The 144,179-nt window shown below is 47.2% G+C and overlaps 2 protein-coding genes across 4 annotated transcripts; one reads left to right on the top strand and one right to left on the bottom strand.

Annotated features, from left to right (window-relative positions):
- Nucleotides 1-9,169: 9,169 nt before the first annotated feature.
- Nucleotides 9,170-12,772, top strand: LOC125944849 (uncharacterized). The gene has a single exon (XM_049666222.1). The coding sequence runs from the start codon at nucleotides 9,413-9,415 to the stop codon at nucleotides 12,527-12,529; it is 3,117 nt and encodes a 1,038-aa protein (XP_049522179.1). The 5' UTR covers nucleotides 9,170-9,412; the 3' UTR covers nucleotides 12,530-12,772.
- Nucleotides 12,773-68,547: 55,775 nt separating this feature from the next.
- On the bottom strand, nucleotides 68,548-142,031 carry LOC119449057 (uncharacterized). Of its 3 annotated transcripts, none has more exons than XM_049666226.1 (9): nucleotides 141,830-142,031; nucleotides 123,712-123,913; nucleotides 103,381-103,484; nucleotides 85,577-85,779; nucleotides 79,458-79,626; nucleotides 76,361-76,636; nucleotides 72,619-72,760; nucleotides 70,477-70,746; nucleotides 68,548-68,694 (listed from the first exon to the last, which is right to left on the bottom strand). In XM_049666226.1, the coding sequence occupies exons 1-9, from the start codon at nucleotides 141,950-141,952 to the stop codon at nucleotides 68,564-68,566; spliced, it is 1,620 nt and encodes a 539-aa protein (XP_049522183.1). In that variant the 5' UTR covers nucleotides 141,953-142,031; the 3' UTR covers nucleotides 68,548-68,563. The 3 variants fall into 3 exon arrangements, with proteins under 3 accessions (XP_049522183.1, XP_049522184.1, XP_049522185.1); XM_049666227.1 differs by lacking the exon at nucleotides 103,381-103,484 and adding an exon at nucleotides 87,951-88,054; XM_049666228.1 differs by lacking the exon at nucleotides 70,477-70,746.
- Nucleotides 142,032-144,179: the final 2,148 nt, after the last annotated feature.

Below are 144,179 nucleotides of genomic sequence, written 5' to 3'. Positions count from 1 at the left end.
CCTGCAGGTCATGCTACTAAAGAATGTAAATAAAAGAAATAGTTGCTGGGTTACAAACGTGCCCCTAAGTTCGTTGCTTCTAGAAAAGTAAGGAGAGCGCGATGAGCTTGATCACGTCGAGACGCACAACCACTGGGGTATAAACATTCATCTAAAGTCGTACACCGCAGGCCAAGGAGATGATAGTCCCTCACTAGCGATATGCGTTGCGCACTGAAAGCGGGACATTCCAATATCAGGTGCTGAAGTGTCTCGCAGCCACCGCAAAATGTATACGATGGACTAGTCACACGTCCTTGTCTGTATAAACGTTCGTGCACGTTAACACCGCCAACCCTTAGCTTGAGTAGTTGCGCTCTAGCGCGACGAGGCAAGCCTGGACCGCGAACACGCAGCGGGAACGTTCCATTTGCGACGCGCTGGTCTGAACGCTGCTTGAGTAGGTGGCGACCAATCAGCAGACGAGCGTCATCAAGCTTGCACAAAATTTCAGGGCAAGCACAGTCGTTATGAGTGCAAGTTTAAGCCAGTCGATCAGCCTCTTCATTTCCGGCGATCCCTACGTGCAAAGGTATCCATTGAGCAACGAGAGATACCCCACGTGATAAAATTTGGTTGGCAGAGTCAGTAATGCTGCGCGCAATTGGGCAATCAACCTGACTGCGTTGTAATCTGCTAAGGGCGGCGCGAGAGTCCGTAAATATGACAATCTTAGGTGTGGTTAACTCCTCTTGCACGTATTCCAGTGCAACATTAATCGCTGCTAGCTCCGCAGTTGTTGACGAGGCTGGATGGGGTATATGAAATATACGTCGTACTTGAGTCGAAGGGCAGAAAAAAGCTGCAGAGGGGCCCTGCAGGATAGCGCACAAGTCCAGCCTTGATATGACTAGGCAGCTTTCCACCGGCAAACAATATTTTCATACACTTTGACGAGCCCAACCTACGAACGCTAATTATTTTGCATGGTTGTGTGCAAACGATCATGCTCTTAAAAACGTCGTCTTTGAGATCCAAGTCGACATCAGCGACGACACCAGCTGCAATATGCGCACCCTGTGGTATATAGGGCCGCGTGCGGACACCACAAATTTCAGACAAACCAAGGAGAGTTTGCACTATCTTATCATCTGCTGTGTCAACGGCTATGACATTTTTCCAGGGGTTCACGCGAACTTCTTGGATTAGTCCAGGGGAAAGTTTGAAGAATAAATCATTGAGTTTATGTCGGGAGATAGCATTCAGGCTTACCGTCGCGTCGACGGGCATGAAGGCTACTGTCGTAGTCACGATGCTGCTGTATATGATGGTCGCTTCGCTTGAGGACGATGCCGGAGACGTCCGTCTCGAACGGCGGTGCTTGGCAGGTATGAAAACATCCGAATCTTCCGACCTTGAGTCAGAAAGCTCAGAATCAGCAGCATCGGATCCTACTGAAGAACTGAGTATCTTCCGAGCCGCAGGTGGTCTGAGCTGGCCACCAGACGAGTCCATGGCCATCTCTTCCATGACAAGCTCTGCGGGGAGGATCTCCCAGCAGAATAGGAGTCCTCAGAGTTCAGCACAAACGTCGTTGCTGATTACTGATGCATGAAAAGCACATAAATAGAGAAAAACTTCAGCATCAGAAGATGATGATGATGATGATGATGATCCTTCACTATGGCTCGCACCCACTGAGGGGGATAGGCCAAGAATCGGGCGGCAGTAGGTAGCTAAAAAAAAATTCTTTTTGACAATGAGATACGCAAAGTAAAGAAGGCATAAACAAAAACAAAGAAAATTTTGTATACCTAGAGTATTGTGCCAACGAGCAGTCAGACTAACCGAAAGGTGAAAAATATAGTTATTATCAAGGTCAGAAAAAATACAATGTTACTAACGAATTTGGAGAAACAAATTTCAGTGAAATGAATACTGATCTGATAGGTAGAATAAGGTTACTATAATTAACAGGGTAATCGTCTTGTTTCTGTTAAAAATTGAAAGACTGCGCAACAAACGTCTCTGTGACAATATCCGAGGGTGGAGGCCCCAAATGATAATAATACTGGTGTACTTAATCTTAATCCAATTTTGCAGAGTGGAGCTTCGAGTAATTTCGTTCTCTGGTTTGAATAACGTCGGCATGATAAAAAGTAGTGGTCTATTGTTTCAATTTCCTTACAATTTTGGCACAGAGGGGACATCGTCAGACCAGCTCTGTGTAAATAGAAATTCAATTCCGGGATGCGACAGCGTAATTTGGAGAATGTAACTTCTAACTGCCGAGAAGGACACCACTGATTATTCCAGCCAAAACCGAGATGCTGAAAGTCTGTAGATGGGATCAGCGATAATTTGATTAAGTCATTTCGTAGGCTAAACGTTCTGAATCTCGATGCAGTGACGTAAGCTGTATCCGGTAAAATATGAAGCACAGGTCCATTTAAAGATGTTCTGGCTAATAAATCTGCCATTTCGTTTATGTATAAACCGCAGTGTCCAGGAACCCAGAGTAAATTAATTTTTTGTAACGTTGTAGGGATTAAATTTTGAAACACATTTAAGATAGTTGAATTCGTTGCCGAGGAAAGCGACACACATACCGACCGAGAGTCTGTTACTACGACAGCTGATAATTGATTCGGGGGTAGTTTGCGCAGTGCTAAAACAATCGCCAATAATTCTGCTATGAAAATAGTCGTGTAATCCGGAAGGCGAATAGAAAAGGACCAACTAAGAGAAGGAGAAAAGATGCCTACGCCAGCCTTTTCGTTTAACATTGAAGCGTCCGTGGCTATTATATTGTTTGTTTCCTGGTGAGAGGGGTAATCTTGTAATTGGTCATTTAAATATTGGAATGGCATTAGTTTAGCATTCGAGGGGAAGATATCGTCAAATTCAATTTGGAGGATTTTCTTGGATTGACTTATTGGGTGAATACATTGAATTTGTACATTCAGTGGTGTTAGCTGTGCCTGTACGAATACGATCTGAGGGGTGTGCAGTCGCGACCAATGATTATTAAAAAACGTACTTGGTTCATTAATGAAAACATACATTGATCTTCTTTGGGGAGAATCGTAAAACTTTAGGTACGTTTGGACAGTAAGGATTTGGAATCTACTAATTAAACATGGTAGTCGCGCTTCCATATACAGAACGTTGTTTGCAACAAACTTAGGGAGTCCAAGGCACAAACGCAGAGCTTCCTTTTCTAATAGTACCAAAGGTTTAATTTTATAAGCTGGACACCCAGAAAATAAGACACATCCAAATTCCATGATTGTTCGGACATACATTTTATATATCATAATTAATGTGTTTCTTCGCAGCCCGTATCGTCGGTTACTGATTTTACGCAACCATCCTACAGCCCGAGTTGCCTTAAACGCGACGTTATCAATGTGGCTTTTCCAGTTTAGTGTTCCATCATATGTAATTCCCAGATATTTAAGAGAATCCACCTGAGGAATGAACTCTTGACGATACATCAGTGAAATGTGAACGGGAACATCTAAAGGAAAGAGAAGGAGTGCACTTTTACTAACGTTCAGAGACATATGTATGGTTTCAATCCAAGTTTCAAGCATAGATAAGTAATTTTGTAACATTTGATAAAGTGAATGTAGATCAGCATTCGATGCAAAAAAAGCGATGTCATCAGCATAAACTTACACATGAATGTCCTGGAGCAGCGGGATGGAGCTTAAAAATATATTAAATAAAACAGGAGATAATACTGATCCTTGTGGTACTCCCCTCTGTTGCTTATACCTAGACGATGAACATCCGTTTTGAAAACAGTAGAACTCTCTTTCCCTTAAAAATTCTGACAACCACGCCGTGATGTATTTCGGAAACCTGTAATTCTCTAATTGCTTTATCAGTATGCTATGTTCCACGGAATCATAAGCTTTTGCTAGATCTAGGGTCACTAATGCTGAATATTCTCTTCGGCGACGAGCAAGTTTTATGCGACTCTCTAAATCTACGTGCGCACACCAAATCGAGCACCCAGATCTAAAACCAATTTGACAGGGGCTAAGTATTAAGTTTTCAGAAATGTAGGTCGTAATTCGACAATTTAAAATTCGTTCAATTAGTTTAACTAAGTTTGATGTTAGGGAAATTGGTCTAATATTATCTAAATCATATCGACCTCCCTGTTTTTTAAGTATCGGAATTACCTTAGCAAGTTTCCATTCTGAAGGTACCCACGCATTTTTTAAAGAGTAATTTACCATATTCAAAATTTCTTCTGGGGACAATTCATACAGAATTTTTATCACGGCTGTGGTAACTCCATCTGGTCCTGGCGCTGAAGAAGGCAGATAGCGAACAACATCCGCCAGTTCTTGTGTTGTGACTTCCCTAAATTCCTCTAGTGGTAACGGTTTCACTATGTACGGTGGAATGATTGAAGTGAACCTATCTTTCAGTCCTTTTCCAATATTTTCTAATAATTCGGATAATTCACGTGGCGAAAGCACGGAAGAGTCAATATTTGCTGGAACTGGAATCATTTTTCGAGAGCGTAAAAACCTAAAAAGGGCTTTTGTGTTTTTTGATTTAGACAGATGATTGTATTTATTCATATCATACTCCTCTTTGGCTTTATCTATCGTACGCTCGAATGTTGCAGCAACAAATTGGTAATCACTCCAATTCTTTGGACATTGATTACAAAGAAGTTGCTTCCAGGCAGCTTTTCGTTTTCGGTGGGCCCTCGCGCAATCTGAATTCCACCACGGACTTAATGGTTTACCTGTGTTGCAGGTTAAATTAACTGTTGCATTCTTCGCAGAACGCTTTAAAACTGCACAGAGGCTCAGAGCCCTAATATCCTCTTGCATATCCGTACGTGAAAGCATCGTAGACTTCAAGTCTTTTTGAAGTTTGTTATAGTTTATAAATGAGTTATTTTTCCTTCTAAGAGAAATCACAGGGAAATCAATTTGAAAAATAATTGGGAGGTGGTCGCTGTTCGTAGCACAGTCTATAGTATTCCACGATGATATAGCTAAAGATGAGCTGGAGAAAGTGAGATCTATAGCCGATTGAGACTGTCCGCGAAGAAAGGTAATAACTTTTGAATTTAGACAAGATAGATTATTATCAAGAGTCCATTCCCACAGGCGTTTTCCTTCTGAATCAGTTTTAAAACCCCAAGATACATGGTGTGAATTAAAGTCACCAGCGAATACTATGTCTTTTCTGCAGGAAGCTAATACGGTGTCTAGAGAAAATGTATCCTGCACTCCTGCTGGGAAATATAAATTAACTAAGGTAAAAGGGGAGCAGTCTGGGAGTGAAATGTCTAATGCTAAAATTTCACATTCGGTAGACATTCTTTGAAACGATATCGTTGCTTTGTGACTAAATTTATTTGAAACCAAGAAAGCAACGCCACCACCTCTGGCAGGCCGATCCAAACGAAACATTCGATAATATGTTAGAGAATATTTTTGACCATTTGAAAGCCAGGTTTCTTGTAAGATAATGATGTCTGGAGAAAATTGAGAAGAAATATACGATAGATCTGTAGTAGCAGAAACAATTGAACGACAATTCCACTGCAAGATTTTTAGAGACCCTATGGTGAAGATAGAACGGTAGCGGAAACCGCCTGATCCAAAATAGTCTCTTTCAAAAAGTCCTTCTTCGAAAGGTTCACTTTTTCATATTTTTGAGTTTTTGACTTTGAAGAAATTTTGTGGGGAGGAGATCGTGTGCGTTTTAGACTTTTGTGTTCCATGTCTACATCCTGGTAGTCTTCATACTCTTCCGTTAGGGGTTCCGGTTCCGTCCGTTCTACTTGAGTAGAAGGTCCTGCGCAAGGGGAGTCAGCTGACGAGTTTGATGACAATGTTTGTTTTTGAGTTATGTTTAGAACATTTGCAACCTGGTATGCAGGAGATTGGGTAGAGGCTGCACCAATGACCTGCGCCATCTGGCTAGTCATCATTTGTGTCAAGGACTCAAAAAGAGTTGTTGCAAGTCGTTCCATTGCCTTTTCCATAGCTTTCTCTACTGCCTCTGCTATGGCCTTGGATAGAGAAACATCCATACTAGCGGTGTGACGAGCTGTTACGCCTGCGTAGCCCTGGGATCTTCCCTGAACTTCTGTAACTGCTTCCCTACGTGAGCAACGCCTGCGTTCCACCACTTCTAGTATTCTTAATTCTCGTTCCTTTGCAGAACAGTTTGAATAGTCTGCAGGGTGTGCTTCATTGCATAGGCAGCAGTTTTCTTCCTGCGACTTACATTCTGTGCTGTCGTGATTCTCTCCACATAGGCGGCATCGAGTAACCGATCTGCATCCTTTTATAGTGTGTCCGTAGCGCCAACATTTCAAGCACTGTAGTGGTCTTGGGGAAAGTGGCTCTACTCTGTATATCAGGGGCCATGCCTTGATTTCAGTTGGACGAACTGTTCCCGCGAACGTAACAATCACCGACTCCGTAGGTGACTTCCTGTTCTCAATAATTCGGCTACACCGGTATACGAATACAGCTCCAGCAACTGAAAATAAGTCTAGCACTTCTGAGGGGTCCAGGCTCGCGTCGACCCCACGAATTAAGCCTTTCGAGCATGCAAGGTGTGGTGGAATAAACGGGCTCACCGGATTCGATGCGAATTCAGAACAGTTTAGAAGGTCTCGAACGCACTCCTGATCCGATGAGCAGCAAAGAATACCACCGCGACCAAACTGGCGGACCTCGGTGATCTTTTGGAACTGGGAGGAGGCCTTTCGAAGCTCCACCTGAATCGCTTTCGGATTCTTCATCTGTATCGATCCCCCATTTGTAGGCACAAGAGCCACAGGGACACTTTTGTTGCCACTGCGTAAAAAAGAGTCTATTGGCCACTCTCGGGGAGGGATTGAGGCTAGCCAAGGGGAATGCCCTTGACCGGGGGAAGAAAGAGACATCAGGTTAGTCTGACTTTACACTCGCGACACAATAATCCTAAAGGTGAAGAAAAAAGATCAATAAATGAATCAAAAGAACAATCGAGACGTTAAAAGAGCAATAGATAACCGCCGCCCGATACTTGACCACACCCGAGACAGGACAGCAGACGTAGACAGCAGGCGAGCGGCGAGCCGAATGTATCCAAATCGTCCTCTTCTTCATCAGAAGAAACCACCAACCGAGCACGAAAACTTCGTCGTCGTCCACATCGTAGAGCATGGCATCTATAGCTTTCACTCACCACTGAAATATCACTATATGCTATGCGGCTCTTATTAAAATTAAAGATGGAGCTGATTTTTTATCATTCTGCTAGATTTGTTTGGGACCCTTTAACAATTATTTTGTGTCGCGGCTTGGCGCGATGTTTGCGCCAAGCCGCGATGTTTTCATGGCTATGCACTTTGTACGACTGAGAAAATAAGCGAAATCAACAGTCTCTCAGTGCTGCGTGCCTTTATGTAAATCACGACAAGATAATATGCCTAGCATAAGCTTTATATCGTGTTCACTGTTCACGCACGTGCGTGAAAAAAAAGTGAATCAAGGCATGCAATTCCTAGAAAAGTTGATGCTGCCCTTGTGTTATTTGTTGTGCCGAAAATGCAGCTACGTGCGTTAAATTTTTAGACGTACGTGTCCTATGAATACCAAGATGTAACGTACATTTATTTTCACTTCGTGGCATTTCCCAATTTCATCCGCCGCCAGTGGAAAATTTGCATTGCGAGCATGCGAGGTATGGGTTGCACGAAACACTTTTTCAACAAACATTCGCGCAAATAAGTTGTGCCGCAGAAAAAGAACTGTATTACCATTAGCGGCTTATCGCGTGCGTTTGTATTAGTTAATTATTCCTCTCTGTGCAACGGCCCGACCGTTGTTCAGCTTGGAAGCTGCCGTACAAAAAGCGAGCCGCATGTAATCAGCAAATTGGAACGAGGTGCAAGCATGCACGTACGTTATACAGTCGAATTTTTATGCAGTAAATAAACGGTCCTCGGTCGTACACATTACCCGTGTCGCAAAGCCTGTCACAGAATGAAATCATCAATCGGTACAAGCAGATCCACCGCTGATTTGAAGGTGAGTTTAGAATATTGCGAAGTTAGTTGATGGTGCCCAGACTCGCACGCTGGGTCTTTGAATTTTTGTGTACACTTTCTTAAACAGTACAATTTACTTTATACAGACACTCTCCGGGACCCATAATAATTGCAAAATGGTCCCGGACAAAGCTTGCAGCATCATAAAAAATTCAGCGCCAGCTTAGAAGCTAGTAAGAGCCGCCGAAGATATAGCGATATTTCAGTTGTGCTGGAAAGCTATGCTCTACCATCCTAGCTGCGATTGCGGGGATCATTATGACATGGAAAGGTGGGTTGCCGTACCCGAGGCAGGATTTCTCTGTACACGTGTATGAGGTAGATCCTAAAACTTATGTGCTGTTGCCGGCTTAAGAAAAAAAAAGACATTTCAACTGCCCTCCAAGCGACCACTCGAAGTAATATTTACTTAGGAAGGCTCTACTGAAGAGCATATAGTAAAGTTCGCTAAGCTCGTGTACGACAAATCAGCCCGTTTCTCACTTGCACGGTCAAGAAAATAAAGAATGAAACTTGCGCAACAGTAGTTAATTGCTGAAGAATCGAAAGTGCCCTAGTTTCGGTGCAGTTGCTTCTTTTGTATTAAACGCTTTGAAATGTTGGCTGAAGTGCAGTTAAACATTCTCACTATCGCAAACATTACTATAAGTCAAAATATGCCTAAATTGAAGCACGTTGCGCGAGTAAAGCACTTGTGCAGTGCGCTGGGGGTGCTGTAACCATGCGCCCGTTGATGCTCGGGAGACTCGAGCGCCCCCTTGGCGTCGCAGTCTCAAATGAGAACCGGCGCAGACAGCTCCGTAGAGAGCCGCCAGCTGACCAGGTGAGTATTCGAGCAGGTCGTGCTTAGAACCTCGCTATAATGATTACTGCGTCAACCGAAGCTTCACCGAACTGGGGCAGAGAGCTGAAAGAGAGTGAAAGCAGAGTATAATTAACCTTGCACTCGGCCGCGCAACGCTTGAAACAACGAAGCTGGGCGATCGTAGCCCAGCATTTTCCGGAAGTGCCCGCGCTAACTTTTCATCCTATTACTCATGATGATGATAATTTCTTTTCGCGCGTCTTGGACTTACGGCCGTCACTGCGCGTTGCATAGTTATGGTGGCTAGAATTGAGAGGTGACGCCAGCGCCCGCATATCCGCCGAGAGAGCGCGATCCTCCGCTTCAAGCGCCGCCGCGACGGCCACCGCGGCGCTGCTGTCAGCATAGTGATGCGATGCATTTTCCCGCGTCGTCTGGGCAGTGGCTCTTTCTCATCGTGGATCCTGCGGTGTTGTCTCGCTTATGGAAAAATGTATTTCGTTGCTGACATGCCAATGTAAGGGCCAAGCTCAGTGGGACAGATGAACTCCAGCGCTACGAAAGCGAAGCAACGTCACTGCTTCGCTCCCGGCTGCACTACCGGCTACGTGTCGTCGAGGCAGCAGGGACAAAAGGTCTCCCTCTTTTCTGTTCCCAAGGACCCTGCTCTCTTCGAAGCTTGGCGACGAGCCGTACCCCGTGCCGACAAGTCGTTGGACGCGAAGTCTGTGCTTTGTGAGCGCCATTTCGACGAGCAGTATATTGAGCGTTTTTTCACGCACGTGATAAACGGCGAAACTGTTCAGATTCCGCGAGAGCGACCAGTGCTGAAACTTGACGCAGTGCCAACCGCATTCCCAAATGTCCCTGCGTATCTTTCAAAAAAACCGCCGAAGAAAAGGACATCAAGAACGTCCACATGCGGTTTGCCTTCGAAGATTCGGCGCCAGGAACCAAACACGTCTGCTTGCGAGGAAACCGACTCGCACAGTGCAGAATACGATGGTGACCAAGTGCCTGTTTTGAACTCGCCCGCAATTCCTGACGTTCGCAAGTGTGGCCTTCCCAGCGCTTACTGGGCTAGACACCTGATTGCTGGAGCCGACAACGTCACAGTGTTTGCAGTGTGTGCTCTATATGGAGACAAGATATGTTTTGAGAAATATGTGCTCATGACATCAAATGAAAACACAGTTCGAGCGACAGTTTTTGTGCAGGGCACAAAAATAAAGACCGTTGATATCACCGACACTGACATGGCAGAAGAGTTGCTTCGCGACGTCAACTGCATGATACCGTGCGGAGGCTTTGGTAAAACCGGTGAATTTGGAGTAAATCCAAAATATAAGGAGAAGACTTTTGGCGACAGAACCTTCAGCCCATCTTGCCGAGGGGTTGCTCAAACGCCGGAAAAAGCCTGCCCACAGTGCAAGCACCTCAGGAGACTGCTCCGGAATCGAGAATCCTACAGGCGAAGAAGAGGTAAAACCAGGGTGCAGACGCTTTCATACAGGCTTAAGCTGCGAACAGCACAAGCGAAAAGGAGCCGCCTGAGTCTCCTCCAGGCTAAATCGCGCATGAAGCAAATGAAAGAAAAGAATGCACAGAATGATTCTACAGCCTTTGAAGAAGCGGTCAAGGCGCTACCTGTGAAACAACAGTCACAAGTCAAGGCGTGCTTCGCAGCGTGTAGGAGGAAATCCACCAAAGGAATGAAATATGAAAGTGAGTGGGCCCTAGAGTGCTTGATTATGTCCATGAAAAGTCCTCGCCTTTATGAACACATACGCAAAAACAAGATCATGACCTTGCCTTCTCGAACATCCCTACGTCGATATTTGAAGAGCTACAGGAGTGGATTCGGCCTAAGCGAGAAAGTGTTTGCTGCTGTGGCGGAAAAAACGAAATCTATGGACTCTTTCCAGCGCCATGGCGGACTCTTAATTGATGAAATTAAGCTATCCGAACACTTGAGCTTAGGATCCGACGGAACCATCGAAGGTTTTGTGGATCTTGGGAAATTCACACCAGAAAGTGAGCGCTCCGTGGCATGCGACCATGGCCTCGTCGTATTGTTTGTGCCTTTTACAGGAACGTGGCACCAGATTATTGGTGTGTTCGCATCACGCAGCAATGTGAAGTCAGAGATGTTAGGCAAAATAATCCTCGAAGCAGTAGTCATGTGCGAAAACGCCGGTTTGCACGTAGACTTTATCACCACTGATGGAGCTGCGTGGAACAGGAGTATGTGGCACTCGTTCGGTATACACGGCAGAAAAGAAAACACCGTCTGTAGAAGGCAGCACCCTACAGACCCAGAACGTTTTTTGCACTTCATCTCGGACTTCCCACACCTTGTTAAATGTGTGAGGAATACTTTTGTTCGAACTGGCGTGAGACTGCCAGAAGGCCATGCCAGTGTTGACCCTATTGACTGTGCTCGAAAGCTTGATGAACAGCATGACACGACTCTCAAAGCCATGCCTCATATTAGCACATCCGTCGTGCGGCCAAATGGCTTTGAGAAAATGAGGGTAAATTACGCAGTGAGGCTTTATAGCGATGAAGTCCTCAGGGGACTTTTCTTGTACAATGAAATCATCGAAGAAAAGCATGGGAGCACGGCTGCGACAGTCAGCTTTGTGGAAACAATGAGAAGGCTCATTGAGGCAATGACTTCAAGGTGCAGCTCAGGAGCACTCAAGCCTGGAGGGACGCACGAGAAGTGCATTGAAAACTTCTTGGCCTACCTGGACGAGTGGGAAACAGCTGCAGGCTCCGGAGGTTTCCTTAGCCGCAGTACAGCCGAAGGACTTCGTGTTACCTTGTCAAGCACGCTACACCTTCTCCGCTACCTGACGACGAAGTTGAAATTCAGCTATATGATGACATGCCGCTTGAGTCAGGACCCTCTGGAGAGGCTGTTTGGAATCATCCGACAAATGTCTGGATGCAATGACCATCCGACTCCTTCCCAGTTCCTCATCTCGGTTAACACTTTAAGCTTCCAGAATTTGGCAAAACCACCGAAAGGAAGCAATGTGTCCTCAGGACTGCTGAGGAGTCTGCTAGGAGCTGACAACGGAAAGGACCTGACTTCTCAGAGGAAGCTGGATGAGCTTCTTGACGCAGGAAACCTTGCCGAAGCACATGAAGTGCTCAGTGAATGCGGCCACGGTACCGAGCATGTTGACATGGTAGTGCAAACCAGCGATGCCAGGCTCATATACTACATGGCTGGCTACGTGGCAAGAAAGAGCGTTGCAAGCACCAAATGCGCAGAGTGCAGCCGGCAGCTCCTACAAGGCGAAAACGATTCAGCTCCAGGTGCAGCATCCCTCACTGCTGCTGTTGACCGAGGAGGCCTGCTGTACCCATCAGCCAAGCTCAATGAACTCGTGACCACTCTCGAGAACACTTTTACCCACTGTTTTAGTGTGAGAGAAGTCAAATGTGACAGCATCATGGACTTGGTTTCCTTCTTGCAGTTAAGAAAGCTTACCCTCGTTGGCTGCCCTGACCACAGTATGTCCCTCACAAACAAAATTATGAAGTTCTATGTGCTTACTAGGCTCCATTTTCATGTGAAGGCTCAGAACAACAAGCGAAACGCAAGGCAGGAAAGAATGAAATTGCTAAAGCTTAGACGCGTGCTCTAAGTTTTATATTGTAGCTTTAAGTTTGATTGCCTCTTTTTTTTTTTTTTTTTTTTTTGCTTAGTGGTAAGTGATATCTATGCCTCCACATTTCTTAGTGCCAAGCGATGCACTGTCTGCGTGCAATGTTTCATTGTGTCTTAACTAGACACGAGCATGTGTAAATGTGCGTATTTATTTTTCATTATTTTACCCTGGTATTTCATGATGTGATGTACAATAGATCTTAATAATATTATGATGTGCAATAAACGTTTACTATGTTTTGTTTCCCTAAGACCGCCAGTAATTTTTTCGGAGTAACCTCGCGCTGCAAATTACTGCAAGGATACAGAAACGAAAGCTTTTAGTTACGCAGATTCAGTGCCGCATAAGTCTCGCAATGGCCAACAATACCTTTTAATGCTTAAAATTGCATTGTATCAGCCACCGTCACCGTGAATTAGCTAAATCATTACTTGCAACAGCATCACTGAACGGCCCACGGGCTGGACGAACGCGTACGCGTACGCGTGCTCGGTACAGCGCGCGTACCGAGCATCGCATTACGACCGACAGCGCCACCGCCGCGGCGCTCGAAATGGAGGAGCGGCTGCGAGCTCCCGTTGGCGTCACCTCCCAATTCTAGCCACCATAGCATAGTGCAGCTTGCAACACCCGACACCGCGTTCCAAGAGACGCGCTCCTTGAATGCGTCTCTCTATCGTTCTCATAGCGCGCAAAACCTCTTCAACTCGCAGAGCACGAGCGTTGGAATGCGCCAGCTGTGGTCGATGACGAGGACGCTCGAACGCAATCATATGGTTCGCATAAATGCATGCTTTGCAGGTCTAGGATATAGGCAGTGCCTAGGATATACTTACTACAGGTTTTACCGCTCAATTTATTCCAAGTGCCCGTCAATTTATTCCGAGCGCCAGTCAATTTAATCCGAGGGCCATTCAATTTTTTCCAACCACCATTGAATTTAATCCAAACGCCAGCCGAACTAATCCAAACACCAGTGAATGAAATCCAAGGAAGCACAACGCAATTCAAGAACCTTTGAACTTTAGGGCAACAAAAATTTTGTGAAAAGATTAGAGGTTAATAACTACAAAATAAAAGTACCATACGAGAGACCAATAGCTTTCCTGCCACGTGACTAACGGCATCCTTTGGAGGGTTTCTTTTAAGCCCAAAGCCTTATGTGTCTCGGTCTGAGGTGACCTTGAAAAAGTGCAGCCAGAACCGGGCAGCACATCGGTAAAACATATGTACATAAAATTGATAACTGAATAAGATAATTACAAACCTCATAACATTATATATTAATCGATAGGTAATTACATGAGGAATATAGGTATTGTAAGCACATTTAACGTACTTCATCGTTGTCATTTGTATATAGTCATCATCATCCCTGTTCCAGCTCTTCGTGTTTGAGCCTGGGCCGTGCCGGCGCAATAAACGGGTCTTCCAAACGGGTCTTTCATCATCATCCCTGTTCCAGACGGCGGAACGCGTGGGTGTCATCGAAAAAATGAATAATTCTGAATGGGTCTCGCCGCTTGTCGTTGTGCAGAAAAAGGACGGGTCCATACGCTTATGCGTTGACCTACGTGAGCCTAACAAGGCGATTGTTGTCGATAAATTCCCGCTGCCGCACACAGAAGAGCTCCTCAATAAGCTGCATGGCGCAAAGTACTTTTAGAGATTGGATTTAGCTGCAGCGTACAACCATAGCCTCCTATAGGAGGCTATGGTACAACCAAGTTCCATTCAGCGCAGAAAGCAGAGATTTAACAGCGTTTATTACGGACCAAGGACTGTACCGATTTCAGTGTGTATGCATCGGACTTGCTTTAGCACCGTCAGCTTTCCAAAAAATGATGACTACAATTTTGCAATCTTGTATAAACACCTTCTGCTCCATTGATGACATTATTGTATTTGGCAGTTCCCTTGACGAACATAACAAAAAACTCAGGGAAGTTTTGCAGTGCATCAGCGATAACGTGCTGAAGCTAAATAAGAAGTGTATTTTCGGTGTGAGCGAACTTCCATTTCTTGGTATATCGTGAGTGATAAGGGCATGCAGCCACTGCAGAGCAACATTGATGCCATCCGGCATGCGCCTGCGCCGGCAGACAAGGCATGTTACGCCCCTTTCTTGGAATGACTGGTTATTATGCTTTCATTCCACGATACGCCGAGATGGTCGACCTAAAGTCCCTATATAAGAAAAGTACCACCATCTACTCTTTCCTCCGCCGCCTCCTCTCCTAAAGCGCTTGCTTTTTTCTTGACTTTTTGCTTGCGAAAGCCAAGTCGACGGTGGCGCACCTAGAAAGTCCACGCTGAAGCTTTCAGGCCGGGCGCGCGCCGCCGCCGGCGACTGCGGCTGCGCAGAGGACTTTCAACATGGTTCTGAGGCGGAAAAAAAGAAAATATAAAGAAGTGAAAAGCGCGCTATCATCGTCCAATCGGAGATACAGGAGAGAGAGAAGCGGCGTTTATCAAAGGATGGCGGTACTTTTCTTATATAGGGACTTTAGGTCGACCCTCTCCGCGAGTTGCTGCGGAAGGACTCTGAGTTCAAGTGGGATTCAAAGTGCCAAACTTGTTTTGACGAAGTGCGTCGTTTCTTGTCGGGCAGATGCTTGCAGCTATTTGACCCTGCCCTGCAGACCATCGTTACAACTGATGCTTCCGCAATTGGCCTCGGAGTAGTACTGCAGCAGCGGCGTGGTAACGATTTGGTTTCTGTTGCCTTCGCTTCCAGGAGACGGACAGACGCGGAAAAGAAGTATTCGATTGGTGAGCTTGAAGCTTTGGCTTGTGTCTGGGCCTGCACACATTGGCGTGTGTACTTATGGGGCCGTTCGTTTACTTTGCGCACAGATCACCAGGCCCTGGTAACGCTGAATTGCAAGACGGCATGCTAGGCTACTTGATTACAACTACACTATAGAATTTCAGAAGGGCACTGAAAACGTTGTGGCGGATGCGCGGTCAAGAATGCCCCAATCTGCACGCGCGAGAAACATGGAGCCGGAAGAGTCTGATGTAGTGTGCGTTGTTTCGTCGTGCATAACCCATGAAGAATTCGTTGCGGAAACTTCGCAAGATTCGCTGCTGCAGGACGTCATTCGGTGGACCACCTCGTCTTAGCCTCCAAGTAAGGATCTGCCCTCAGATGCACATTAGTTTCAGCTCATCCGAGATGAGCTGTCTGTCGCAGGGGGCTTCTTCTTCGTTTCGAGCAGTTTGTCGTTCCCGCAGCGCTAACTGGACGTCTACTGGAAGCAGCTCATGAGTCGCATCCAGGTATTTCATGGACCAAACAACGGTTGCGTGAGAAGTACTGGTGGCCCGGAACCATAAGCTTCAGGCTTTTGCGTCACCGCAAGGAGAGGACTGTCGGAATCCCAGTGATTATTACACCTGTCAGAGAAGGATCCGACCTGAAAAAGGTGAATCCCATTGCTCTGTCAACTGAAATTGAAGAAATTCTTGGCGCATCGCCAGTCAGGAGCCCATTTACTGCTCAAGGAGCGCTACTTCTAGATGTGCAGACAGAAGAACATGTGAACACTCTTCTCAGTTGCAAGTCAATCTCAGGGAGTGCAATCTCAGCACGAGTGGCCAGTTTGTACCTGCAAAACACTTGTATTATTAGAGGAGTGCCAAAATGGCACACTGACGAGGAACTGTTGTACTACCTAAAACCGCAAGGTGTTTATCATGCAAGGAGAGTCACGCGGCGTGTCCAAACTTCCGAATCCGAATGGGAGTCCAGGCGAACCAGCACAGTGGTTCTAACGTTCGTTCCAAATGCAGACCGCCCAGAGAAGATCAACTTGGGCTTCACAAGACACGAGACGATTGACTACGTTGAGACACCAACGCGGTGCTTCAAGTGTCAGCGCTATGGACATGTGGCCAAGTACTGCCGTGGTGATCAGCGGTGTAAGAGATGTGGAGGACCGCATAATTTCAAAACATGCAGGTGCACGGAGAACTTTCTTTGTGCAAACTGCAGTGGTGGTCATCCAGCTAGTTATAGCAAGTGTCCTATGCGGGCAGCGGCAATAAAGCGAAAGAAAACGTTTATCTTGTGGCCAACAGTAAATTATGAGAAAAATATAACGAAGAAAAAGATGGAGAGTCGGAGAGAGTCAGACGACATCAAATGGTGTGAAACTGATTTCCCAAGCCTGAAGCCTCCTTCAGGAACCGAGGACAGAGTGGTGCCATCGCGCAGCGGACCGGCTAAAGCAGTCAAATCAATGAACAGAAACCCCATAAAAGAGAAGACTGCTGAACAACCGGAACAGCGAAGCTATGTGTCTGCACTGCAGCGACCCCAATCGCGTTGCGATGAAAAAACACCACAGGAGGATTGCTAACAGGTTCTACGTGCTCTCTTCAAGGCCATGCAATCACACATTGAGAGATGCCGGCGAGCTCGATGAAGGACATGCTCGAAGTAGCCCTGGCCCTTGACTCGGTGATTCTAAGCTCTGCCTCTTCTTAAAGCACCTAACAATATGGATGTGGTCAGGACACAATGTTCACCATCTCACCCAAATGTGCCACTTATAATGCAATGGAACTGTGCGGGTCTTGCGTGCCATTTACCTGAACTGTCGCTTTTCCTACGCAACATGCCTGTGCCAATAATTGCCCTGTCAAAGGCTCATCTTCCCCGTTCATTACAAACAAGCCCTCGGCCTTCCTCCAGGCACCGGAACAACGAAACTTCTATCCCTGGGCATCCACAACACCTTAGAAGAACTAATTGAAGCACACCGACATGCGCAAATCACGCGCCTCAACCTCACTAGAACAGGCAGAGCAACACTTCGAAGGTTGCAATACCCCGTGGCGACAACCAACAATCAAGAAGTACTCCGCAAGACCCTACACGAGCAAATAATGGTGGCGCCTGTTCCGCGTAACATGCACCCGGAATATCACTTGGGCAGGAGAAAAGCACGAGCGATAACAATGGAAAGGAGATATGGCACTCTCTCCACTGCTCGCTAGACAGATGCGGCCATGTAGCCGAATGGAGAGGGCATGGTAATCAGCGTGGCTGGACACAGACAGCAAGAACTGGTATCCGCCTCCGTTCGTACGCAGAACGTCGCCGCAGCCGAAAAGGCCGTTATTGCCCTCGCCATCACGGCATCGAGACAAAACGAAGAACTATATATTCTTACAGACTGTCAATCAGCATGTCGAGCCTACGCGAACGGCCATCTACATAAAATCGCATGCGATATTCTACATCGCCTCAACGAAATACCCCGCACCACGATAATTTGGACACCGGGACATGAAGGCGTCAGCGGAAACCATCGTGCACACACGATAGCCCGAGGTCACTGCAACCGGGCACTGCAAGAGACGCCAGAAGACCCAAGTCCAGACACACTACAAACTTACTACGATATACTGCAGCACTAGCACCTTTCGAGAAGAACGATGCCGCCACCCCACCCATCCCTCACCATAGCTGAAGCCACGACCTGGAGGCAACTCCAGACCAACACCTATCCTCACCTCACGCTCCTTCACGCGATGTACCCCACCCTTTATCAGCCCCTTTGTCCTTTCTGTACAGAGCGAGCTACCCTCTACCACACCACATGGGCATGCCAAAATATCCCCAATAACTCCCCAAATCGAAACGCAACGCACGAGCAGTGGGAGATGGTGCTGACCAGCTCGGCACTGGAGGATCAGCGAAAGCTTATCGCCAGAGCCGAAAGTGCTGCCACCGCCGCTGGGGCCCTGGACAGAAGGCTCCACCCACCACGGAGATCGACGCTTCTCCGTGCGTCATCAAAATAAAGTTTTGTCTCTCTCTCTCTCTCTCCCCGTTCCAGGTCAATTGCTGGTTATGTCGCACATGGAAACCAAAGTATTCCGACATTTCCGAATGGAAGCGCCACGCTATATGTCAGACGTGAAATACCACATTACGTTCTACCAGTTCAAGACCTTTGCAGCAGTGCTTTGGAGGTCACGGCTGTACAAGTGCGGCTGGGAAACCGAAGCCTCAGCGTGGCGTCCGTATATGTGAGCTCTCGCCAGAAGATCTCGATGGAAGAAATCATAAGAGACCTCTGCAGTCGCTGCCCGGCTCCGAGGATTATATGTGGGGACTTTAATGCACACCATACTCTTTGGGGCGACAAGGTGATCGATGCTCGTCGGAAGCAAATTGTTAGTGCTTTAGACACTGAGGGACTCTGCGTGGAGAATGACAAACAACCAAGGTTTTTTCGGCCACCGGCCTCTTAGAGTGTCATTGACTTGACATTACACTCAGCAGACATCCTCGCATCGTCAACGACGAGTAAAGATAGAATGGGTAGTGACCATTTTCCTGTCTTCGACAACATTGGTAGATATAGAACCAACAGCCGAAAATCCTGTCCTGTGACGCATTGGGATACATACAGGGACGGCTTAAGTGAATCATCTGGAGACCTGTTCGCGGACATGCTACGTAGCAAGAAATTAGCTACCGCTGAGCTGAAGCTACCCGACCACTTCCCCGCTCAGGATCTAAAGCTAAAAAATCTATGCGCTGCTCGTAGAAGAGCGGAACGGAGGCTGATGAGGACGAAGGGCGACCCACCAATGAAGACAGTATATATCAGAATTAACTCGGTGATTCAACGTTACACGAGGAAACTAAGAAGAGATCAATGGGCAGCATTTTGTGCAAGCCTATCGGTCTTCACGCCAGTTCCAAGGATATTGGTGGGTCGTTAATAACCTTGCTGGAAACTTTCGAACAAACAAGCCATTTGAAGCCCCAGCATTGAAGTTAGGCAAGACGGTCACTTGTCTTGCGAATGCCTTTGCCGAAGTATACTCTTCTGGAAGGTCAGCCGGCACAACCAACCCGCCTACGCCGCTATCGTCGTCTCTGATGGATGCTCCTTTTACACTGAAAGAGTTAGAACTAGCTATGAGCAGCCTCCTACGTCGCTGTGCGGTGGGACCTGACCGTATCAGTAATCAGATGCTGACGAACCTACTGATTGAGCAACGACGTGACTTGCTGGTATTTTTTAACCAAGTGTGGGCCAGAGGGAATATCCCATATTTATAGAAGGTAGCATGGGTGGTACCGGTTCTGAAGCCTGGAAAGAATCCTGCAGTTCTGGACTCGTACAGACCGGTATCGCTGACCTCCTGTGTAGCGAAGCTAATGGAGACGATGGCGTGCACAAGACTCACTTAGTATGTCGAGCAGGGTCGAAAATTATCGCCGTGCATGACTGGGTTTCGCCAGCGTCTAAGCGCTCAAGACAATGTGCTAGACCTGCTAAGCCACATAGAACATTGCAGTGCGGATGGCCTGTCGACACTTGCTGTTTTTATGGATGTTTCCAAGGCTTACGACTAGGTGTCTCCAACAGCCATCATCAGCCAGGAAGAAGTTATAGGCGTCACGGCTCATCTCTTGCACTTCATACATACGTTTCTCAATGATCGCCACATCAGAGTCCGTCTTGGTGACACTGAGCGATGAAATAGGTATATTTCGCGGCGTGCCACAGGGGAGTGTTTTATCTCCCTTATTGTTTAACATCGCCATGGCTAGCCTCCCAAGAGTACTAAACCATCGAACACCAGTGAAGGTACCTATATATGCCAGTGATATCTGCATATGGGTCTCCGGCAACCAGCATCGGCGCCTCGCACGAATAGCCCACGGAGGAGTAAATGCCATTCAGGGCCACTTGGCAACGCTTGGACTATTACTATCAGCAGAGAAATCATCATTCGTACTATTTCCTGGAGTTAAAAGAAAACCTACACGCTTGCAGCTGAACATGGATGGATACCACATTCGACAAGTCAGCAACGTCCGATTTCTTGGCGTTACCTTGGACCAAAGGCTACTCTGGCGCCGCGCTGTTGACCACGGTGTGGCGTCATCGTAACAAAGGCTACATGTGCTCACGCGAGTCGCTGGCGTACGCTGGGGCAACCACCCGACGTCGATGCTACGGCTACATACAGCATTGGTTGCTAGTCGGATCCTATACCAGCTACCCCTGATGTCACCCTCAGATAGCCAATACGAGCGCTTGGAAGCCATCCACAGAAAAGGTATTCGACTTTGCCTTGGCGTCCCTCAGTCAGCGTCGAACAAGAAAGTGCTCTACGAAGATGAGTCACGCCCTCTGCGAGTTCAGGCTTCCCAGACTCTCATGATCCAGTTACTACGATTGAGTGAGTCTACGCCAGGCAAAGCCCTGTTAAGACGTATAAGTAACAGGCCGCGCTCACATTTTTATGCATCACTGAACACACTTCGCGTCTTAGGATTGCGCTGCTCGAGACAGAGGGAAAAGATAGAGCCGCCCTGGACAATCGAGGACATCACATGCGACTTAAGCATACCACGAGTGCAGTCAAAGAGCTGCATTCCATCTGCAGAAGCCAAGTCACTAGTCCTGGAACATTTGCACACGACTTATCAGAACCACCTACAAGTATACACAGATGGCTCTGTCAAAGTAGATGAAGACCGCTGTGCAGCTGCATTCTGTATTCCCTCTCTGAGATATACGTGCTCTGGCCGTCTGGGCTGTATGTCCTCGTCGACAGTTGTGGAAGGCGTAACAATAGCTTCTGCTCTGCGCAAACTAAAGACTCCCCCTTCGCAGAATGTGGTTGTCCTTACGGACTCGAAGGCCGCGTTACAACTATACCATGGTCTGCCATCCATCAAGTTCCCACGCAAATCACTAGCCCTTGTGAAATAACTCAAGAACAAAGGCTTCACGGTAACGTTTCAGTGGATTCCCTCCCACAATGGTATTACTCGCAACGAAAAAGATGATGTGCTTGCATACGCAGCGCTCTATCATCCTCCCAAAGTCAAGGCTCCAAAGAGTAATCAAATGAAAAAATCGGACGTTCGAAATCACTTTGCGTCGCTTTGGGCTCCACCATATATGCCCTGCGTCACCAAGAGATTTCATCGAGAGGAAGCTTCACTTTTATATCGAATCAAGACAGGATCTGCTAGTACACCGGCCTGGTTATTTAAGACGGGACGAATCAATTCTCCGAACTGTATGGCATGTGACGAGACAGGAGATATTGAACACTTTCCGTGGTCGTGCCCTCATTTCCAAGTTGAAAGGGACACTCTCCTGGATAATCTAAAAAAAAGGACCTTCCGCATGCGTGCCTGCAACACCTTGTATATCGCGAGGGGTCAGTTATAGCCCGCACAGAAACTTCGCGTCTTCTTATGAAATTCTTAAGAGAGACTGGCTTGTTGGACATATGGTGAAACCTTTCAGCGATATTGTAAGAGACGCTCAGACGCGGAGCAATTGCCGACCTTGATCGCTGGGCTAAAACCGCCTGTTGCTACAATCCACCACCACCACCACCACAAAGTAAGTATATCCGTTTTCCGCGATGTCATCTACGACAGAAGGTTCTATGTAAGAAAGTACTTAAAAGAACGGATACAATTTTACCCTTAACTACAGCATGAGCTTTGATTACATTTAATTTTGTCTTGCAGGTCATCCGAGACCGTGGTGCAGTGCTGGCTAACTGCTGGCATCAATCGACGGCACGGTGCGCCCCATATACCAACCCAAACGGAAGCAACGCGACTATTTTTCTAGCCATAAGCGGATGCACATGCGCCAGTACCAGTCGGTGATGTGTCCGAATGGCATTGTGTGCCAACTTGACGGCCCTTATCTTGGAAGGCGGCACGACACAGGTAGGTTGCCCTGTGTCCGGTGTGAAAGAACTTTGCATTTATATTGTTACAAGGCAGTGAGGCACCTGGAATGGTTTATCTCTTTCAAAAATAAATCATGTTCAGTAGGGACAAAAATTACTTTGGTGCGAACCTGAGAACCGTTATTCTATTTTTTGTTGTATTTGAAATAGTATTCCGTGTATGTTTATATTTGCTATTTAGACAGGTTTCTTCACCCCTTGAGGCATAGTTGGTCGCGCAAATGTTTATTTAAAGTACTCATTTTAACATGACCGATGTAGTCGTCTCATTTTGTTGGTCAATTTAATTCCTTTTTAGTTGTTGTTGCAGGGATGCTCCAGTGCAGTGGCCTCTCTGCCAACTGGAAAAGTTGGGGGGGCCCCATCAGTTCGTCGTATACGGCCATCCTGCCTACCCACTGAAGCCACTCTTAATGAAGCCCTATCTCGGCTCTTCTACGATGAAAACTGAGTTGGCATTCAACAGCATGAGTCGTGTTTGCCAGGCTGTTTAATGGTGATTTTGGAAGGTGGTCGCCTAATATGCATTTCTGGATTTTACAAACGATTCAGAAATTGCTGTGCCAACAAGTCGCTCACATGTACAAAGCAGCCACTATTCTGACTGTCACACGTGTTTGCACGGTAGCCAGGTGTCTCCATACTTTCAACTTTATCCACCTAGTCTACATGAGTACCTGAGACCACATCACTGTACTTAGTCTCAAACATAAGGCTTTATGCTTACCAGATTGTGGTTACCCTTGTAGAAGTGATTATTCACTTTAGCTGTCATGTTTTTATATGTTCAGTGCCTAACTGCACACAACTTGTCTGCAGCACATTGCTTCCAACCTTCCTTCGGTGCCAGTTTTCTTTTTCTGCTCTGTGTTGTCTCACTGTCAACGACACACTATTGCGTGTAGCTACTGTAATAAAGTCGAGTTACAACATGTGTGCAATGTTCAGATGAGTTTGTCGCTGGTACTGCAATATTATGGCCAAAATCAACAGTGCTGGTATATTTGTTTTTTTTTCTTACAACATTTTCCACCTTGTTCATTTTGATCAAAACACTTTCCGTAATGCCCATAAGATTTGGCTGTTGAGGTGTAAACATGCGGCGCTTTTCAGCTTGTCCTCGGCGCATTCTTCCGCCATCTGACGCCTTTCATCAGCGCTCTCTTCCTATCGTATGCGTCTTTTCTCTGCCTTGTCAAGAGTGTTTTGTTTCAGTTCTTGCTCTTTCAAGTCCATTTCCCTAAGAGTTTTCTCCTTTTCCCAGGCATGGCGCTTTTCCGCTAATGTGATGCGCCTAGATTAGATAATGAAGTCTTTATGCTTCATAAATTGATCATGCTTCATCCTTTTTTTCCCATGAAGGCATGGTCTACCTGTTCAAGCCCTCCAGCCTGATTTCTTTTTCCTGTAAGATACTGAAGTGTAGAAAATGCACCTTTAGTAAGAATAGACCAAAGTGACCACATATTTTTAAGAGTGATATTGTGCAAGCTCATGTTTGGGGGGGGGGGGACTTACACACACACACAAGATACCATTCCTTCGTCATAAGGCGATAGCATTTAGGGCCCCGTGTCGCAGAAAATCCGGCGTCGCGGGTGGCGGACAAAATCATCCAACCACAGCGACCGCGCAGGCCCTCCACGTGGTGCAAGGTTTTGCTGAACAAAAATTGAGTTTCTCACCGTGAAATCCGTCAAAAAATTGTAACGTACGACTTTACCATTCGGAGTCCTATTCACCGCCGGATTGTAATTTGAATGTACGAGAAAACCTAGTTTTGCTACGAGTAAACTAAAACACAAACCCATTTTCCAGAATTTATACCAGATCTGCGCGTCGGGGCAATAGCAAACAATTGATCAAATAATAAAAAAGGTGCTAGGGCCTTCACATTCACACGCTCCTTCACACACAGGAGCGTCCTGCGCCGAGCGTTACCGTTTAACATTTGTTATACCTCTGACACACGGGCACTCTAGTCCTTTAGGTAAGGGGACATCTACCGGAAAGACCTTCGAGCGCAGTGACACACCACAATGTAGTATCTCCCTCCCGCGAAACTTCCTTTGCGGGAAAGAAGATCGGGCATCTACTTTTCGAGCGGGAAGGTGTACTCTCGCATACAGCGTGCACAACTCATGGATAGACGAAAACGTGTTACACAACTACGGTGCTCCGTAAGTATTTTTTACCTTGGAAAATGTATTATTCTTTAACGGTAATGCGATTTGTCAAACAGTAAAGATTTACTCTAGTTATACTCTCAAACGCTCGCACCCTGTCGGTAGCGCTGCCATGTTGAATTCCGAATATGCGCATAATGAGCCATAAAAAATGGAGAAAAATGTTTTTAGGTTCTGCAATCACTAAATCCAAAATACCGCGGAGCTTTTTGCAAATGTTTTTCTCTCTTGCTTCTTTAACAAACAATGCTTTTTTTCGCGTTCATCTGAGGAACCACCTAAAGAAGAAGTATAGTGCGATGCCGTGTGCCATCGGCGCAACTACTTTCTGCAAAGGCTCCTTCGGAGTAACAAAAGGGGTTTCGTGCAAAGGACTTTACTTTCGCCCGTGTGTCAGGGGTATATGCCGGTGAAAAGCGGTCACCGGTGAAAGATAAAGAAGTACATGTGTCAATATGTATTTTATTAGCAATAAGTGCATGCAGAGCACATGCAGTGGCCAACTTGTGACAGCTGAGACTGATAAACAACGCTTTTTTATAACATACTTTCTTTTTCACCGAGTTTGCTTTCGCTGACCTGAACTGTTTCTGGAACTGTACTGAATAAACTTGCTCTAAGCAAATACACCTTTGTTTATGGCGTCTAGCACCGCCCTAGTTTTGAACACGTTTATAATTATTTTGAACCTTATTTTGCGTAAAACAACACAAATTCGTAAAATCATAGTAATATCCAGAAATCTTAAGCTTTCCCAAAAATCAAAGAGGGTTCGAAGGGTGTGCTGCTGGTGCAGCGTCGAACATACCTGATACACAGCAATAATATCGGAAATACAAGATAATAAAATGGAGTTTAGTTTTAAGTTTTACTAGGGAGACAGCATGAATGGAATGAAACTTTCATTCTTCTGCTTTCTTTGGCGCAGGCTCAGTGCAATGTTCCTCTAAAATGCGATATTGTGGCAGGGTGGCAGCACAGTAGACTGCTCTTGCTGCAGCTGTTCCACCACTGCGATTCCTATACAAGTACTTTGTTGTTATAGAAAGATTTATTAATGCCATACAAAACAAAAAATAGAAACGTACTGGAATTTGTAATTACTATCTGAACTTTACAGGTAACACAGAAGCCAGAATATTGATTAAAAACTATATAACCTAACCGCTAACATATAACAAATAGGGCTGTACTATATATGTATACACTAGCTGACTTAAACACAGGTGTGACAGATAACAGAGGAACACAAGGGTACGAAAAGGAAAGTCGGGCAGCCTGGAAAAATCACTTGTTAATAGGCGAATTTGTTAGTTGCCACCTGGTCGCACAAAAATAGGTCCACCTATCGAAACGTAGGCCAGTCATTCTGAGGCACTTTATTCCTGTTTAGGAACTTCTATACCACAATCAGTTGCGACTAGAAGAGATGCAGCAATATCCTTGGGTAATAAAAAAAGTAAAACAAGTCCTCCTGGCGCCTGCGTTGACTGCCGCTCTGGTTGCTGTAGCTCTAGCAGTCTGTCTTTTTCGTAGCACGAATGCAGCATTTACAACTAAAAGGCACAGGCAGAAGAGTAAAAGTGCGAAGACAAGGACACAATTGGCGACACAATCCACTGCAGTGGTTCCTTCAGAAAAAACATCTGCCTTAACATACAAAAAAAAACTCTTTCCCCCACGGTAGGGAAAGTTTACCAGGGCTATTTGAAGAATTATCAGGTATTGCCTGGGATATTATTGGCCTTAGTAAGGTGAGATGAACTGGGCCGGTAGTTTGTAGCGATGCCTTTAAAGTAATAATGCCTTTTCGCGCTTATCGCGCTTTGTCAGTGGTCAGAGTGACGGTCCGCTCGCGTTATCAACGTTGATATCGTGAGCGGACCGTCGCTCTGACCACTGACAAAGTGCGATAAGCGCGAAAAGGCATTGTTACTTTCAAGGCATCACTACAACATAGCGGCCCTGGTGAGGCTTATGCAGTGCTGACTAACGGCCACGTCCTCTGCTACAGATGTCTTCAAGATAGGAGAGAATTCTGATTAGAATTTCTAGTGCATAAGGACATAGCGCGCAACATTGATAATTTGTACTGCAGAAATGAGAGCGTAGCCGTCGTTGTAATAAAGCTGAATAAGAAGTATAGTAGGAAGGTTGTACAAGCCTACGCCCCATCCTCCCGTCACGATGATGAAGAAATAGACGTTTTATAAAGATGTTGAAGTAGCAATGAGAAAGGTGCAAACTCAGTATACTGTAGTCATGGGCGACTTCAATGCAAAAAGGGGGGGGGGGGGAGCAGACTGGCAAGCAAGCAATTGGCAACTACGGCATCGATTCTAGGAACACTAGAGGAGAGATGTTGGTAGAATTCGCGGAAAGGAATAGGCTCCGAGTAATGAATACCTTCTTCAGGAAGCGCAGCAACAGGAAGTGGACCTGGAAAAACTCAAATGGAAAAACAAGGACTGCAATGGATTTCATCCTCTGCCAATCCCAGCACAGTGAAAGATAAAGAAGTGTTAGGTAGGGTAAAGTGCAGTGACCATAGGTTAGTTAAATCTAGGATTTCTCTCAATTTGATGAGATAAAGAATAAAGTTAGGGGAAACAGGCCAACTTAGCCGCAGTAAGGGCAAAACCAGACGAATTCAGGCTGGTGCTCGCAAACAAATGTGCAGCTTTAGAACAGGTAGATAAAGACAACATAGAGGTAACTAATAAAACCGTAATTATGTCGATCTCAGAAGCAGCAATTGAAGTGGGAGGTAAGGCACCAAGGCAACCAGTAGGTAAGCTCTCCCAAGGAACAAAGGACCTAATAAAAAAACGGCAGAACATGAAAGTGTCAAACTCGAGAGGTCAGATAGAATTCGCTGAACTGTCAAAACTGATCAAGAAGAAGAAAGTAAGGAATATCCGAAATTATAACGTGGAAAAGATTGAGGAAGCAGTAAAATATCGACACAGCATGAAATAAGTGAGAAGAAAACTAGGCATAGGACGAGTAAAATGTACGCACTGAACGATAAGCAGGTATATCATCACCAATTTCGATGACATAGTAAAAATAGCAGAAGATTTCTATACTAACCTGTACGGTTCCCAGAGCAGCCAAGCTACTTTCATTCGAAGTAGTAATGAACATGATACAGGGGCCCCTTCTATAACTAGCGATGAAGTTAGAAAGGCCTTACAAGCCATGACCAGGGAAAAGCTGCAGGAGAAAATGCAATAACAATCGATTTAATCAAGGATGGAGGATATATCATACTTGAGAAGCTTGCGGCCCTTCATACGCAATGCCTCAAGACTTCAAGTGTACCAGAAAGCTGGAAGAACGCCAACATTGTACTCATCCATAAGAAGGGAGACATTAAAGAATTGAAGAATTATAGACCCATTAGCTTGCTCTCAGTATTGCATAAAATATTCACCAATGTAATTTCAAATAGCATCAGGGCAACACTTGACTTAGCCAACAAAGACAACAGGCTGGCTTCAGGAAAGGATATTCTACGACGGATCATATCCATGTCATCAACCAGGTAATAGAGAAAGCTGCGGATTACAATCAAGCTCTCTATATGGCTTTCATAGATTATGAAAAATCATTTGATTCAGTAGAGATACCAGCAGTCATAGAGGCATTACGTAACCAAGGAGTACAGGATGCATACGTGAATATATTGGCAAATATCTACAAAGATTGCACAGCAACCTGTGTTGTCCTCAAGAAAAGTAGAAAGTTACCTATCAAGAAAGGGGTCAGGCATATAGACAACATCTACCCAATGCTATTTGCTCCATGCTTAGAAGTATTCAAGCTCTTAGACTAGGAAGGCTTAGGAGTGAGAATGAACGGCGAATATCTCAGCAACCTTCGGTTTGCAATTGACATTGCCCTATTCAGCAACAATGGGGACAAATTACAGCAAATGATTCAAGACCTTAACCGAGAAATTATAAGAGTGGGGTTGAAGATTCATATGCAGAAGACCAAGCTAATGTTCAATAGCCTGGCAAGGTAACAAGACTTCAGGATCGCCAGTCAGCCTCTAGAGTATGCAATGGAGTACGTTTATGTAGGTCAATTACTCACAGGGGACCCCGATCCTGCGAAAAGAATTTATAGAAGAATAAAATTGGGCTGGAGTGCATACGGCAGGCATTACCAAACCCGGCCTGGGAGGTTACCACTCTCGTTGAAAAGAAAAGTGTACAATCTTTGCATTCTACCGGTGCTCACATATGGGGCAGAAACTTGGACGTTAAGAAAGAAGGACGAGAACAAGTTAAGGACAGCAGAAAGAGTGATGGAACGAAAAATGTTAGGCCTAACGTTAAGAGACAGGAAGAGAGCAGTGTGGATCAGAGAACAAACAGGGATAGCCGAGCTTCTTTGTTATACCTCCAAGTTTCTGCCGCATATGTTAGCACCGGTAGAATGCAATGATTGCACGCTTTACTTTTCTGCGACAGTGGTAAGCTCCCAGTCAGGATTTGGTAATGCATACAGTATGCATTCCAACCCAATTTTATTCTTCTCTAATTTACTTTTCAATGATCAGTGTCCCCTGTGAGTATTTGACCTAGATAAACATAATCTGCTCATCTGAGATCAAATGCATCATAGAATTTCTTGATAGCTTTTATTTGCTTAGTGACACTAAACTATCTCTAATATATTTATTAGGAAAGTTAGGCACTGAATCATTATGGGAAATTTCAAGCACTTTCTTGGTGTACCTCATAGATGTTTTGAATTTCAGTTATGTATTATACTACGTGTATTGCACCATTACAGGTATAAATATGAAAAGAATATGTACTGCACTGCAGTTTTTTCTCGCACATGAGAATGCTGCATTCTCAGCCATAGCTTTATCACTACTGTTTATGTGAAGTATGTTCCTGATATTTACATTTTGTAGAGTACAAACAAACGAACCATGAGAACTAACCAGCTAGATCTTAGTAACAGCAATATGAAGCCAAGATCATATACAGAAAACAGATAGTCTTGAATTGAAATGCAAAATTAAAATAGTTAAGAATGATTTGTTATAACATTCATCTCCTTAAAAAAAAGCAGTGGGAAACGAAATTGGAAGAACTTGCCACCAATGGAAGAAATACGCGTACACACAACGTTAGCATCAGGTGTACAAGTGTATACAAATTGAACATGTGCATGGCAACTGTCCTGTATAGAAAATTCAGCAGAGTTGGAACGTATGCATCCGTGGCAGTTATGCATCTGCAGTTCTTTCAAGTGCCGTCAAATTGCAAGTACTAGATCTGTTCCTCCAGGGAAGTAAAAGTAACCACTCAAAACCAAAATATAGCACACTGCAGTGCAAACTTGCTGCAAAGAGCATATGCATTTCATTCCTGCTGCCTCAAATGCCTCTTACTCACATTTTTCCCTTGTGCTCGCAGTCTGGAAAATCAGCTCACCTTACACAAGGGCAGACTAGTACTGGACGTACGAAAAATAATAAATGTGCACATGTGGGCACTACGACAAACAAAAGTTGGAACAAAGTAGTAAACAGCTGCCTGTTTGGTCTGCCGTGTTGACTTGCTACTTCAGCATTGTATAATGCAACGTAAGCGCCGAGCTACAACGTGGACATTACCTCTCTGGCTCAACTCTGTTGGCATGGTGGCCCTCTGTACTGGGAGTATTGCATGTCCTGCAGCAAGGAAGTACTTTTGAGCTGCGTCAAAGAATTAGATGCCAATGTAAAAAAAACTTCCTGTACAATATTTTAGGTCCCGTCAGTGTACAGGGCTTGCATGGCTTAATTTAACTCAGCATAACGGGATGTGTACTGCATAACGCAAATCGCCTGTATTAGACAGTGGCTTGCCGGTTGTGAGTCCACAAGGTTGTGGGTCCCTAGAGTCGACAACGCAGGTTGTGGACTCTAGATTACAAAAATAATAGTGTTGAAAAATCATATGGAAACAAACATTCTTATAACAAATACATTCTTGTAAAGTGATATCCTTACTAAAGTGCTCACAAAGCAAGTGCCTCTTCTGCATTGAATAATACAGTGCTTTCGAAGTTAAAGTGCAGTTTGCAATACCTTTCACTAGCTACCCGAATGTTTGCAGAAGTGGTTTATGTGTTTCACAGCAGGCGTAATTTCAACAAAACAAATATATAGTTAACGAAAATTTGTAAACTTCTTTTTATTTTGCAGTTATACATTTATGTTTTATTTATATTTACTTCTAAGTTCTTTACTTACTCATCAGGTTATAACACGAGACGAAGGCACGCTTTATCAATAACCCTCTTGAACGCACGGAATAACTGTTGCAAATATTCTTTTTTTCCTAGGACAATAACATACCGGAATAATTTTATTTCTGAGATTGTTAACCAGTATTCCTTATCACTGTTTGAAAAATGCTTGCAAATGTTATGAATTTGTGTGCGTTATTTGATTGTATGTTTTTATGTGTTCTTCACCTATGTTTGAAAAATGCCTGCAAATTTGATGAATTTTGTAGGCGTTTACATTCTTGCATATTTCTATGTATACCCACCCTGCTATGATCTCATTTCAGATCGCAGTATGTATAAATAAATAAATAAATAAATAAATAAATAAATAAATAAATATGTTAGAAACTTCAAGACAACTTTATGTGAAGGCAACTTCACTTTGATCCTACAAAGCACTTGTGTTCCGAGATATCAGTTTTATACTCGCTATGCTAATCTTTCCTCCAGGGCAAAGATAGCTTTATTAGACAGGAAAATGACTATGCATGATGTAGCTTGATGCAGAAGCCTCTTGCCTTCCGGGACCAGGAACACAGCTCTTATCAGCTTTGCCTGGCTTTTACACGGCATGCTATGCACAATGTGTTATGTCACATGGTGGGTTTCACTTGTGTCGACGCCTCCCTCTCCTTTGAATGTGATATCAGCCCACCGAGAGCCACATTTTATTATGAATATAACGGAACAGAAGTGCTTTATCAAACTTCATGCCGAAATGAGAATTTCGGCATGAAGAATGTTAGTCTTCAATAAATATACAGCAGCTCTGTCGCTGTATGACACAGATTCACTGTCCTTACACTGCGCTTGGCTTTCCATCCTTTCACTCCCAGGTGATATCTCTTTCGCTTCTGCGTTCATCTGCTCTCGGGTTACTATGCTGTTGGCATCCACTTCACCGACATTTTCGGCTTTTTTTCGCGTAGTTAGATGTCGGTCGGCATGCGCAAGTGAGTGCACAACAACGTTGTTCAGGGCGAGCAAGAGAGCCTCAACCGTCTTAGGAAATTTGGCCAGCAGCTGTTTCTGACAATCTTTGTTCATGCCTAGCACAATCAGTGGCACAATTGATGTATCAGGAAGCTTTGCGTCAGCGAGCAGGAGTAGCCTTCGCTTTTCATAAAAGTATTCTTGAAGGCTTCCGACTTTGTGTCTAAACAAAATGACATTGATGCACCGTTCTAACCGGTTAATTTCAAACAATGTCAGGAAGCTCTGTTTCCATTTACTCCACGTGTCACTAAGGTGGTCTAAGATCCTCATGTCGAACCACTTTTTCGCAATTACTCACAAAAATGGCCTCAGGTTTCTTATCTTGTCATCGTCCAAATCCCATCGATTTTGTTGGCAGGCGTATTCATAAAAGCCAATCCACGTAGTGGCAGCCTTTGATATATTGTCACGTAGTAGTGACGATGAAGCAAACAGTCGTAAAACTGGGAATGACGAAACTGATTCTTTATTGGGCGAACCTGTGCCCACAAAAGCAAGTTACACTTGAAGCACAACGATAGCGGCGAACACAGTCGGCGATCGTCGGAATCTGATCAGCGGCGAAACGCGTCGGCTTTTATACCTGAGTCATCGAAGGTTCCAGATTAATCCCTGATGCCCGCGTGTCTTCCAGAAAGTTCTAGACAATTCGCATCGGTCACACAATCAGATAACATAAGCGTCTGTGAAAACAGGCAACGGAAAGAAGCATCGATAACGTTCTAGAAACCTCCGACACAGGCGCGTCCTGCGCCGAGCGATAACGTTTAACATTTGTTAGCCGGTGGAAAGCGGCCACCGGTGAAAGATAAAGATGTATACGTGTCAATACCCTCCCCTTAAAAAGCATCGTCCCGATGCTACAAGCACGAAAGCGAAAACAAAACAATGCGTTATAAACAACAAAAAACAATAACAAAGTAACAAAGTACCTAATGTCGTCAGCGGGCGTAGAAAGGTTTAAGACGCACCACATGGATGACTTCAGGTCGTGCCCGGCGCCGCTGTGATTGAGAAATGCCGTCTGGCACGACCTCATAGTCCAGTGCGCCAATACGTCGGATTATCTTATATGGTCCGAAATAGCGACGCAACAGTTTCTCGCTAAGTCCTCGTCGGCGTATCGGAGTCCAGACCCAAACACGGTCGCCGGGCTGGTACTCGACGTTGCGTCGTCGAAGATTGTAGTGTCGGCTGTCGGTCCTCTGCTGGTTCTTGATGCGCAAGCGGGCGAGCTGTCGACCTTCTTCGGCACGCTGCAAATAGGTGGCAACGTCGAGATTTTCTTCGTCGGTGACGTCCGGTAGCATGGCGTCAAGCGTCGTTGCCGGGTTCCTTCCGTAGACCAGGTTGAACGGCGCCATGTGCGTCGTTTCTTGCATGGCCGTGTTGTATGCGAAGGTCACGTACGGAAGGATGGCATCCCACGTCTTGTGTTCGACGTCGACGTACATTGCCAGCATGTCGGCGATGGTCTTATTTAGGCGCTCGGTGAGGCCATTCGTCTGCGGGTGGTAGGCGGTGGTGCGGCGATGGCTTGTCTGGCTGTATCGCAGGATGGCTTGAGTTAGTTCAGCCGTGAATGCCGTACCTCTGTCGGTGATGAGGACTTCTGGGGCACCGTGACGCAGGAGGATGTTCTCAACGAAAAATCGGGCTACCTCGGCGGCACTGCCTTTGGGCAAGGCTTTTGTTTCGGCGTAGCGGGTGAGGTAGTCCGTAGCTACGACGATCCATTTATTCCCGGACGTCGACGTCGGAAAAGGCCCCAGTAAGTCCATCCCGATCTGCTGGAACGGTCGGCGAGGTGGCTCGATCGGCTGTAGAAGTCCGGCTGGCCTTGTCGGCGGTGTTTTGCGTCGCTGACAGTCTCGGCATGTCCTTACGTAATGGGCGACGTCGGCAGAGAGGCGAGGCCAGTAGTATTTTTCTTGTATCCTCGCGAGCGTGCGGGAAAAGCCGAGGTGTCCAGCCGTTGGGTCGTCATGGAGAGCTTGCAGAACCTCTGGACGCAATGCTGAGGGTACCACCAGGAGGTAGTTGGCTCGGAGAGGCGAGAAGTTCTTCTTTAGAAGAATGTCGTTTTGCAAGAAAAACGACGCCAATCCTCGCCTGAACACCTTCGGCACAATGACGGTCTTGCCTTCCAGGTAGTCTACAAGGCTCCTTAGTTCCGGGTCGGCTCGCTGTTGTTCGGCGAATTCGTCGGCACTGATGGGTCCCAAGAAAGTGTCGTCATCCGGATCGTCCTGTGGCGGCGGTTCGACGGGGGCGCGAGACAAGCAGTCGGCGTCAGAGTGCTTTCGCCCGGACTTGTAAACGACGGTGATGTCGAATGCTTGAAGTCTCAGACTCCATCGTGCGAGGCGACCTGAAGGATCCTTCAAGTTAGCTAGCCAACACAAGGCGTGGTGGTAGCTCACGACTTTAAAGGGCCTGCCATAGAGGTAGGGGCGAAACTTTGATGTAGCCCAGATGATGGCGAGGCACTCCTTTTCTGTTGTGGAATAATTTGATTCCGCCTTCGATAGCGACCGGCTAGCGTAACTTACAACCCTTTCTAGTCCGTCAGTCCTCTGCACAAGAACGGCGCCGAGTCCTACGCTGCTTGCGTCGGTGTGGACTTCAGTATCGGCGTTTTCGTCGAAATGCGCAAGTATTGGCGGCGATTGCAGGCGTCGCTTCAGTTCTTCAAATGCTTCGATTTGCGGCGTCTCCCACTTGAACTCGACGTCGGCCTTCGTGAGATACGTCAGTGGCTCAGCGATCCGTGAAAAATTCTTGACGAAGCGCCTGTAATAGGCGCACAGTCCAAGAAATCTACGCACTGCCTTCTTGTCAGCGGGCGGAGGAAAGTTGGAGATGGCCGCAGTTTTCTGAGGGTCGGGGCGCACTCCAGACTTGTTGATTACGTGGCCCAAAAACAAGAGCTCCTCATATGCGAAGCGGCACTTCTCTGGCTTTAACGTGAGTCCGGAGGTTTTGATTGCTTGAAGAACTGTTTCAAGGCGCCGCAGGTGTTCTTCGAAGCTTGAGGCAAACACAACGACGTCGTCCAAATAGACAAGGCAAGTCTGCCATTTCAAGCCTGCCAGTACTGTATCCATGACGCGTTGGAAAGTCGCAGGTGCCGAGCAAAGACCAAACGGCATGACCTTGAACTGGAACAGTCCGTCTGGTGTTATAAAGGCAGTCTTCTCCCGGTCCCTCTCGTCGACTTCAATTTGCCAGTAGCCGGTTTTGAGGTCCATCGACGAAAAATACTTTGCGTTGTAGAGTCGATCCAACGCGTCGTCAATCCGTGGGAGGGGGTATACGTCCTTCTTCGTGATCTTGTTGAGGCGACGATAATCGACGCAGAAACGTAGGGTTCCATCCTTCTTCTTCACTAACACCACGGGGGACGCCCACGGACTCTTGGACGGCTGGATGATGTCGTCGCGTAGCATTTCGTCGACTTGGTGCCTTATGGCTTCACGTTCGCGCGCCGAAACTCGGTACGGGCTCTGACGGAGTGGGCGGACATTTTCGTCGGTGATGATGCGGTGCTTGGCGACAGGGGTTTGTCGAACTTTTGACGACGACGAGAAGCAGTCCTTGTATTGCTCGAGCAGAGCTTTTAGTTGTTCTTTCTTATGCCTGGGAAGGTTCTGATTGACGTCGAAAGTTGGTTCAGGTATTATAGTCGTCGTTGCAGATGCACTGGAATCCGTGAAGGCGAAAGCACTGCTGGCTTGTACTATTTCTTCATGTAGCCGACCGTGGTGCCTTTGTTAATGAGCTTGTATTTGGGGCTGAAGTTCGTGAGCATCACCCTTGCTTTCCCTGCACGTAGCTCATCTATGCCTCTAGCGACGCAAATTTCACGGTCGAGCAGTAAGTGATAGTTGCCTTCGATGACGCCCTCCATGTCTGCAGGCACTTCCGTACCGACGGAAATCATTACGCTGGAGTGAGGCGGAACGATGACTTGTTCTTCAAGCACATTCAAGGCATGGTAACTTATGCTTGTATCCGGTGGTAGCGCGTTGTGCGTTGAAAGCGTTATCGACCTGGATCTTAAGTCGATGACTGCACCGTATTGGTTTAGAAAGTCCATGCCTAGGATGACATCCCTGGAGCAGTGCTGCAGGATTACGAAGCTCGCCGGGTAAGTGCGGTTGTTTACCGTGACTCGGGCTGTGCAGATTCCAGCCGGCGTTATTAGGTGGCCTCCAGCTGTCCGGATATCAGATCCTTGCCAGGCCGTCTTCACCTTCTTTAACTTGGCGGCGAACGCGCCACTGAAGACGGAATAGTCGGCTCCAGTGTCGACGAGAGCGGTGACGTTATGACCGTCGATGAGCACGTCTAAGTCGGTACACCGTCGTCTAGCATTACGGTTAAGTCGTGGCGTCGGATCACGGCTGCGTCGGCTTGCTCCGCTGCTGCTACGTCGCGTCGGCCGGTCTTCTTGCGGCGGCGAAGTGCTGTCAAGGCTGTTGCTAGGCGGCGTGCTGGTATCTCGTCGTAATGATTCGCGAATCGTCGTCGTCGTCGGCGGAGGATCTTCGGCATTGCGTCGTACAGCAACCGCACCTCCATCGGTTGCTGCCTTTAGTTTCCCCGGTAAGGGCTGGGAGATCGGCCCCGGGTGGGACCGGTGTACTGATGACGATGCGGCGAGATGTAGCGGCCTGGTGACGGCGAGCGTGAGGGTCGTCGGGGTTGCCACTGGGCTCCGGCGAGGTAGTCGGCAATGTCGCGCGGTCGTTCCCCCCGCACTGGACGCGGCGCGTTGACGGCGAACCCTCGTAGGCCCATCTCACGGTATGGGCATCGGCGGTAGACATGGCCGGCTTCCCCGCAGTGATAGCAGAGCGGGCGGTGGTCGGGGGCGCGCCAAATGTCCGTCTTCCTCTGGTAGCTGCGCTGGGCGACGGGCGGGCGTGCTGGCGGCGGCGGTGGTGGACGTCGGAACTGCGGCGTTACGGGGCCCTGGCGCGAGCGCGGAGGGGGGCCTTGACGACGGGCGACGGCGGCGTAGGTCAGCGCTTCCGGCTCGGGTTGCGGCGATTCGGGAAGTCCTAGCGATTGCTGGATTTCCTCCCTCACGATATCGGCGATGGAAGCAACTTGAGGCTGCGACGACGGTAGCAACTTCTGCAGCTCTTCGCGTACTATCGCCCTGATGGTGTCTCGTAGGTCGTCGGAAAGTCCTTGGACTTCGACGTAGTGTGGCGTCGAACGGCGATTGTATTGCCGGTTGCGCATGTCCAGTGCTTTCTCGATCGTCGTAGCCTCCGAGAGAAAGTCTTGGACTGTTGTTGGTGGATTCCGTACCAGTCCGGCGAATAGCTCCTGCTTAACTCCCCGCATGAGCAAGCGAACTTTCTTGTCTTCGGGCATAGCTGGATCGGCGTGCCGGAACAATCGAGTCATTTCTTCAGTGTACATACTGATGCTCTCATTCGGGAGCTGTACACGGTTTTCCAGCAAGGCTGCAGCTCTTTCTTTACGGACGACGCTCGTGAAGGTGTCCAGGAAGGCGGCTCGGAAGAGGTCCCAGGTTGTTAGTGAACGTTCCCTATTCTCGAACCAGGTTCTGGCGCCGTCTTCAAGAGAGAAGTAAACATGGCGCAGCTTTTCGTCGCAGTCCCACTTGTTGAACGTAGCGACCCGGTCGTATGCCTCCAGCCAGCTTTCGGCGTCTTCACATGGCGAACCGCGGAAAGTCGGCGGCTCCCTGGATTGTTGCATCACGACCGCAGATGTTGGCACAGGGGCTGTCATGGTAGCTGCTGCCGAGGTCATGACTTTTGTCCTCTTGGTCTTCTCAGGTAGGGGTTCGTACTCCGGTGGCAGGTTCAGTAGCCTGCGACTAGCTCGCTGGTCGGGGTAGGCGTCGACGTCTTCTAGACGGTGTGGGCTTGGCTCACGGCTGGACGGGGGGGTCCGGTACAAGGACATAAAAGCACCTCCACCAGATGTCACGTAGTAGTGACGATGAAGCAAACAGTCGTAAAACTGGGAATGACGAAACTGATTCTTTATTGGGCGAACCTGTGCCCACAAAAGCAAGTTACACTTGAAGCACAACGATAGCGGCGAACACAGTCGGCGATCGTCGGAATCTGATCAGCGGCGAAACGCGTCGGCTTTTATACCTGAGTCATCGAAGGTTCCAGATTAATCCCTGATGCCCGCGTGTCTTCCAGAAAGTTCTAGACAATTCGCATCGGTCACACAATCAGATAACATAAGCGTCTGTGAAAACAGGCAACGGAAAGAAGCATCGATAACGTTCTAGAAACCTCCGACACAGGCGCGTCCTGCGCCGAGCGATAACGTTTAACATTTGTTAGCCGGTGGAAAGCGGCCACCGGTGAAAGATAAAGATGTATACGTGTCAATATCATCAATATGGTCCGGCTTTATGGCATCACCTTTTGGAAAGGCTCTGTGTCATGCCGCCTGGCTCAATATGTTCAAGAGCTGTGACTATTGCTCAACCTGCTTTGACTGCGTCTGCTGTAAGTTAATCATAATAGATATGGTATTCTGTCCAGAAGGTGACTCAATGGACGGTGTCTGACAGTAGTTCTCGTCATGGTGCATCAAAGTGCGAAATTCAGCCGTACCTCTCTCTGTCAATGGACACTCGCGTGAGCTTGCCTTGCTGGTGACGTCGATGAGCGGCTCGATCAATGTAGAAGACCCGCCCGATTCAGCGTTGCTCTTCTCACGTGGACGGTAGCTACCCGGCGCGTCCATCTTCCCGTTCGGCGAGTCTTCTCAACGCGTACTAGTTTTAATCCTCTGCGACTGCGCCAAAATGTAAATAACTCAACGGATACGGATATAGACATTTCCTCGGCCGTACGATTTGCATTCATTGCGAGTTTTTCTAGGTCTGCCTCGACAGTTTCGAGCCTTCATACCACACTACGCCACCATGACGAAGTGCTTGACATCTCTTACACAGAAAGGTGCACCGTTTGTTTGGAGTGAACATTGCGAACAAACATATCAAGCACTTGTCAACATCATATCTTCATATCCAGTCTTGATACTTCCGGACTTCGAAAAACCTTTCGAGCTCTGCACGGACGTGTCACTTTATGGAACTGGGGCTGTCCTCTACGAACGGGATAACTCACAGCCACCAGCGCGCCAACTCAAGGCTATGGGTTATTACTCATACACATTTACGAAAGCGCAAGAAAACTACCCTACTACGGAAAAGGAAGCACTTGCAGTGGTAATGGCTGTAAGGTATTTCCGAACGTATCTTGAAGGTAGACAGTTCAAGCTGTTTACGGACAACAAAGCACTTACCTATCTTCTCAATCTCTCGCAACCTAAAGACAGAATTGCGAGGTGAATCAACGAACTGCAGCAATTCACATTTGAAGTGACCCACAGACCAGGGGACAAGCGACCAGCAGCTGATGCATTATCGAGAGTGCATGTTCCATCAGCAGCAAATACTGAAAAAGTGTAGGCCATCGACATCTGGGAGGGAACAGAGGAAATTCGACCACAGTGCGAGAAGTTTTACGTGCCACAAACATGCCGGCGAAGAATCTTGCGACTTTACCACGACAGCGCCGAATCGGGTGGGCATGACGGATTCTCAAAGACGTTCAGAAAGGTAAACCAGCGCTTTACCTGGGAATGTATGAAAGAGGACGTACAAGAATATGTCCGAACTTGCCGCCTGTGTCTAATGGCTAAAGCCAAACACAAACCTAGAGGAAACGAAATGGTCATTTTCAAGTATTCGACATACCCCTTGAAGTTGTCCACCTCGACTTCGCTAAGTCAAAAAGAAGGGGGAAGGCGTGCGGAGGACGCAGGCTTTCCTTGTCACCATTGACGAGTGTACAAGAATGGCAGCAGCTAAATGTGGAATGGAGGATGCCAACTCTGTAATCGCCCTAATGGAACGAGTCATCTTCAAGACAACTAAAGTAGTGGTCTCTGTTAATGGACCTGCTTTTCGTAGCGAAAAGCTCAGAACATGGGCCGAACAGAGAGGCATCACTTTAATGTTTTTGACTCAGTACCATCCGGAAGGCAATTCACTCGCAGAAAGGTTAATTCGCGACCTCAAGAACTATTTGGATTTATACCCTACCTTTCCTGGTGGATGGAAATGTGCCTTGGAAGCTGCAGGGACTCACCACAATAACACCTGCACGGAGCGGTTGGGCTGCAGTCCATACTTTTGTATAAATGGAACAAGTCCTTGGCTTCCTGCAGATCATCAGTTAGGAATCACCGGCCACGTTATTCTTCTAGAGACCCCCAAGACAGCCGAACAGCAAATGAAATACAAATTTGGAATGAAGAGAAACTTCGACAATAGGCACTATCGTAAGTTGCCTGTGGTTGAACCTGGAAGTTTTATACCCGTCCAGAAAGAACTGAGCGGCTCCAAGTGCCAATTTAGTGGCCCATACATGGTCAGCAAAACGGCAAGGCAGCAAGGAATCCTCAAGTCAGTGTACTACGAGACTCCGGCGAAGACGATCGAAGTTAGCTCCGTTGGGAACATCATCCCGTACCATCCCAGGAGGGATGGAGTCAGAGGCCCCGGAGAATGTAGAGTGCCGTCAAGACGAAGTCGAATTGGCGCGAGTACCGGAGGAGAAGAAGTTCAATAAATTGGAGGAACGGCTTTATCCGTCTCCGTTGACTTTTTACAAGTTTTTTCACGGAAGTTTCTGGCTAGAGAATCGCTAATGCTTCAGAATTCAAATAAATTTGCCCCTACAGTATAATTGCAATGCTTCGAACGTTACATTCTTAAATGAGGCACTTATTTATAGCAGTTCATCTACATGCTTTTTCTCTGCAAATGCACCAACTCTGGATCGGATATTTTTGCAACCACTTGCAGTTACATTTACCAAACCCCAAGATAACTGAAGAAGAAAGCTTGTACTTTTCCTTTCGTTTAGAGTTTGACTTGGGGAACAAACAATGAAACAAATTAGACTGGAAAAGGCAATGAACTTTTAGAATTCCAACAACCTCCACTTCTGTGCACAGAGCATGGATGGTGCAGCACGTACATAGCAGGCACACTTAATTTCAAAGTTGTGCAACACATTTGCTGCATTTGACTTCTTTATAGAAGGCATATCGCCTTACTATTGTGTTCTGTATTGTTCACCTACCTAGCACTCTAAACAAAGAGAGGTTCACAGAAAGATTAAGACGTAAGAAGAAGCTCTAGCTTGTGGCCAACACCAATTTCTTTATTTAAATGCGTGCAAAATGCAAATGTGTTTGCATGAGACATCCACTGGGCCGATTTTGCTGTACTCAACTTAAATTTTAATGACTGTAGGAAAAAAATTTTACCTGGGGAATATGATGTTTGACAAAAATTGCCAAAAATAAAAGCATGTACTCAGCACCAAAAGCAGATATCACACTTCTCTAAACTTTACCCATTAGAGTCATCTAAATCGGGCGCATTTATTAAGATTTTACAGCTCACGCGAATTTGTTACAATGTTTACAAGGGCTATGAAAAAGTCAAACTTACAATTTAAAGGTATATTTCAGAGAGGCACATAATACATCAATTACATCAACTTTATACGTAAGGTTGTTCGTTTTGGGTTTTATATAGTTTTTTTAATTCGTGGGATAAGTATAGGGTGCTATTTTTCAAGCTGATAATAGGGGAAAAATCACGTTTTTTGTGGTACCGTTCCAGAATTCGGGTTTTTTTTTCGGGTTAAATTAACAAATGTACTAAGTAGTACATTACATTAAGCTTTTTTTTTAACGGAGGGTATCACGAGCTCCTTAACGCTGACGCGTTAAAACTACAGATCTGTTTCAATCTGGTAATCGGGGGGACACCCGGGTTTTCTAGCAAGTACGCTGAAGTTCGGCGTTTGATTGGAAATGAATAAGTAATAAGGAGAGTAAAGAACAATGATGGGTTTTAGGAAATGAAACATTTTACTCACGAAAAGCTGGCCATCGATTTGTTTGCATATCCTTATTAACACACATTATCAACTGCATGCGCAACATGTCGGTCTCTATCTGAGACCTGTCCGATCTTTGAACGTATCTCAGCTGAGAGAAAGTTCTCTCGACATCAGAGCTTCCATTAGCTAGGCACAAAAATGTCACTGCAGCATTTTCCAGCCTGGAGTAGTGAGCGGTAGAGTCATGCCAATACTCAATGTGTTCGACATCTGTGTTAGTGGTAGAGCACTGCCCGGGCCTGATTTTTCGTCTCGAGTCCGGCCCGGGCCCGCTTTACGAGGCCCGAGCCCGTAAGATAAAGCCCGAGCCCGGCCCGGGCCAGGGCGTACATGACCAAGACCAGCCCAGCCCGGGCCCGTGGTTCCAAGCCCGGGCCCAACCCGGGCCCGTAGTTCCTTGCCCGGGCCCGACCGGGGCCCGTGTTACTGAGCCCGGGCCCGGCCCGGGGTCGGGTGTTCATTACTAAGTTTAGCTAGGGCCCGCGTGTTCATGACCAGGCCCGGCCTGTCAGAAAAACATTTTTTTTTACTTACAGATTGTACCGTGCCTCATTTTCTCGAGGTTTAATCAGCTGCAGTATATAAGCAATAAAAGGCCGAAATCTTTGTTTCTCCCAAGACAATATCAGCCATCCGCCCCATTGCCTGAGCTGCTATTTTACGGCTGGTGCGCATGCACTTACTTGATTTGTACGATATGGTTCTATGATGTCATTTAGCAAGCAAATATACAGGGTGTTTCATTTTAGCTTAACCAAATTTTGAAAAATTGCCTGGGACAGATAGCAACATTATATTCCTTGATCTAAGCTACTCTATGAGGCGACCATTACTTCCACGATAAATCAAAACGCCTAATCAAATAATTAACATAATTACTCTAATTAACTTTTTAATTATTATTTACGACACGTCTTTCGATCTATGAATTATAGCCGCTGAGTTCGCAAGGCGTATCCACTTGGAACGAACTCTCAGGACTCAGGACAAAATCAATCAAATCAGATCAATTTATTTTCCAGTGTACATGCTGGACGGTCATTTTGGAATAAAAGCTACATACGTAGCTTCACGTGACGCAAACGACCATGCAAGGCAATAATAGAGCAAACAGCGTGCGCACATGTACCATATTTCACATATATTTCCAGCTCTCGCTGGAATTCCTCATGGACGAAATAGCTATGAACGGAAAGGCAAAGAATATTTCCGTCACGGCAACTTATCAGCATTGGAAGAACTTTTAACAGAATGCATTTTAAACAACACTACAATAGCAATACTAGCTATACAAAACAACACAACACCAGCTACAACATAGCCTGAGACTGAATTTTACAAGATTAACATTTGCTAAGAAAACTATACAGGAGAGAGAGAGAGAGAGAGAGAATAAACTTTAATTAAGAGAGCACGCGAGCGTAGGTAGCTCCTCCGCTCTGCAGTGGGTGGTCCCCTCAGTCCAGGAGTCCAGCGGCCTTAGCTGCACTTCTCGCTCGGTTGACCAGGTTGAGCTGGTCGGTCGAGTCGGAGCTGAACAGCGCTGCCTCCCATTGCCGTGTGGCGGGGTGTGTTATGGGTGTTAGCTGTGGTGTGTTTGCGCAAGCTCATGCTATGTGGTAAAGTGTTGCACATTGATCACAGTGTGGACATTTATAGGAATACAGCGCAGGGTGTATGGCGTGGTAAAGACTCAAATGCGGATATGTGTTTATTTGGAGTTTTCGCCATATTACGGCCTCCTCTCGCGTCAGAGAATTATGAGGTGGGGGTAGTGTTCTTCGAGAAAGGCGATAGTGTTGTAGGATGTGAGTGTAGGTTAATGGTATGGGCTCTGGTTGGAACTGCTCGGCGCGGTCATCTCGCGGCTCCCGGTGTGCATGCGCTCGGGCGTAGTCGTGTGCCTGCTGATTGCCGCGTAAGGACTCATGCCCTGGAGTCCACACGATTTGTATGTATGGTGGCAGCTGGTGCGCTCCATTCAGAATGCGATGTGCCGCCCTGGAAATTTTGTCCCTGGAGTAATTTCTGCATGCCGTCTGAGAGTCCGTCAGAACTATGACGCAATCCCACTGCGGTCTCGTCGTGTTGGCTAACGCTATCGCTAGTCCCTCTTCCTCCGCAGCGCTCAGTCTGGAAACCGACGATGCATTTATTTCGTTCCCGTGATTGTCGACTACGCTGGTGACGAATGCGGTGCTTCTTGCGGTGCTGGCCGCGTCTACGTACAAGCATTGGGGTGGTTTCCATACTTTCTCGCGAGCGCCTGCGCTCGGGCTTGTCTCCGTCCGATGTGGAAGTTTGGGTGCATGTTCCTGGGAATTGGTGAGACGTCCATAGTTTCTTGTATTCGTGTTGGGATTTTGGTCAGTGCGCTGGTCTTCCGTACAGAATATCCAAGACGTTCCAAGACGCAGCGTCCCGCTACTGTGCGTAGTAGTCTTTCCTTCTGGCTTACCAGGTGGGCCTCTATGATTTCCCGTGCGTTGTTTTACACCCCTGTCTCCTCGAGGCGAAAAGTAGCCATTCCGGGTGGGAGTCCGAGCGCTTGCTTATACGCCTTGCGTATCAGGCGGTCGAGTAGCTCCACTTCCGCGTTCCTTAAACTTAAATATGGTGCCGAGTACACAATGCGGCTCACAATCAGAGCCTGCACTAATCGGATAAGGCCCTGTTCCTTGAGTCCCCTCTTCCTGCTAGTAATTCGTTGAATCATGCGCTCAGGATGCACTGTACATTATACGATACAGGATGTATACTGTACATTATATACTCAGAACCATGCACGAAGGTAGAATAATAATCACATCAGATACAATACAAGCGACCAAAGTATGAGCTGAGTTGTTTCATACTGAAATTATCAACATTTTTGTATTTGTTCAAAGTGAATGGTAGGTTATGCATTAACGACTGATGCTTATAGAGTGTTGTGAATTATGGAATTGACCATATCTCAGGATTTCTTGTGTTCGCATTAATGCGACGACACTGTAAGGAGGCTAATTGTTTTATGTAGTTCCAAGCCAATTCTGACATGGATGGCCTAATGGATGGTCAAAACGCCTAATTGAATATTTAACCTAATTAAGCTAATTACTTTTAAATTAATTATTTTACGGGACATCTTTCAATCTACGAATTGTAGCCGCTCAGTTCGCAAGGCGTATCCATTTGGAACGAATTCTCAGGACTGAACCAGTTTCGAGATATTAATTTTCAAAGTGTCCGACGAAATGCATGGCCGTTCCAGTTCACGTTTTGAGGAAAACGCTGTTTTATGCATTGAAGCACAAAAGTAACTGGCCTTAGCGCTAAAATAATGCAATAGTATCGACATTGGTAATCGTGCAATCGCAGAAGCGGTAACATGGAAATGGTTTGAGGAGCGGCACTTTCTATAATTTATTTTTCCTTACGCGGAAACAATGTTCGTTTTTGTGAAAAAGATAAAAAATGGCGTAGCTTGCACTGGCGGCGCAATGCTAAAGAGACAACGGAGCTGATGGGCACCTAGCTAGTCCTGACTTTTGAGCTTGGCTAAGCGCTAGCAAGTCATCCCCAGCATTTCCCGGAATGTATTGATTATTGATCGATTATCGATTAGCTATTGATTGCTGTTTCGCTATCGTAAAGTATTGCCACGTATTTGGGCTAGGCTAAGCACTACCAAGTCATCCCCAGCATTTTCAGAAATTTATTGATTATTGATCGATTATCGACTAGCTATTGATTGGCTATCAATTGCATATCGATGACTGACTGAGTTTAAGTAGTCCCCACCATTCTTAGCTAGGCTTATTCAGGCTCAGCTTCACTAGTTCACAGGTGTATGTGCCATTGCGCTTGGACCCTTTCTGCACTGTTGCCAGGATCGGCCCACATTTTTGGATTCAGCAAACACATTACGCCCGGCTGAAACAGCTCCGCTGTTAAAAATGAGAACCTAATCTGTTGTACTATTTGCTTTGATAAGATATACAGTCATCTGATAAGATATACAGTCACGAGAACGGCGTGGATCAGAGAACAAACGGAGATAACCGATATTCTAGTTGACAATAGGTGGAAAAAGTGGAGCTGGGCAGGCCATGTAATGCGTAGAATAGATAACCGATGGACCATAAGAGCTACAGAATTGATACCAAGAGAAGGGAAGCGCAGTCGAGGATGGCAGAAAACTGGTGGGGGGATGAAGTTAGAAAATTCACAGGCGCAAATTGGGATCAGCTAGCGCAAGACAGTGTTAATTGGAGATCGCAGGGAGAGGCCTTCGTCCTGCAGTGGACATAAATATCGGCTGATGATGATAGTCATCTTGCACGTGTCACTTCAGCTTGGCACAGAATGCATTGAACCATGCAATGCATAACAGTCGCGTGTGCTCGAAGGCCTACTTAGGCACTTTAATGAGACGGGCCCGAATCTGGCCCGGGCACGTGGCTTCAAGCCCGAACCCGACCTGAGCCCACGGCTTTAAGCCCGGGCCCGGCCCGAGCCAGCCGACAAACGCTTCCGACGGCCCGGCCCGGGCTTTCCGGTTGGCCGGGGCCCTTGCAGTGCTGTAGTTAGTGGGGCTTGGTTCTGCCAAGTACTCGTCAGGCTGGGGATTGATAGTGCATTTCAAAAGCTGCGTGCCGCAGGGGCGAAGCTATGTGGCGTGCCGAGGCGGTTCCATCCCAACGCCTATTATCGCTTTTCTTCAGCCAGCCTCACAAGAATGTCACGGGGAGTTACTAACTCAGAGTCAATCATAACCAGATAAAGCCAACAGACAACGAAGCCAAGGAAAGCATCGGGGAAATTAAGTGTAGTTGAAATTGGAATGTGGAAAATAATGAAGAAAAGGGAAAAGAAAGTGGACGAAAAGATAACTTGTCGCCGGCGGGAGCCGAACCCGCAACCTCCGCATTACGCGTGCGTTGCACTACCAATTGTGCTACGGCGACGGCCATCAATTCGTCCACTAACTTGGGCATTTATGTTTACTAGATGTAGCCCTAGGAGTGTTAGCCAGCGCCACTCAGAACCATGGTGGGCGGATGTGGAACATCCTTTTTCGCCTGATGGTGTCACGATACACGTGATCTTGGGAGAGCAGGCACTTGGCTAATAAACCCTCGCATGCTACCTAATGTCCTCAAGGCTGCCAGATTCGAGACCCTCGTAATGAAATGCGAAAGAAGAATGGGAACCGAGGGGCTCGATTTTATTAATCATAACCAGATAAAGCCAACAGACAACGACGCCAAGGAAATCATCGGGGAAATTAAGTGTAGTTGAAATTGGAATGTAGAAAATAATGAAGAAGAAGGAAATCAAAAAGGACGAAAAGATAACTTGTCGCCGGCGGGAGCCGAACCAGCAACTTCGGGCCCGTCTCATTAAAGGGCCTAAGTAGGCCTTCGAGCACACGCGACTGTCTGCAATTTGTGTTTTGTGAGCTGTTTTGTGAGCTGGTTCATCACGATTCTTCAATCTGTGTAGTAGAAGGGGGATGTACAAAAGGATAAACATGCTGAAAATCCAGCAACTATTTTAAAAGAATGTAAATGTCCATTGGTGAATCATCCTTCATCGAACGTGTAACAAAGGAGCTGAAAAGGAAAGTAAACGACTGGTATTTCCCCTGAAGAAACAGAAGTAGCTTGAAGTGATCACAACAATGAAAGCTGAATCTAAACAAAAATAGGCGCAGTTGAAAAAGCCTAAAATACAAAATGCGTGGTCAGTGCCAGTAGGCAAGTGTTTCAGATGTGACATATATGAGGACAAGAATCTACAATGCCAAGAATTTCATAGCTAATGTCCTCATCCCACAGCTGGTGCACTTGTCATGCATTTCAATTATGAAAAAGACTAATTGTTGTACTGTTTTATTTTCGAGTGCTTCTGAAATCTTGCAGCAAATTATGTGTAGGTTAAAGGTAGAGGTGCCTGAATATTTGAAATTACGAATATGAATCGAATAGTTTTTGCTATTAGATTCAAGAATCCACTATTTCAAGTTGTGAAATATTTGTTTTGTTCAAAGACTGCAAGGAACAACAAAAGTTTAAAAGTTCTTGCAGTTTACAGGCAGAAAGACTCATGCAAAGTGAGGCTTTATGGAAATGAGGTGTGCATTGGAATGATTCTAATTTAACAGAAACACAGTTGTACAGGCGCAAGTTCCTGAATGGACACACAAGGGGGGGGGGGGGTCACTTATGCAGAATAGTTAAGAGCCGTCGAGTAAGAATGTCTTGTTTTAGGCTGCCGATAATTTCACTGTCTCGATTTAGACAGCAATTTATGATTTCGAAAATCTCGCCATGTTTGGATTCTTTCAAAATAATGCAGGCTACTTCATATTGCCACTTAGCTCTCAACGAGAACTGCACAATAATATGTATATATGCATCTGGCATGTGCTGTTTCCTTTTTTCATGACTGCAATGGCACTACACCTGTAAAATAACCTCAACAAGCCATTTATTTCTGCACAGACTACGTAGAACGTTTCTGTTTTTTACAGCACTGTATATGGCTAGGCGAAACGAAAAACTGTTCGCCGCGTGTTTCGATAAAGGTCTACATTGGCTGCACCGTCAGTTACGTCGTTCTCTACGTCGCACCCAAGCGCGCGCCCCATTGGCAGCGCCGTTAGTGACGTCGTTAGCGAATGCGTTCCCGCTATTGCCACGTTGACGCTGCTCTGCCCGCAACGCGTCTCCTCGCCTTGCCGTTGTTGCATGCGTTCGATATCTCGAGTTAGCTCGGCGTCGTGGTTTAAAGCTTCCGCCTGCCATTGCCACTGGCTTTCCACTTCGCGATTTCAACATGGACGTTTCGTCGCAGCTGAAGCCAAAGTGCCGCTCTAGAAACTCCCGCCAAAAGCGGGCGTTGGTCCCGGCGAACCAGTTCCCGCCATTGCCACGTTGGCGCTGATCTGCCCGCAACGCCGGCTCCTCGGCTCGCTATTGTCTCATGCCTTCTATATATCGAGTTAGCTCGGCGTCGTGGTTCGCAGCATCCGCCCGCCATTGGCGATTGCGTTCCACTACAAACACAAACATGCAACCATTAATTAAGAAACGCTTCAATACAGCGTCGGGATTAACCCACTGCTAAACACCGGAGCCGCACGCTTCAGCTTCGCTGGTTAACCATCTCTACGGAGTGTTTGGGCTTTTTTTTCATAAATTGGGACTATTTGATACTCGAAGATGGTTTTTATGGAATATTTGTGTCCGATACGATTAGAAAATATTGCTCTTTGAACGCTGCTTGTTAAATCGAAAAGCATGAAGCGAAAAGGAAAACTAGTGCCGTATACTGAACATACTGCAGCTACAGAGCTGAAGCCATCCTGCGTTTTATTCATGCCTGCCTGATAGCAATTCTGTTTATATCCGCTCCTGAATCTAAACGTGACACCTGTTCTTCACCCACATATCGTTTTCCCACAACTCCTTCCCGAAGCACTGTGGGGCAAAGTTACTGATACATCAAACACTGATTGGCGTTGAAACAGCACTTGTAACATCTATGGTAAACTTATTTAGGAATCACGAATCGCTGTAATTTTGCAGGCAATCCGATCAGGCAAGTTGGTACAATGCCATGGTATCAGGCAGCATGAAATTTATGAGTACACACGGTAAATGAGATGTGAGCGAGCACTGCGTGCAACTGATTTTAATCCAAAACGCTAAAATTCTGAAATCTTGTTCACTTTACTGATGATCCTTATACCATTTCTGACATACAACACTGCTACAACTTCTGTCAAAAAGATTTTGTCGCAACTATTGCTTAAACACTGAACACATTTATCATTTACCAGAAGAGAATTGTGGGCTGCATGCATATATAAAAGTTTATCGTGGAAAAAATAGTAAGTCATGTGTAACAGCACTTTTCAGTGTATGTGGCATATGGCTCTGGCTAAGATATGTGCTTTGCGGGCTAGATCATATTTTCACCTGATGGCTGTGTATTATATGTTAAACTTGCAGTGTACACATTTCGTTACAGTTGCATTGCATGGGTGTTCACCATGTCTACCAGTACTCAATTTATGCTTTAGTATGGATGCTGTGACTGAAAACTAGACCTAACACAAGAATGTCCACCCGAACATTACGCGTTCTGCCTGAAGATAGCTCGGTGCGCCCACAGCAACGAGATGAGAACCGTATGCCATCGCTATATACGAACGAAAATTTGTTAAATGTTAAATTGTTATTGCTGTACTGATGAAAATTTTGTTAACTCGCTTCCGAATAAACGGCGTGCAATGGAAGTCTGTTTCTGCAGCATTTGGCGCACATGAATGCAGGGCAATTGCACACGCTATAGGAACGATCCCCAGTTGAGTACCGACATATGCTTTTGCGTTCGTAATCCAACTGGACCGCACGCAACAAAAAGCCGTACGTATACATTGTGAAAGCTCCTTGCTTGCTATACGTCTCGTGCGCGAAGTATACATCACAAAACTGCACAATCGCTCGCGTTCAGGAAGGTCACGTTTCAACCGTGATTCTGCTCGTGAACTTCGCGCTGCAGCTGTCGCAGCGCTTCATTCATTCAGTTGGTGCGTATAAAAACGCTCACATTCGCTGTAAAACCTCGACAGCCGTTCGCGCCAGTTCTGGGAAATCTCTTCACTGAATGACGCCTTGCCAAGATACCGTTCTTTGCTGTCACCGGAGTGACGTGATCTTATATTAAATGTTCGTTTAGCTTGCAAAGGCGCGCGCGCGCCGTGGCTTTAGTTGCACTGTATACGTTGCTCAGTGATGCTGCCAGAGCCTACGGTACGGAAAGACGTGCACGCGAAGAAAACAATTCAGCGAGAAGCGCAGTCACAACGCTTGGACGGTGGACTGCTCGGTGGCCACAAAAATTTGGTTCGAGACCTTAATCACCCGCTGAGCTGTTATGAGTTGAGAAGGTATCGGAAAAAGTCAGTTTGCAGTGCAGTCTGGATTCTGCTTCTAACTACCACAAATATGTAATGTAGCTTACTATATTATATAGTGCACGCGGTAATTGCGGTAAAATAGCGGCGATTAGTTTCTGCTCTCCTCAACACTCTTAAGGTAGCGCAACTCATGTTATTGTTATTGTAAGTAAGATGGCGTGAAGAAATTCTTTGCATATCTATCTGTACGGCGGAAAGCCTATTGATTGCCAGTTGCCTAGCTCACGCACCTGCCCATTCTGGCAAAACCAAAAGTGACTAAAACTAAATGCACCAAACAAAGAATGAGCGGCCTTTTGATATTGCAGTATTTTCACGACGTTTTACTCGTTCAACTGAGTTGGCTGCGTGGACGTTTTCAGACTACCTTTCATATGCATGCTGCCAGTAGAAATATATCTAACCTATAACCGTCCTATTGGTGTACAAAGGCTACATGTAAAGGATATGCAGTGAACATCAATAATCTTATTGGCATAAGAAGTTTGTCTGTAAAAGATTTTACCTGACTTTTCAGAACCCTGTTGGCATTGGGAGGCTGCCTGTAGAAACTCTTGACTGGGTCCTACAGGTATTGGCAGGGTGCATGTAGACACTCTTGACTGACCTTTAAGAATCCTATTGGTATTGGGAAGGTGCCTGTAGGGATTCCTGAGTGGTCTTGTAGAATGGTGTTGATATGGGGAAGGTACCTGTAGATATTCGTAACTGACCTTCAAGAATTCTAATAATCCATCAAGATAGCCCTGGGGTATTTTTTGACTGGCTATGCATTCATGTGAGCAACGCGTTATGTGACGAAAAGGATTTCACAAATTTTTGTTTTCCGAGTACGCTCCAAATAACGCTTTCCCATTTAAACTGAAACACGAGATCGGAGATGCTTACATCATGCTGTGTCGTCGAGGCCCCCTGTTGCGTGTGCCTCCGCTGCGGCGTCTCTGGCATGGGCCGCTGAAATTTTACCAGTGCTTGATGTGCTTCGCCTACCAGTGCCCAACGGTGCCTTCTTAAAGATTATTATATTATAGTCGTTCTCTTTTGCGATTGTCAAAGTTTCTTGAAGTAACTGGTCTTGTTTAGAGTACTCTTCTTCGGCTCCGGACCTAGGAGGTGGCACCAACGAAAAGAAGAGTTTCTGTCACACCATCGTGTGTGACTCTCGCTCAGCCGTCACTAACTTCAGCAAAGGCCGTATTTCTCCTCAAGCTCTTCGTATCCTCCGCCAGGCTACACTCTAAAGAAAGCATGATCTCTCTGACATGGATCCCGGCCCACGCGGGCACTGTCCACCCACACCTCCCCAACCTCAACGAGGTCACCCACTCCATTCAGGACTAGTCAACCGCGCCGGAGACACTGGAGACGAGTTGGACACCAGGGACAGTCTGACTACTTACAACAATCTCGTTAAGGCATTTTAACTTAGTCGCCGAACCTTCCCCCCACCTCACCCCAAGTTCAGCCGGGCACAGGCTACCACGCTGCGTCTGCTACCCTTCACACGTACCCTTCACCTGCCCGCCTCCACCTTATATTCCCTGCAATACCCCCAACTGCCGGTGCTGTGGCACTCACCCGGCTGCGCTTCCGCATATACTGTGGGAGTGCCCAGCACAGTACACAAGCATTAACACCACGACCCTCTCGTCGAGGTTGCGTGAGGCTCTGCGGAGCTCCGCCCTCGACGACCAAACCTGGGCGACCCAGCACGCCCGTGAGGCGGCGGCAAGGCAAGCCCTCGACGTCCCCTCATGGGAGGCTTAGGCCCGGCCATCTTAAAGTGCTGGTTCCGCAATAAATGTTTATTCCTCCTCCTAGTAGCCGAAGATTCGGCAATACCAAGAAAGCCATTGACGAGAAAAGCGCAGTGTCACGTAGTCAGCAAGAGCATGGCGGCGTCCCCGGCGGCGGCAGACGATCCGTTATTGGAGCGATGAAGAATCGGATTGTCAAGGCCTCGAGGAAGCCCCAGATGCCGGAGAAGCACAGCAACATCATCATACGGCCACAAGGTGGACTTAGTTTGACAAAGGTGAGCACCACAGCCATTGGTGCTGCGGGTATTGAGGCGTCAGGCCTAATGGTGGAGCAAGTCCGCGAAGACATTGTTTGTCCTAAGTTAGAATATCGTAGTAGGCAGCACACGCGAGCCCGAAGATGCTGCGAAATACGTGAGAATCAAGTCCTTCAGAGAGAGAGAGAGAAAAACGAACAGGGAAAGGTAGGAAGGTTAACCAAGGATGTGCCCGGTTGGCTACCCTACACATGGGGAGGGGGAAAGGGGAAGAATAGATAAAGAGAGAAAAGAAAAAAAATGGAGTCAGTCATTCGCAGACACAGTCAAAGAAGAATCTCCGCTGTCACAAGCGTTCGTACAATCCAGTACTCTTCACGAACTGCATAAGGGCTTTTGTGGCCTTTTGCATGCAAGAATGCATAGGCCATGGCCCAAGAATCTTTTCTTCCGAGAACGTTCTGTTGTCTAACAGGTTGAGTTTAGCTTGGAGAATGCGTCGTTGAGTGTCAAAAGATGGACAGTGACACAGAAGGTGGTCGAGAGTCTCGTCGCACCCGCACGAATTGCACGCCGCACTGTTGGCCATCCCTATTAGGAACGAATAGGCGTTGGTAAATGCGACACCCTACCACATGCGACACAGTAAAGTTGTTTCACGACGGGAGAGTCCAGGTGGTAGGCGAAGTCGCAAGTTAGGGTCAAGAGAATGCAAACGTGAGCTGGTGAAACCCGGTGAATTCCATCGCAGAAGTGTCATATGGCGAGCAATCGATTGAAGTTGCCGTGCAGCATCCGTTCTTGATAGAGGTCTGTAGGTGATAGAAGTCCTTCAGGATCATGGAAATGAAATACGAGGTGAACGCATACGACACGGCACAACATGCCACGTGGAAAGGGGTCATGCGAAGAGTTTGCATTAGGGATACGCAAGCTGTGATAACATGGAACATCGTGCATGACCTGAACCCACTTGCGCTGGCTGCCAAGCGCACCAAGACTTCGGGTTCGGTCATAGTATTTTTTCGCGAATTCAGAGTGCCCAATTTTGTTATATATGGGTTCACTCTAGTGAGATACTACCTATACAGGAAGCAGTTTGACGTTTGCTATACCTGCGGAAGGGTAGGGCACTGCTCAGATGTGTGCCCGACACTGGACTTATAGACGGTGTGGAATTCTTAACCCAGGAGAGGACCACGTGTGCGTGCCTCAGTGTAATTTCTGTGAAGTTGATCACCCAACTAGTGACAAGTCATGTAAGCAAAGATTTAAAATCCCGTACGTTGTACGACGTCGTCGCGGAGAACGCAACGGATCCCGGTCAATAACGAGGGCGCCTTCGCAGGAGCTTCAGCCGGCGTCCAACCGTCACCTTGGCACCCGAGGGCACTCATGCTCCAGGTGGTGCACTAGATCCAGGCGTCGTTCGCAATCAAAGGAAAGAAGCCACTTCAAGCCAAGGGAAGCGCAGGTGCGCTTCGAGGAAGCGGGCTGTACACCTGGTGGCAAGAAGATACCCGAGACCGCCTGGGCCGACAAAGTGAAAGATACGGTCACGTAGTAGTGACGCTGAAGTAAATAGTCCCAAAACTGTGTATGACGAAACTGATTATTTATTGGGCGAACCTGTGCCCACGAAAGCAAGCTACACTCGAAGCACAAAGATAGCGGCGAACACAGACGGCGATCGTCGAAAATCTGATCTGCGGTGAAACGCGCCGGCTTTTATACATGAGTCATCGAATGTTCCAGATTAATCCCTGGTACCCGCAGTGTCTTCCAAAAAGATCTAGACTATTCGCGTTGGTCATACAATCAGGTAACATAAGCGTCGGTGAAAACAGGCAACGGAAAGAAGCATCGATGACGTTCTAGAAACTTCCGATACAGGCGCTCCTGCGCCGAGCGATAACGTTTAAAATTTGTTAGCCAGTGGAAAGCGGCCACCGGCGAAAGATAAACATGTATACGTTTCAATACGGTGAGGGTCGCTGAGGACGTCATGCAGGCAGTGGCTGGGAGCAATGATGCCAGAATAGAGCACTTGATTAAGGAGGTAACCTATTTAACGACATCAGATGACGAATTGACCAGACAGGTAGTAAAACTTCGAAAGAATTGCAGCAGAACCCCACTAGTGTAGCAGGGTTCAAAGCCAAAGTCAAATCAACGATCCAGTGGAAGAAGATAGCTCCGCTGCCCCTAAAAAGCGGGCGGTGAGCATCGAAGATGACTCGGTCTTTTCAGTCCTCAATGAAACTTTAAAGTGGACAAATTATTGAAATGCAGGCTAACAGTAGAAAAATGACTTAGGAAAATTGAGGCGCGAGGGGAGGACGAGGTGGAGAGTGCAGAGTGGCTCCTTTGAACGTCAGAGGCCATCACAAAGAGGACATTAACAGGTAATAAAAACGGGGATTCATTCAATAACCATGAAAAGCAATCATGGATTCAATGTGTGGCAATGGAACTGTCGCGGATTCCAACACAAAAAGGCACCACTGCAACAGCTGAACAAATCATCTGGGCCTAGGCCAAATGTAATTATGTTGCAGGAAACCTTGGCGGATAAAGTGAAGTTTATTCGGTACAAAACGATATTTAGGGGCAAAGAAACAGTGAGGTGATTGGCAACCCTCATTAATAAAAAGCTACCATACATAGAGCATGACATTCATCTTAGACATTGCAGAATTGAATTTATTCTAGTAGAAATATACTCAAAAGGAATGAGGGCAAGGCGCAAAGCATTTTCTGTCTGAACATTTACAGCAGTCCCAACGACATGAGACAGAGCTTTAGAGCACTCTTTAACAAGGCACAACAAGGCACTTTCGGTTGCCAAAACTGCGCCGTTCATTATTGGGGGGACTTGATTGCCCCCTATCACACAGGCGGATGCAGCTGGAATAAAAAGGGAGAAGGGCTGTGGAGCGTTGCTGTGGTTCTGGAGCAATGCGTGATTACTGATCCAGCATATCCCACCCGCTGTGGCACATCCACATGCAGGGACTCCACACCTGATCTCACTTTTGTTAACAGCTCAAGAGGAGCTAGTTGTACATATTCGAATATGAATCTCGGCAACGATCATTACATCTTACAGATAACCGTAGGCATGCCGAGGCAGGAAGCATGAATCTTCAAGTGCACAGACTGGAACTTTTTCAGGAAAGTCAGAGCGAAAAGAAGGGAAATGGGAACATTAGAGGCTGAGAAAGAGCCCTTTGAGATATGGGTCAACCAGCTCAGAGAGGACGTCAAAGTAGCCACTAAAGAAATTAAGACAGAGGAAAGCGTTGAAATTATTGGTAGCAGGCTGGCGCACTTGATTGAGCCCAACAATTTATAACACAAAGATGGAAAACACAAAGACTCAACCGAAGGCTCAGGAAGAAGTTAGCGCGCCTAAATAATCTAATTTAGGACCACTCGAAGACGTTGGCCAAGCAGCAGTGGGGCAAGCTCTGCGACTCAGCTGATGGTAGAATGAAACACGGGGGTAACTGGAATCTTCTGAGACACTTGCTTAACGAAAATGAAACAAGGGTGAACAAAAGAACAGCAATACCTAAGTTGGTTCATCAGGAAAGTCGGGATAGAACGGAGGAGCAAATCATAGATCGACTGGCTGCCTAATATCTCCCGCTTAAGCTACCGAACGATGGAGGCGAGTGCTATGAATACTCGGGTGCGATATGTGAAGAAATGGACCGTGACTTTACGGAAAGCGAAATAAGGGCGGCTCTCCGCATTTTTCACGGTAGATCGGCGGCTGGATTTGATGGAATAAAATGTCGCAGTAGCACCAGAGAGGCGAGGCATCAATGCGACCGCAAATTAGTAGAGAGCTATACGGAGTAAGGATAGTCATTTTATCAGCTGTATAAACTTGGACATGCAGCAGCACCAGCTACGCGCAGAACTGTTGCCGACGCCGTCGGCGTTTTGCAAGCGTTTGCACCAAACGCGCGCAGCATTGGTGACTGTTGCCGGTGCCTCTGAGGGCGGCTCGGAGGTTTTCAACGAGATCAGAACGGGACACTCGTCGAGCAGCGTCGGAAGTTTTTACCGCCTTCTCGCCCCGCAGCTTTTTATATAAAGACGCATTTGGTGTCACAGCTAAACGTCGCCTGGCTTCCCTTCCTCCCGTCCCCCCACGGCCTTTCGCGCGACAGAAGTCGCGTTCGCTCTCCGTGAAAGCGCGGGTCCCTCGCCGTTGAACTCTATAGGGAACCTCACGGCGACGGCAGAAATCCGCTTGGAGTGTCCATGTAATTGCTATCGCAATAAAACTAACAATACCCTTAGGAATCTGGATGATGAATCAATCACTTATCTAACTGACCACTTCAATGAACTCTGAAAAAAGGCGTATATCCGGAGGAATGAAGGGTAGCCAACACTATCCTTATACCAAAACCAGGTAAACAGCTCACTCTAAACAACCTCCGTCCTATTTCGCTAATATCATGCCTAGGTAAGGCTATGCAACACATCATTCTCAACCGACTCACGAAACACGTTGAACAAAACGACATCCTACCGTAGGCAACTTAATCGGCTTTCACCCTGGGCTGTCGACTCGGGACGCTATGCTCCTGATCAAGTGCACCAGCTCGTACAGGCCAGCCCAGCGCACACGGGAGCGCTCTTGGGTTTGGACGTGGAGAAGGCCTTTGACCGCATATATCATAAGGGCATACTTGACGTTCTCTCAGATATGGGGCTAGGCAAGAGATTTTTCAACTTGGTTAAGGACTTTCTCAGAAATAGGACTGCAAACCTCAGGTATGGGGAGCTTAAGTCAGAGGCAAAGAACTTGAGAAATAGGGGCACCCCGCAAGGGGCAGTACTCGCGCCCATGCTATTCAATTTAGCAATGTCCAGGGTAGCAAGAAATTGATGTATACATTCCGTGATCTCTGCTGATGACCACCATATGAAGTGTCAAAGGTAACGTAGGACAGACGGAGACCAGATTACAGGATCAAAGTGTTGAGTCTAACGGAAACATGGTTGCACCACGTGTTCCAGACAGTGAACACTTCCCCAAAAGTGGCATATGCAGCATTTATCGGCATGATCGCAATGATAAAGGGGCGGTGGTGTCCTGCTTGCGATAAATGAAAGGATTCCGGCTTACGACGGTGACACTTCACAGATTATCTGGGGTGCCTGTCAAACCACTTGTGGAAACATATTAGTTGGTGCCTGTACTGCTCCGCTGAAATGTGCCTTCCATTGGTTGATAGCCTACGTTAAAGCATTGGTACTGCCATGAATAAATGTTCAACTAGCTACGTTTATCAGCTTGGCGATCTCGGTTTCCCCTCACATCGATTGGTCATACTTGTCATCATCCTGCAGGCAGGCAACCGATTTAATTAAGTTAGCTCTGGAATTTGATATTTCTCAGGTAGTCAATCAACCCCCCCTCCCCCACCTTGACACTAGACTTGGTACTAACTACTGCAGCTGAAACCGTGTGTCCTGTGTTAATTTCTAATGGTTTTAGGGACCATACGCTGCATCAATTAACGCTCCGGGTATCCATGTTGTTTACTGGATTTCAGTACAAAAAGATTCGGAATTATAACAAAGTAAACTACGGTGCCATCAAACCAAGCTTGAATTTATTTCTCAATGACTCATTCTAGCCGTCTTTTTCCCAACGTTCCGTTAACGAAAACTGGATACGTTACAAAGGCAAATTGGTCGCTCTTGCAGACAAATAGATTCCGTACGTTTCGGCAGCCAGCTCAAAGACTAAACCATGGTTCAATAAAAAAAGCGGGCATGTTTGCACTCTGTCGTGAAAAGCTTAGGCACAGCGAAACTGTCGATCCTCAAGACTTACTGGCTGCTACTGCAATGTATTAACTTGGTTGCTGCTAGGTTCTAACTTGCTTACTGCTAGGTTCTGTAACTTGGTTGCTGCTAGGTTTGTAACTAGGTTTTCCTTGGCTTAGCATTTTGGTATCTCTTCGCATTACTGGATTTGAGGATTAACAGTTTCACTGTACCTAAGCTTTGCACGACCAAGTGCAAGCTTTCCCGCTTTTTTAAACTTAACTACGCATGTAGGGATGGTATTCTCGAACGATCATTTTCGGAGGTACCTTCCCTTTCGCGACATTCCGCCTGACTGGCGCTGGACGCATCGGCACCTACGAGCGACCGTGTTCCTGACATGTCAAAAACAAAGGCATGCTAACCAAAGTTGGCACAGTGCTGAGAACGCTGTTGCTTGCCGACGCCGAATGCGTTGGAGGCTAGCTGTTCGATATCTAGAGAAAGTTGACACGACTAAGCGATGCCCCTTTTATGGCAAACTCCGAGGTCAGGCGCATGCACACTTGGTGTTTACGTCAATTATGATGTAGAAGGTTGCTAACAGGTACGAACGATTTTCGGTAGCTTCGGCGTGGCGGGAAACGGTTTACCAGCTGCTGCGGTAACTCGGCGCGGCGGCTGCGAGGAGTGTTACTGTCGGTGGGCGTGGCTTGGCGCGAACTTCTGCGCTGCTACTACCTCGGCGCATGCGCAGCTAGCCAAGGTTGGGCCAGGTGGTATGCAGCTGTGGCTTCGTTGCTGCTAGGCGACGGCGCTGAGTTTTCTGCGGACTTCGGACGTGTCTCCTCCAGCTTTAACAGCTTAGCTGTTAAAACTGCGAACACTTCGTAATAAAAAAGCGTCCCTACCATAATGAGAGAAACCGCGCAAGTGAGTCCTCATTGAGCACGTACGAAACTTTTCTTCGTGAGTGCACTGTTGCCTTACGCACTGCTAAAGACAAGCACTTCGCTCATGACTTACCTTCTCTCCTGAAGACTAATCCGCGAAAATTTTGGCAAACGATCTCACCTGATCACAGTTTCCATATTTCCTTGCTAGACGACGAACAACAATCTCTTTCAGACGGGGAATGTTCATCGCTACTCAATGCATTTTTTTCTGTTTTTAGAAGGGAGACAATTCTAATATCGCAGTGATTCCTGAATACGATTACACATTCATGGCACCCATAAAAACTCAAGTGACGGCATTGTTAGCCTCATTAAGAAACTTAAAAAAACATCTGCCTGTGATATTGACAATATTACCACTAAGCTAATAAAAAACACAGTAGGTATTTTGAGTGTCATTATGTACCATATCTTTGCGCAGTCCTTACCATCTGGTGTCTTGCCCCTAGACTAGAAGATTGCGAAGGTTATCCCCATTTTTAGAACTAGAGATAACCATAGGTCTGAAAACTATCGCCCAAATATCTCTAACATCTGTGTAATTCAAACTAGTTGAACACATAATTACCTCGCACATTTACTCGCACCTCTAAAAATACCTTTTTCTTTCAGAAACAGCATAGCTTCAGGAAAGGTCTTTCTTGCGATACACAGTTACGGGAGTACACCCCCCATCTGGACTTCAGTGTGAACAACAGTCAACAACGAGACGCCATTTTTGTAGACTTCTCAAAGACATTCGATCGGGTTGGCCATTGCCGTCTCATTTATAAATTATCTCATCTAGGTATTGACTCACTAACCCTTTCATTGCTTTTTATCGCTTCGTCGTCAATTTACGGTTGTTAACGAATGTCCTTCTTTTATTACTGAGGTCACGTCTGGTGTTCTACAAGGAAGTGTCTTGGGGCCTCTACTTTTCCTAATATTTATTAACGATCTACCTTCAAACGTTTCTCTTGCATACGACTATTTGCTGATGATTGCGTTGTTTACCGAGCAATTAATTCCATTAACGATCATACCACCTTGCAGCATGACCTTCACACTATTACCGACTGGTCTAACATATCGAAAATGTCTCTTATCCCAGCCAGATGTAATATTATATTGACACGAGTACTTCTTTATCTTTCACCGGCTAACAAATGGTAAACGGTAACGCTCGGCGCAGGACGCGCCTGCATGTATCCGAAGCTTCTCGAACGTTATCGATGCTTCTATCTGTTGTCGGCTGTCACAGACGCTTGTGTAATCTGATTGTATGAGCTACGCGAATTGTCCAGTATTTTCTGGAAGAGACGCGGGCACCAGGGAGAACTCTGGAACCTTCCATGACTCATGTATTAAAGGTGGCGCGTTTCGCCGCTGATCATATTTCGACGATCAATGCGGTCGTACGGAAGAGCTTCAGACGGTATGCCCAAAGTCGCAGCCTCATGAGGCCTCGAGCACTGTCATAGTTAAAGAAGATATTCAGCGGTCACTGGAAGTGCCAGAAGTTCCGGAATCGCTTCAATTTTAGCCGGAAGCGATGACCTATGTTGCCGTCCCCTGCCGTGAAGGTCCCCCTCCATGCTCGAGCCAGGGGCCCGTAACGCCGCAGTTTCGTCGTCCACCGCCGCCGCCGTCAGCACGCCCGCCCGTCGCACAGCGCAGCTACCAGAGGAAAACGGACGTTTGACGCGCCCCCGACCACCGCCCGCTCTGCTATCACTGAGGGAAAGCCGGCCATCTCTACCGCCGATGACCATACAGAGAGATGGACCTACGAGAGTTCGCGGTCAATTCGCCTCGTCCACAGCTTGGCGAGCGGCCTTGTAACATGGCCGGCTGCCTCACCGGAGCTCAGTGGCAGCCACGATGACCCTTATGCTCACCGTCACCAGGCCGCTACATCTCGTCGCATCGCCGTCAGTATACCGGTCCCAACCGGGGCCGATCTCCCAGCCCTTACCCGGGATACTAAAGACAGCAGCCGATGTAGGTGTGGTTGCTGTCCGCTGCCGAAGAACAAGATTCGCGAATCATCACGACAAGGTATCAGCACGCCGCCTGGCAAGAGCCTTCGCCACTGAAAGAAGACCGGCCGACACGACGTAGCAGCAGCGGAGCAAGCCGACGCAGCCGTGAACCGACGCGACGACTTAACCATAAGGCCAGACGATGGTCTACCGACCTAGACGTGCTAATCGATGGCCATAAAGCCACCGTTCTCGTTGATACTGGCGCCGATTATTCCGTCTTCAGAGGCCCGTTCGCGGACAAGTTGATGAAGGTGAAGACTGCCTGGCAAGGTCCCGATATCCGGACAGCGGGAGGACACCTAATAACGCTGGCTGGAATCTGCACAGCGCAAGTCACGGTTAACAACCCCACTTACCTGGCGAGCATATTAATCCTTCAGCACTGCTCTAGGGATGTCATCCTAGGCATGGACTTTCTAAACCAACACGGTGCAGTCATCGACTTAAGGTCCAAGTTGATAACGCTTTCAACGCCCCAAGCGATTCCACCGAATACAAACAGCAGTTACCATGCCTTGAATGTGCTTGAAGAATAAGTCACCGTTCCGCCTCGCTGCAGCGTAATAAATTGCGTCGGTACCGAAGTGCTTGCAGACATGGAGGGCGTCATCGAGGGCGATCATAACTAACTGCTCGACCGTAAGATTCTCGCCGCTAGAGGCATAGCTGAGCTACGTGAAGGGAAAGCAAGAGATGCTCACAAACTTACGCCACGAATACAAGTACATTAACAAAGGTACCACGGTCGCCTACATCGATGAAATAGTACAAGCCAGCAGTGCTTTCGCCTTCACGGATTTTACTGCACCTGCAACGACGACTGTAATACCTGAACCAGCATTCGACGTCAATCAGAACCTTCCCAGGCATTAGAAAGAACAGCTAAAAGATCTGCTCCTGCAATACAAGAACTGCTTCTCGTCGTCATCAAAAATTCGACGAACCCCTGTTAGAAAGCACCGCATCATAACTGACGAATATGTCAGCCCACATCGTCAGAGCCCGTACCGAGTTTCGATGCGCAAACGCGAGGCCATGAGGCCTGAAATCGAGAAAATGCTACGCGAAGACATCATCCAGCCGTCCAAGAGTCCGTGGGCGTCCACCGTGGTGTTAGTGAAGAAGAAGGATGGAACCCTACGTTTCTGCGTCGGTTATCGTCGCCTCAACAAAATCACGAATACCCTCTCCCACGTAGACGTATACCCTCTCCCACGGATAGACGATGCCTTGGATTGACTCTACAACGCAAAGTATTTTTCGTCAATGGACCTCATAACCGCCTACTGGCAGCAAATCGAAGTCGATGAGAGGGACCGGGAGAAGACAGACTTTATAAAACGAGACCGGCTGTTCGAGTTAATGTCATGCTGTTTGGTCAGAGGTACGGCCTTTGCGGGAGATCGAACTCGAGCCATCCTGCGATATAGCCAGACCAGCCATCGCCGGACCACCGCCTACCACCCGCAAACGAATGACCTCACTTAGCGCCTAAGTAAGACCATCGCCGACATGCTGGCAATCTACGTCGACGTCGAAAACAAGACGTGGGATGCCATCCTTCAGTACGTGACCTTCGCATACAACACGGCCGTGCTATAGAAACGACGCACCTGGCGCCATCAACCTGGTCTCCGGAAGCAACTCGGCAACGACGCTTGACGCCATGATATCGGACGTCACCGACGAAGACAATCTCGACGGTACCACCTACTTGCAGCGTTCCCAAGAAGGTCATCAGCTCGCTCACCTCCACATCAAGAACCAGCATTGGGTGGATAGCCGACACTGGAATCTTCGACGACGCTGCGTCGAGTGCCAGCCTAGCGACCGTGTTTGAGTCTGGACTCCGATACGCCGACGAGGACTTATCGAGAAATTGTTACGACGCTGTTTCGTACCCTATCAGATCACCCGACGTAATGGCGCACTGGACTATGAGGTCGTGCCAGACGACATTTCGAAATGACAGCGGTGCCGCGCACGACCTGAAGTCATCCACGTGGTGCGTCTTAAGCCTCTCTGCGCCCGCTGACGAACTTATGGAGTTTGTTGCTTTGTTGTTGTCTTTTCTTTATTATACGTGGTCTTGTTTTCATTTTCGTTTTTGTAGCATCGGGACGATGTTTTTTAAGGGGACGGTATTGACACGTGTACTTGTTACCTTTCACCGGCAAACAAATGTTACACGGTAACGCTCGGCGCCGGACGCGCCTGCATGTATCGGAAGTTTCTCGAACGTTATCGATGCTTCTGTCCGTTGTTTGTGGTCACCGACGCTTATGTTATCTGATTGTTCGAGCGACGCGAATTGTCTAGTACTTTCTGGAAGATACGCGGGAACTAGGGATTACACTTGAATCTTCGATGAATCATGTATAAAAGCCGACGCGTATCGACGCTGATCCGATTTCGACGATCGCCGACTGTATTCGCCGCTATCGCTGTGCTTCGAGTGCAACTTGCTTTTCTGAGTATAGGTTTGCCTAATAAAGTCCGTTTCGTCATTCACTCTTTTCTTCACGGTCAATACTACGGGACAGTATCGTTCTCACGCAAGCGCACTACTTCCCTTTTCACATACAGCTTAAATAACACGACGTTGTCACGTGCCACTACCGACAAAACCTTGGCGTGAACCTTACTAGTAATCTTTCTTGGTCTTCGCATATTACTACAATTTGCGCTACTGCATTTAAAACGCTTGTCTTTCTGAGGCACAACTTGCAAAGTTGATCTGCTGGCGTGCGTAGAATAGCATACGTGACGTTTGTACGCACGCGATTAGAATTTGCATCCGCTGTATGGTCGCTATACGAAGAATATTTAATAACCATGCTTGAATCCATACGGAACAGACGTGCCCGGTATATCACTCGGAATTTTGATCGGAACTCCAGTATAACGTAAATTAAGCTCGATCTTTCTTTACAGCCCCTAGATATCCGTCGCAAGGTTGCTTTTCTCTCTCGACTTCACGAATATATTCATTCCGATAAGCCATGCATATTACCCATCAAAACCCCCACTCGCACGTCATCAAGATCACATAATTATCTTAGCTTCAAGCGCATTTTTGATAAAACTACTGCTTTCAGTTTATCTGATGTACCTCGTGCCATATTTCACTGGAATGATCTTTCCGTTCAAATCGTTTCGATAACCGATCGTAAATATTTCGTGGCTGTCCTTGCACACTTTTTACTTAATCTGCTTTCTCTTATTTGCTGTTATGCTTCTGGATTTTATGCTTTGTTTTGTGTTTATAATTCTACCACTGTACAGTTGCGTTATATTTATTTTTGAGTTGTTTTCATTGTACTCAACAGCTCATTGTTACATTGTCCCCCTTACTCAACGCTGGACACGGCATTTAAAGTGTTTTCTAAATAACAATGTAAAATAAAACTTAAAACCTACTCATTACTGCTACCGAACTTTTATTTAGCGAAAATTTAATTAGTTTTATTATGTATTATAAATGGCTGGAAATTGCAAATTTCAGGAAAAGAGACTATGAAATTGACAAAGTTATAACTCAGCAATGAAAAATTATGTCACAGTTCGGTCAATTACACATATTAGCTATTCTAAAGCGGGAAAACTCATATGTTATACATGGCTCTCAATTCAACCAGTAATATGATAATATGCTTTTTTGCAATGCCCTTGTAAGCAATGTAACCAATTAGCCTAAGATATAATTGAATATGAAATTTGTCCGCTTTGCATGCTCAAACGGATGCAGTCTGCAGAACTGCGATACCTGTTCTAGAGCTAGTAATCTGTAAACTTTGTGCTGAAATATTTTTATTGCGATAGCAATTATATGGACACTCAAAAGCAGATTTCTGCCGTCGGCGTCGCCGTCGCCGTGAGGTTCCGTATGACGTCAATGGAGAGGAAATCGTCGCCGCGCGCCGCCGAACGCTGTATGTGAGAGTGAAAGGGCGCGAGGGACGCGCGCTTTCACGGGGAGTCAACGCACGGCGGAGAACAAACGCGCGTTCTGCGCCGTGCTCGCTTAAGGGCTGCAGAAGTAGGCGTCTCTTTCCTCCTTTACAATCACCATATATGTAGAGCAAACGCGCCTTCTTCCGACGAGCGAGAGGCCGTGGGGGAGGGGGAGGGAAGGGAGGCGACGTTTAGCTGCGGCACGCAGTGCCTATTTATATCAGAGGCTCCGGCAACAGTCACCAACGCCGCACGCATTTTGAGCGAACGCGGGCAAAACGCCGATGGCGTCGACAACAGTTCTGCGTGTTGCCGATGCTGCTGCATGTCCAAGTTTATACAGCTGATGAAGCTAATATCATTACTCCGTATAGCTCTCTACAAGTTTGCTATCGCAATTGATGCTTCGCCTTTCAGTTGAAACTGCGAGAACTTTTTTACTAACGAATTTTTGAACTTTTTTTAAAATGTGAGCCCTTAAATAAAAATTCCTCTACCAACAGTCACTATGGCTTACGTTTCTCTCTCAAATACAACAAATGTTACTCCCATTGGCGCAATAGTTATCCGAGAAAAGCGTTTCTGCGTTTTACACTTATTTAAATAGGTGGCATCGGAGTTGGGCCCTAGCTAGAACTTCCTTTTGACGTCAACGCTTTATTGAGAAGCGCCATGAATGCACTGGGTATGTATCGCTTTACAATGAATCTCTAGCCAACTTGGGTCACTGAGTATGTTCCCACGGAGGGTGAGGGAATTATTGTTAACGTTCGCAGCACCGGCGCGCCAAGCTTCTCGTCTCGAACGCCATGCGTTGCCTTCTCAGCAGTGGCACTAGATGGTGCGACGTCTCCACAAAGAAGCACGAGTGAGGCGCCCGCTTGCCGCATGACGCGTTTCTAAGTGTTCGCACGCGCCGGCGCGCCATGCATTTTGCAGTCCACGCGCAGTCTTCGCAGTGGTGACGCCAGATGGCGTCGAGTGTTCTTCGGGGATCGAGAAAAGGGAATCCCGCTGCAGTACATGCCTCATACATAACTTGTCTCGATCGTGGCCCTACGTTGGGTCGCTCTAATGATTGAATCCATTAGAGTGGACCGTCACCATTAGATGGGTCATGCCTAATTTCTACTTTGTCTTTTGATGAATGTTACACAGAGAGAATATGCTCTCGAAGTACAGCTGTTGCACGCTGAAAGAGTTGTTAGCTCAGGGGGTGTTTGTGCTACATTGTTTCAACATTCATTTCAGTGGAGCGCTCAGTCTGAGGTATCGCTCAAAGAATTGTCATCCTCGTGGCGCTGTCATCCTCAGTCTCGTTGTCGCTCCATAGGCGTCGTCATGCGGCGGCGTGTAACGCTGTGGTGTAACTTCCGATCTCTGCATAGTATTACAGTTCTACAGAAAGATGGAGGCGTTCAATGTACTTGGGTGCGAAACTACTTTCACAGCGAAATTAGACACCTAGTTATGCTCTGTGATGATGGAATTGTCAAAGTCTACTGATGTTTTTTTTTATGACACTAAAGCCCGGGATACATGGAGCGAACTTTCTCGACGAACTTCACGCGTCAAGTAACGACGCGGCGACACGACGCAGGATGTTTGCTGTGTTGCAATACATGCGGCGAACGCCGCCGCGCGTTGGCCGCCGTGTTGGCGGCGGTCCCGGCCGCCCGCTTCGAACTGAATTTGGCGTTGTCCTTGTAGAATTCACTTAGTTGGAAGCAAATGACTGCGTAAACGGCTTTCGCTTAGTCTCAGGCCGCTTCGACGACAGAGTATTATGGATAACCTTGAGTAGTTTTCGAGATCGCTTCTCGTTTCGAACGCGTCTAAGCCTAGCGAAAGAAATATCCGATGCCAACGCCATCTATCGGGGAAGTCGGGAGATAGGCATGACGACAGCATGTGGCCTCTGAGATCAGAAGATTTCTGTTGAAGGTTGTTGTAGAGAGCTTGCACTGCTTGTCTGTTTCCTCGCAGATCAGCGGATATGGGATGTACAAATACAACGCGATTCCTGAGAGATCATACTAGGAACTACTCAATCGGTGCAGAGACATGCAGACACGGCAACACCAACGCGATTGCAGACGACGCGAAAAGGCGCGCGCGCGCGAAACACCAGCATGCATTGCGACCGGAACTAGTGCCTCCTGATTGGCTGTCGTCCACCGCTGCGCGCTAGACGCTTCCGGCGGCGGCGTTCGCCCGACGAAAATGTTTGGACAGGCAGATCGGCTGCGGACGGCAAATTTCTTGACGCCGGCCGTCGGACGTTCGCCGCCCGACGAAGTTCTTCGCTCGGACGCCGGTTATTCGCTCCATGTATTCCGGCCTTAACGCGCACCGACAGTGAACGCTTCGGTGGTCTCAGCACTACGACGCCTCGATGCCAGCATTCGAAGGGACGCTGGCATCAAGAAGCACTACCAACGCCACCTAGGTGGCGTTCACCGTACTCAGCACAGCGGAGCGTGGCCTCCGCAATTAGCTCTGAAAATGTTTCTGAAGTTGATCGCGGAGGCTGTTCATTCGTCCATCGCGAAAAACGGCGGCCACGGCTGGTAATCTAACGATAATGTAACGTCATTAGCGCTTTGAAAATTTCCTATTTATGCGCTTTGAAACTTCCCTATGACGGACAGTTAAAATCAATAAAGTTATTTTCTCTTTTGAAAATACTGGCGAATGCATATCTATCTATGACACCTGTTGCCTCCAACACACGTTCGGCATCCAGAACAAATGTCAGAGGAATGCTGTGCGTTCCTCAGGCATAATTTTTGCACAAGTTCTATCTCGCTTATGCTGCTTGCCACAATTTTGTTCATTGAAACTGTCAGAAGCATTATTAAATTAGGATATATCGTAAAATGTTTGCATCAGTAATAGCTACATGGTAATATTTTGCAGGCATTAAAGGGAACGCGCCCTCAATCAGAGCAATAGTGATGGGCCAAGCATCATGAGTCCACTTCGTGTTCTGTTTCTTTAACATAGTAGTCCACGAAACGCAAACTGGCATTCCTACGCTGAAAACTTATTTATTAATTGCAACCACACTTTAGCAGCACCTTTTCCAAGAGTACTGTTCTGTTTATTTTTCCCGTTTCAGTCTTGGGCAAGAAGTCCAGGAAGAAGACTCCTCCATAAAGTTGCTTGTGGACAGCCAACTCTCCTGCGAACCGAGAACAATAGAGATTATCAAAAACACATGAACATCATAAACGAATATGGGCAAAAATATTGCAGACCCTTCAGTGTTATTAATGTACAATGATTTCCCATCACTGCTTACGACATTTCAAGCTCTTCTCAGGGCTTGCTAAAAACAGTCCAGTTCGTGGAGACGACTTGGACCCAATTTTTTAGAAAAAAGGATATAGTATGAGGTAGTTTATAAGGCATCGCATTCTTCAGCACCATGCGCACCAACATAGCTGCTGCTACATATGAAGGTTGGCGTCGCACATCAGGCGATTCGAGCATTGATGTGTTTTGCCATAAAAAGAGTGCTCAAAGAATTTTCAATCTCAAAGCCAGGCTACTCGCTGACGCTGCCGAAAGTGGCAAAAAACCTGATGACGTGAATGTAGTTCTCGTCATGACTTTTGACAGTGAGGACCGTCCACTTAGACCTTCCTTCAAAATTATTTCTCAAGCAGCATGAATGATTACGGTTTTTGTTCTTTTTTACAGTCAGTATAATGCGATGAACATAATAATGGTAGAGCTTTTCAGGACGTACCTGTGAAAAGCACTTGGCTCATGTGTGTAACAGAAGTGAACCTGCCACATGTCAATTGGTGGAGAAGTTAAGGACCGATATGTGAGGTGCATAACGTAAACAATTAAAAGGCCTCCACGAGCATGATATTGGTATGGGAGTTGACAATGTGCCTTGTGACTGCTTAGTAGGTTCAAGTTGACCATAACTTAATCACGGAACCATAAATGCCAATGCGTTTTATATATTGATTTATTTATAGTGATTCGTCTTTCGTGACGGACGGGTAGGTTTCCTCGTCGCTGGGTAGGCACAGAAATGATTATACCGGAGTCGCTAATTACGGTGTGCTTCATAACCGTAGCGTGGTCTTGGCACGTAAAATCAAAGAATTTATTCAATAATAAATCTAACTTATCATTTCTGTTACTAAAACTTTAAATGAAAAATTTGATGTCATTGTAAAATAACCTTACGATAACTAAATGAAAGCCCTTTCCTTCCAAAACACACTTGGAATATGATAAGCTGCGATACAAGAAGTTAGCTACAAATGCTTTCATGGTTGTCACCGAAGCGAGAAGGCTCCTTAATTTTGGATACGAGACAGATGCAAATGACAGGACAGGCCCAACGAACACCGAGCCATTTTCAATTCGAGTGCAGGTGATGCCCTCCAAGTCTGTAATAAAGTTAAAAGCAAGAGTGTTGTAAATTCCGACAATACAGCCTGGTTAGTGATGATGATGAAGATAATGTTTTCATGGTACTATAAATATTATATATAGAAAGACGCCATAGTACAATGTTTTCGACATGAAATTGAGCTGAAACAGGGCGACTAAAACAACGCGCGTGCTTTTGTTTTACGGGTTCCTAGTTCCCCCATGTGATGACGGGAACATATGCTTGTATAATAAGCAGCTCTAAGCATTTTGATCACTGTATTGATGGTAGGGCGAAGGTTCGCGGAATGATGTTGCAGAAACACGTTCTTCTTAAGGATCATTCATTCCACCAATTTTTCAGGCGACAAACTATTGTTCGGGCATACGTCTGACGTTCATTTAGGCACTTCGTAAAAAAAACATGCCGTTCTTTTCATCCACAAGGTGTCTTTTTAGAAATTTTCTCCGTCTTAGCTGCCGACCCCTTATAAGCCTAGACTATCACATAGCATATGACCTCAGTTATTACATATTGTTTATAAATGTTCCGGATACATAGCCATACCTGCGATGGTACTCTTAATCTTATTTGTCAGCTCAGAGGTGTTACAGGTTGTGGGCTTTTCCTTGAGTACAACAGCAGCAGCTGGTGCTTCTCCATACTGTGGGTGCGGTGTTCCGACCACTGCTACTTCCGCAATGTCTTCCGAGTGCTCCTGAAGAAGCAGTTGCTCGAGTTCAGCCGGGACAACCTGGTTGTCCATGCACTTGATTAACTCCTTCATTCTCTGGACGAAATATAAGCGCCCCTCTTCGTCATAGTAGCCAGCGTCTCCTGGAAAAAATAATTCAACAAAGATCGCGACACATGCTTACAGGCCGACAAGAATTCTTACGTGCGCAGTGGATAATTAAAAGAACGCATGTAAAAAGAAGCGCCCCCTCATAGAAACGTTATCCGTTCTGTTATTAGCTATTGTTTTCTGCCCTTGTTCACAACTGCGTGGACTATATCTGGGACAAAGCACCACGTTTGTTTTAGAGTCGCATGCTATATTCCTTCTGCATAGAGAAATATTTTAAAGGTTAAAGGAACAATAAAATTACAATTGCAAAGAACCTGTTTTTGAAGCGCAATTCGATTTTTGGAGCATAAAATATGCCTGGTAAGGGTGTCATGAATTTTTCATATAGTTCTCGTTCAACCATCGTATTAATGACTTCTAGCGAATGACGTCTGTTTGAAAAGCTATCTACGAGGAGATTCTGTTAAAGTTCTAACCAATTATCGTTTCTTCAGTGCAGCATATCTCCTCCAAAGGCTTGACAGCATGGCAGGGCTGGGCGTTATGATTGTTAAAGCGGTGCGAAAGACAGAGAGGGTCTGTGTGTGTCCCACGTCTGTGTCCGTGTCTTCCACGCTGCTTTACTATTGCTGATGTCCGCCCAATTATGGTAATCTTCTATTCTGGCTTCTCCTTGGTTAATAAAGCTGAAACGATTGTAACAGTACTGCTCACCAGAGAGATTGCGTTCTCTGCTCTCGGATGACAGCCTGCTGTCTCTGGATCGCCAAGCTATCGCGTCTCCACACGTCTCATAAGCCGTCGCTAATAACGGAAGACACCGTGGGCCCATCTTTCATGCTCGGACTCTTAAAGTCGGCGTGGCAAATGACGTAGAGAGAGAAGCGATAGGTGTGATAGTGCTATGTGGGATTCTGTTACAAATACTGCAAACAGTGAAGAGAGGGTGAAAAGACAACGAACGAACACGAGCGCTGACAGCCTACCCAGGGTTTATTTATTAAACGACATATACGATATATTAAACGATCCTGCTGAATCACAGGATCCAGCAGTGAAACAGTTTATAGAGTAGAAGCACATAGGAAGAAATAACGAGACTTTACTGACATTTCGGCCACCGCACTGGCCTTCATTGGAGGGTTACACACATGCAATGGCGGCGATATGTAAGGTGACAATGATGTATCATTGTACTTATCAATAAGTATTACACCACTGTTGCAGGCTTAAAAGCGAATTGATAAATACAAGTATTACACTGAAATACTGAATTTAGTACGTGCTGCTTCATGCCAATAATTAATCGTGAAGCTTAGCGTCGCGTAGTGACTGAGTTCATGAATGGCCCACTAGATTGCGCTGTAGTTCTTATTGTTTCTGAATTCGTGGTTCCACGCGAACCTTTGCAACTACAAAATGAACAAAAACATCAGGGAATAAAACTGGCACGTGTTTTTGTCATAGAGATAAATATAAGTTATCGTATATACGTATGGATATCGTATGTTAATGAGGCACTGAGGAATACCAGAAGCATCTTTTCATTCAGAACACCCGAAAATGACATAAGCTGAACATAAGTTTCATTCGTTATTAGCCATCGCCAAGCGATAATTTTTTTCTGAACGATATATATTTTAGATCACTGGTCTCCTTAAGGATGACATGAGAATACAGTGTTACGTAAATGTTTTGGTCAAGTCGACTTTAGTTGGCTTAGTGCCTAAAAAACCTGACCTAACCACAAATGTCTGAATACGAGCCAAGAGTCACATAAGCCATGAAAATAATAGCATTTCATTCCACTGGACCATTTATTAGCGAGGTCGTAGTTACATACATTATATGCCCACATGCATTGTTAGCGTTACTGCATAAAACAATCTGTCGCCACTCACCTGATCTGCACCAGCCATTTTTGAAGAACTCAGCTGTTTCCTTGGGTCGCTTGTAATAGCCGCGCATCACTGTCGGGATGCGGAAGCAAATCTCGCCAGTCTCATTCGGGCCCAGCTTAATTCGAGTCACAGGGTCTACAACCTGCACATGTCAGACAGCGTTTGTTTGAACCGATATGGCTATATTCTATCCATTGCTTCAGGAGACGGCAGGCGTGTTGTACTCTACACATATTTGCGCTATCGGTGGAAGCACAAGCGTGAGCACATTCTTCTATCATGCCGAGAGTTAAAATGACACAAATATTCCTACTCAAAACCTGCTGCACGACTCCGTTCACAATAATATCCTATTTTCTGAAGTTTCTTAAAGAACACGAGAACAAGAATGAGGTAAAGGATGCGGACGGTCTGCCAGCAACCTGTCACCAGCTCTGAAGCTTCTCTTGAGCTAATTGTAGGCGGCAAGAGAAGAAACGTGTAACCCAGGTTCATACACAGGAGATTTGCGGGCATTGCTGCCAATTTAGACGCTGCTATAAAAATTGAGAGTGTTCCGTACCCAGAACGTTGCCAAGGACTATTGGCAATCGAAAACTGAAGAAAACAGTGTTCGCTTGAAAACTCGTTGTCGTAAACATGAAAGCCGCTGTAATTAACGACAATAATACATCATTGCAACCATCATCAGAGAGCTTAAATCCACGGCATGGCGAAGATTTCTCCCATCGATCTGCAATTACCTGTGTCTTGCACTAGCTAATGACGTCGTATGTTTGCAAACTTCATAATGTCATCGCACCAATAATGCTCTGCCTACACAAGTGTGCTTCTCTTGTCTTCAGACCCATTCTACAGCTTTTATATAGCATGGGTTATCCGCGGCTTGCCGAGCTCATTTTCCCCTCCTATTTCAATTTCGCTACACCATAGGGTTATTGTCTCCAATCCATGCCGCTGTCTTCCTATCTTTAAGGTTATGTACGACAAACATGTTTCGCTCTATTACTATTACTCGCTCTATTACAGGCTTCGTTAACCTCCAAGTTTGTTCCTTATTTGTCAGTAATTGTACAATGCAATCACTCTACGAGTTTTTTTCAAAGTTAGCTGAAAGATGCTGGTCATGACTTGGTAACGCTTCTTGTATGCACTACAACTCATTTATTCTTCTGTAAATTTATCTGTGATGATCATATACACGTGAATATTTGGCCTAGATAAACATACTGTAGAAAAAATTCTACAGAATTACTACCAATGACCAATTTTCCTTTGTCGCCTTCTTATTGGACATTACCTTAGCCTCTTGTATATTCTTTTTCAACCCAACTTTAACATTTTTCTGGTTAAGACAACAATTAAACCTCTACTGAAAAAAAATGCATATTGAAAGAATTTCTGGAGTTATACGTGCCGAAACCATGATATGATTATGCGGCACGCCGTAGTGTGGGACATCGGGTTAATTTTGACCACCTGTTGTTGTTTAACATGCACGCAATGCACGGTACACGGGTGTTTTTTAATTCACCCCCGTTGAAATGCGGCCGCCACGGCCGGGATTTGATCCCCCAATATTCATCTTCATTCATTCATTTTATTTGGGCATTATGGTATATTTATTGCATGCACGAAATCTTCGGGCCACAGACTAAACGCCACAAAAGGTTTGACGGTGTATGTACCCGGTAATTGCACTTTGATAGGGGCAACAGGAAGCGTTCGTTATGCGACAAGCATACAATGACAAAAATATACATGTTAAATATAATAATAAAAATCTATCAACTAACACTAGAAAGGAAATCGACACTAAAGCTACCACCGCGGGTAAAACGCCGATCCAACGCCATCTTGAAATCTAATGCGGAGATTGCTTGACGAAGAAGTGTATCAGTGGTAACGTATGACACGCGCATGGCAAGGTCGCCTGTATGTGGCGTTTCTCTGGGTCAGAACACGATTGTCATGTTTGCTGCTGGTCGACGAAAAAATATTATGCGAAAAGTACAACATAATGCACACTGAATCCTTCCATTGCGTCTTTTCCTTGAGCCACTTGCTTAACATCGCCTGTCAACAGCATCAGGATGCCTACTTACTAGAAATAATCAAGCACCTGAAATCCTCTCCCAGCGACGCCTCTGTGCGCATGTTCACCCAGCAGGATGGTACCTTATTGACCCTTTACGCGGAGCAGTTTGTTTTAGAGAAACGAGATGGCGCTCACGACGGCGCGCCATACCTCTCCTCAGCGACCGCGCACGAATACCAAACCATTACCGCTTCTACCTTGCTTATGTGCGATCTGCTGTCGGAAATGCAACTGAGTTTTCGCTAACACACTGTGCTCCAATCATGCTAGATTGAATCATGTGGATTGAAGATGTGTGCAGTAGTTGGCTGAAAAAATAGTGATTGGCATGTTCAGGAATGGAATGAATCTGTGTGGCAAAGTTCGCGGACCGCTGCTGAAACTGTCCGAACGTGTTACCGGCACTACGTGATGTATGACTTTCCTCGAGGGTACAGAAATTTGCTCATCCGCCAGCCTTGTATCGCTAATCTTCAAAGAAAGGGCTTCATCCCCAGAACGTCGGCAAGAGTGAGTACCACTCGTTAAACAAGTACAAAGCGAGTAGCGACGCTTCCTGTCATAGTAAGTTTCGCGCACGTTATCTATACGCATCTGTCCCAAACGGCAGGAAAACCTACGCCCACTCTATCGCCGACGTATCAAGAATAAGTGAATGGGCGCACACTTAAATATATGCGAACTGTATACGCACTATAAATGACGGACTACACCTATGGCGCACGAATGGTCAAAGCTGAATGTTTCGGGACGGTCCACAAGAGTAAGCGAGTTACTAGCTGTAATATATATTTGCTACAAGGTATTACAATGTACAAAACAGCTATGTTTCAAGTCTTGTGCGCAGAAAGAACAAATATATCGGAACTGAGCACACCCGCGAGCGATTAGACAGAAAATAATCAGATAGTGGCCGCACCGAGGAACTTCATGGAGTCAGAAACTGACTAGCCACTGCTTCAAAATAATTGCCGAATAAACAACAAAGAGGAAAACATACTAATCCTGACTTAATTCATAATCGGAAAGCTTGGAATACGTATTTAGCCCCGCTTTTAGAACAAGCATAATATACGCTGCTTGCGCCGTTTGGACATAGCTTAATCATCTCCGAAAGCGCTTTTGCATGTTCTCCGAAGCTGTGATGAAAGCTTCGTGCCGTCCACCTAGTCACCGTCTACGATATCTCCGAAAACAGAGGTTTTCCAAGCCGCGCCGGCGTCATACACTTCCATTGCAAACAAGGAGGCAACGGAGGCAGTTGAGGCAAGAAATGGACGCGTCACCACGTGATCAAACATGGCAGCGCCCACGGGATCGCCGCGAAAAGGGTCAATATCGGCGTAACCTGTACCCTGACGGTCCTCACCTTCTGCTAGTTATACCAGCACACCTGCGCTCCACAGTTCTTTCCGAACTTCACGCAGCCCTAACAGAGGAGAAGTACAGGGAAAGGCAAGCTTCGCTTCATAATGCGACATGTGCGACGACAAAGCAAAACATTGTTTTCTTTGACACAGGCACTCGATCCACGTGCCTGCTTTACAAACGTATAGAATTATCATTTCCTCTCGTCTGTACAACCGGCAGTAGGTTCCATTCCTGGTATTAGAAATGCCCGGCGGAAATAATGCATCGAAATACCTTGATTTCAACCATCGCGGCGGGAAATCCCATGTCGGTTCCCCTGGCACCCCGCATGGAAGGTGAGCAGATGATGCCGCCGCTCTCCGTCATGACGTACATGATGACGACGCACTGAAGGTTAGCGAAAGCTTTGTACGCGGCGTCATACGTGGCCTGCGAAAGTGCGCCGCCAGCAACTCCCATGCGACGAATGCTTTCGAGCCGCTCTCCAGTACGCAGCATCTCCTCTGTCAGAGCATGAAGTCGGGTTGGGAATGAGAACATGGACGTGATCTGCGCAGGAAAAGTGCACGGTGACGACAGAAACTGAACCATCGCCACGAGATAAATTGCAGGGCTTTATGCACTGCAGCTCATGCTCAATGCAGGAAGACATAACTTATAAAACGAATTGGTAATCTACACGTTGTGTGCTTGCCGTTTGAAGACAACGCTCAAAACCGCCGGTCAATGCATTTACAGTGCAATGAAATGACTGAGTTTAAGGTTTAACTAACGTGAGACTACAAATAAAAAGCCTTTATTATCTCTATAAGAAAACATATTACTAGTAAGCATGGTTTCGGAATGGTGCTCGACGAAATGCATTGGCGTGCCAGTTACGATTGTTCTTCATTGCACAAAACAGCGTCCTCATGAAAAAAGTGAGTGGTAAAACAGTGCATTCCTATCCAAGTTTGACGGCGCATGTCTAGAAACCGGTGTCATCATCAGAATTCGTTTCAAGTGAATTTGCCTTGAAACCTGACTAGCTACATTTCGTAGAGCGAAATGCGTCTAGTAAGGAAAAAAATTAAACAGTTAATTATTTTCACTATGTTATTTATTCCATTAGGTAATTTGATTTCTCGTAGAAGTATTGACCGCTTAAACGAGTAATTTAGCACAAGAGTTAGAATTGTGCTATCTGCCACAGGCAAATTTTAACAATTGGGCGCAGCTTCAGAAAACACCCTATATAAGTTAAATGCTTGCGTCGCGGATACTTTTTAAGCGGTAACCACCAGACCTTGAGAGCACGTTTGAAACAGTTCCCGTTGTGGAGTGGAATACAGCTTACAGTCACGTGTACCTTAAGTAACATGTGCCGTTTACGAAAAGAATAGTGCAAAGGTTCTGAATGCTCTTCCTGTGTATTGAAACACCTGTTCTTTCAGCGCCAACATCGTGAGACTTCCGCTCTTCGTTTTTTTGCGCTATACATAGACAGTAGACGACCGCGTTCTGTATAGAAGAGTGTTGCTCTCCCTTATATACCCAGCATCTTCAGCATAATAAAAGTCGAGGATACGTGCAGGTTGAAAAATAACAGAATGGAAGCTTTAGTCTGCGAAAGAATACTGTTAGACGCAGTTTACAAAAAGTTATGTTTTCTGTGGACGAGATATTATTGACGAATAAAAGTAAAAGTAAGAAAATGTCATAGAATAAGTCTCACCGAGTACAATTTGTGCCCGAGCTTTCTTGTTGGTAAACATTTGAAAGCGTAGGACTCAAATTCGTGCGATTGATACTTCCGGGGATTCCGGTAATCCCTAATTTTTATTAAAACTGGCCAGCTTCGAGGAGTGGACCCGTCCCTCGGCGATGCCCGACAGTGTCCTGCGAGCGCTGTTCGCCTTTGCTGCGGAATTGGGAATTCTCCGCCTGGTGTAACTATGCGGGGAGGAATTCCTCGGTGGCTGGCACGGTCCTCATCTCCCAATTACCCAACTCCATTATCCTTATTAGGCCGATGGGCCATCCCTCTCTAAATAAAGCTTTACCATACCATACCATATAAAACCAACAAATACCAAGCGGGGCAGCGGAACTGCAATGATGGCCCTGAAAATATCTACAAATCCTATCGTTATTTCACAATGTTAGATCTAATGACCAATACCGTATTTCCTCGAATGTAGTTCTCGAGAGAAAGAGAAAAAAACTAAATTGTACGAAAGGCAGAGAAGTCGGCCTGAGGTACATTCCTCTAGTAAGCTACCCGGAGCTATGAAAGGGGGCAATAAAAGAAAGTGCAACGTGGTGGGTGAAGGTCATCGATACATTTTAACAAATATAATGCACGAAACTTAGGGGTAGGCTCCAATATGACTGTGCGGCGCGGCTTTGTTGCAGCCCCTGGACGCTGCCAACCGCACAAAAGCCACAGGTGCGAGGTTAAAGAGGCTGCTGCTTTACACGAGGAAACACAGAGAAGCGGGATTGTTCTAAACTACGGTGATCATGCTACTCCGAACAAGTTGAGACACCAGTCTGTTCCGACATGCCTTTTCAGCTTTGTCAGGTAATTAACTGGGTCGCGATGACAAGGGACAAAATTTCAGCCGATGTTATTATGGGAGCTTTGTAAAAATGCAACTTCTCGACGATTTTGCATGTGCTTTTTCGTAATAGAATGCACTTTTTCGTTCACTTTACATTTGAGCAAATGATTTTTTTACGTTACAAATTTAGGGAGGGAGCCTAGAATTGAGCCTGGGTGGAATTCGAATCAGCACGTCATGGCAATTTGTACACATTTAGAAAAAAAAACCTTCGAAAGTACTCACGTTATTACTTAACCTGGGTGCTATTGCTTCATTGAGTCATAAGCGACCACTTTTGCAAATCTCGGGGAGCATTTTATTTCGAAATACACCATTTCTCTCTCTGTGTGTGTTTCTCTAAGAGCAGCGAGTTTCCGTTTCATAGGTTAGTTTTGTGGCCCAGTGTTAGTTTTGGTGTGTTTCGGTGGAGGAGTAATTCGGCTTTTTAGGTCATCCGAAGAAATCCCTATAGAGATGTGAGCGTTTTACTCCAGATCTTCTACTACCGTTCACAACAAGCTCGTTTTCACGTTTAATAACTCTCAGCAATAGAATATCCTCGGGTGTCCGAGCAAAATGTGGCTGTCCTTCACTTAATTCATTTATGGCTAAAATAAGACGTGCTCAAAATGCTGTTCGCCACGTTTTTCTCGCGTATTCGAGATTGATTGAGCAATTATTATTTGAATTATCGACACTCCTGCGGAAACGAGAACACGTTCATGCGCGGGATCACTTTAGTTAGGTCAATAAGGGATATTTTTTTCACCTGATAAAGTACTTACATTGTGCTCTTTGACAAGTTTAGCCATCTCCTGCAAGCTGAGACCTGGCTGTGTGAGGACACAGACTGATCCGTCTAGCACAGCCATCAAGCCGAGCAGCAATCCAGATGCGTGGGTGATGGGAGCTGAAGCGAGCACAGTATCGCTTTCGTCGGATGACGTGCACGGTCTGAAAAGTAATATGGTTCGTTTTCCTAAGTTGCCCGGCTTGTCCTCGCCAATTTATCACATTGGCATGAAATAAACTGACGGATTGTTGTCTACACTTTCGTACCTTGGTGCACAGTCACATGCCACCTTATATGTTTAACTGTACGAATGTGGCCGCCTTACTGACACGATACAGTAATTATAAGTAATTGCATATGGTAGGAGAAGTGGCTAAATAGTTTGGGTATGGTAGTAGCCGTACCAACAACAAAACAAAAATTGTACCTTTCAAGAGGAGTTGGGTGGTTGGATATTCGCCCGGACCCTAAGCTAAATACACAGCATGGTCCCTTACTCCTCATTGCTGTCTTATACATCAAGGCAAGCCGCCTTGGAGTATCAATGTGGCAGCAAACAAATCAACGTGTTCGCAAACAAATGCAAGTTTCCCGCCAGAACTCCACTTTGCAGTACCTTCGCGCCAAATCTCATTGCCTGCTGCCGTCATGCGCCAAAATTCCCCAAGTGACCTGTCAAAAACGGGAACTCGCAGTACGAGTCAAAATCAAAAGCGAGCCAGTTAAGCCATGGCGGGGAAGCTCAGGCAAACGTTATAAAACTGGCACTATTCTGCTCCGCAAACATCCAGCACCATGAAGAGACATCACAGAACGCGTGGATACATGAGATCGAGCCTTGACTTTCGCCCAATTAGCAAAGAGAATATCAATGATGGTTTGGGGGGACTTCAGAGTTTGCCAATACTGCCTAAGCAAGTAAGGATCGCTAGAAGGAAGAGGTTAAAGAAATACATGCACATTGAATGCGCATGTTTGGAATGTATGCAAGGCGAAGCGTTAGTAAAGCCGTTAATAAATGCAGCACAAGTAACGTCCCTGCCCGTTACCACAACACTGGCGAGTGGCAAAGGGCTTTCGTCCAACCTATGTTTCCGCTGCTGTCGCTTTCCTCACATTGCGTTCCTATGCCGCAGCCGCTGACCGTTACCATCCCATTGGAGCTCCAAGATTGTCCCTCGTCCACAGAACAGATCTCGTCAGTTTTCTTTCCGTCCGAAACCGCAATGCACGTGCCTCTTTCCACCAACCACTAACTCCGCTAACCGTGTGCCGACACCGCGAAGACAATGGTCTCCTTCGCCGCTAGCCCGTCGGACCTTGTCCCCGTTTTACTGTAATAATAATAATAATAATCTTTATTTTCATCAGTTCACTGACAGGAAAGCTGCGGGTAAAAGCTGCTCTTTGTAGAGGCAGCTTGACAAGAGCCCGCAGCTACCTTTGTGTAGTACATACAGCAGTGGCAAGAAGCATAGCACACTTTAGTCAAACAAAAACAAAAAGACATACATAGCAGTAACGCAACTTATATTCCTAACATATGTAGCTCACGTAGCTTAGGCAGTGTACACTTGTAGGGATCAACACAGGCTTTTACATATTTGTTAAGTAGTTTGGGAAGAATGTACGATAGTTTACCTTCTGAGTAATTTGTTCTGGGTGTTTTTACTTTCCACGTCTCTTTACTTCGTGTGTCAAGCGATGTAACGTTTTGCTGTAGGTTGGAAAGGTCATGTAAAAATGTCTATTTTCTTTGACTTCGCGTCTGATTGCTACAGTCAATTTAAATGCATACATGTTATGAACGGGTAATATCCCAGCCTGCTCAAACAAGCCGCGCGTGTGGGCATCATACGGCAAATTGAAAAGTATTCTTATGTATTTCTTCTGCATCAAGTATAACTTTTGTAGGTTTGTGTAAGTTGTAGTGCCCCATACCAAAAAACAATAGGTAAGGTGTGAATAAAAAAGTGATTTATACAGTTAAAGCTTTACATTATATGGTAACACTGTTTTGCAACGGTGTACCATGCCCACAACGCGCGATAACTGTTCCAACACGCCGTTGACATGTTCGTTCCAAAGCATATTACTTGAAAATGTGACTCCTATAATTTTTATATGATTTACTAACTCTATTTCGGTATCGCCGTACACAAGATGTAAATTATCGTTTGCCGGTTTGTTCTTTGGTCTGAATAGTACCGCCTTTGTTTTACGAGTGTTTATACCTAAATTATTGGAACATGACCATATTTTTAGTTGTGCAAGAATCTGGTTCATCTTTTGTTGAAGTATTTCGCTATTTGCAGCAGAAATAAATATGCTGACATCATCAGCATATAGAACATACATAGCATCAGGATAAATGCGTATTAAATCGTTTATAAAGGCAATGAACAGAAGAGGACCAAGGATGCGTCCCTGTGGCACACCTTTAGTTATTGGCTTTAACGTCGAATAGTTACGATTTATTTCAACTACCTGTTTCCGATGTTTCAAATAACTTTTAAACAAGTCCTACGCATGACCACGAATTCCATAGCAGTGTAGCTTTTTAAATAATGTAGAGTGTTGAATGTTATCGAAAGCTTTGCTAAAGTCCACGTACAATCCCAAGACGACATGTCTTTTTTCAAATTGAGACAAAATGAATTCCTTTTGTTCCAGTAATGCCATTTCTGTGGACCGGTGTTTTCTAAAACCAAACTGAGTAGGTGAGATTACATTGTGATTTTCGAAGAATTGGTATAGCTGACGGTGCATAAGCTTTTCTAATCCTTTGGAAAATATTGATAGAATAGATATGGGCCTATAGTTTCGTACATCATTTTTGTCACCTTTTGTCACATTTTTGTCACTTTCGCTATCTGCATTCTTTCGGGGAAGACTGCGTTCGACAAACAAAGATTGAATATATGAGTAATACAAGGCACAAGTATATCCAGCACATATTTGATAGGCCCGATTTTTATGCCATCAATATCACGAGAGGAACTATTTTTAAGTTGAGAAAATACTGAATAAACATCTTGTTCTGAAACAGGCTTTAAAAACATAGAGGATGAATTTGGATCAGGAAGAAATTGAAATTGAATTTTGAACGCCGCTACTTTCCGTGCAACTAGTAAAAACAGCTCCCGGAGGTGATTGACATGGTCTGCTAATCATTTCTTTACTGTACCTACCCAACTCAACGTTCGTGGAGATGGTGTTTCAGATACGATACTCGTGGACACCGGAACACAGATTTCAGTAATGAGCACTGATCTGTGTCATCGGCTCCTAAAATTTCCTTCACAACTGCACAACACACACTGCGTGCCGCCGACGGAAGTTGAGCCGCCGTTCTTGGTGTCTGCACCCTCCGTGTAACATAGCCTGCCACCAGAACAGTGCTTAGTTGCTGTGCTCAACCAGCGCACTTCAGTTTGTACTTATTCTCTTGTTACTCGTGTCCCCGATCCACCGAGCCGACTATGCTTTCTAGAGTTCGTCCACCTGCCGCCTCATGGCCGCTACGGCTGTCGGTTCCACGATCACAGTTCTAGCTCCAGACGGCATGGATTTTTAAAGACGATAGTCTTTCTTGGGGAACTTAAACGCTGAAAATTTGGTCTGTCTGTCTGTCTGTCTGTCACCCGATTCAGCCACCCGGCCAAAGTTGGACCACTTGCTTACCGCCCACACTACTTAAACTGGTACGGCTGTTCATACTTGTGAACGTTATCGATCACAAAGCAAATATTACGCATATCTGAGGCGCAACATCACTAGGTAAGTATTAGGAGGTGTGTTCCTTTAATAAAAAATACATAGATACGTAACTCTAAACACCTTAGTTTCTTAAGCTGCGCTGAAAATGCCATGCTATGCGCGCCGACGAACGACGTTCCCCGACTGCGCGCCGACGAGCGCCCTCTGCCATGGAGGAAGGAAATCCTCTGCACAAGCTCATGTTTCCCGATGTATTGCCAGATGGCGTCCATGTCTCACGCAGCGCCCCCTCAATTTTATCAATGCCAGCCAGATGCGGCCGATTCAACATAAACGAAGCGCTGTCTGAGGCAGGGCAAAACATAAATGGCCGCTTGATGAAATAATGCGGTAAAATGAAATCTGTTCAAACAAACCTCCATTGCATTTATCATGCCAGGACGGAAATGGTACGAAAACTGCATCACGGGTGGCCGCGGATCAGACCAGCAATCATGTAGTACGGCCGGCAGAAGAGTATCGTCTTTCGACGACACTTGCAGCGAAGCACGCAGATACGCGGCAATTTTTTATCTCCAGTTCTTAAGGGAGCATGGCGAGGCGGAAAATTAAGTTTTGAGTTGTTGCACGGATAGTTATAAAAGTTTACAGGATTATGTATCTTCTTGTTTTATGTACATATTCTACATTTCATTTATACAGATCAAATAGACAAGAAGACATGCCTGCCATAGGAAAATTATCATTTCAGAAATAATGAAGACACACTGATCGTTTATGTTAGATACCTTCTAAGTGGACCATGATGAAGGACAAGGCTGGTCGGTGGTTTTCATTGTATTTCTGTAGCAATGTCACCAATTTCAGGCTAAGTTCAATTTTTTGTTGTCATTATATGTCGGATATGCAATAATTTTCTGGTTTTCATAAATCATTACAAATATGAAACACGTACCCCTCATCTTGTTCCTCACAGATTTCAGTCCTGGAACTACATTGAAAGCAGGTTTTGGTGATTCAGTTTGAAAATGATTGCTTTCCTAAATGTTCTGCCAATTGAGAAAACTGAGCTCAAAGATTTCGAACGCGCTATTTCAATTTAAGACAAAAAAAGATTATTCATTGCGCCCGACTCCACTAGTGAGCTCTCCTCTTCAATTCAAACCTGCTCTGACGCAATTGGTTCAAGTCATCCTCGCTTTATTTTTTTTCGGATTTAAAGCATTATTTGGCGCCCTTGTCTGCGCTCGCAGACAAGGACGCCACAGCCACAATAATGTCTTTCATTCTTAGTGTTTACTTGGCGGTATGCTGTACTCTACATTGATGATTATAAAGCGCGAAAACAAGCTTTACAACGGCGGCATTGACTCTGTGTTCGCTTTCTCTCCTGCTCTGCTGCCGCGCTTGAATGCAGTATTCATGGGCGCTCTCAACGGCGAGCGCGCGCCACCGTCACCGGAAAAGAATTCATTTTCTTTTCTACGCCGCAGATTGGAACCAAACGTAGTGATGACCTTCACGCGTCTATGAATTCAAAATAAACAAAATTAGAAAATGGTTTGTTCTGCCTAAAATCGCGATTTTAGCCTTTCATCCCCCCTGACATCGTTTTCACAAACTGTGTAACTCCTTCGCAGACCATCGATACCTACAGCGAAAACGAAGTTTGTCTTCCCGCGCTGACCTTTGCTTTTTCCGCTCGAGCGCTCTCAACAAGAATCACTATGGACACGCAGTCTCCGATCGACAACTGTCGCAATTCTGAGTGTGAATTTAACGCCCCTTTATGCTCCTCGATTTCATTGAGTTTCCCGAACCGTACTGCGACAAATTTGATATGATAGTCCCGACCTGTCACGAACCGGAACGAAAACTGTTTGTCACCTCCTGATCTCTTTTCATGATATCCTAGGCTTCGATAACCACCCACTTTCTCAGGCTAAAGTTGCCGCGTAAACACCGGTGACTCAAGTTCTATCCGTCAGTGTGCCCACACAGAGAAGCTGAAAGACGAGTGTAATTGCTGTGTCCTGTGTCATTCTCACGGCGAAGGAAAAAATATATCTCAGTGGTCAGCAATACTACGGGGTGCAACATGACCCTACATTGGTTTCATCCGGCGTCAATCAGTTTGAACACAGCCGCAGAACATGGCTGGCTCTTGGCTAGAAGACACCTTAGTTGCGACTGCGGTTTGTGAAGACACAGAGAGAGATGTGCATAAGGTTTTCAAATTCACTTTCTTTATTTCTAAGCGTTAATATGTCTGCCTAGGTGCTAGCTACGCGAATGTCTAACCACGGCCTGTCGGAACTTTACCAGCACATCGGCCACGCACATGCAACGCCACGAACCTTAACCCTTATGACAGTAAATAAACTTGGGTACTTAGAAATGTAGTAGTTGGCGACGAAGCTGTAGTGAGTGATCTCCACGCCCTTCGGAAGTCCCGTGGTCCCCGACGTGTAAACGATGACGATGACTGCTTCACGAGGATCTTCGACAGGACACCCTCTGAAGTCAGATTTGTCCAGGTCCTTGAAGGAAGTCGCAGAAATAAATCCGTCCACACAGCCCATTGCGAATAGCCGCTGCATAAATTATAGGTTTGAATTAAACAATCTGCGGGTCAGTGCGAATGTGTGGGTTTGTTTTTCGGTGCATAAGTATCAGAGAAGCATCACGTGTAGCACGAAACATTCTTAGGAAGTATCGTTCCCTACAGTAAGAACTGGAAAGTGTGGCGCGATACTGAAAAAATTCTAGGACACTTAAGCTTCGCCTTCAAGAATAGAACGTGATAGCGTTATCGGGACCCGTTCGCATCGCAACGTTCGCATACGGCAAGTAGGCTTCATTCACTGTAACACAGAGTGTGGGAAAGCCAGCTTACAAAGACCAAGCTTACGCCGATCCCCTTAAAGTCGGCTTCACTTTAAACAGAAATGCAGTGCTGGGAAGACGTTCTTCCAGGAGCAATATAAGTCGTCTTGTATTAAAATGTGAAGGCCCTAGGGCTTTTTTACATTACTTTATTATTTGTTTGCTATTACCCCACACGCGCGTGTGTCCAAAACGCATTTGGCAGTCAAAGTCCTCATTTGACCTGCCGTAGAGAGCCTAAATGCAACGCTGTTGTGCGTTGCATGTAGGCTCTCTAACCTGCCGAGGATGCCAGCGCCATCTGTACAAGATTTTTTCATGTTGGCTTCCCGAGTGAGCCGGTGTTATGGTACAAATGCTGGCAAAAGAGGTTTGTGTTTGAGTTTTCTGGTAACAGAATTATGTTTTCTCATACACTCATATAAGATTCCGGCGGCGCCATCATTCCTGTAGGTTGTGCTTAAGTTGTACTTAACCATTTTTCTGACGGATTTCACTGTGAGATTCAGCAACAATGGGGACGAATTACAACAAATGAATGAAGACCTTAACAGAGAAAAAGTAAGAGTTGGCTTGAAGATTAATATGCAGAAAACAAAGGTAATGTTCAATGGCATGGCAAGGAAACAAGAATTCAGGATCGCCACTCAGCCTCTAGAGTCTCTAAAGAAATACGTTTATCTAGGTCAATTACTCATACGCGACCCTGATTATGATAAGGAAATTTACAGAAGAATAAAACTTGCATTGGAGTTGGAGCATTGCCAAATCTAGTCTGCGACCTTACCACTGTCGTTAAAAATGAAAGTGTAAGTCAAATGAAAGTGTAAGCGGTGCTAACAGGTGGGGCAGAAACTTGGAGGTTAACAAAGAAGCTCGAGAACAAGTTAAGAACCGCACAATGAGCGATGGGACGAAAAATGTTAGGCCTAACGTTAAGAGACCGGGAGAGAGTGGCGTGGATCAGAGAGCAAATGGGGATAGCCGATATTCTAGTTGACATAAAGAGAAACAAATGCAACTGGGCAGGCCATGTAATGCGTAGGGTATATAGCCGCTGGAGCATTAGAGTTACAGAATGGATGCCAAGAGAAGGAAAGCGCAGTCAAGGATGGCAGAAAACTAGATGGGGCGATGAAGTTAGGAAATTTGCAGGGCGAAGTTGGAATCAGTTAGAGCAAGACAGGGGTAATTGGAGATCGCAGGACAGGCCGTCGTCCTGCAGTGGGCATAAATATAGGCTGATGCTAATGATTGCCCCTGTTGGCGCATGCGCCCGTGGTCTAAGGTAGAACATCGGGCTGCTTTGCCAGGAGTCCTCTGTTAGAATCCTGCCGTCGGACACACACACACACACACACACACACACACACACACATATATATATATATATATATATATATATATATATATATATATATAATATATATATAGAGAGAGAGACAGATAGAGAAATCGATACAGCCTTGATGAAGGCCTCACCCAGGCCGACATGTCGAAATTAAAGGTTTCTTTGTCCACGTGTGCCTGCATCTCTGTCAACATATTAAGCGCCAGATCAGAACTTCTGCCTTCCTTATATATATATATAGATATATATATCTGTCCCTCTCTGTCTCTCTCTCTTATATGTATATATATATATATATATATATATAAAGAGAGAGAGACAGAGAAGGGCAGAGAGATAGAACATCACGGCAACCACGGGTCCCAGTAGCACATACCGGCCCACATTTGCAAGGCCGCACTATGTCCGGGATCGGCCCACGTTAAGATGCTAGAAACATACCCCACAAGGAAAAGTGGCAGTAACTCGCTAAGAAAGGCGATCTTTAAAAACACTCGGTGAAACATTTTGTGTCTTCTATCTGCATACCTTGAGTTTGAGGTTTGAAGTTGCCTTCTTGACTTTTTCACTCAATTCAACATCTGTGAGAACGTGCGTGCTATCGCTGTCGATGATCTGGCCACGCAGTTCCCCTGCACAAAGCAATGGATCCCAAATTATACAATGAAAAAAAAAACTAGGTTTGTGTGAGAGCACTGCTTAAGCGAAAAGTGTTTATGGTGGGGTTGTTTATATCTTACGAGAGACTTCCCCACAACCCATGGACCACAAAATGTGCAGTGTCCTAATGCCCATAAAAAAAGGAAAACATTGGACTAGGTCATTGACTGGTGTCTTTCGTGAATTTTTACTTTTACCTTACGGAGTGCATTTTCTGAATGTAACTGCATTTTGGCAAGTTTTGTGACACATTACCAAAAGGCGTTACCACCGTTTGAGTTAATATAATAATTTGCAAAGCAACGCTCTCTTGTTACTAAATAATAAAAATATTGTCCTCCTTCTTAAAACGGAATATTTTGCCATAACAAAATATGATGTCGGTAGTTTCTTTACCGTTGACAGCGCATTCGCTGTAATCGAGAGTCGTGATAAACGTCAGTAATCTTTTTTTAATTGTTGAATGCGCCATATTGCGTGCTCTAAATGTAGGTAGCTGTCGTATCATCAGAGTGACTGAAATTGTAGAGCTATTCAACAAGTACCGAAAGTACCGAAACCAGTTACCAAAAAATGTCACAGTTTCGCCCTAAGGGCGAAGCGATGAATGCGATAGCAACACAGCAATGTCATACGAAGTAAGGTGAGCGGCTTTGGTAGCAATATGAATTGTAGTAAACATGAGCTGATTAAGTAAGCAGGTGTGCTGCGGCGCAAGTAGACCGACATGAAGAGAGACTCGATGACCACGAGAAGGCGCGTGTGAAACGGTGGTGTTGATGAGAAGCGCTTCCCGTGGGCAGCGCGTGCGAAGGGACACACATGTAGCGCTGCACTGCCGACCCGGGCAGCATTGCATGTGTAGCGTGCGTTGGAAAATGTGGCCCGACTATTACTAACTGATTGAACAAGCGTGGTGTGAGCGCGCACAAACAAACATGAATAGATCACACTGAATGATTGCAGACAACGACTGTCAAAACGCTGGCAGCAAGCGCATATATACGCCGCAGCAGCAGGCGAAGGTACGTGCGGTCTATCGCTTCAACGGAAACTGAGCAGCGAATGGACGGCGCATAAAGGTCAGAGCCGTGTGGAGATAAGAGACGGTGCGGTCGAACGAACGACGAGCGCGGTTGTTGGCAGCTTAGAAGTGCGTCCTCCCCCCCCCCCCCCCCCCGCTCCTTCCGGCGCTGGCTTCCCGCTTCCTTGCTTGCGCGTGGGAGAGATAAGAGACTGTGCGGACGAGCGACGAGCGCGGTTGTTGGCAGAGAAGTGCCCCCCCCCCCCCCCCCCTGCTCCCTCCGATTGAGTGCGTTCGCTCTCCGTGATAGCGCGCGTCCCCGCACGCTGCCTCTGGGCCATACGGCGCGCGGCGAAGATTTTATCTATACGAAACCTCACGGCGACGGCGACGGCGACAACGACGGCGACGGCGACGGCAGAAATCCGGTTGAAGTGTCCATATAATTGCTATCGCAATAAAATATGCACTTCCGCGAGTCTAGGGCATACCATTGCGTTATTCCTGCGGCGTTTATTTTGGCGACTACACAACATTCTTTGTTGCCGCAGTATGCTCATGCTCGTTCACTATTCTAAAAAACAGTTAACGAGTCTCGGCAAAAAAGTTGTAGCAAAGCCTACCCCACGATTACAGAAACGATACACCACATTATAGCGGTTCACCAAGTTGTAGCGGTTACTTTAAGAATTCCTTCCTTCAGCTGCATGCGACATTGACTGCCTCCAGTATCTGCCTATTTGTTATGTCACTTCTTGCCAAGGTCTCGATGAGCATGTAGGCTAACGACGACTGTATCATAACAATGAAGAAGTGACGTTGATAAAATGACCAAGGAGTGACGTCGATGAAAAGACAAAGGCTGCATAGGAATAATGGTATTGTCGATTTTAATAAACAATACCACCAATGACATATTGTATTATGATGGAGTTGATTATTCTGAAATGACGACCTTGGTATAAAGACACCAGTGTCATGATGACGGCGGCTTGAGGACAATAGGTTGACAAGTGTATGACGATGACTGTATCAGGAAGGCTCTATGAAGACGAAGGCGTAAAGACGACGTTCTGACGGCAGTCTGATGACGAAACTAGATTAACATAATGGAACAACCACGAGGGAATGACGGCGGCGCATTATTCCCATAACAATAGCGGCTAAAAACCAAAATGTAATGACAATAGCATGATGAACCACACAATGGCGAAGATCTGATGATGTTTTTGCAACGACGAAGGAGGTATCACGATGATAGCTTGACGAAAATTGAAGGACGTCTGTGATCTGATGACAATGGTAAGACGACAGAGGCACGACGACGGCATGACGAGAGTCAGGTGAAGTTAGAATGATGATGATGCCACAAACACGGCGGCATCACAACGACGGTTTGACAATGAATGCCTAACGAGTAAATGTATGACCACGATTGTATGACGATAGCCGGAAAACGAAGCTAGAATGGCGATGATGCAGCGACCACGATGACAAAGCGACTATGAGCACAATGTTACTGGCAGGAGCTTGTATTGTACAACTTGAGCGAATGGGCTGGCCTAAGAGAGAGAGAGAGAGAAAGGGAAGGAGAGACAGGGATGCTAGCCAGTGTAAATAGCGACTGGTTACCCTGTGCTGGGGAAAGGGCTAAAGGGAATAAAAGGTTATAGAAGAAGACAATAAAAAAATAAAGTGAGAAAAATTTACACAATAACGCGATGCTATGCGCTGCAACTTTCAAATCTGGACGCACAATTCACAAGCCCTTAGGAATTTGAGCAGAACACTCAAGACATCGAGTGCAGAAACCCATCTGGACCATTGTCCCAGAACGTCTTCCTCTGTCAAGAGGCGATCGTCCAGTCTTTCGAACGTGGTCGCGAGCACTTTTCTTGCCAAGATGTAACGGGGACAGTCACAGAGGATGTGCTTGATCTTATCCTCGTAGCCACAGTTGTCGCAAGCAACTCGGTCATCCAAATGCGGAATAAATAGGCGTTCGTCAATGCCACGCCGAGCCACAGGCGACACAGAAGCGTTAGTTCTGTTCGTGGTATCCCTCATCGAAGACGGATTTGCGGACGTGGATCGAATCTGTGGAGAGAGAGAAAATAAACTTTATTCAAAAAAGCACGCGAGCGTAGGTAGCTCCTCCGCTCTGCAGTGGGTGGTCCCCTCAGTCCAGGAATCAAGCGGCCTTAGCTGCCCTTCTCGCTCGGTTGACCAGGTTGAGCTGGTCCGTCAAGTCGGAGCTGGACAGCGCTGCCTCCCATTGCCGTGTGCTGCGGTGTATTAGGGGTGTGAGTTGTGCTGTGTTTGCGCAAGCCCATACCATGTGGTAAAGCGTTGCACATTCATCGCAGTGTGGACATTTATAGGAATACAGCGCATTGCGTGGTAAAGACTCAAATGTGGATATGTGTTTGTTTGGAGTTTTCGCCATATTACGGCTTCCTCTCGCGTCAGAGCATTACGCGGTGGGGGTAGTGTTCTTCGTGAAAGGCGATAGTGTTGTAGGATGTGCGTGTAGGTTAATGGTATGCGCTCTGGTTGGAACTGCTCGGCGCGGTCATCTCGCGGCTCCCGGTGTGCATAAGCTCGGGCGTAGGCGTGGGCCTGCTGATTGCCGGTATATCTATGGAGACGTGTACTGCTGAATTCACTGGTGCTCCACAGAGTCTGTCTAAGCTCGCGTGCGAGAGAGCGAAGTCTTGTGGCTGCATGTGTTCTTGATAGTGGTATTGATTGATATGGGCACCGTCGTGGGCCGATCGGGCAGCGTCATCTGCCCCACGATTTCCGGAAATTCCGCAACGACCCGGAATCCACTGATAGACGATGTGCGCCTAGTCGATTACGTGATGGTGAAGTTGCCGGATGTCTGCAAATAATGGCACGTTAGGTCCGTGGTTCAAAGGGGGCAGCAGATAGAGCACTGCACGGGCTCGGGCTTACCCGAAAGCCCGGGCCCGGCCCGGCCCGTGGGCCGGGCGGGCCGGGTAGAGGAGTTTTTTCATGGCTCGGACCGGGCTCGGGCACGGCGTGTGCTTTTTGACCCGGGCCCGGGCCGGGCTCGGGTTTTTTGACGCAGGCCCGGGCCGGGCTCGGGCTTTCTGCTAGTTATTCTCGGGCTTCTCAACTCTGAAAAAACGTATTTTTCGGTCTCGGGCCGGGTTCGGGCCGGTTTCTAGTCGGGCTCGGGCCGGGCTCGGGCTTAAGGTAAAGGGGTGGCGGGCCGGACCGGGCAGGTAACGTAGATTATTTCCGGGCCCCGGCCGGGCCCGGGTCTCGCCATAAATGTTTTGATCGGGCTCGGGCGGCCCGCCCAATGTAAAAACGGGCCCGGGCCGGGCCGCAAAAATCGGCCCGTACAGTGCTCTTGCAGCAGACACTGGACAGCTGCATTCGAGTCAAAATGATCGACCATGACTGTGATGATTCGTCCCCAATAAGCTCCAAAGTAGCGCGGATACGTGCGAGTTCTGCAGCCGCAGGTGATGTAATGCGAGACGTCTTGAATTGGATGATAAATTTTGCAAGAATTACCCTGGTCCACCAAACGGGTTGATGACGATGGCATGACCATGCAGAATTGGGTGACGCAGCTGGAATGCCAATGATGCGCCGTCCACGAAAACATTTCGAGTGGCCGAAGAGAACCGACAACTTCGGCCACAAGATTCGCCGTAAGACGCTAGATAAATAATGTTACGGCCGAGCTCATCTCAAGATGACTGTCGACGGTATTGTAATTAGCATACGACAATGTAGCGACGCACCGTATTCCTGAAGTGTGACTTATTTAGCATCTGTAGTCATTTCGAGACACTCGCTGGTTAGGCTATGTGCGAACACACTCACATATCATCCCACTCCACCATGCAACTCGCTTGTGAAGGGTGCTCACGATTATGGCGGCATGACTACGACTGCGTGACGCCGACGCAGTTACGACACTCGAATGACAAATATGGAATGACGTCGATAGCAACGTCACAATCGGTATAACGACGACGGCATGAAGCCAATGAGATGTGAATGTTTACACGATGAGCATAGTGTTACAAAAACAGTGTGACGGCTAACACATGAGGGCACTAAGATGAGGGTGAGCGCATGAAGAAAATGACGTTACGACGACAGCGTGACAACCGGATTACGAAACTGGAATGACGAGTACACGATCACCACCGCATGACGATATGACAACGGATGCATGATAGCGACTGTCTGACGACGACGTTGTGGCGGCAGTCGTATAATCACGACTGAATGACGACTGTATGACGACAGTATGATTGAAATATAATGGAGAGATATATGTCAGTGAAACGACGAAGGAGGTAAACGACAATGGAATGACGTCGCTGAAGTAATGACGACTTTGGTATGACGATGACTGTTTGACAATGATGGCGTAACGATGATGGCAAGACAAAAGTCGGATCACGAAATTTGAATGATGACAATGGAACGACCATTACGAAATCACGACAGCGAGGTAGTGACGAATGCACGATGATTGGATGACGACGATGGTGTGGCGGCAATGGCATCACGAGAGTCGGATGAAAAAAAGAAGTGTGATGACGACGATGCAAAGACCACTATGGCCTAACCACCACAAAGGCCTACCTAGTGACCCAATTTGTTAGACATCCTGGGTCACTGCGTCTGGTTAGAAGGCTTGAGGAAGACGGCATGACGAGAACCGGGTCACGAAGCTGGAATTACAATCCTGAAGCGTTCGAGAGGGTATCACGACCCCATGGCCTAAGCAGGTAGACAACTTCTTCAACTGCGTCGGCGTAGGAGGCTAGATAATAAGTCTCAAAACAGCTTAAGTATGCAACGAATGCTAATGATAATACTAGATAGATAAGCTCAAAACGCGTAAAATTATCAAAGAATGCTAACCGAAAAAAAAATCACAGCATATCCACGAAGTGAATGATGATGAGTGGGCGAAGCACCGGGGGATCATTCGGGTAAACCACAGCTACGGGCGAGAGATAAAGAGAGCGCGCGTCGGGAACGAGAGACTCAAGGTAGTTTTATCAGCTGTATAAACTTGGACATGCAGCAGCACCAGCAACGCGCAGAACTGTTGTCGACGCCGTCGGCGTTTTGCCCGCGTTCGCACCGAACGCGCGCAAAGTGTAACCGGAACCGGAAGTGGAACTGTAAAGACGAAGTGAACTTGGCCGCGGGCTCTCGCACACCGGGCAGCGACTTTACAATTGCTAGAAGGTACAGCGGAGACTTCCACTTAACATGTGTTGTCATGGCAATCGTGGAGCTCCTAGGTGCCTAGGGACATAATCGCTTAGGGACTTTTGAAGCACTGCGTGGCTCTCTTATCTCCGGGACCAGGCGCAGCGACCTTTCCGAGCGCAGCTCTTCTGTGCGAGCGAATCGTTTAGGGCGCGTTGAATGCCTGGCGGTGGCTGGCCAACGCCGGCCGCGCTTCATTATTGTAGCGTTTGTTCTAGTGCCGGAAACCGGGTTAAACTCGAGGATGAAGACGAAGTAAACTGAGCAAGCGTAGCTTCTTGCCTTGCTGCGATAGTTTTGTCATAGTGCAGGCTTAATTGTGCTTCTTGGACGAGAAGACATCTGAAGCGATGACAGCCGGCACGTCATCGCTTGCGTCGAGCATGCCTCTTCGCACTCTATCCCCCAGTAATATAGTGTAAGGCTCGCCACGTCGACATGGAGATGTCCGGTTCCTGTTTCTCCAACAGTGACCCTATGGACTCCGAAAATGACTACACCGTCGTGGAGGGCAAGCGACTGAAGAGGAAAGACCGCAGGACAACCAAAGATGTGAGTGAGCAGCGCCCTAATGTACCGCCTACACCGACTTACAGGATTGCTTTTGTACCTCTCGACGTGTCTAAGAATTTAAATTCTGTGCACAGACAGGTAGTCAACACCTACCTTGGTAATGTGGCTCCGAAAGGAATTAACGAAGTGCGCTTCAACACCAGAAAAAACGTAGTCACAGTGGAAGTAGCGACGCAAGCCGCCCTAGAAAAATTGAAAACCGTGCGCATACAAGATCACATAGAAGTCCGGTCGTTCATTGTGTACAGTGGTCACACTAGGGCAGGCGTTATTTCCGATGTCGTGATTGACATCAGCGACGAAGAGTTCCAAAGGCTTCTGTCTTCAACAGTGAAGGTCCTCGACTTTCATCGCTTCGGTCGCTCGACGAGCGTCAAGCTTCTTTTCGAGGGACACACGCTACCTGATCATGTCAAGGTGGGCTATGTGAGGCACCCGGTGCGTCCTTATGTGCCCCGACCAATGCAGTGTCACAAGTGCCTGAAGCTAGGCCATGTCAGCGCAGTCTGCACAGGCCAGACGGCATGCCTCCGCTGTGGCAGCAGTCATGACATATCTTCATGCACAGTAAAAGAAATTAAGTGCTTGAATTGTGGTGGACCCCACGAGGCCAATTCGAAGGATTGCCATAAACAGAAAAAGGAGATACAAATACTGAACCAAATGAGCAAGACAAGTATGTCCCACAAAGACGCAGCAGCGTTAGTGAAAAACCGGAGGAGACGATCACGTCGTCGACGTGGGCAAGCTGTAGGTGCAAACGAGAGCTCTTTGGCTCCAAATCCACAGGTCCAGCAGAAGGTAGTTCAATCGGCCTCGATCGATTTCTCCGAGCCATTGCTTCAAGCGAGCCTCACAAGCCCGGATTCGAATATATGGCCATGCTTGCCGCAGCGTAGACGGGCCTTAGACTGTCAGCGCGAGCAAGGACAATGCACTGAAAAATCACCGTTGGACTCTGTCATCAAAGCGATGCTGCGTCAAATAATCGACGCCCTGCAGCTGCTACTGACTGGTTTAAATACGCCAGTGGCGCTAACAGCTGTAAAAATTATGCAAGCTATAGACAGTCTTCTGGCTACACTGTAGTAGCATCTACCTCTGCCCGCGAAGGTGACTGTGCTGTTCTGGGAAGTCATCGTGCTCACCACGATGGGAACTCATCATGGTGTTCACCATACCACCATCCTCCTTCCTCTTCACATCCTATCTCTGTTATTCCCCCAAACCCCTTCCCCAGCGTGGAGTAGCAGGCTAGAGGCACTTCACTCAGGCCGACCTCTCCACCTTTCTGCCATTAAAACGACTCTCTCTCTCTAGTGCCGGAAATCCTTGCAGTAGTGGGGGTGTGGCATGACGGCTTTTGATCTCGGTGAACTGTGGTGGTGTAAACAAGCGGATAATGCTCGCGTTTGAACCCTGGCAGTGACGGGCGCCGACGCGAAGCGGCGGTCGTTGGGGTGTTGCTACGCTGCGCTCCGCAACACCCCAAAGAAAAAAAATACTGCTCCAGTCAGGTAGACTGCTCCCTCCCTGATAGTGAGATTATATTTGGATAATCAAAACAGTGATCATCAAAACAGCGATGCGTTTTTAGGAATATCATTGTTTCTCTCTCGCACCGTGTAAATCCGCTTGTTTACACCACCACAGTTCACCGAGATCAAAAGCCGTCATGCCACACCACCACTACTGCAAGGATTTCCGCCACTACAATAAACACTACAATAATAAAGCGCGGCCGGCGTGGCCCAGACACTGCCCGGCATTAAACGCGCCCTAAACGATTCGCTCCCTACGCACGTACGAGCTGCGCTCGGCAAGGTCGCTGCGCGCGGTCCCGGAGAGAAAGAGAGCCACGCTCACTAACTAGCAGCCACCATGCCAGACCAGTGCCTAAAAGTCCCTAAGCGCCTAGGAGTTCCACGATTGCCATGACAACACGTGTTAAGCGGAATTCACGTCACCGGCTGTGCCACGCCTCCGCTGTATCTTCTAGCAATTGTAAAGTCGCCACCGCGCACTACGGGGCGAACGAGGAGAAGATGACGACGAAGCAGAATATAGAACAGCGGGCCCAGGAACAGTGCGCCACAACCACTCATATCAACAACAACAACAACGGGTGCTGACTCTCTGTCTGTTCCTTTGGAACTTGTTCCTGTCTGTTCCGTGGATCTGCGGCTGCTGAGGGCAGAGGAGCAGCGCAACAAAAGCCCCACTCCGGCGCACGCCACCCCTGTCGCAAAGGGGCGCCGTCCACCAACGAGATGGCCCGCCAGCGGCACATCTACGAGACGGCGTTAGCCCTACGTTTCAAGCGGCGACGAGATCCCGACCAGGGCTTGGACCGAAAAGCCCAGAGTCCTTTGGTCATCCTCCCTGGGCTGCAGCAGCAGCCGCGTGCAGGCGCCCTCTGCCCTGTGCCGTCGTCGTCCTCGTCTTCGGAAGTTTCACTTGTACCGGGTCGCAGGGGAGGCATCACAGGGCAGCCTTCACTGAGGGATACCTGCTGTCCGGGGCAACCACCGCATCAGGGGAGCATTGGCAGCACATCGGTGTCTTCTAGTGTTCAGCTGCAACCAACCCCAGCACCTCGTGGTTCCAGCGGCAGTGGCGGTGGCAGTCTTTTAGTTCCGAGTCCTGCTACAGGAGATCATGGTTTGGCGTTCGGGCAGAAGTCGGCGGTCATTGACCAGAGTCATCCATTACCACAGTCGCCTATTTCTAAGGATCCCCCTACGGCACCTGACGACGCTGTCGCTGTTAAGCGTAGCATACACTCAGGTGTCGGAGGGCTCCCTTCGGAGTCAGTGCGGCGCCCAAGGCATAGTGGCCGCCGCAACGAAGCGCCGCTTCAGAATGACTCCAACTGTTCCCTCCGGTCATTCAGGGCATCGCCATCCTTGGATAGCCTCTCCAACTCTTCCTGTGATAGTCCTCGGAAACCTAAGGAGAGGCGGGGAAGATTGTCGTAGTCGCACCCCTCGCAGCGATCAGCGAAGCACCCTTTGGGGAATCTTCTCGGCTTCGGCTGAGACGGACAGCGCTGAGCGGCGGGATGGTCATCGACGAGACCTGCGACCAGTGCGCAACAGTCAGCGCCGCCCGCCAGAGAAGCTGGTTGCGCACTGGACGGCTCATAGATGACTTGAATGCTTGAACGGGTTGCGTCATTCCAGGCAAGCCGGAAACTTGCAGCGTGGCGAAGTCAACTTGGCCGCGGGCGCTCGCACACCGGGGGCTAGGGGGCGAACAAGGTGACGACGAGGACGAAGCAGAATATAGAACAGCCGGCCCAGGAACGGTGCGCCACAACCACTCAGGTCTGCGACGACAACAACAACAACGGGTGCTGTCTCTCTGTTTGTTCCTTTACAATACTTTCAGAAGAGCAGTACTGAGTGCCTATTTTCAGTCCATATCTAACGCCATTTTACAGCTGAGCTGTTATACGCTAGTTTTGAGTGGATCGCTGCGTGCGTAAACCAAGCGCATAGACCAATATTGCTGTAGCCTCCATACAAAGCAAAGCGTATCGCCGGTGTGCCCCAGCTGTGTTTGATAGCCAATGAATGTGTCTCTATGGCTGGTGACGTCACACAATGCATAGACACGTTCGCTAGTTTCCAGCGGACCGCTGCGTGCGTAGACCGCGCGCGTAGACTAAAAATGCCGTAGCCTCTATACAAAGCAAAAGCGTATCGACGGTGTGCCCCAGCTGCGTTTATTAGCCAATGGGTGTCTCTCTTTGGCTGGTGACGTCATGCACTGCATATTCACGTTATCTCAGTTGTGTTCCGGCCGTGTAATAGGTAGGACGCGTAGAACCCAGGAAGAACAGCATGCCTACGAAGAACGACTGTGTGAACAGAAGCAGGATTGGGCGCGAAGGCGGCGGGAAGCGCCCATTCCCGCTCAAGCATCATTATAGAACCCGTGGTCGTCTACCATAGCAACCACAAAGATATAGCCATCTTAGTGACAAAATAATAACGGCGGTGGAAAATGACAATTCATGTGGTATGTGTCTTTATTTAAATCAATATATTTTATCACCATATACACAGCTTCACTGAGCCTCCACCTTCACAGAGTGCAACTGCACTCAGTTTCTTTTTATTCAAATGTAGACTAGCGTTTATCCACTAGACAGACAAACAAAGAATTTTATTCACAAGGTCCTGAGAAGGCCTGCCCTGTTTATCCACTAGATCAAAAGTAATACTGCCTTCCATCGTAGAATGACCTCCAGTTTTCAAGCGAACAGTACTCAACATTTTATTTATAATCGGTGAAATTGGAAATCAATCAATTTTTCGAAAGTAGGTTATATTTATCAAAACGTCAGTACATAAAGCTAGTACAAATTTATTTGAATAATAATAAAAGAACTAAGCGATCAGAGTCTTTTGTGTCGGCAATCTCACCCATCAGTGAATCCAGATAGACTCGCATCAACGCGTCGGTTAGAGTGTCTGTGAGCACGGCTGAGTAGAGCCACAGAGCTCTAAGCATGACGTTATCAGCAGGGCCACTCACCTATTCTTCTCTAGGTCATCTATCATCCGCCGTGACAGCTCCGCCTGTGACATCAAACTTGGCGCTGTGCCGAGTTTTATCGCCGAGCTTCCATACTCCCGCATGGCGTAAAAAATTATATATTTTGTAAATTAGTCTGAGCGATTTTCATTTGTTTTCCCGACATATGCAGGTTACATGGTTGACCGAGGATAAACCGCACTGCGCCGAACGTGTTTTGAAAACTGAAACTGAACCGGAGCGATGTCGCATTATGTTGCAATATGTTGAGTGCTTTTGAGCCAGGCTTAGAATTCTAGGGAGTCTTAACCCGCCGTGGTTGCTTAGTGGCTATCGTGTTGGGCTGCTGAGCATGAGGTCGCGGGATCGAAATCCCAGCCACGGCGGTCGCATTTTGATGGGGGCGAAATGCGAAAACATCCGTGTACTTAGACTTACGTGCACGTTAAAGAACCCCCGGTGGTCCAAATTTCCCGGAGTCCCCCGCTGGTTTGGCACGTAAAACCCCATAATTTAATTTAATTTAGAGAGTCTTAGTCCGATGAACTGAACAGGTACATTTCTCGCCTTGAAGGCTTTTAAAAGATGCAGCGAGAGCATGGGTAGCGTAATTGCGGGTTGTGCGTGCGTGTGTGCGGTTGCATGCGGGCCAGCGTGTGCTTTCGTTCCTTTTGTAGCGTTAAGCTACACTGGCCTAGCCAAGCCCGTTTCGCGCGGCACATCAAGAGCCGTGCTGCGCATGCGCAAGGATCAGTGATGTCACACGGCTTGCGCACCGGAGCCACCGGAGCCGGCACCTCTCGCGCAATCCGCCGCCGGTGTGCGCATTCCAGAGGAGTGACGTTGTAGCCGTGGTAGACGCACTGGCGCCGGCGCGCGCTCGCTGTGCAGTCGCCGTCTGACACTGCGCTGGAGCCGCTGCGCTTCTGACTGGCGTTTGCCAGTGTGGTATACGACAAATTTGATATGATAGTCCCGACCTGTCACGAACCGGAACGAAAACTGTTTGTCACCTCCTGATCCTTTTCATGATATCCTAGGCTTCGATAACCACCCACTTTCTCAGGCTAAAGTTGCCGCGTAAACACCGGTGACTCAAGTTCTATTCGTCAGTGTGCCCACACAGAGAAGCTGAAAGACGAGTGTAATTGCTGTGTCCTGTGTCATTCTCCACGGCGAAGGAAAAAATATATCTCAGTGGTCAGCAATACTACGGGGTGCAACATGACCCTACATTGGTTTCATCCGGCGTCAATCAGTTTGAACACAGCCGCAGAACATGGCTGGCTCTTGGCTAGAAGACACCTTAGTTGCGACTGCGGTTTGTGAAGACACAGAGAGAGATGTGCATAAGGTTTTCAATTCACTTTCTTTATTTCTAAGCGTTAATATGTCTGCCTAGGTGCTACCTACGCGAATGTCTAACCACGGCCTGTCGGAACTTTACCAGCACATCGGCCACGCACATGCAACGCCACGAACCTTAACCCTTATGACAGTAAATAAACTTGGGTACTTAGAAGTGTAGTAGTTGGCGACGAAGCTGTAGTGAGTGATCTCCACGCCCTTCGGAAGTCCCGTGGTCCCCGACGTGTAAACGATGACGATGACTGCTTCACGAGGATCTTCGACAGGACACCCTCTGAAGTCAGATTTGTCCAGGTCCTTGAAGGAAGTCGCAGAAATAATCCGTCCACACAGCCATTGCGAATAGCCGCTGCATAAATTATAGGTTTGAATTAAACAATCTGCGGGTCAGTGCGAATGTGTGGGTTTGTTTTTCGGTGCATAAGTATCAGAGAAGCATCACGTGTAGCAAGAACATTCTTAGGAAGTATCGTTCCCTACAGTAAGAACTGGAAAGTGTGGCGCGATACTGAAAAAATTCTAGGACACTTAAGCTTCGCCTTCAAGAATAGAACGTGATAGCGTTATCGGGACCCGTTCGCATCGCAACGTTCGCATACGGCAAGTAGGCTTCATTCACTGTAACACAGAGTGTGGGAAAGCCAGCTTACAAAGACCAAGCTTACGCCGATCCCCGTAAAGTCGGCTTCACTTTTAAACAGAAATGCAGTGCTGGGAAGACGTTCTTCCAGGAGCAATATAAGTCGTCTTGTATTAAAATGTGAAGGCCCTAGGGCTTTTTTACATTACTTTATTATTTGTTTGCTATTACCCCACACGCGCGTGTGTCCAAAACGCATTTGGCAGTCAAAGTCCTCATTTGACCTGCCGTAGAGAGCCTAAATGCAACGCTGTTGTGCGTTGCATGTAGGCTCTCTAACCTGCCGAGGATGCCAGCGCCATCTGGACAAGATTTTTTCATGTTGGCTTCCCGAGTGAGCCGGTGTTATGGTACAAATGCTGGCAAAAGAGGTTTGTGTTAGAGTTTTCTGGTAACAGAATTATGTTTTCTCATACACTCATATAAGATTCCGGCGGCGCCACCATTCCTGTAGGTTGTGCTTAAGTTGTACTTAACCATTTTTCTGACGGATTTCACTGTGAGATTCAGCAACAATGGGGACGAATTACAACAAATGAATGAAGACCTTAACAGAGAAAAAGTAAGAGTTGGCTTGAAGATTAATATGCAGAAAACAAAGGTAATGTTCAATGGCATGGCAAGGAAACAAGAATTCAGGATCGCCACTCAGCCTCTAGAGTCTCTAAAGAAATACGTTTATCTAGGTCAATTACTCATACGCGACCCTGATTATGATAAGGAAATTTACAGAAGAATAAAACTTGCATTGGAGTTGGAGCATTGCCAAATCTAGTCTGCGACCTTACCACTGTCGTTAAAAATGAAAGTGTAAGTCAAATGAAAGTGTAAGCGGTGCTAACAGGTGGGGCAGAAACTTGGAGGTTAACAAAGAAGCTCGAGAACAAGTTAAGAACCGCACAATGAGCGATGGAACGAAAAATGTTAGGCCTAACGTTAAGAGACCGGGAGAGAGTGGCGTGGATCAGAGAGCAAATGGGGATAGCCGATATTCTAGTTGACATAAAGAGAAACAAATGCAACTGGGCAGGCCATGTAATGCGTAGGGTATATAGCCGCTGGAGCATTAGAGTTACAGAATGGATGCCAAGAGAAGGAAAGCGCAGTCAAGGATGGCAGAAAACTAGATGGGGCGATGAAGTTAGGAAATTTGCAGGGCGAAGTTGGAATCAGTTAGAGCAAGACAGGGGTAATTGGAGATCGCAGGACAGGCCGTCGTCCTGCAGTGGGCATAAATATAGGCTGATGCTGATGATTGCCCCTGCTGGCGCATGCGCCCGTGGTCTAAGGTAGAACATCGGGCTGCTTTGCCAGGAGTCCTCTGTTAGAATCCTGCCGTCGGACACACACACACAACACACACACACACACACACTATATATATATATATACTATATATATATATATATATATATATAGAGAGAGAGAGAGAGAGAGACAGATAGACAGAGAAATCGATACAGCCTTGATGAAGGCCTCACCCAGGCCGACTGTCGAAATTAAAGGCTTCTTTGTCCACGTGTGCCTGCATCTCTGTCAACATATTAAGCGCCAGATCAGAACTTCTGCCTTCCTTATATATATATATATATATATATATATATATATATATCTGTCCCTCTCTGTCTCTCTCTCTTATATATATATATATAAGAGAGAGAGACAGAGAGGGGCAGAGAGATAGAAACATCACGGCAACCACGGGTCCCAGTAGCACATACCGGCCCCACATTTGCAAGGCCGCACTATGTCCGGGATCGGCCCACGTTAAGATGCTAGAAACATACCCCACAAGGAAAAGTGGCAGTAACTCGCTAAGAAAGGCGATCTTTAAAAACACTCGGTGAAACATTTTGTGTCTTCTATCTGCATACCTTGAGTTTGAGGTTTGAAGTTGCCTTCTTGACTTTTTCACTCAATTCAACATCTGTGAGAACGTGCGTGCTATCGCTGTCGATGATCTGGCCACGCAGTTCCCCTGCACAAAGCAATGGATCCCAAATTATACAATGAAAAAAAAAACTAGGTTTGTGTGAGAGCACTGCTTAAGCGAAAAGTGTTTATGGTGGGGTTGTTTATATCTTACGAGAGACTTCCCCACAACCCATGGACCACAAAATGTGCAGTGTCCTAATGCCCATAAAAAAAGGAAAACATTGGACTAGGTCATTGACTGGTGTCTTTCGTGAATTTTTACTTTTACCTTACGGAGTGCATTTTCTGAATGTAACTGCATTTTGGCAAGTTTTGTGACACATTACCAAAAGGCGTTACCACCGTTTGAGTTAATATAATAATTTGCAAAGCAACGCTCTCTTGTTACTAAATAATAAAAATATTGTCCTCCTTCTTAAAACGGAATATTTTGCCATAACAAAATATGATGTCGGTAGTTTCTTTACCGTTGACAGCGCATTCGCTGTAATCGAGAGTCGTGATAAACGTCAGTAATCTTTTTTTAATTGTTGAATGCGCCATATTGCGTGCTCTAAATGTAGGTAGCTGTCGTATCATCAGAGTGACTGAAATTGTAGAGCTATTCAACAAGTACCGAAAGTACCGAAACCAGTTACCAAAAAATGTCACAGTTTCGCCCTAAGGGCGAAGCGATGAATGCGATAGCAACACAGCAATGTCATACGAAGTAAGGTGAGCGGCTTTGGTAGCAATATGAATTGTAGTAAACATGAGCTGATTAAGTAAGCAGGTGTGCTGCGGCGCAAGTAGACCGACATGAAGAGAGACTCGATGACCACGAGAAGGCGCGTGTGAAACGGTGGTGTTGATGAGAAGCGCTTCCCGTGGGCAGCGCGTGCGAAGGGACACACATGTAGCGCTGCACTGCCGACCCGGGCAGCATTGCATGTGTAGCGTGCGTTGGAAAATGTGGCCCGACTATTACTAACTGATTGAACAAGCGTGGTGTGAGCGCGCACAAACAAACATGAATAGATCACACTGAATGATTGCAGACAACGACTGTCAAAACGCTGGCAGCAAGCGCATATATACGCCGCAGCAGCAGGCGAAGGTACGTGCGGTCTATCGCTTCAACGGAAACTGAGCAGCGAATGGACGGCGCATAAAGGTCAGAGCCGTGTGGAGATAAGAGACGGTGCGGTCGAACGAACGACGAGCGCGGTTGTTGGCAGCTTAGAAGTGCGTCCCCCCCCCCCCCCCCCCCGCTCCTTCCGGCGCTGGCTTCCCGCTTCCTTGCTTGCGCGTGGGAGAGATAAGAGACTGTGCGGACGAGCGACGAGCGCGGTTGTTGGCAGAGAAGTGCCCCCCCCCCCCTGCTCCCTCCGGCGCTGGCTTTCCGCTTCCTTGCTTGCGCGTGGGAGATTGAGTGCGTTCGCTCTCCGTGATAGCGCGCGTCCCCGCACGCTGCCTCTGGGGCATACGGCGCGCGGCGAAGATTTTATCTATACGAAACCTCACGGCGACGGCGACGCGACACGACGGCGACGACGACGGCAGAAATCTGGTTGAAGTGTCCATATAATTGCTATCGCAATAAAATATGCACTTCCGCGAGTCTAGGGCATACCATTGCGTTATTCCTGCGGCGTTTATTTTGGCGACTACACAACATTCTTTGTTGCCGCAGTATGCTCATGCTCGTTCACTATTCTAAAAAACAGTTAACGAGTCTCGGCAAAAAAGTTGTAGCAAAGCCTACCCCACGATTACAGAAACGATACACCACATTATAGCGGTTCACCAAGTTGTAGCGGTTACTTTAAGAATTCCTTCCTTCAGCTGCATGCGACATTGACTGCCTCCAGTATCTGCCTATTTGTTATGTCACTTCTTGCCAAGGTCTCGATGAGCATGTAGGCTAACGACGACTGTATCATAACAATGAAGAAGTGACGTTGATAAAATGACCAAGGAGTGACGTCGATGAAAAGACAAAGGCTGCATAGGAATAATGGTATTGTCGATTTTAATAAACAATACCACCAATGACATATTGTATTATGATGGAGTTGATTATTCTGAAATGACGACCTTGGTATAAAGACACCAGTGTCATGATGACGGCGGCTTGAGGACAATAGGTTGACAAGTGTATGACGATGACTGTATCAGGAAGGCTCTATGAAGACGAAGGCGTAAAGACGACGTTCTGACGGCAGTCTGATGACGAAACTAGATTAACATAATGGAACAACCACGAGGGAATGACGGCGGCGCATAATTCCCATAACAATAGCGGCTAAAAACCAAAATGTAATGACAATAGCATGATGAACCACACAATGGCGAAGATCTGATGATGTTTTTGCAACGACGAAGGAGGTATCACGATGATAGCTTGACGAAAATTGAAGGACGTCTGTGATCTGATGACAATGGTAAGACGACAGAGGCACGACGACGGCATGACGAGAGTCAGGTGAAGTTAGAATGATGATGATGCCACAAACACGGCGGCATCACAACGACGGTTTGACAATGAATGCCTAACGAGTAAATGTATGACCACGATTGTATGACGATAGCCGGAAAACGAAGCTAGAATGGCGATGATGCAGCGACCACGATGACAAAGCGACTATGAGCACAATGTTACTGGCAGGAGCTTGTATTGTACAACTTGAGCGAATGGGCTGGCCTAAGAGAGAGAGAGAGAAAGGGAAGGAGAGACAGGGATGCTAGCCAGTGTAAATAGCGACTGGTTACCCTGTGCTGGGGAAAGGGCTAAAGGGAATAAAAGGTTATAGAAGAAGACAATAAAAAAATAAAGTGAGAAAAATTTACACAATAACGCGATGCTATGCGCTGCAACTTTCAAATCTGGACGCACAATTCACAAGCCCTTAGGAATTTGAGCAGAACACTCAAGACATCGAGTGCAGAAACCCATCTGGACCATTGTCCCAGAACGTCTTCCTCTGTCAAGAGGCGATCGTCCAGTCTTTCGAACGTGGTCGCGAGCACTTTTCTTGCCAAGATGTAACGGGGACAGTCACAGAGGATGTGCTTGATCTTATCCTCGTAGCCACAGTTGTCGCAAGCAACTCGGTCATCCAAATGCGGAATAAATAGGCGTTCGTCAATGCCACGCCGAGCCACAGGCGACACAGAAGCGTTAGTTCTGTTCGTGGTATCCCTCATCGAAGACGGATTTGCGGACGTGGATCGAATCTGTGGAGAGAGAGAAAATAAACTTTATTCAAAAAAGCACGCGAGCGTAGGTAGCTCCTCCGCTCTGCAGTGGGTGGTCCCCTCAGTCCAGGAATCAAGCGGCCTTAGCTGCCCTTCTCGCTCGGTTGACCAGGTTGAGCTGGTCCGTCAAGTCGGAGCTGGACAGCGCTGCCTCCCATTGCCGTGTGCTGGGGTGTGTTAGGGGTGTGAGTTGTGCTGTGTTTGCGCAAGCCCATACCATGTGGTAAAGCGTTGCACATTCATCGCAGTGTGGACATTTATAGGAATACAGCGCATTGCGTGGTAAAGACTCAAATGTGGATATGTGTTTGTTTGGAGTTTTCGCCATATTACGGCTTCCTCTCGCGTCAGAGCATTACGCGGTGGGGGTAGTGTTCTTCGTGAAAGGCGATAGTGTTGTAGGATGTGCGTGTAGGTTAATGGTATGCGCTCTGGTTGGAACTGCTCGGCGCGGTCATCTCGCGGCTCCCGGTGTGCATAAGCTCGGGCGTAGGCGTGGGCCTGCTGATTGCCGGTATATCTATGGAGACGTGTACTGCTGAATTCACTGGTGCTCCACAGAGTCTGTCTAAGCTCGCGTGCGAGAGAGCGAAGTCTTGTGGCTGCATGTGTTCTTGATAGTGGTATTGATTGATATGGGCACCGTCGTGGGCCGATCGGGCAGCGTCATCTGCCCCACGATTTCCTGAAATTCCGCAACGACCCGGAATCCACTGATAGACGATGTGCGCCTAGTCGATTACGTGATGGTGAAGTTGCCGGATGTCTGCAAATAATGGCACGTTAGGTCCGTGGTTCAAAGGGGGCAGCAGATAGAGCACTGCACGGGCTCGGGCTTACCCGAAAGCCCGGGCCCGGCCCGGCCCGTGGGCCGGGCGGGCCGGGTAGAGGAGTTTTTTCACGGGCTCGGACCGGGCTCGGGCACGGCGTGTGCTTTTTGACCCGGGCCCGGGCCGGGCTCGGGTTTTTTGACGCAGGCCCGGGCCGGGCTCGGGCTTTCTGCTAGTTATTCTCGGGCTTCTCAACTCTGAAAAAACGTATTTTTCGGTCTCGGGCCGGGTTCGGGCCGGTTTCTAGTCGGGCTCGGGCCGGGCTCGGGCTTAAGGTAAAGGGGTGGCGGGCCGGACCGGGCAGGTAACGTAGATTATTTCCGGGCCCCGGCCGGGCCCGGGTCTCGCCATAAATGTTTTGATCGGGCTCGGGCGGGCCGCCCAATGTAAAAACGGGCCCGGGCCGGGCCGCAAAAATCGGCCCGTACAGTGCTCTTGCAGCAGACACTGGACAGCTGCATTCGAGTCAAAATGATCGACCATGACTGTGATGATTCGTCCCCAATAAGCTCCAAAGTAGCGCGGATACGTGCGAGTTCTGCAGCCGCAGGTGATGTAATGCGAGACGTCTTGAATTGGATGATAAATTTTGCAAGAATTACCCTGGTCCACCAAACGGGTTGATGACGATGGCATGACCATGCAGAATTGGGTGACGCAGCTGGAATGCCAATGATGCGCCGTCCACGAAAACATTTCGAGTGGCCGAAGAGAACCGACAACTTCGGCCACAAGATTCGCCGTAAGACGCTAGATAAATAATGTTACGGCCGAGCTCATCTCAAGATGACTGTCGACGGTATTGTAATTAGCATACGACAATGTAGCGACGCACCGTATTCCTGAAGTGTGACTTATTTAGCATCTGTAGTCATTTCGAGACACTCGCTGGTTAGGCTATGTGCGAACACACTCACATATCATCCCACTCCACCATGCAACTCGCTTGTGAAGGGTGCTCACGATTATGGCGGCATGACTACGACTGCGTGACGCCGACGCAGTTACGACACTCGAATGACAAATATGGAATGACGTCGATAGCAACGTCACAATCGGTATAACGACGACGGCATGAAGCCAATGAGATGTGAATGTTTACACGATGAGCATAGTGTTACAAAAACAGTGTGACGGCTAACACATGAGGGCACTAAGATGAGGGTGAGCGCATGAAGAAAATGACGTTACGACGACAGCGTGACAACCGGATTACGAAACTGGAATGACGAGTACACGATCACCACCGCATGACGATATGACAACGGATGCATGATAGCGACTGTCTGACGACGACGTTGTGGCGGCAGTCGTATAATCACGACTGAATGACGACTGTATGACGACAGTATGATTGAAATATAATGGAGAGATATATGTCAGTGAAACGACGAAGGAGGTAAACGACAATGGAATGACGTCGCTGAAGTAATGACGACTTTGGTATGACGATGACTGTTTGACAATGATGGCGTAACGATGATGGCAAGACGAAAGTCGGATCACGAAATTTGAATGATGACAATGGAACGACCATTACGAAATCACGACAGCGAGGTAATGACGAATGCACGATGATTGGATGACGACGATGGTGTGGCGGCAATGGCATCACGAGAGTCGGATGAAAAAAAAGAAGTGTGATGACGACGATGCAAAGACCACTATGGCCTAACCACCACAAAGGCCTACCTAGTGACCCAATTTATTAGACATCCTGGGCCACTGCGTCTGGTTAGAAGGCTTGAGGAAGACGGCATGACGAGAACCGGGTCACGAAGCTGGAATTACAATCCTGAAGCGTTCGAGAGGGTATCACGACCCCATGGCCTAAGCAGGTAGACAACTTCTTCAACTGCGTCGGCGTAGGAGGCTAGATAATAAGTCTCAAAACAGCTTAAGTATGCAACGAATGCTAATGATAATACTAGATAGATAAGCTCAAAACGCGTAAAATTATCAAAGAATGCTAACCGAAAAAAAATCACAGCATATCCACGAAGTGAATGATGATGAGTGGGCGAAGCACCGGGGGATCATTCGGGTAAACCACAGCTACGGACGAGAGATAAAGAGAGCGCGCGTCGGGAACGAGAGACTCAAGGTAGTTTTATCAGCTGTATAAACTTGGACATGCAGCAGCACCAGCAACGCGCAGAACTGTTGTCGACGCCGTCGGCGTTTTGCCCGCGTTCGCACCGAACGCGCGCAAAGTGTAACCGGAACCGGAAGTGGAACTGTAAAGACGAAGTGAACTTGGCCGCGGGCTCTCGCACACCGGGCAGCGACTTTACAATTGCTAGAAGGTACAGCGGAGACTTCCACTTAACATGTGTTGTCATGGCAATCGTGGAGCTCCTAGGTGCCTAGGGACATAATCGCTTAGGGACTTTTGAAGCACTGCGTGGCTCTCTTATCTCCGGGACCAGGCGCAGCGACCTTTCCGAGCGCAGCTCTTCTGTGCGAGCGAATCGTTTAGGGCGCGTTGAATGTCTGGCGGTGGCTGGCCAACGCCGGCCGCGCTTCATTATTGTAGCGTTTGTTCTAGTGCCGGAAACCGGGTTAAACTCGAGGATGAAGACGAAGTAAACTGAGCAAGCGTAGCTTCTTGCCTTGCTGCGATAGTTTTGTCATAGTGCAGGCTTAATTGTGCTTCTTGGACGAGAAGACATCTGAAGCGATGACAGCCGGCACGTCATCGCTTGCGTCGAGCATGCCTCTTCGCACTCTATCCCCCAGTAATATAGTGTAAGGCTCGCCACGTCGACATGGAGATGTCCGGTTCCTGTTTCTCCAACAGTGACCCTATGGACTCCGAAAACGACTACACCGTCGTGGAGGGCAAGCGACTGAAGAGGAAAGACCGCAGGACAACCAAAGATGTGAGTGAGCAGCGCCCTAATGTACCGCCTACACCGACTTACAGGATTGCTTTTGTACCTCTCGACGTGTCTAAGAATTTAAATTCTGTGCACAGACAGGTAGTCAACACCTACCTTGGTAATGTGGCTCCGAAAGGAATTAACGAAGTGCGCTTCAACACCAGAAAAAACGTAGTCACAGTGGAAGTAGCGACGCAAGCCGCCCTAGAAAAATTGAAAACCGTGCGCATACAAGATCACATAGAAGTCCGGTCGTTCATTGTGCACAGTGGTCACACTAGGGCAGGCGTTATTTCCGATGTCGTGATTGACATCAGCGACGAAGAGTTCCAAAGGCTTCTGTCTTCAACAGTGAAGGTCCTCGACTTTCATCGCTTCGGTCGCTCGACGAGCGTCAAGCTTCTTTTCGAGGGACACACGCTACCTGATCATGTCAAGGTGGGCTATGTGAGGCACCCGGTGCGTCCTTATGTGCCCCGACCAATGCAGTGTCACAAGTGCCTGAAGCTAGGCCATGTCAGCGCAGTCTGCACAGGCCAGACGGCATGCCTCCGCTGTGGCAGCAGTCATGACATATCTTCATGCACAGTAAAAGAAATTAAGTGCTTGAATTGTGGTGGACCCCACGAGGCCAATTCGAAGGATTGCCATAAACAGAAAAAGGAGATACAAATACTGAACCAAATGAGCAAGACAAGTATGTCCCACAAAGACGCAGCAGCGTTAGTGAAAAACCGGAGGAGACGATCACGTCGTCGACGTGGGCAAGCTGTAGGTGCAAACGAGAGCTCTTTGGCTCCAAATCCACAGGTCCAGCAGAAGGTAGTTCAATCGGCCTCGATCGATCTCTCCGAGCCATTGCTTCAAGCGAGCCTCACAAGCCCGGATTCGAATATATGGCCATGCTTGCCGCAGCGTAGACGGGCCTTAGACTGTCAGCGCGAGCAAGGACAATGCACTGAAAAATCACCGTTGGACTCTGTCATCAAAGCGATGCTGCGTCAAATAATCGACGCCCTGCAGCTGCTACTGACTGGTTTAAATACGCCAGTGGCGCTAACAGCTGTAAAAATTATGCAAGCTATAGACAGTCTTCTGGCTACACTGTAGTAGCATCTACCTCTGCCCGCGAAGGTGACTGTGCTGTTCTGGGAAGTCATCGTGCTCACCACGATGGGAACTCATCATGGTGTTCACCATACCACCATCCTCCTTCCTCTTCACATCCTATCTCTGTTATTCCCCCAAACCCCTTCCCCAGCGTGGAGTAGCAGGCTAGAGGCACTTCACTCAGGCCGACCTCTCCACCTTTCTGCCATTAAAACGACTCTCTCTCTCTAGTGCCGGAAATCCTTGCAGTAGTGGGGGTGTGGCATGACGGCTTTTGATCTCGGTGAACTGTGGTGGTGTAAACAAGCGGATAATGCTCGCGTTTGAACCCTGGCAGTGACGGGCGCCGACGCGAAGCGGCGGTCGTTGGGGTGTTGCGGAGCGCAGCGTAGCAACACCCCAAAGAAAAAAAATACTGCTCCAGTCAGGTAGACTGCTCCCTCCCTGATAGTGAGATTATATTTGGATAATCAAAACAGTGATCATCAAAACAGCGATGCGTTTTTAGGAATATCATTGTTTCTCTCTCGCACCGTGTAAATCCGCTTGTTTACACCACCACAGTTCACCGAGATCAAAAGCCGTCATGCCACACCACCACTACTGCAAGGATTTCCGCCACTACAATAAACACTACAATAATAAAGCGCGGCCGGCGTGGCCCAGACACTGCCCGGCATTAAACGCGCCCTAAACGATTCGCTCCCTACGCACGTACGAGCTGCGCTCGGCAAGGTCGCTGCGCGCGGTCCCGGAGAGAAAGAGAGCCACGCTCACTAACTAGCAGCCGCCATGCCAGACCAGTGCCTAAAAGTCCCTAAGCGCCTAGGAGTTCCACGATTGCCATGACAACACGTGTTAAGCGGAAGTCACGTCACCCGCTGTGCCACGCCTCCGCTGTATCTTCTAGCAATTGTAAAGTCGCCACCGCGCACTACGGGGCGAACGAGGAGAAGACGAGGACGAAGCAGAATATAGAACAGCGGGCCCAGGAACAGTGCGCCACAACCACTCATATCAACAACAACAACAACGGGTGCTGACTCTCTGTCTGTTCCTTTGGAACTTGTTCCTGTCTGTTCCGTGGATCTGCGGCTGCTGAGGGCAGAGGAGCAGCGCAACAAAAGCCCCACTCCGGCGCACGCCACCCCTGTCGCAAAGGGGCGCCGTCCACCAACGAGATGGCCCGCCAGCGGCACATCTACGAGACGGCGTTAGCCCTACGTTTCAAGCGGCGACGAGATCCCGACCAGGGCTTGGACCGAAAAGCCCAGAGTCCTTTGGTCATCCTCCCTGGGCTGCAGCAGCAGCCGCGTGCAGGCGCCCTCTGCCCTGTGCCGTCGTCGTCCTCGTCTTCGGAAGTTTCACTTGTACCGGGTCGCAGGGGAGGCATCACAGGGCAGCCTTCACTGAGGGATACCTGCTGTCCGGGGCAACCACCGCATCAGGGGAGCATTGGCAGCACATCGGTGTCTTCTAGTGTTCAGCTGCAACCAACCCCAGCACCTCGTGGTTCCAGCGGCAGTGGCGGTGGCAGTCTTTTAGTTCCGAGTCCTGCTACAGGAGATCATGGTTTGGCGTTCGGGCAGAAGTCGGCGGTCATTGACCAGAGTCATCCATTACCACAGTCGCCTATTTCCAAGGATCCCCCTACGGCACCTGACGACGCTGTCGCTGTTAAGCGTAGCATACACTCAGGTGTCGGAGGGCTCCCTTCGGAGTCAGTGCGGCGCCCAAGGCATAGTGGCCGCCGCAACGAAGCGCCGCTTCAGAATGACTCCAACTGTTCCCTCCGGTCATTCAGGGCATCGCCATCCTTGGATAGCCTCTCCAACTCTTCCTGTGATAGTCCTCGGAAACCTAAGGAGAGGCGGGGAAGATTGTCGTAGTCGCACCCCTCGCAGCGATCAGCGAAGCACCCTTTGGGGAATCTTCTCGGCTTCGGCTGAGACGGACAGCGCTGAGCGGCGGGATGGTCATCGACGAGACCTGCGACCAGTGCGCAACAGTCAGCGCCGCCCGCCAGAGAAGCTGGTTGCGCACTGGACGGCTCATAGATGACTTGAATGCTTGAACGGGTTGCGTCATTCCAGGCAAGCCGGAAACTTGCAGCGTGGCGAAGTCAACTTGGCCGCGGGCGCTCGCACACCGGGGGCTAGGGGGCGAACAAGGTGACGACGAGGACGAAGCAGAATATAGAACAGCCGGCCCAGGAACGGTGCGCCACAACCACTCAGGTCTGCGACGACAACAACAACAACGGGTGCTGTCTCTCTGTTTGTTCCTTTACAATACTTTCAGAAGAGCAGTACTGAGTGCCTATTTTCAGTCCATATCTAACGCCATTTTACAGCTGAGCTGTTATACGCTAGTTTTGAGTGGATCGCTGCGTGCGTAAACCAAGCGCATAGACCAATATTGCTGTAGCCTCCATACAAAGCAAAGCGTATCGCCGGTGTGCCCCAGCTGTGTTTGATAGCCAATGAATGTGTCTCTATGGCTGGTGACGTCACACAATGCATAGACACGTTCGCTAGTTTCCAGCGGACCGCTGCGTGCGTAGACCGCGCGCGTAGACTAAAAATGCCGTAGCCTCTATACAAAGCAAAAGCGTATCGACGGTGTGCCCCAGCTGCGTTTATTAGCCAATGGGTGTCTCTCTTTGGCTGGTGACGTCATGCACTGCATATTCACGTTATCTCAGTTGTGTTCCGGCCGTGTAATAGGTAGGACGCGTAGAACCCAGGAAGAACAGCATGCCTACGAAGAACGACTGTGTGAACAGAAGCAGGATTGGGCGCGAAGGCGGCGGGAAGCGCCCATTCCCGCTCAAGCATCATTATAGAACCCGTGGTCGTCTACCATAGCAACCACAAAGATATAGCCATCTTAGTGACAAAATAATAACGGCGGTGGAAAATGACAATTCATGTGGTATGTGTCTTTATTTAAATCAATATATTTTATCACCATATACACAGCTTCACTGAGCCTCCACCTTCACAGAGTGCAACTGCACTCAGTTTCTTTTTATTCAAATGTAGACTAGCGTTTATCCACTAGACAGACAAACAAAGAATTTTATTCACAAGGTCCTGAGAAGGCCTGCCCTGTTTATCCACTAGATCAAAAGTAATACTGCCTTCCATCGTAGAATGACCTCCAGTTTTCAAGCGAACAGTACTCAACATTTTATTTATAATCGGTGAAATTGGAAATCAATCAATTTTTCGAAAGTAGGTTATATTTATCAAAACGTCAGTACATAAAGCTAGTACAAATTTATTTGAATAATAATAAAAGAACTAAGCGATCAGAGTCTTTTGTGTCGGCAATCTCACCCATCAGTGAATCCAGATAGACTCGCATCAACGCGTCGGTTAGAGTGTCTGTGAGCACGGCTGAGTAGAGCCACAGAGCTCTAAGCATGACGTTATCAGCAGGGCCACTCACCTATTCTTCTCTAGGTCATCTATCATCCGCCGTGACAGCTCCGCCTGTGACATCAAACTTGGCGCTGTGCCGAGTTTTATCGCCGAGCTTCCATACTCCCGCATGGCGTAAAAAATTATATATTTTGTAAATTAGTCTGAGCGATTTTCATTTGTTTTCCCGACATATGCAGGTTACATGGTTGACCGAGGATAAACCGCACTGCGCCGAACGTGTTTTGAAAACTGAAACTGAACCGGAGCGATGTCGCATTATGTTGCAATATGTTGAGTGCTTTTGAGCCAGGCTTAGAATTCTAGGGAGTCTTAACCCGCCGTGGTTGCTTAGTGGCTATCGTGTTGGGCTGCTGAGCATGAGGTCGCGGGATCAAATCCCAGCCACGGCGGTCGCATTTTGATGGGGGCGAAATGCGAAAACATCCGTGTACTTAGACTTACGTGCACGTTAAAGAACCCCCGGTGGTCCAAATTTCCCGGAGTCCCCCGCTGGTTTTGGCACGTAAAACCCCATAATTTAATTTAATTTAGAGAGTCTTAGTCCGATGAACTGAACAGGTACATTTCTCGCCTTGAAGGCTTTTAAAAGATGCAGCGAGAGGCATGGGTAGCGTAATTGCGGGTTGTGCGTGCGTGTGTGCGGTTGCATGCGGGCCAGCGTGTGCTTTCGTTCCTTTTGTAGCGTTAGCTACACTGGCCTAGCCAAGCCCGTTTCGCGCGGCACATCAAGAGCCGTGCTGCGCATGCGCAAGGATCAGTGATGTCACACGGCTTGCGCACCGGAGCCACCGGAGCCGGCACCTCTCGCGCAATCCGCCGCCGGTGTGCGCATTCCAGAGGAGTGACGTTGTAGCCGTGGTAGACGCACTGGCGCCGGCGCGCGCTCGCTGTGCAGTCGCCGTCTGACACTGCGCTGGAGCCGCTGCGCTTCTGACTGGCGTTTGCCAGTGTGGTATAGCCATGGAGAAGGAGAGCGCAAATGCTGCTCAACAGCGCAGAAGAACGGAGAAGCTTGACTCATCGGATCCCGAAGTAGTTGCCTGGCAATTAGCGGTTGAGCGTAGGAGGAATGAACAGAAGAAGGCTAAACGTGCTGCGGAGACATTGGAGCAAAGGGACGAACGTCTAGCAAAGCAGCGTCGCCAGGAGGCTGAGCGACGTGCCCGACCACCCCTGCAGCAACAACAAAACGCCGTCGACGACGTCAAGGCTCGCCGATCGACTGAATATACTGTGAAACTCAGCGAAAGCGCCAGTGCGACTCGGACCTTCCAGGTGGACTTCGTAAACAATCCGTTTGGATATGTGTGTGACGTGTGCGAAAGACTATGACACATGAAAGACTTGACGCCGCTGAGTAGTGCCATGCGTGAAACGTTGAGTTTAGCGGCGGCGCCTCAGTTGGCTGAAACCGTGGCGCGGGTTTGTACAACGTGCAAGAACTTTCTCGTTAAGCAGAAGATTCCACTCTTTAGCGTTACCAATGGGTATCGTTGCCCGGCCATGCCGGCAGGTCTACCGGTTCTGAACGATGTGGCCGAACGTTTACTTTCGCCACGCAGTCCCTTCGTTCAGATCCGTCGTCTAATGAACGGGAGAAATGGTCAGTTTGGCATTAAGGGACCCGTGGTGAACATGCCGGTAGACACGGACGAGATGCTAAAGCAGTTGCCTCGCGGCTTGGCAGACGATAAGTGCATAGTGGTGAACATAAAGAGGAGAATGTTTGCCAAGACTACCTATCTGTCGAACATGGCTTCTCGCAATGTGCTTGGACCATGGGTTGAGGTACTGAGAGACTCGCCGCTGTATAAGCACTACGGCATAAACATTGACGAGGGACGTTTGGGAAGCCTGTATAGGGAAGCCGTCGCTCCAGACGAAGACTTTAACGTGGAGGCTTGTCCCGATCTCACCGATTTAGATGATCCAATGAATGTGGCCACAGCTTTGACATTGGACCAGCATAGTTTGGTGTACGATGAAGACGCGATCTTAACCATGGCACCGGGAGATGGCAAGAGACCTGTCAGCATCTTGTATGATACCCATGCTGAGGAGCTGTCTTTCCCCCAGATATACTTGGGCCAGGCTCGTTGTATAACCCCAGAAGCTAAGCCTACTCCATTTTCCATTGCCTCGAGTGAGATTCGGAGGAAAGATAGACGGGGTGCTTTGCCGATGCACGTACTGTACATGGCTATGAAGGTGTTGCGTCACCGTGTTTCGTCGCAGATGACTATGATGTACCGGAGCAACGCGACTACTCGTGGTCTGACCAGACAGGATATCGAAGATCCTGACAAGGATCTTCGATATCCTGGCTGCTCAGTTGCTTGAGCAGGATTTGGGATTCATGGAAGGTGTCCCAAACACTGTGCAATATTGGCACAAAAGAAAGAGCGAGCTGTTCGCCATGATTAGGCAGCTTGGGAAGCCGACGGTGTTTCTGACGCTTTCTGCATCTGAGGTGCATTGGCCGAAATTGCTCAAACTGCTTGCGAAACTGCAGCTAAGGCCCCAGGAGTTGGGTTTTGACGAAGACGAGATGAACCGGAGCTACGCGGCGACGTTGGTGAATAACGATCCAGCCGCGTGTGCGATTTACTTTGAACACATGGTTAGGGTGATTATGAAAGCGCTGCGAAACTCCCGGACTAGCCCATTTAAGCCGTTCCACGTGGTGGAAAGTTTCAAGCGCATAGAGTTTCAGCATAGGGGTAGCCCCCATGCTCATCTGCTCTTGTGGCTTAATCAAGCTCCGGATGAAGAGGTGCAAAACAACTTCATGCCAAACACAGTGAGGATGGCAGAGCACCTGCTGTCCGTGGATCACGATGCTTTGGAGCGCCCGAGGTGCCAGGAACACCAGCACACACACACGTGCTATAAAGGTGGTCGTAAGAAGTGCAGGTTCCATGCGCCCTTCTGGCCGATTCCGAGCACTAAAGTGCTTACTCCGCTACAGGCCCCCGCCGACGACGACGAAACCGGTTTGAAACGGTATCGCTTCCTGAAGAACACTCATGATGCGTTGCATAGTGCTCTCGACACCACTGCCTATCAGTCCTTCGCTGAAATGCTTCAACATCATGGCATACGTGACTTTGACGAGTATGAAGAGATGATTCGCAGTGGACTAGCCAGGCCTACGCTGCTGCTTAAAAGAGATATGGATCAGACGAATGTCAACCCCTTTAACTCTTGGATAGCCTCAGTGCTGATGTCTAACGTGGACCTCCAAGTAATTCTTGACGTTTATGCCTGTGCATCTTACGTGGTGGAGTACGTGAACAAGGCTAACCGTGGCGTCTCCAACTTGGGCAGAACCATTAAAGCTTTAATCGAACAGGACCCATCGGCTCAGCTGTCGTTTGAAAACGCTATGCGACAGCTAGGGGTGAATATACTGAATGCAATTGAGATGTCGGCCCAAGAGTCTGCCTGGTTTCTCCTGCGATTTGACATGTGTACCACTAGCCGAGACGTAATTTACGTTAACACCCATTGGCCAGAAGAGCGCCATCGGAGCCGCAAGACGAAGACCGAGTTGGAGGAACAGGGAGTGCTGGCCACGAGTTGTGACATTTGGCACAAAACACCGCTTGAGCGGTATGAAGACCGTCCAGCCAAAATGGAGAGGGTGACATTCGCCGAATTTATGGTCGAGTACAATCGCAGTACCTTGAGGAAGCGTCAGAAGCCAGCCGTGCTTAGGTGCCGAAACTACGCCATTGACGACGTGGTAAACTATAAGAGGGAACATGTCATGCTGTATGTGCCGTTTCGCAAGGAATTAGACATTCTGGATGGCAATGCCTTTGAGAAAATGTTTGACGATAACAAAGAAGCCATTATGGAAATCAAACAGAGGTACTCTGCTGGTGTAACCGTTTCGGAGTTGATTTCGGCTTGCGAGGCGGTTGGCCGTTCGGAATCAAATCAGACAGACAAAGTGGAACACCCTGAAGAGAGGCCGTCTGCGGTTCCGACCTTGGTGGACATGAACGATAATTCCGACTTGGTCCCCGAGGAAGTGATGACGAAGACGCAACAGAAGGTGGCTGCAGCCACGTGCCCTGGAGTCCGCCGTAGAGACGACGTTATGCCGTTAAGCGATTTCTACGCGCGCATGAGGCTGCTTATCGAAAGGCAGGCATCGTTGATACGGGAAGTGATACATCGCGTGACTGACCAGACGGCTAAACCGCTGCAGATCTTCTTTACCGGGCCTGCTGGCTGTGGTAAGACCTTCACGTTGCGCCTCATCATGGACGTTTACAACCGGTACTGTCGTAACCGTACCATCTCGTATGGGGATGGCCAGGAAAACAGTGCGATGAATGCGTACGTGGCCTGTGCAACAACTGGTAAAGCTGCCGTTGCGTTGAACGGCATAACCGTACATTTGGCATTCAAGATCGTTATGACCAACAGGAGGGAGGAGCGGGGACTTGCATCAAGTGATTTGAATACGTTTCGGATGCTGTTTCGCGACGTGAAGTGCATCATTGTGGATGAGGTGAGCATGCTGTCGTCGGACCTTCTCAGACAAGTGGACTTACGCTTGAGAGAAATCAGGGCTTCACAGATGACGGAGCAGTTCGAAGGGTTCGACGTAATCTTCTGCGGGGACCTTAGGCAGCTCCCTCCGGTGCGAGCAAGTGAGGTATACAAGAGACCGCGGAGCGGCGGAAGCGTCTACAGTACGTCCGTGCTACCGTGCCACCACCTCTCATACTTCCCTTTAACCGAGGTGGTTAGACAGAGTGATGCAAACTTCTCGGGTCTCCTCACCAAGATAGGCGACCGAAAGGAGTTGAACCGCGACGAGATTCGTGTGCTTACCGATCGTTTCGTCACTCGTGAACAGGCTTCTATACAGTGTCCCATGGCAGTCCGTCTCTTCTTCACTAACAAGGACGTCGACGTCTATAATAGGATGGTCGCTGAGTCTTGTGAATACAAGCATGACAGTGTTGCCATACACATGGTGACTGGCCATCGGAGCAGACAAGAGGAACGTGAGGCACTCGCGAGGATCGAAGACCTCAGTCGTGCGGAGAGTGGCAATCCTGTCATCTGTGGTGACGTTCTGTACGAAACGGCCGTATATGCTGCTGAAGAACATTGATGTGACGGATGGCTTGGTCAACGGCATGGTCGGTACGCTAATGTAGGTTGAGCTTAACGTTGACGATACGCCAAAGAGAGTTTGGCTGCAATGTCCCAGTGGTGTGGGAACGTTAACCAAGGCCAAAGTGACCTACCGTTCTGGCGTGAGGCTGTATACAGAATGGGTCCCGATCGAGCCCATCACCATGTCGTTTGTCATGGAGGGAAAAGCCTTGAGGCATGTATCGGTGCGCAGAACCCAGTTTCCTTCTCGTTCCAGCAAGCGCCATGACGATACACAAGTCGCAGGGTGGTACCTTCGACACTGTGGTACATGACTACGCTAAGGCTCACCCTCAAAAGCTGGTCTACGTTGCCCTTAGCCGTGTCACTACCCTCCAGGGCTTGTATCTGACCATCGTGCAGCAAGACCATACATTCTACCACCACGTTAGCAATCCAGATAACGCTTTGGTATCAGAATATGAGCGCTTAAACAAGCATGGCCTGGACACAGCATATGCTCGCTGTAGAGCCCTGATGACAAACCCCGCCACGGTGTACACAGCCGCCCTGCTCAATGTCCGATCGTTGATTTGCCATATGGCGGACGTTCGTGGTGACCGCCTCTTGACCACTGCTCATGTTCTCCTCTTTACAGAGGTTGGTGTTGCCACGCGATCACAAACTGTCACAATCCCGTAGTTTAGCATGGTTGCTTATGCCAGTCGTGTTGACGCTACCAGAAGCTCGGGAGTCTGCATCTATGTCAGGAATGGGATTGCTGCCAGTGAACTGTCAAACGTAGCGGTGCCTAAGGGTGAAGACTGTGCCGTTCAGCTTGACGAAAGTGGTGTGATAATCGAAGCCGTGTATGTGCCACTGAACAGTTCCGTTAAAGACACTATAGACGTAGTGGCTACGTGTATACCTAGTCGAGCGGCAAGTGAACTGTGTGTGGTGGCTGGTGACTTCAATCGTGCTCCAGACTCTCTTTGTGTTCCTTTGAAGGACAAGTTTAACCTCGACTTAGCCAGTCTTCCAACTGCACAGACGACCCAATGGGGAAGCTCCATTGATCTTGTCTATCAGAGACAGACAGACAACTCCAAATACTGTGTTGGGGCCATAGAGACGGCAGCGTGTTACATCACTGATCACCGAGCCGTCTTTCTGGCAATAGAGAAGCAACGTGACGTTGAGCAAAAATAAATATACATGTGCCACATAATACGTATACCGCGTGTGTGTCATTGGAGCAGCAGTAAGCATGACAATCAAGCTAATCCTTGACAATCTAGACAACCAGGAAAGCTAAGAATAATCAGCTGAACCTTTGCTAACGCTACGTATATCCTGGCATAGCCGAGCTAAGCCACTGCAACTTTTTTTCTTTTCCAGCGTTCTTGAAGGAAGGGCGCATGAAGATAAAGCTTTTAAAAGCAGCAGATCTGGCTCTATCAGCCTCACCCTTGAAGAAACAACCAGTCTCGCTTTAAAACGTCGGGTGAATTGAAATAAATATTTTGGTTTCATTCAGTCATTCATTTATCTAAATAATGTCGCACAAAATGCGGCATCGCTGTGGCTAAGGGCGACACAACGGTCATTTGACTGGCAACTCAGTGTCACCACACATTGACACAACAATAACACTTTCTGGCCAACATTGTTCAACATAAAATTTGTACAAAGGTGGCAGATAAAATGAACATTTAATACACAGCAACTAGTCTACAATCCAAAGTTAGTACCAAAAAAAAAGCAGTAGTATACCTGAAACGTTGTGAACAGAGTTCCCGCAGAATTCCTTACCGTGAGCATGGTGTAGTGCGGATGTAAACGGTTACCTAAACAGCTTCAAGAAGCTGCCTGCCCAATCACGAACTCCCCATACCTAGCCAGCCTATTGCAAAAACTTCACTCTTTTGTATGTTAAACGTTTTGTATGTATGTCAAATCCTCATTTAGACATTGCTGCTTGAAACCGTTTATGGCGCATGGTAGCTCACAGCTGTACTTCGGCCATCAATACCGATTCAAATAAAATGCCCATTTAACGCTAGAAGGATAACAAACCAAAGCAATAATGTTTTTCGTATAGCTATGATGAATCTTTAACGCAGAATAAAGAAGAACGACAAAAGGAAAGCACACCACCAATACGAATTGCAGCCGTCAAGGATTACCAAATACAAATTTAGATAGAGTCCACATGCGAACATGGCGCCTTCTAAAAGTGTTTCTTATCTAGAAGCTGCCTACTCTTATATCTAAATGAAGGTGATGATGCTAATGTAAAAAAAATAAAAGACGGTTTCATTTTGCGTTTGGAGTGAGATACGTATCTGCAACGGAGTCCCAATTCACAAAGGTTTTTGGCCGTATCGGTTGCCGGCCGGTTCGTGTTAATATTTCCAACATCGCGACTATCTAGCTAATGATCTTACGATCTGCTCTTGCGTAGCGACTTTATTGTCACTAAGTCACCAGATTCGAAAGGTTTATTCTATGCAGCCAAGTTTTTCTGCACCTTGTGCACCTATTGTCAGTGCAGTGCACCTAGTCATAGCCTCCTATATTTTTTGAAAAAATATAGGAGGCTATGACCTAGTCCTTCGATTCCCAGAGCTGCAGCGCTGAGCCCTGCATCCCCGTGTTCGATTGCACGGGGTGCAAGGCAAGGTGCCACTGCGGTGCAGTGCAGCCTTGAACTATGCAGTGAGTGGGTGCAGCCTGGCGCACCATAACTGGCACCCCCTGGACCCTTTCGCTTGTGGTGTCGTACACCTATTCTGAATCGAACAAACCTAACATGCGCAATCTCGTGCTAGAAAAAAGAGTGAACAGCCATTGTCTATGAGAGCGACGAGAAAACGGAGACAATTTTCCTTGCCGATAATATTGAAAATGAATTACTGTGGTAGGCCTCTCCTGCCGCTAATGTATTACGCCCCTATGGTCACATGGTGATGATTTGATGTCATCGCCGTTGAAACGGGGCGGGGAAAAACCGTCACATACCTATTTGAGTTACTCAGACAGGCTATCAACGATTTTCGTTCTACCATTCTTGTATACAAATATGTAGTCTTCTCTATCTACCTTGTGCGGTTGCCTATGCCTGTAATGAATCCGGCAGTAGTAGTCTCTTCCCTGATTTTTTTCTACCAATACTCTAAACGTCTCTTGCTTATCTCGTCTGCTGACCGGATAATACTTCCGTCTACTTTTAATCCTAGCGCTTTTGAAAGTTGTACCTTATGTACTGGTCTCGCTGGGTGAATCCCTTCGCATTCCAGTAGGATGTGTTGACTCAGTGGTCTGCGGATTTTGGCTTCAGCATACACATGTCTCGCATAATTGCAAATATCTGCTCCGGTAAGCTTTTGCCCTTAGGCAACCAGCTTGAGCCTTAAATAGCAAGGCACTGTCCTTTGTGTTATCGTAGAGATTTTCCCTTCCCATTTCTTTTTTCACATTCTTGCAAATGTCCACGGTCTATTTTGTTTCCATTCCACAGCACGTTGGCGGTAACAAAAATAATGCTCAGACAGCAGCTAGTAATCTTGCCTGGTGATGTTTGTAGACGCGATAATATAAATAAATGGCAACGGCATATTTTTAATGACTAATGAGCCACATACTTTCTGTGAGTGAAGTCTTCGCCAGCACCAATGTAGCCCCGGTGAAGATACAGCCGTACATAGCAGCTAGGTTGTCCACGCTGTTCTTCAAGTGAGTGCACACACGGTCCCACGGACCAACGCCTTGCTGCTGGAAGCCTGTGGCGTAGCTCTCCATCAATGCCAATAAGTCGCCCCTCGTTGTTCGTACAGAACCCTCCACCTGCGAAAAAAGACCAATTTCAATAAATGCTCATCATACATAAATTTGACCGAAACTCGCTCTCATGTCCCGAAGTCGAGACAACCGTAAAATGCACAATACACTATAAACACGACATATGTAAACTTTGAATTTTGTGAATGAGACAAGGCTCGTTCTTAGGGGACGGCCCTGAAGTCGGCATTAAGGAGGTAGGCATGAAAAAAATTGGAGGAAGCTTGAGTTCCGCCTTTAACAGTGGAACGCGATAGCATTATCGGGCCCCGTTGGAGCCCCGTTATCGGGCCCAGTTGTAAGGTGGCTTTCCCACTGCAACAAAGAACATGGGAAAGCCAGCTTACAAAGATTCAGCTTACACCGCTCCCCTCAAAGTCGGCTTCACGTTTAAACAGAAATGCATTGATAGGAAGACATTTTTCTAGGGGCAATATAAGTCGTGGTGTGTTAAAATGTGACTGCCCTAGCCCCCTTTCTTTAATATTTCAATAATTATTCGCTATTGTCCCGACGCGCGTGCGTGTCCAAAACGAATTAGGCAGGCGAAGTCCCAATTTGAGCGGCCGAGGATGCGAGCGCCATCTGGATATCATTCTCGAAAGTCAAGTACCCGAGGGCGCAGTTGTATAGGTCTGGTAGAAATGCGGGAAAGGGGGTTTGTGTTGAGTTTCCTCGTGCAGAATTATGTTTTCTAGTACATTGAAATTACAATCCGACGCCACCATGTCTGTAGGTTGTGGTTAAGTCGTACTTTACTGTTTTTCTGACGGATTTCACTGTGAGAAATTTAATTTTTGTTCACCAAAAACATGTACCTTGTGAAGCGCCTGCGCGGTTGGGGTGGTTCGGGATGATTTTCTCCGCCACGGACGCCGGTATCGCACGCCGACGCCGGACTTTCTGCGACACGGGGCCCTGAACGCTGTCGCGTTAAAACTGGAGTTACACGTGTGGTGGCGTTAGGCGGTCGTCCGAGACGGCGCCTCTGGAGGTCTCAAGTAGAGCACTGCACGGACCGATTTTTTCCGCCCGGGCCCGGCCCGGGCCCGATTTTACATCGGGCGGCCCGCCCTAGCCCGACCAAAAGTTTTACGGCGAGACCCGGGCCCGGCCCGGACCCGGAAATATTCTACGTTACCCGCCCGGCCCGCCACCTCTTTACATTAGGCCCGAGCCCGGCTCGAAACCAGCCCGAACCCGGCCCGAGACCGAAAAAGACCACCGAGTGGCATTAAAAAATAAAATAAAGAAGAGAATGAAAGGAATTTATTCTTAAAACATAAATGCATGTAATATGCAATTATGAAAACAATCTGAGTGGTCTGAACGGTGATACCAGCGTGCGAAGTAGTGCGAATGACCCTGCCGAGCAGTATCGCCAGCAGTTTCCAACCGCGCGACTTTGGTACCGCCCAATCCACTTCTATCGCCACGCCGCCACAGTATTTTAACACGAAAGTGTTTTATGCCGGGGTCCACCAAGACTTCACTGACGTATTTCCGTCACGGAAATACGTCAGCTTACAATGTACACGAACATAATACAAAGAAAGAAACCAGAAGAAAAAGTTCCACAAACATGCAAAATTTGGAAATCGAACCCACGACCTCTCGGTCCGCGACGATAGATCGCCGAGCGTTTAACCCATTGCGCCACAAACGCATTTGCAGAGAGCTACACAGACGCGCCTTATATATCTAACACTCCTCCGTGTACCCGCGCTCTTGCTCGGGGCGGTGCCGCCGCCTACGAGCAGAAAAGAGAAGTACTGCATTATGACACTAACGCGCACCGACAGTGAACGCTTCGGTGGTCTCAGCACTACGACGCCTCGATGCCAGCATTCGAAGGGACGCTGGCATCAAGAAGCACTACCAACGCCACCTAGGTGGCGTTCACCGTACTCAGCACAGCGGAGCGTGGCCTCCGCAATTAGCTCTGAAAATGTTTCTGAAGTTGATCGCGGAGGCTGCAATTACGACGCGCTGTACGCGCTGATTTGACTCGGTGACGATTCAGTTACGTGCTTTGTCTTGCGCGTTGTATTAGTGTGTCAGTTACGTGCTTCGTCTTTCGCGTTGTGCTAGTGTGTGCAGCGTAGTGCAGCTTCCATATGCACGACGGTTGCTCATGGTCATCGACGTTGGTAGTCGTGATGGAGGAGACGTGCCACCAGGCGTCAGCGTGGGTGCATCAACGCCTAAGGGCGCTTTAGCCACAAAACACCAATAGACATTATATATCAATGTGCAATAAACATTACACTACTTCTGTGAAGACACGTTTCACTTTCGTGTTCTATGCCGATTCCTATATAAGAGGGATCAACCACATTTTTTTCCACGTCGGGCGCCTCACTACAGAGCATGCGCAGCCCCTGCCGCCCCAGCCGCTCGTTCCACTCAACCGCATTGTAGTACTCTAGCCGAAGCGCAGCCACGACAGGCCGTGAGCGCAGTGCATGGATGGAGTAAATGGAGAAAGAAAGCTTCTCGTTCCTCCATGGTGCAGGGTAATGAGCTGCTGCAAGGCGGCCGTTTGAGAACATGCGTGCAATCATGGATGGACGCAGTGCCCCGTTTCAGCCGCGTGACGAATTATCTTATCTTACCAGTCATTGTTTTACCAATTCGCCTTTGAAGAATCAGCAAGTAGCGAACGCGCTTACACCGCGCTGAAAGCATTAATTACATTGATTTAGGTTAGGAATACAATGACATATTTTGGTTTGACGCGACTTTAGTCTCTCTGGACTTTTACATTCTGTTGAAACAGCGCAAAATATGATGGAAGAAGAAAAGGGAAGTGCGCAGGAGTAGCACTGCTAGCTTCCAGCTGCGCCGGGGCAACATTTTTTTCAGAGTCGAGACGCGTGAGGATAACTCGCTGCACGTTACATGCACCAGTAGAAAGTCCGAGCCCGGCCCGGGCCCACGTCGAAATACCCGAGCCCGGCCCGGACCCGGGTCAAAAAGCCCATGCCGTGCCCGAGCCCGGCCCGAGCCCATGAAAAAACTGCCCTACCCCGCGCGATCCGGCCCACGGGCCGGGCTGGGCCCGGGCTTTCGGGTAAGCCCGAGCCCGTGCAGTGCTCTAGTCTCAAGTTCGCGATGGAAGTGCGAAGGAAGAGCCGACGCCTGCTGGAAGAAAGCGTTTATTTCTCCAGCAGCAAAACATCCCCAGTGGATGCACCCGGACAACTGCCCCCTTGTCTCTTCGAGTGCCTGTTGTTAAAGGCACGGTCTAACTACCCTGGGTCAATTTCCACACCCTCCGGTGGAGTAACATAACCACAACAACAAAATGCGTTTGCTGATAATTTTTGACCACGCTTGCTTCCTCCCGTTCCAACGGGAGCACCACAACGTTCTGTCACAATTTCAATTCAGGCGCTGCCGGCAGCCGCCGTTCATCAGACGCCTCTGAAATGAATTATCAGTCCTTGGTCCTCTGCCGAGACACAACTCCATAAGCAGCACCCGACGGGAATTCCTTTCTCCGTTAACCAGATCCCACGGCGGCGATTTGCTTTTTTCAAGCACGACCCGAGCGTGTTTTGCAATGTATCTTAGGAATGGCTCATGGAACGTCACTGATGGACGGATGTATGGGGGCGACATAGTGCTACTAGCGGACAATTCAAGTGATTTACAGAGACTTGCGAATATGGGTGGTAATGCAGTGACAAATTTAGGCCATAGTGTAGCACAGAGAAATCGGGAAATAAGGTTTTAAGGTTTTAATGAAGAGGGGAGTAATTACGTTGTATCCATTCAGCAGGAAGTGATAACTGGAGGCCGGATCTTTAGGCATTAAAAATGCGCGTTTGGGCAGAACAACGTTTTAGGCCTCCAACGTCGTAAATATAGGCACAATAAATTTTTACATAAATGCAAATAATTGCAAACGAAGATGTGCGCGGCCTATATCTACGATAGGAAAACAAGAAATGTTATTGTCTACGATGGCGCAAAGGTGCAAACAGTTGAACATAGCCGTGTAATTGTCCCATAAAACTGCCGGACTAATGACGATTCATTCAATAAGCTTCATTCAATAAGCACACTGCTCATATTCACGTTCAATGGCCACTGTACTCGAGCGTCGCATATAGTGAACAGGCATGGAAAATACTTGAAAGCTGGGAATACTGTTTAAAAAAACCGATACTTTATGTCTGCCTGACGCAATTAAATTAAGATACAACAAAAACAGACAAATAACAAATGCAAGAGAGACTACGATTTATTAAGAAATTAGCATGTTCGTAAATGAGGACTGTTAGGTACAACTCTTCGCAATTTTCTCATATACAATGACATTATCCGAATTGTACAGGGCAGACGTCCCAACACTGCCAAATACACTTCCGCCCATTTGAAGTGCACGTGGTTGAAGAAATATGTTTGGAGAGCACGCGGAACGTAGTCTAAGAATCACTGTAAAGATTGTGAAAACAATAGCAAACTACCACCATCGCCAGATTTTGGGATTCAAAATTGTGCCTCTTGTCACTGAGAATTATCTCCTACGCTTAGAAGCAACGCCCGACGGCGGTGAAGACCTTAAAAAGTAAATTACAAGCAAAACAAATGCCGCGTGCAAATCACATTTTTCTTTCTTGTTTTGCTCTTCACTCTCCTTTCCCCTGACGGCTCTCCGCGGTTTCGCATTCGCCAACCATTCGCGCAATGTCAGCGCGTCGGCGTATGCTGGCCGGCGCGTCTCATTTCAATGCTGCTAGCAGTTGTTTTCCGGGAGTTGGTTCAACTAAAGGACTAGGTTGAACCCCATAGAGTTCCGAACAGTCAATATTGCCCGGTAACATGAATAACGGTCTCTAACTGCACTCGAAAGCGAAACTTCAGGCTAAATAGTGTTCATATATAGGCGCCGATATTCAAAATAGGCACTTATAGGCATTTATAGGCATTTATAGGCACTATAAAAACACTATAAAAGCCCTTCTTAACCTCCAATTCATGCTCATATATCAAAGTGGGTGATAGGAGCGCAAGGAACAAAAAGGCATTTGCCTAAAATCCGGTCTCTAGTGATAACATAGAGGCTTAATTGGGCTAGTCGGTACATATTCTGCAGTGGAACAGCACGAAAAGACGAAAGACAAGAAGAGGAACACACACCAGCGCTGACTGACGACTGAATTCTTTAGTAAGAAAGGAACACAAATATATATCTTGTATATATTGTCGTAGTATATACTTTGTAGGTATATATTTGTGTTCCTTTCTTAATAAAGAATCCAGTCGTCAATGGGCGCTTCTGTGTGTTGCCCTTCTTTCGACTTTTCGCGCTGTTCCCCTGTCCAGCAAGTCATACACATGTCAAGCAATATAAATACATCGGCGTATACATAAACGAAGGAAAGTCTTACTCAACACCAACCAAACTAATCTGAAAATGAAGGGGAAGCGGAATGCAGCAGTAATGAAACAGAACACATTTGGGCAGCAATAAATATGAAGTGTTGCTTTCAATCTGTAAAGGAATAATGGTGCCAGCGCTAACGTTCACCAGAGTCACTCTGCGCTTAAAATCTGATACATTTTCAAGGTTGCAAGATTGGTAGCCTGTTTGGTTTTGGTAGCCTGCAGTAAAACCACAAATGAGGCAGCGCAGGGTGACGTGAATTGGGCCTCTATTGAACCCAGAGAGGGCCAGCGCAAAATTAGTTTTGAAGAAAGATTCACAAACATAGATGAAAACAAATAGGCAGCTGAAGTTCAAAGGTGTCTATACCTCAAAAGCGTGCACAGAGAATGGAGGAAGAGGTCAAGAAAGTTGGCAACCAAGTACAGGGTAAATAGAAGTGTGAATGGACCAGGAGTCATTAGAACGAAAGGGTGAGAAAAAGAGGCAGTGAATTGGATGCAAATACTGGAAACAAAAGGACCATGAATATTTACAAGAATGACAAGAAAGAAATTAGAAGGACAAACTGTACCATAACACGAAGGGCAGTGGCTTGATATCTGAGGCTCGATCCGCTTGCCTAAGGCCAAAAACATACTGGAGCAAACATTCGCAACAGGCATGCGTATGCTGCACTAAAAATCTGCGGCAAAATTCACAAAACCTTTTCTTTCGTAAGTTCACTTTGCCATTGGCCTTCGCGAATGATATGCATGACATCCGCATTGGCTAAATTTTTTTACGAAACATTCTAGCGTAAGTTTGTGTGAATTTGACCCCAGGGCCCGAATTCACAAAAATTTCTTACGCTAGCTTTTCGTTCGCAAGTGCTGCTTGCCATTGGTCAGCTGCCTTCGCTAATGATATGTCCAACACCACCATTGGCTGATACCTTCTTCTACACGCACCTTTAGCGTAAGAACGTTTTTTGTGAATCCGGCCCCTGGGCCGCTATCTTGTACGCATTCGAAAAGCCGACGTTCGGTTTCGCCCCACGCAATTGGCCTAGATTGGCCTAGGACACGATGTCGGCGCGGCCTGGAACCCCCCCCTCCCCCCCCGCCCCAATCGCGTGACACGAAACCTAACGTCGCCTTTTCGAAAGGGTACCAGATAGCGGCACTGGAGCCTTGCATCACATCCTAATTTAATGCGAAGGGATTCACCCAGTGAGATCCGTACGTAGGTACACCTCCCGAAAGCACTAGGATTTAAAGTTAATGGAAGCATTAGCCGGTAGGCAGTCGAGATAAGCAAGAGATCTTTGGAGTACTGCTGGAAAAAATGCAGGGATGAAATTGATACAACCGGATCCGTTACAGGCATAGATAGCGATACAAAGATGATAGAGATGTTTTGGAGAACAAAATCATGAGCCATCCCACTGTGTGAAGGTTGGTGACCAGCGAAGCTGTTTAGCTCGGGACAAAGAATGGGGAGGCCGCGTATCTTCCTCACTCCCGAGGAGCAACGCGCCTATGAAAAGTGATGGTAGGAACAAAGACGCGAATGCATTTGTCGCCGCGAGTGCGCACTACATGCGACGTGCACATTATGACGAGAGAAGTGAAATTAAAAATTGAGAACCCACCTTGTCTTATATACAGGCGCGACGGTGCCACCGCCCCGGAAGAGGGGTAAATAAACTAGGGGCAGTTTCACACTAAGTGGTGCGAAGACTGGGCAAACAGCGAAGCTGGCTGGCCTTCCCTAGCTTTAAGTTTGCTTTCCTTTGCTTAGCTTGGTTTGGCTTGGCTGGTTCTCAGCCAAACTTAGCCGACCGGGATTATCGGGACGATACTTGGGGTCGGCGCGCTGTCTTCTAAAGGCCACTTGATAGTTCGACGTAGCGTTGACGCGCGAGCCCGCTCGGCATGGGGCCGCCACGCCAGCGAAAGCGCAGTGCGATGCGTGGCCGACGTATCCGGCGTTCGTCGGCTTGCCCCGCTGCAGCCGGCGTCGCGATGCCATGTGCTGCATTTCGCGCTGGCCTCGTCGCCCCAGAATGGACCGCATCCCCGTTTCTTCGGGCAAGAAGGGCTGATTAAAGTCCCTATATAGGAAATGTACCGCCATCTACTCTTTCCTGCGCCACCTCCTCTCCTAAAGCGCTTGCTTTTTGTAGCGTTAGCTACACTGGCCTAGCCAAGCCCGTTTCGCGCGGCACATCAAGAGCCGTGCTGCGCATGCGCAAGGATCAGTGATGTCACACGGCTTGCGCACCGGAGCCACCGGAGCCGGCACCTCTCGCGCACTCCGCCGCCGCCGCGCACGACTCACCGCCGCCGGTCTGCGCATTCCAGAGGAGTGACGTCGTAGCCGTGGTAGACGCACTGGCGCCGGCGCGCGCTCGCTGTGCAGTCGCCGTCTGACACTGCGCTGGAGCCGCTGCGCTTCTGACTGGCGTTTGCCAGTGTGGTATAGCCATGAAGAAGGAGAGCGCAAATGCTGCTCAACAGCGCAGAAGAACGGAGAAGCTTGACTCATCGGATCCCGAAGTAGTTGCCTGGCAATTAGCGGTTGAGCGTAGGAGGAATGAACAGAAGAAGGCTAAACGTGCTGCGGAGACACTGGAGCAAAGGGACGAACGTCTAGCAAAGCGGCGTCGCCAGGAGGCTGAGCGACGTGCCCGACCACCCCTGCAGCAACAACAAAACGCTGTCGATGACGTCAAGGCTCGCCGATCGACTGAATATACTGTGAAACTCAGCGAAAGCGCCAGTGCGACTCGGACCTTCCAGATGGACTTCGTAAACAATCCGTTTGGATATGTGTGCGACGTGTGCGAAAGACTATGGCACATGAAAGACTTGACGCCGCTGAGTAGTGCCATGCGTGAAACGTTGAGTTTAGCGGCGGCGCCTCAGTGGGCTGAGAAGCGAACGTGACGTTGAGCAAAAATAAATATACATGTGCCACATATTACGTATACCGCGTGTGTGTCATTGGAGCAGCAGTAAGCATGACAATCAATCTAATCCTTGACAATCTAGACAACCAGGAAAGCTAAGAATAATCAGCTGAACCTTTGCTAACGCTACGTATATCCTGGCATAGCCGAGCTAAGCCACTGCATCTTTTTTTCTTTACTTTTTGCTTGCCTAAGCAAAGTCGACGGTGGCGCACCTATATATATAGAAAGTCCACGTTGAAGCTTTCAGGCCGGGTGCGCGCCGCCGCCGCCGCCGGCGACTGCGGCTGCGCAGAGGACTTTCAACATTGCTCTGAGGCGGAAAAAAAGAAAATATAAAAAAGTGAAAAGCGCGCGCTATCATCGTCCAATCGGAGATAGGGGAGAGAGAGAAGCGGCGTTTATCAAAGGATGGCGGTACTTTTCTTATATAGGGACTTTAGTGCTGATGGATACTGGGGGAGGCACGTGCCGCGAGTACGCAGTTTCGTATCATCCTGATGCGCCTAGTTTCGTATAAAATACGCATGCGTCTTGGCGGCGCACACGTTGCACTATAGAGGGGTCGGTTTTCGCGGCTATCCACCAGCCCATCTTGCTCGACGAGACGCGGATGCGGTCCATTCTGGGTGACGAGGCCGGCGCGAAATGCCGCTTGTCGCATGTCGACGCTGGCTGCAGCCGGGGCACGCTGACGAACGCCGGATACGTTGGCCGCGCCTCGCGCTGTGTGGCCGGGTGGTAACCTCGCCGAGCAATGACGTCACGTTCGTCGCCTAAGAACGCCTCGCACCAGCTGGTGCGAGGCATTGCTAGGCAACGCGTGGTGACGTCATCGCCAGCCGCAGTTCTTTGTTCGGACTACGCGGCCTAACCAAAAGCCTAAACAACTCTGCTGTTAAAATGAATATGGAGAGGTATTAACAACTGCTACAATGAAAAGCAGGTAAAGCATACCGGATTAACTCAACCAGGCCAGGTAACTATTTGTCACCGCCCCGTTTCAAAGGCGACGCCAGTAAATCATCATCTTCTTCATCGTCGATATAAGAACTGGGTCGGAGAAGCAGGTAGAGCGGAAAGTAGCAGCCTGCGCGTATGCTTCACCTGAGCGTTACGCGTCAGTTCTGAACGTTTTGAAAAAGTCGTAGACACTCGCGCGTAATAGGCAGTATACGTCAATGTAGCGTGAAAGAACTTGAAAACCGAGACGAGGGACATATTGGACAGTGCCAATCGGTGAAAAAACAAGGGTCAACCAAGTGTAGACCCTAAACAAGGCAACCTCTAAGTAATTGAGCGTCAAATACCGTACGAAAAACATACAAAGTTAGTGCATAATGAACACAAAAAAGAGACAGAAGGAGAGTCAGAAAACGGAATTATAATCAACATTTATTTATCCAATCAATCAAACAATTATGTACGTCGACTTTGTCTTTCTAAGTGTGGACACACGCTTTCTTTTCTGTGGCTTTATTTATTTATTTATTTATTTATTTATTCAGAAACTATAGTTGGCACTGAATGTTACGCTCTACCACAGCGCCGACAATACCGCGAGTTCTCGGTGAGTTACACGCTTTTATAGATGCTGACAACAATGTGGGGCGTAGGCTTGTACAACCTTCCTACTATACTTCTTATTCAGCTTTATTACAACGACGGCTACGCTCTCATTTCTGCAGTACAAATTATCAATGTTGCGCGCTATGTCCTTATGCACTAGAAATTCTAATCAGAATTCTCTCCTATCTTGAAGACATCTGTAGCAGAGGACGTGGCCGTTAGTCAGCACTGCATAAGCCTCACCAGGGCCGCTATGTTGTAGTGATGCCTTGAAAGTAACAATGCCTTTTCGCGCTTATCGCACTTTGTCAGTGGTCAGAGCGACGGTCCGCTCACGATATCAACGTTGATAACGCGAGCGGACCGTCGCTCTGACCACTGACAAAGCGCGATAAGCGCGAAAAGGCATTATTACTTTAAAGTCATCGCTACAAAATAAAGTCATCTACCACAAAAATAAAAGATCTTCTCAGCTATGGATAAAATGACTACCGGGATTATTAACTAGGCTTATTGAATTCTATTGATGACATTTTCTATTAGGGACAGTTTTCTCAAAGTATCGCCTTGATGACAGGCAGTTTTTCTTTGGGCTTGTAGTTTATTGATGGGCTATTTCCAAAATACGCAGTACATGTTTTTTTTTTTAATTCTGGTTCGTTGCATAGCTGCCAGGCAGCGCTACATAAACTACAAAGTATTAAGGGATATGGCAATTGGTTTCAAAGGAACGAATGGTCGCGTAAGTGGCAAATGTCGCTTTCTAAATAAATGAAATAAAAAAGTACAATTTTTGGAACTTTAAACAAATAATTAGCATTGAAACGTTCTTTCTAACAAGGGATCGCAGTACCATGATTTTATCCGGTATAATGAAAAATTAGTAGCGAGCTATACGAAGTAGGGATAGTAGCTTTATCGGCGGTATAAACTTGGACACATTCGCTTACTAACTATTGCTGCTATCAGTCTGGTGTCAGCGCGCACAAGCAAACATGAATAGATCACATTCGATGACCGCACACAACCGCTGTCAAAACGCTGGCGTCAGCAAGCGCGCCAGAAGCAGCGAGCGAAGGTTCATGTGGTCTATCGCTTCAACGGAAATTGAGGGGCGAAAGCACAGTGCATACAAAGATAAGAGACGTGTTGCAGATTCCTTTCAAGATATGGTGCACGCGACCGCGCGTCGCCGCGAAAAGTACAAGTACGCTGTTATGCCACGTACACACTAGCGGCAAAACGCGCGCGGCGCGCCGCCGGCGGCAAGACGCGCGCCGCGAAAGCAGCCGCGAAACAGGTTTTTCTTGCCGCGGCAGGGATCGCTCCTGGACCGATTTTTTTGCGGTTTGCCGTGTGCCGCGGATGAAGGAGACCAATGAGAGCGGCCCGCTTCCGTGACGTGCGCGCGGGAAATGATGCCATGCGGACCCGCCCGACCGCTTGTTTCTCGTTTCGCACTATCATCTGCACGCGTCAGCTCCCAGTACACCGCGGCTCCCGGATAGTACGAGAAGGGGAGAGGAGTCTAGTCTGTCACGTGATTGCCGCAGCGGCGCGCCGCCGGTTCGTGTGGCCGCCCTGCCGCTGCTGCGGTTTGCCGCCGGCGGCGCGCCGCGCGCGTTTTGCCGCTAGTGTGTGCGTGGCATTAATTGCTCGCAGAGCAAAAGCCGCACTCTCTCCCACCCGCGCTGCCTTCCTCGCTTTCCTCCTTTCGCGTGGGTGATTGAGTCGTAAGTTCCCCTTGCGCCCGGTCGCATAATACGCATTTGGTGCCGCAGCTAAACGTCGCCTCCCCTCCCTCCCTCCCGTCCTCCCACGGCCTTTTGTGCGACGGAAGATGTCGCGTTTGTTCTCCGCAGCTCGTTCGCTCCCCGTGAAAGCGCGCGTCCCTCGCGCGCTTTCCTTCGCACATACAGCATACGGCCATTGAGAGTTTTTTTTTTCTACATGCGGACACGACCATCGAAACCTGAGCCCTTACTAGCTTCGCTGTAAAAAAACAATTTAGTATAATATTTGAAAGGTTATTGAAATTGTGTGATAACGCAGAAGATGTAGTGTGGAGTGGACAACTTCTGTCCTTTCTCTTCTTAGTGACGTACGTAACTTTCTCTCTCAATGACGCAGTATTGCATGTTGTGGAATCCGTACTACATACATGGGCTGAGTTTAGCACTTTCTTTGGCCGTAACAAGATTCGTAACGTGACGTAACGAGTTTCGACCATGATCGCTACGCACATCGAAGATGTGCAACTCCGGAAGCAGACGACCTGTGCAAGTCGGTAGTTCGCGCGCAGGCCGGATGACCACGCGCCTGAAGCCACATCTCCCATAGACACCACTCAGAGCACGCGGTGGTCCTCAGCCATACCCAGTGAGCTCAACGGCCGGGCTCATCGGTGCACCCCGAGGCGGCCGCGGTATTGCGCTCCACAGTAGAGGCAGCTACATGCTACTAGCGAGTCCGCACTAGCGCTTATGCGCTCCGGTATGGCCGTGCTACGTGGTGCGTACTGGCATTGGCCTGCACCAGCTTGACCGACGCGTGGTAGCCGCATCTAAATTGCTCATTTCGAAGCGCTGTCACTAAGTCAATACGAAGCGATGTCTGCCAAGGCATCTAACCAGGAACGGCCAGTATTGAGCACGGGCTAGAAAGCGTTCGTGTTGTCCGGCATTAAGTTTTACGTGGTTATAGGATATTTGAGCGTTCAAAACAAATATAGGTTAGCGATATCCGGCGGCTACGACACCGATAAGCAGTGTGACCAAAGTTTCATTCTTACGTTGGCGGCCGAGCTTGGGCAGACGGATGTCGGCTCCTTCCGGCGGAAGTACGTAATCCTTATCAGAATTTTAAACGCAGCTTTCGGCTTACTTTATCACATATTCTGCGTCAATAAATATACACAGTAAAAGCAGGAAAAAGCGTACTCATGCTAACACCTTTTTTGATTGATGGCAGCTATAGTAAATAGCACCCATCTAAGAAAATCTTGCATATGACGACACATGCTATCCATAGACGTCTTCGAAACGGGGGAGTGAAAACCTCGTTTGAAAGGAGACAAGGTGAAAGCTGGCGCGCGAACCGTCGCGCGACGCGTTGGAGAGCATTGGAACTTTCCGATTATTGTGACCGATTCTATCTGTTTAGGTTGCCACCGAACATTATGCAATCACTTTACATGCGCGATGCTAGTAGTGTTGTATATTCTAGAAAGCACGCAAGCACTGGTGATTACGAAGTCATCGACGAGTCATTCATATATAGGCAAAGCGTTCGACCCGGAGATCAGACTTGGACGATCGACACATGGGCTTCTGTCTTAAGGGCACAGGTTCGCCCAATAAAGAGTTAGTGACTCGCCGTCAAGGTCCTTATTTTCTCTGTCACGACAACCTGACAATAAGTATATATTTACATACATATACAGGGCGCCGCACTATCAAGCATCAAGATTTAAAAATATGCAGATGCCACGCAGCTCGACAGAACCAATGTTGTTTGCCGTCGCTTGGACAAAGTCAGATAACTTTTCTTTGCACTCTGCCTACTTAAATAATTAGCCTTATTATTCGATCAACTTTTGAAATATTTTAATTAGATGAATAGGGTCAGTGAGAAAATTGTAGAGCGACATGAAAAATTCCCGATACCGTTTCCTGTTCGCTGTACATGCTATAAAAAAAGTGTTTTTCCGAGCGTGAACGCACGCGAAAACTCGCAAAATTGCCGCGCGCCTGACCGCTCGAGGCAGTTTGCGTTGTATTTCCATTTTTCTTGCAGTTTGTAGCTTTTCGCAAGTAGCGCCGCTGGTTATGACTAGAGACCGGATTTAAGGCAAATGCCTTTTTTGTACCTTGCGCTCCTGTCACCCTCCTTTGATATATAAGCATGAATTAGAGGTTAAGAAGGGCTTTTAAAGTGTTTTTATAATCATCATCATCATCTGCTATTTTGGTGTTTGTGCCTAAATGCCTTTAAATGCCTATTTTTAATATCGGCGCCTATATGAACACTATTTAGCCTCAAGTTTCACTTTCGAGTGCAGTTATAGACCGTTATTCATGTTACCGGGCAACATTGACTGTTCGGGACTCTATTGGGTTCAACCTAGTCCTTTAGTCCAACCAAATCCCGGAAAACAACTGCTAGGAGCATTGACATGGGACGCGCCGGCCAGCATACGCCGCCACGCTGACATTGCGCGAGCGGTTGGCGAATGCGAAACCGCGGTGAGCCGTCAGGGGAAAGGAGAGTGAAGAGCAAAACAAGAAAGAAAAATGTGATGTGCACGCGGCTTTTGTTCATTTTGTAATTTACTTTTTAAGGTGTTCACCGCCGTCGGGCGTTCCTTCTCAGTGTACGAAATGAATCTAAGTGACAAGAGGCACAATTTTGAATCCAGAAATCTGGAGATGGTGGTACTTTGCTATTGTTTCCATAGTCTTCACAGTGATTCTTAGACTGCGTTCCGCGTGCTCTCCAAACAGATTTCTTCAAACATGTGCACTTCAAACGGGCGGAAGTGTATTTGGCAGTGTTGGGACGTCTTGCCTGTACAATTCGGATAATGTCATTGTATATGAGAAAATTTCCAAGAGTTGTATACGTATACCTAACAGTCCTCATGTACGAACATGCTAATTTCTTAACAAATCGTACTCTCTCTTGCATTTGTTATTTGTTTTTCTTGTGTGTTAATTAAATTGCGTCATGCAGCAGACATAAAGTATCGCTTTTATAATCAGTATTCCCAGCTTTCAAGTATTCTTTTTTATGCCTGTTTCACTATATGTGACGCTCGAATACAGTGGCCATTGAACATGAGTATCAGCATTGTGCTTATTGAATTAAGCCAATTGATCGTCATTAGTGCCGCAGTATTGTGGGACAATTGCACGGCTATGTTGAACTGTTGGCGCCTTTGTGCCATCATAGACAATAACATTTCTTGTTTTCCTATCGTAGATATAGGCCGCGCACGCCTTTGTTTGAAATTATTTGCATGTATGGGAAAATTTACTGTGCCTATATTTACGACGTTAAAGGCCTAAAACGTTGGTTTGCCTACCTACTTTTGGCGCCTAAAACGCGCTTTTTTAATGCCTAAAGACCCGGCCTCTAGAACTTATGACGCTTGCGAAGTGTCTTTTACCAACTCTCGTTCAATCGGTCGTGCAACCTCCTCCGGCGTCCACACACACCGTAGTGCATATAACACGATCCAACCCTTTTCCATCAGGCAAAAAGTAAAAGGCCTTGTCGGGAAACAATTGGGCACTTAAGGAGGTAGTTTTCAGAGAAAAGTTCAACCACATGCTTGTCTATTTTTGCAGTTCGAAATGTTGGTAATTAAAATATTTTCCCCTTAAATCATTTAAAATTTTTTACTGCAATTGCGCTTTGTTAGTAACATCAACTTCGGTACTTTATTTCAAATAACTGCGAGATTGCATAACGGAGATGTTATGCTTCCTTTGAGTTCAAGGGGGTTGAAAACTGTTTTCTTCATGCGTGTTTTCTGCATTATCTTTAATTTTGTGCCACTACTTGGCGAAGTTGTCATGATTGCTCAGTGTATGAATGTCGTGGCACTGTTCACCCAAGAATAAAACTCCCCGTTCAGCCATGACAGGATACCATAGAATCAGTCACACAAAAAATCAGTTATAAACTGGCATTTTGTAATGCAGTGCAACGCGACGGTTCATTGAAATGAAATTAAATGCTTTTATGGGCAAACATGAGTGGTACAGCAATATTGTGATGACGCATATGGATCCTAAGCGAATTATGGTAGTAATGAATCAATTATATAAAATATTCTAAAACAGATGAAACTGAAAGGTGAACGAAAAGGCATACACATCCCAAAACATTTTTTATAAAAAGTGTATACGTGGATAAAGAATACAGAATATGTAATTAATAATACCAAATATATGTACTATTTATTCGAGGCACAGGATAGGTTACATGCGGTATACATTGACGTCTAATGTTAATAACACAAGGAATTTCGTGGTATTATATATTTTTTGAAGTGGCTGTAAAATTCCCCGTATGCTTAATCCGCAGGGGTATTCATTCCAGATTTTGGGGCCATGAAAAGACATCACACGACGGCCGTACGCATTATTGGCTTTTGACAAATTTAACCGCATGCACTTCGCCTGCCTTGTATTACGATGGGGCCTCTCTAGGTGCGATGACGGAAAAGTAATGTTAGTACATGGTATGCTGGGAATTAGGACTGCAGTTGTATCATTACCAGGCTGGAAGAATGGAATAATGTTGAAATCCTTAAGGAGTGGAGCAGATGGAGCATTTGTATGTGAAAATGTCACAATTCTTATCGCTTTATTCTGCAGAGTGCTTACATCTGCGCAATGCGACGGGTAAGTGTGACCCCATGATTCTATACAATAGGTCAAATGGCAGTAAAAATTCTAAATTATATTTAGTCGCAGTATTTCCTTACCAAAATGTCATCGAGCCTTAATTAATGCCAAACAACTAGCGGTCAACTTTTACATATGTGGTTTATATGGGATATCCAGTGAAAAGCCGAGTCAAGTAGCACTCCTAACTATTTATATGCATCGACACGTTATACCGTATGGCTGCTCCACTGAGGTGGAGAATGCTGTTATTTGGGACAAGTGTACGATTTGAAGCGAAGACAATAATTTTTTTTGTATGTGTGGCTAATTTATTGCTGGCAAATAACTTCATTGTGTTTTTAAGGTGCCCGTTCGCGAGAACTTCTGCTACGTCTATTGAGCGGTGTGTTATCAGAAGGGCAATGTCATCCGCGTAGAGTACAGCCTTTGAATTCCCAAGATACTAAGGATAATCATTCACAAACAAGGAAATGAAATGAGGTATGAAGGTCCTAGTACGGAACCTAGAGGGACTCCGGCTGTCACAATTTAATGTTAGATTGTGTTTCTGCCATTCGTGGGCACTGTCTACGATTACTCAGATAACTAGTAAAAAACATAATTGTCAGCCCACGGAATCCATGCCACGACAGTTTACGCAAGAGGATATCATGGCTATCAGAATCCCGTGCATTTTTAATGTGAATAAATGTGCGCAAACTAATTTCGTTAATGCCTAATGCATGGTTAGTGATTTTTTAGACTGAAACAACAGCTGCAGATGTGAAAACGTCGCTCCAAAAACCATGTTGGTGTTTAGTTAAGGTAATTTATTTTGCGAGAAATTCAGCGATTCTTTTAGCTATAAGTTTCTCGAAAAGCGTGTTTATGCAACAGAGTACCGTAACTGGACGATAATCAAATAGATCATTTTGGTCACCAGCTCTATATATTGGTATACTCTTCCAAGCTTTAATAGGTCTGGGTAAATCCCTGTGGAGAAGGGCTCATTAAATATGTTCGCCAGTGGGTGACAAAAAAAATCCATGTTGTCTTTTATTAGCTTAACCGTTATTTCATCGTGCCCCACCGCCTCGTTCGTTGCCATCTCTTTGACAGTCATTATTACTTCAGTTGAAGTAATTCCTCTAAACGCGGGTGTGTTACCATGAATTGGTGGCAGAACAGACCAATCAGCATTAATTGCCGGCAAGATGTTGGACTGTGCTAATAAAGAAATCATTAAAGTTATTCGCAATTTCGGCTGCGCTGAAGTTGAACATACACAGATCAGGTAGAATAACACGCTTTTAGGATAGTTCAATAATGGAATGAATTATACACCAGAGTTCCCTCGACTTGCCCCTTGCTTGGATTATTATGTTGCTATAACACTATTTCTTTTGAGCTTAAGCGAAAGCGACAGCCAGTGCTCTGAGTATAATTATATTTTAAGATAGCATTCTTTATCCATGGGTATATAGGGGTTGATATGTTAGCGTTTCTGCGCGAGGTTTTAAGCTTATAGGAAATTTGTAGCGCAAAATTATTAGGTAACAATCAACATGCCTAGAACTTACGTTGACACTGTATATGATCAAGCCACTCACCAATGCCACTCGTTCCGGAGCTTTGGACAAAGCATCCTTGATGACTTTGTAGGCTGAACACACAGGAATATCGACGCTCGGAAACGGTGAGTACACAATTCCGTTTTCTATGCGCGCCTTCATGTTTCGTCTAGGCTGCACTGATTCTGCTACACTTCGCCGACTACAGCTCGCCACAGCCGCTTCCGACGGAGAAGCCTAGCACACTGGCGAGGAGGAATATAAACAGTCGTTATTTGGGTTCGCGACGCCCTACCGGCGGAACGAAGCTTCAAGCTCAGATTTCTCGTCTCGCCTGTGCGGACCGCAGTGATAACACACGCCACAAAAGTGAACCCCTTATCGCGCTTTTGGCATTGATTGCATCCCCTAGTTCTATCTTATCAGGGTCGAATGCAATGGCACGTCGTTTGACCGACAAACGCGTAAATTTGCCTGCATTTGTCGATTCAAGCAGAGATGATTTGGGGATGTAAAGATAAGAATTGCATTACCTGTTTCTCTTCAATGTAGCGCATTTGTTTAATACAGACATAAAATGCGGAAAACTGGAACGCATACACTATCAGGGTACAAAGCCGCAACTCCTACCAGGTGGGCTCGTGTTACTGTACGCATATTACGTGCATCACACACACACACAACACACACTCGCACACACCACACACGCACACGCACACATACACACACACAGCACAACAATGGCGCCGACTACGGGGGGGGGGGGGGGCACTCCGGGGCCTGAGCCCCTTTCGGAGTTTTTCCGGGAGGCAGAGCCCCCTCCCCCCGGCGATCCGTAGCCTAGCCCGCCCCCCTCCCCCCCCCCTTCCCCTCGGCCATAAAGTGCCAGTGCCGGAGTTCTCTGACCCACATAATTTGGGGATTATTTTGCGTTGCCTCTGCCTTTTCACTTCTTTTGTGGCTAACAGCTTACGGCATCATTGTTGGCGCGGACGTGCACAGCTTTTCATTCATACTTTCGGTGTATTTCTGCAAATCTTGAGCACCGTATATATGGCCTCTGCATGCAAGGGGCGATGTTTCCATCCTTAATGTGTGAAAGTCGTAAATAATTAGAAGAGCCTTTTTTTCGGCGGCTACTTTATCCGTGTTTCCTCACTTCAACATTTTTAGGGGCGAAGCTCCTGAGGGTCGAGCCTTGTCCCCCGTCGCGCCGTCGCGCCGTTGTAGCCACGCTTGTACTCGCCGCTCCCGCTAGAGGCGCAGCTGTGCTCTCTTTCTCTTTCCCTCTCGTTCCCGACGCGCTATCTCTTTCTCGTCCGTACCTAGGGGCGTTGCGGAGCACAAGGTCGCTCGTTCCCGGCGCGCTCTCTTTCTCCCTCGTTCCCGACACGCTATTTCTCTCTCTCTCGTTCCCGACGCGCGCTCTCTTTCTCTCTCGTCCGCAGCTCTGGTTTATCCGAATGATTCCCCTGTGCTTCGCCCACTCATCATCATTCACGTCGTGGATATGCGGTAATTTTTTTAAAGATTCCCGCTGATAACACCATGCACAGACACAATATATTTAAATATATACACAGAACAAAGTTTATTATCTTTTTTAACGAGAAGGAGGTAGCCAACTAAATGGATGGCCTATGCCTAGAGAATGAACATGTTGATGTATGTTCACCTCACTTCAAATTACTTCGCGCGTTTTTTTGACCCTGAAAAAATTCTGCAGACTTCAGTCACGCCTTCGTCAGTCTTCTATCAACGGCGTGTGAAAAGCACGTGAGTGATATGTCTATCAATATTGATTCTTTCCAGTCGGCAATGCAAACGACTGGCGACAAAAGAAAAAAAGAGCTCTTCTAATTATTTACAACTGTCACGCATAAGGATGGAAACATCGCCTCTTGCATGCAGAGGCCATAAATGCGGGGTGTTTCAGCAAACACTTTCAAAAAATTTTAAAGGTTGCCTGTGGCAGATAGTACACTCTTAGCACGGTAACGTTTACTAAAAGGGTATATTCTCACAAATTTGTGCACCTATAAAAAAAAGTTACATAGTAACCTTTATTTAAGTAACCTTTAATGAAGGGCATACTCTCACAAACTTGTAACCTATAAAATAAAAGGCTACGTGTACCTATACTAAAGGTTACTATATAGTAACATTTAGTATGAGTACTAGTAGCCTTTTTGTATGTAACCTTTCGTATAGGCATAGAGTCTTGTAAGGTTTCACACGTGCGTCCTTCTGCGCATGTACATGAATTTAGGACATTGATTCATCGGCCAACCACCAAACTTCACCGCAATGCACTAACATAACTCACTGAACAGAACTTCATAACAATTCTACTTCAAATGATCGGCCGAATTTCTACAACTTTCGGTCA

This window comes from Dermacentor silvarum, chromosome 4 (genome assembly GCF_013339745.2).
Source record: "Dermacentor silvarum isolate Dsil-2018 chromosome 4, BIME_Dsil_1.4, whole genome shotgun sequence".
In the NCBI taxonomy this organism is placed as follows: Eukaryota; Metazoa; Arthropoda; class Arachnida; order Ixodida; family Ixodidae; genus Dermacentor; species Dermacentor silvarum.
The sequence above is the reverse complement of the archived record's forward strand: the minus strand, read 5'-3'. Positions and strand labels throughout refer to the sequence as shown.

Bases quoted from the DNA above. Each gene is read 5' to 3' on its own strand.
- LOC125944849 (XM_049666222.1), top strand. From the start codon at position 9,413: ATGAACTCCAGCGCTACGAAAGCGAAGCAACGTCACTGCTTCGCTCCC.
- LOC119449057 (XM_049666226.1), bottom strand. From the start codon at position 141,952: ATGAAGGCGCGCATAGAAAACGGAATTGTGTACTCACCGTTTCCGAGC. The intron at 76,637-79,457 runs GTAAGTACTTTA...TTTCCTGCGCAG, and splicing joins AACTTGTCAAAGAGCACAAT to ATCACGTCCATGTTCTCATT. The intron at 68,695-70,476 runs GTATGGCTATGT...CTCGGTTCGCAG, and splicing joins GATTAAGAGTACCATCGCAG to GAGAGTTGGCTGTCCACAAG.